This window comes from Castor canadensis, chromosome 14, assembly GCF_047511655.1.
Source record: "Castor canadensis chromosome 14, mCasCan1.hap1v2, whole genome shotgun sequence".
In the NCBI taxonomy this organism is placed as follows: domain Eukaryota; kingdom Metazoa; phylum Chordata; class Mammalia; order Rodentia; family Castoridae; genus Castor; species Castor canadensis.
Genome location: NC_133399.1, coordinates 3146981 through 3291159, shown reverse-complemented (window position 1 = coordinate 3291159; position 144179 = coordinate 3146981). Strand labels below are relative to the sequence as shown.

Sequence of the window (144179 nt, the reverse complement as noted above, 5' to 3'; positions counted from 1 at the left end):
AACCACATATGTAAGGAATGCAGGAATCCTAATAGTTAGGCAGAAAAGAGCTTTGTTTTCCAAGAGAGGGAAAGACAAGACAGAATAGAAAGAACACGCTTCATAGGTGTTTTGTTTGCACTGATTTTTTCAGGTAGCTTCTTTTTTTACCAAAAAAAGAACATTTACAATGTGTGTGAGGCTGTTGGAGTTTATAATGGCTGGGTGGATCATGTAGCTCTAGTAGGAAGAGATTTGTTCTTTGTTGTTTTTCCACAATAAAAATGATTGAGCAGTCAGTGTTCTTTAATCACAGTTATTTACCAGAATGTGTGAATAAAATTCACACATTTCATTTTGCCTCCACGTCTTTGGTGAGACAGTAATTTGTACCTTCTGAGAATGTCTGCTAGAGGAAATCTTTTGTGTGTTTGAGAGTAGATGTGGGTATGTGGTCAATTTTTTACAATTTGGTTATATGTCAGTTTCTGGCATACAGATGAGCACAACTTTTAAGACACTTGGAACTTGATTAAGTTACTAAACATGAATTTTTGACATTAAACATGATGTACAATAACAGAGAAAGACATAGGAAACTATTTTATGAAATAAACTGAGGATAATTCCAAAATACATGGAAAGATCTAGCCATCCAGGCACAGGAGGGATCTAGATGCCCTGATAGACATGATTCAAGAAGGATCTGTACACATGTTAGAAATGTTGCATCCAAAATTGCAGAATGTATACTCATAGCAGTCTATGGAACACTCTGCAAAACAGATCACATGTTGGGATAAAGGATGGCTTAGGAAATTATGAAAAATGAAACAAGATCTTGTATCTTACTAAACCATAATGGAACTAAACTAGAAGTGTATACTAAAAGAAACTACAGAAAATCAATAAGAAAAATATATAGATTGAACAATATAGTTTTGAGTGATCACTGGGCCATTTAAGAAATAAGGAGAAATTGTGAAAATACCTAAAGTTGAATGAAAATGAGAACAAAATTTACCATACCACCTGGTAACGATCCAAGGTGAATCAAAGTGAGAAGTTGCTAGGTAGGAGTGCGTACATTAAAAATTTGAATGATCTAATTTAAATACCTTTGTAAGTAGAAGATACAAACCAAAAATAAATAGAAGGAAAGACATATATTAAGGGGGCTGTGCACTGGTGTTTCCCACCCATATCTCTACCTCCTTGGGATACTGACATCATGAGGATGGCATTTCCTATTCCATCCTTAGGGGAAAAAAAAACAAAAAAAATGAGATCTCATAATTACCAGAAAAAACAAACCAACAAAACTACTTGGAGCAACATATCTGTCATTCCAGGGAGACTCTGTCACCCAAATAACCAGAGCAAAAAGGGCTGAAGGGGAGGCTGAAGTGGTAGAGCACCTTAGAAGCATGCTAGAAGGTATGAGTTCAAACCCAGTACCACCAAATCATAAAAATAATCAAAACGTATCCATATAAATCAGAGGTTATGTGAAAGAAATGACAACCAAAAACCTTGAAAAGATAGAAAAGCTTTGCAGTATTTTCATAATACTCTGAGAATGTTCAAGTTTTGTAAGTGGAATTCATGCTGTGTTTATGGTCCCTATGTGGTCTGACTCATCCTTTTCATGTCCCATAGATGTCTACTATGCTAGTCTTTTCCCTGCATTTTCCATCTTATCCAATAGAGAGTGCTCATGTATTTTTGACCTTTTGGAACTTGCAAAAATATTACAGCCATCCATATAAAAGCCATCTGGGTGCTGGCTTTGAGTATATTTTACAATGGCTCACATGTGATATATTTTTTTAAATTTTTATTTTATTCATTTGTGCATACACTGTTTGGGTCATTTCTCCCCCCTTCCTCCCAACCCCCTCCCTTACCCCTTCTTACCCCCTCTTACCCCTCACTACCTGGCAGAAACTATTCTGCCCTTATCTCTAATTTTGTTGTAGAGAGAGTATAAGCAATAATAGGAAGGACTAAGGGTTTTTGCTTGTTGAGATAAGGACAGCTATACAGGGACTTGAATTGCATTGATTTCCTGTGCATGTGTGTTATCTTCTTAGTTAATTCTTCTTGAACTAACCTTTTCTCTAGATCCTGGTCCCCTTTTCCTATTGGCCTCAGTTGCTTTAAAGTATCTGCTTTAGTTTCTCTGCATTGAGGGCAACAAATGCTAGCTAGTTTTTTGGGTGTCTTACCCATCCTCACCCCTCCCTTGTGTGCTCTCGCTTTATCATGTGATCAAAGCCCAGTCCCCTTGTTGTGTTTGCCCTTGATCTAATGTCTGCATATGAGGGAGAACATATGATGTTTGGTCTTTTGGGCCACGCTAACCTCACTCAGAATGATGTTCTCCAATTCCATCCATTTACCTGCGAATGATAACACTTCGTTCTTCTTCATGGCTGCATAAAATTCCATTGTGTATAAATACCACATTTTCTTAATCCATTCATCAGTGGTGGGGCATGTTGGCTATTTCCATAACTTGGCTATTGTGAATAGTGCCTCAATAAACATGGGTGTGCAGGTGCCTCTGGAGTAACCTGTGTCACAGTCTTTTGGGTATATCCCCAAGAGTGGTATTGCTGGATCAAATGGTAGATCAATGTTTAGATTTTTAAGTAGCCCCCAAATTTTTCCAGAGTGGTTGTACTCGTTTACATTCCCACCAACAGTGTAAGAGGGTTCCTTTTTCCCCGCATCCTTGCCAACACCTGTTGTTGTTGGTGTTGCTGATGATGGCTGTTCTAACAGGGGTGAGGTGGAATCTTAGTGTGGTTTTAATTTGCATTTCCCTTATTGCTAGAGATGGTGAGCATTTTTTCATGTGCTTTTTGGCCATTTGAATTTCTTCTTTTGAGAAAGTTCTGTTTAGTTCACTTGTCCATTTCTTTGTTGGTTCATTAATTTTGTGAGAGTTTAGTTTTTTAAGTTCTCTATATATTCTGGTTATCAGTCCTTTATCTGATGTGTAGCTGGCAAATATTTTCTCCCACTCTGGGGGTGATCTCTACAGTTTAGAGACCATTTCTTTCTTTTTTTATTTTTTTTTCATTTTTCTTTTATTATTCATATGTGCATACAAGGCTTGGTTCATTTCTCCCTTACCACCCACTCTGCCCCCTCCCTCTCCCCCCCTCAATACCCAGCAGAAACAATTTCTTTTGTTGACCAGAGCTTTTTAGTTTTATGAAGTCCCATTTATCTATGCTATCTCTTAGTTGCTGTGCTGCTGGGGTTCCATTGAGAAAGTTCTTACTTATACCTACTAACTCCAGAGTATTTCCTACTCTTTCCTGTGTCAACTTTAGAGTTTGTGGTCTGATATTAAGATCCTTGATCCATTTTGAGTTAATATTGGTATAGGGTGATATATATGGATCTAGTTTCAGTTTTTTGCAGACTACTAACCAGTTCTCCCAGCAACTTTTGTTGAAGAGGCTGTCCTTTCTCCATTGTATATTTTTAGTGCCTTTATCAAAGACAAGTTGGTTATAGTTGTGTGGCTTCATATCTGGGTCCTCTATTCTGTTCCACTGGTCTTCATGTCTGTTTTTGTGCCAGTACCATGCTGTTTTTATTGCTACTGCTTTGTAATATAGTTTGAAGTCAGGTATTATGATACCTCCAGCATTGTTCTTTTGACTGAGTATTGCCTTGGCTGTTCTTGGCCTCTTGTATTTCCATATAAATTTAATGACAGATTTTCCAATCTCTTTGATGAATGTCATTGGGATTTTGATGGGAATTGCATTAAACATGTAGATTACTTTGGGGAGTATTGACATTTTTACTATGTTGATTCTACCAATCCATGAGCATGGGAGATCTCTCCACTTTCTATAGTCTTCCTCAATCTCTTTCTTCAGAAGTTTAGAGTTTTCTTTGTAGAGGTCTTTCACATCCTTTGTTAGGTTGACACCCAGGTATTTGATTTTTTTGAGGCTGTTGTAATTGGAATTGTTTTCATATATTCTTTCTCAGTTTGTACATTATTATTGTATAGAAATGCTAATAATTTTTCTATGTTGATTTTATATCCTGCTACCTTGCTATAGCTATTGATGGTGTCTAGAAGCTTTTTAGTAGAGTTTTTTGGGTCTTTAAGGTATAGGATCATATTGTCTGCAAATAGGGATATTTTGACTGTTTCTTTACCTATTTGTATTCCTTTTATTCCTTCTTCTTGCCTATTTGCTCTGGCTAGGAATTCCAGTACTATATTGAATAGGAGTGGAGATAGTGGGCATCCTTGTCTAGTTCCTGATTTTAGAGGGAATGGTTTCAGCTTTTCACTGTTAAGTATAATGCTGGCTGTAGGTTTATCTTATATAGCTTTTATAATGTTGAGGTACTTTCCTTCTATTCCTAGTTTTCTTAGAGCCTTTATCATGAAATGGTGTTGGGTCTTATCAAAGGCTTTTCCTGCATCTATTGAGATGATCAAGTGGTTTTTGTCTTTGCTTCTGTTAATGTGATTTATTACGTTTATTGATTTTCATGTGTTGAACCACCCCTGCATTCCTGGGATGAAGTCTATTGGTCATGGTGTATGATCTTTTTGATGTGTTGTTGAATTTGGTTTGCCATTATTTTATTGAGGATTTTTGCATCAATGATCATTAAGGAGATTGGTCTATAGTTCTCCTTTTTGGAGGTGTCTTTGCCTGGTTTTGGAATAAGTGTAATACTGGCTTCATAAAATGTGTTAGGCAGTTTTCCTTCCCCTTCTATTTTGTGGAACAGTTTAAGGAGGGTTGGTATCAGTTCTTCTTTAAAGGTCTGATAGAATTCAGCAGAGAATCCATCAGCTCCTGGATTTTTCTTTTTGGGGAGACTCTTGATTGCTGCTTCAATTTCATTTTGTGTTATAGATCTATTCAGTTGATTAATATCCACTTGGTTCAGTTTTGGATGATCATATGTATCTAGAAACCTGTCCATTTCTTTAAGATTTTCAAATTTATTTGAATATAGGTTCTCAAAGTAGTCTCTGATGATTTCCTGGACTTCCATGTTGTTTGTTGTTGTCTCCCCTTTTGCATTCCTGATTCTACTAATTTGGGTTTTTTCTCTTCTCATTTTAGTCAGGTTTGCCAGGGGTCTGTCACTGTTTATTTTTTCAAAGAACCAACTTTTTCTTTCATTAATTCTTTGTATGGTGTTTTTGGTTTCTGTTTCGTTGATTTCAGCTCTTACTTTTATTATTTCTCTCCTATTTTTTGGGGGATTTGCTTGTTTTTGTTTTTTTAGGAGTTTGATATGTATCATTAGGTCATTCGTTTGGGATCTTTCAGTCTTTTTAATATATGCACTCATGGGTATAAACTTTCCTCTCAAAACTGACTTAGCTGTGTCCCATAGGTTCCGGTAGGTTGTGTTTTCATTTTCTTTGACTTCCAGGAACTTTTTAATTTCCTCTTTTATTTCATCAATGACCTATTTTTCATTAAGTAATGAGTTATTCAGTTTCCAAATGTTTTCATGTTTTTTTTGTCTTTATTTTTGTTGTTGAGTTCTAGTTTTATTGCATTGTGATCAGATAGAATGCATGGTATAATTTCTATTTTCTTATATTTGCTTTGTGCCCTAGTGTATGATCTATTTTGTAGAAGGTTCTGTGGGCTTCAGAGAAGAATATATATTGTGTAGAAGTTGGATGAAATGTTCTGTAGACATCAACTAGGTCCAGTTGATCTAGGTTATATTTTAGATCTAGGATTTCTTTATTGATTTTTTGTTTGGATGCCCTATGTATTGATGATAATGGAGTGTTAAAGTCTCCCATGACCACTGTGTTGGAGTTAATATATGCTTTAGATCCTTCAGGGTATGTTTGATGAAACTGGGTGCATTGACATTGGGTGCATATAGGTCAATAATTGTTATTTCCTTTTGGTCTATTTCCCCTTTTATTAGTATGGAATGTCCTTCTTTATCTCATTTGATCAATGTAGGTTTGAAGTCTATTTTGTCAGAAATAAGTATTGCTAATGCTGCCTGTTTTCGGAGGCCATTGGCTTGGTAAATCTTCTTCCAGCCTTTCATCCTAAGCTTATGCTTATTTCTGTCAGTGAGATGGGTATCCTGTAAGCAACAAATTGTTGGATCTTCCTTTTTAATCCATTTCGTCAAACGGTGCCTTTTGTTGGGGGAATTAAGTCCATTAACATTAAGTGTTAGTACTGATAGGTATGTGGTGATTCCTGTCATTTAGTTGTCTTAGTTGTTTGAAGGTTTGATTGTGTGTACCTAAACCGAGATTATTCTGTACTTTCTTGCTTTTTCTTTTCCTGTAGTTTGGTGCTGCCTGTCTTTTCATGGTTATGTTGGTTTCACTTTCTATGTGCAGAATCTCTTGAAGAATCTTTTGTATTTGTGGCTTTGTGGTCATATATTGTTTTAGTCTCTGCTTATCATGGAAGACTTTTATAGCTCCATCTATTTTGAATGATAGTTTTGCTGGGTAGAGAATCCTAGGATTCCAGTTATTTTCATTCAGTGCCCTGAAGATCTTACTGCAAGCTCTTCTTGCTTTTAATGTTTCTGTTGAGAAGTCTGCTGTGATTTTGATGGGTTTACCTTTGTATGTTATTTGTTTTTTTCTCTCTTACAGCCTTCAATATTCTTTCTCTGGTCTTTGTACTTGTTGTTTTGATGATGATAATATGCCGTGGGGTAGCTCTATTTTGGTCTGGTCTGTTTGGTGTTCTGGAGTCCTCTTGCACTGTATGGGAATAGATTTCTCTACATTTGGGAAATTTTCTGTTATTTTGTTGAATATATTATGCAATCCCTTTACTTGCACCTCTTCTCCTTCTTCAATGCCCATCATTCTCAGGTTTGGTGTTTTGATGGAGTCAGTGAGTTCTTGCATTTTCTTTTCACAGGTCTTGAGTTCACATGTGATATTGAACTAAATTATTTTCACATTACTTACAGTGGTGATGTTGTTTGGGTCTTCTCAAGATGATTTCTGCAGGTCATGAAAAATAGTTCTGGTTAAGAGGCATAATACATTCTGTGAGTATTAGAAAATATTACAGGATTGCAGATTGCTTCATAATTTTAATTACAGAAATTCATTGAAGAGTGTATGTATCAATTGCCACTCCACTGAAGCATTATGCTTTGCTTATATGCTTGGAGTTTTGGGCCATATTTAATTAGCTAATGTGTGAATTAGGGACATAGATCTTGATTTGCACATGGTGTTTTATGCTCAATAGATATGTTCATTTTTTAATAATGCTCTCATTCTTTAGTTTATTCTTTATACTAATCCTTTTGTTTGGCTTTAATTGCAGATATTTGTCCTCATTGTTTGTCTTTTGCTCTCATTAATATTAATACATTAACATTCTACATTTATTTTGTATATTCCTTTGGTAATAATTCTCCAAATGCCCCACTTTTTGCATTACTTTGAGACAGGGACTTCATACATAAGTCTTGAACTATATATGTGTCCATGGCTCATCTGGAACTTATGCTTGTCCAGTGGATTTAGGCAATGTGAAAAAGGTGTCACTCAACCCTCAGACACAGAGATGACCTCACATACAAGTGAAACTCTTTGGATGTAAGCAATATGGAATACTCCCTCATTTCAGTCACCTTCAAAGACATGAAAGAAGTCAAACTGGAGAGAAACACTGTGAGTGTAAACAATGTGGGAGAGAATTCATATGGATCAATACCCTTAAAAGGCATGACAGAACTCAACCTAGAAAGAATGCCTATGGATAGAAGTAACTTCCAGTGACTTGAAGAAACAAGAATGAACTCACATTCCAGAGAATGTATGAACCTAAAGAATTAAGGACAACTTTCACTATATCCAGTATCCTTCATATTAATTTAGAAGTCATACAGTTGAGAAACCTAATTGATACAAGCAATGTGAAAGTCTTCATTAATTCTAGTAATGTTAAAGCACCTGAGAGAATTCATGGTGTAAATATATACTGGGAATGTGGCAAATGTGGTAAAGCATTCACATATCCCAGTTTTCTTGAAAAACATGAATGAACTCAGAAACCCTATCAATGTAAGCAGTGTGGGAATGTCTTCACTCTTTTTAGTGAAGTAATCTTTGATATGACAGCGTTCACATTAGTGCAGACCCCTATGTAAGTATACAGTGGGCAAAGCCTTCACACATTCCAGAGCTCTTCAAAAACATTCAAAATTCACAATGGAGAATGCACAATTTATAGAACTTTTATTACTGAAAGCATGCAGTGTCATCTTGTAAGAAAAATGATCTTTTCTATCAATGTATTTGTTACTCTCTTAGATTACTTAAAAATTCCCCAGGTCACCATCTTAGGTGACTTGCATGTTTAAATGGTCCTTGCTTCTCCTTCTGGATTTCTGTGTAACTCCATTGCCTGCCAAACTACATGTCCTAACCCATCCCCCAAGCATGTTAGCCAATCATGAAAGATTGTGAACCTTTGACCTGGACAAATCCCAGGTGAGGAGCAGGTACAACTGCATCAGGGATGTAAGGAGGAGCCACTGTCAGCCATTTTGTCCTTGCATGTTTGCTTAGCTGGGTGAGCACATGCTTGCATCCTCTTGATCAAGAGAAAATTGCCTTGTCAAGATTTTCTGTCTCTTGTGTGTCTGTTTTTGGCACTGGAGTGTTAATAATTTGAACAACCTCTATATTGTTTGTTTTACTCCACAGGTATTGGATCACATTTACCCCTATTTATACTGTTTTCCCTATACATATCTACAATATATTAGAAATTGTGCACTTTAACAGATTGGATTCAACACCTAATGGTGAAAATAAGTATTATACCAACAGACTATAAGTGTTTGGAACTTGGTTCTCTCTCCATATATCATATTGTATGTACTCACCCTTATTCATCATTCATGACATAACATCATGCAACAGTTGGGTGATAAATCGAAGTGAGGAAAATGATGGTATGGGATGCCAGATTTTGTGACATTACTCAGAATGGAACAGTCATAACTTGACAATTGTGAATGTTTATTTCTGGAATTTTCTATTTAATACTTTCAGGTCCATGATAAGGTAAAACACCAGAATGTGAACCTTTGCTTATGGGAGTTTTTGTAATTCCTAGGGAGAGGTAAAAGAAATTTATGCCTCAGAATTGGGATACTGACAACAGCCTAAAGAAGGATGTCAACATGTACAGGGTGATGTGTCATTGAGTTTATTAGGAGTTACTTAGATAGTGTTGGCCAACTCATGAATTCTCTATACAGTATAGGCCTAGCAGGTCATTTTGCAATAGTTGAGTTTTATGGCATGTGACTTGTGATCTTGAGTTCAAACAGGACACGCCATGAGCTAAGACTTTTTCTTCCTTTGGGCCACAATTGCCTGTGATATAATCCTTTAAATTTATTGAAGACTTTTTGTTGTTGTTTTTGTTCTTGGTTTGAACTTAGGGCCTCACAGTTGCTAATCAGGGACTCAACAATATGAGCCCTTCTGCTACCTGGTTCTCATCCGTAGGGAACAGGTGCATGTGGGTGCAGAGATTTTCTGTTGTAATGACATGAAGCAGGTTCTAGATTTAGTGACATCCAGTGGGTGAATGTCAAGAATATTGCTAAACATTGTGTAGTGCTGAAGACATCCCCCATAATTAAATATCCAGCTGCTAATGTTGCTAGTGTTGAGCCTGAAAAACCCTGTTGTAGGTGCATCTTACCTTTGTTTCTGTATCCTGATCAGCATTACTGGACCATACATTATGTTATGTACTTTTTTTATTGGCCTGGACAGGCTCTGAACCTCAACCCTCCTGTTCTCTGCCTATTGAGTAGCAAGGTTGACTTGTATGAGTCACTGGCACCAGTTCTGATGTGGAACTCTTGATCCTCCTGTCTGATTCTTTCCAAGTGCAGAATTGACATCTTGTACAAACATGCCTTCCTTCATTTGGTGACATTTGTTTCTGCCCTGAGTCTCTTCTTTGCTTCCATGCTTTCTTTCTTATTTCCTTCCTTTATTCCTGCTTCCTAATTATTCTTTCTACATTTCTCCTTTCTTGATGATATCTACCATTTCGCTGGGCAGTTTTTTTGGAAATTATTTGCTTTATCAGGTAAATATTTCTGTTTATACAATGGTTCCTATTTTTTTTTCATTTGTGGTACTGGGGTTTGAACCCAGGGCCTACACCCTCAGACACTCCACCAGACCTTTTCTGTGAAGGTTTTTTCAAAATATGGTCTCTTGAAGTATTTGCCCTGGCCAGTGATAAACCATGATCCTCTTGATCTCTGCCTCCTGAGTAGCTAGTATTACAGGCAATCACTTTACCAATAGAGTGACTGTCAACCTGACAGCATATTGTTAATCTTTTGCTATTTTGTCTTTCTCACATTTTTATCCATATTATCTTATTTTTTTCTTCTTCTTTTTCTCCTTTAACACCCCCTGTTCATCATTTTGTTATTTTTAAGTTTTTTATAATTTTAATTTCACAATTATTCTACCTTTTTGTTTAGGTATTGGACTTTACCTGAAATAGAGGTTTTGTTTTTTTTTCTTTTTTGCATTACTGGTATTTGAACTCAAGGCTTGCAGGTGCTCTTCCACTTGAGCCACTCTGCCAGCCCTCTTTATGGGATAGTTTTTTTCCTGATAGGGTCTCCTCAACTATTGCCCAAGGCTGACTTCAAACATCAATCCTTTTGTGTTTGTCTCCTAAATAGTTCAGCTTACAAGCATGAGACCCCAATTCCCAGCTGCAAAAACAGTTTTAATAGATGTAGATGAGCACTGAGCAGGGCTCCTTTCAATTGCAAATATGCCAAGATTTATCAAGCTTTGACTGAGCCAACACCCTATCATCTCCAACCTAGCCTAAGGACCACCCTAATCCCTCCTCATTTGCTATTGGCCACCAGAAACTGCCCAAGTCTTTCCTCTTCCACAGGTTACCAAGGGTTTAAAAGTCTTTGCCAGGTGCTACTGGATTTTACATGTAATCCTAGATACTCAGGAGACAAGAATCAGAAAGATGACAGCCAAATAAATCATGGATGCTATCTCAAAAATATCCAACAGGAAAGGGGCTGGTGGAATGGCTCAAATAGTAGACATCTGCCTAACAAGCATGAAGATCTGAGTTCAAACCCTAATGCTGCCCCAGCAAAAAATAGTCTTGAAACTGAAAGCCCAACCCTCTCTGCCCTGCTCAGTGCTCATCTACATTGTAGCAGAGGTCACAGGACCCTTGTGAGTCCCTCCCTCACTGATAGTGAAGTTCCTTGACATATCTATATGTTCTGCCTCAATTCTTCCAGGCAAGACATGAAGAATTTGCATGTCATTTGATCAGGGACCACGCAAGATGTCAACACCATGTCTTCCCTGATGGTCCAGTAAGTTCCTCTCATGGCCTAGGAACCACTCCTTATCAGAAATCATAGGCTTTTTCCCTTGGGAAAATGTTGAATTTTCTTGGCATATTCCTGGTCCCATTTTCTGGTGGAAGGAACAGGTTCCACTCTGAAAAGTGTGTTCTGCAGACTCTGGGGATCATGAACCAGGCTTGGCTGTGCAGGGGTCCTGGAGGACACCTGGGCTGCTGAGGACTTTCTTGGAATCCATCAATTACTCCTTGAACTGTGCCAGGTAAGGGATCTCTTCTGTTACTCAGATCTCAGGGATGGATCCAAGATCACTAGCCAATGAGAAGTGCTGGAGGGAAGGGACTGTAAGAACTGACTTCAGAGACTGGTACATGGAAGACCCTCGGCTTAACACAGGAAATACCATTCTATTTCCACAATTTTCAGGATAACTTTACGATGATGACAGCCCTGTTTTATGAGTCAGTCTGTGTCCTGTTATGACCTGTGTGTTACACCGCGGTAGGAGTAGATCTCAAGTCACCACAGAAGGCTGAAATGGTGAGTTTGTGAGGAGTAACCACAGCCCCAAGAGGATAAGGAGGTTCCAACCAGCTTGAAATGATGCTACAGACCCAGGCCTCCCCAGCACAGCTCTGGGGTGTGTGGCCTGAATCTCTGCTGCTGATGCTTTGCATTCATTCTTCTCTGCCTTGTGATGACTGGGGACCTGGCTGGTGGACAAACCCTGGTGTCCTGTCCTCTGCACTGAGGGTGATGTGGCCCTGGCTCAGAGCCCTCTCAGGGCAACTCTGCACCTGAGCCCTGTGACTTCCCAGCAGGCAGTGGGTGGGAGTATGTGGGTTCCTGCCTTGGAGAAGCAGTTGGCCTTAAGTGTCCCCACTTCCTCCAGTATCCTCAGGGCAGAGCTAATTGCCCTGAATACACTAAATGATTTGAATTATGTTCTCAAATACAGTGTCAGGTTCCAAGCCCAGTGTTTCTTTTTCTTTTTTTAAAATTATATTTGTTTATTCACATGTGCATACATTGTTTGTGTCATTGCTCCCCACAACTCACTCTTGCTTCAAGGCAGAATCTGTTCTGCCCTTATCTCTAATTTTATTGGAGAGAAAACAAAAGCAATAATAAGAGAGACACAGCGTTTTTGCTAGTTGAAGTAAGGATAGCTATACATAGAGATTCCTAGCATTGCTTCCATGTACCAATGTGTTATATCCCAAGTTAATTAATCTCTTATTGACTTTTTCACTAGTTCCTGATCATGTTGAGCTCTGTCACTTTAAGGTTCCTGTATTAGTTCCTCTATAGTAGGGACATAAAATACTTTCATGTTTTGGGTTTCTTACCTATCCCATACCTCCTTTGTGTGCTCACCCCTTATGATGTGACCCAAGTCCAACCATATTGCTGCACTTGCTCTAGATCTAAAGACCGTATATGTGGGAGAACATACAATTTTTCATCTTCTGAGCCTGGCTAACCTTGCTCAGGATGATATTCTCCAGTTCCATCCATTTACTTGAGAATGATAAGATTTCATTCTTCATGGCTGAGTAAAATACCATTGTGTATAAATACCACATTTTCTTAATCCATTCATCAGTAGTGGGGCATCTTGGCTATTGTGAATAGTGCTACAATAAACATAGGTGAGCAGGTGCCTCTGGAGTAACCCGTGTCACATTCCTTTGGGTATATCCTCAAGAGTGGGATTGCTGGATCATATGGCAGATGTATGTTTATATTTTTAAGAAGCCTCCATATTGTTTTCCAGAGTGATTGCACTTGCTTGCATTCCCACTAGCGTTTACTAGGGTTCCTTTTTTCCCATATCCTCGCCAACTCCTGTTATTACTGGTGTTTTTGATGATAGCTATTCTAACGGGTGAGGAAAAGGGCTGGAGGTGTGGCTCAAGTGGTAAAGCACCTGCCTAGCAAGTGTGAAGCTCATGGTTTAAACCCCAGCACTGCCAAAAAACAAAAAATAATCTAACAGGGGTGAGGTGGAATCTTAATATGGTTTTGATTTGCACCTACTTTGTGGCTAGAGATGGTGAGCATTTTTTTCATGTGTTTTTTTTTTGCCATTTGAATTTCTTCTTTTGAAAAAGTCCTGTTTAGTTCAATTGCCCATTTCTTTATTGGTTCATTGATTTTGGAGGAGTTTAATTTTTTTGAGTTCCTTGTATATTCTGGTTATCAGTCCTTTGTCTGATGTGTAGCTGGCAAATATTTTCTCCCACTCTGTGGGTGGTCTCTTCAGTTTACAGACCACTTCTTTTGCTGTGAAGAAGTTTTTTAATTTTATGAAGTCCCATTTGTCCATACTTTCTCTTAGTTGCTGAGCTGTTGGGGTTTTATTAAGGAAGTCCTTGCCTATACCTATCTTCCAGTGTGTTTCCTACTCTTCCCAGTATCAACTTCAGATTTTTGGGTCTGATATTAAGATCCTAGATCCATTTTGAGTTGATACTGGTACAGGGTGATAAACAGGGATCTAATTTCAGCTTTTTGCAGACAGATAACCACTTTTCCCAGCAACATTTGTTGAAGAGGATGTCTTTTCTCCATTGTATATTTTTAGCACCTTTGTCAAAGGTAAGTTGGGCATAGCTATGTGGATTCATAGTCAGGTCCTCTATTCTGTTCCACTGGTCCATGTGTCTGCTTTTGTGCCAGTTTTATGCTCTTTTTATTGCTATTGCTTTGTATTATAGTTTGATGTTGGGTATTGTGATTCCTCGAGCCATCCTCTTTTGGCTGTGTATTGTCCTGGCTATTCTTTGTCGCTTGTGTTTCCAGATGAAATTTTGGGTAGATTTTTCAATCTCTGTGAAGAATGTCATCGGGATTTTGATGGGAATTGCATTAAACATGTAGATTGCTTTTGGTAGTATAGCCATTTTTACTATGTTGATTCTACCAATCCATAAGCATGGGAGATCTCTCCACCTTCTGCAGTCTTCCTTGATCTCTTTCTTTAGGTGTTTGTGGTTCTCTTTGTAGAGGGCAATCGCATCCTTTGTTAAGTTTACTCCTAGGTACTTGATTTTTTGAGGCTATTGTAAATGGAATTTTTTCCATATATTCCATTTCAGTTTGTTTGTTATCGGTGTATAGAAATGCTAAAGATTTTTGTAAGTTGATTTTGTATCTTGCCACCTTGCTGTAGCTCTTAATGGTGTCTAAGAGTTTTGGGGTAGAGGTTTTTGGGTCTTTAAGGTATAGGATCATATCGTCTGCGAGTAAGGATATTTTGACAGTGTTTTTACTTATTTGTATTTCTTTTATTTCTTTCTTCTTGCTTGATAGCTCTGGCTAGGAATTCCAGTACTATGTTGAATAGGAGTGGCGACAGTGGGCACCCTTGTCTTGTTCTTGATTTTAGGGGAAATGGTTTCAGTTTTTCACCATTAAGTAGGATGTTGGATGTAGGTTTGTCATATATAGCCTTTATGATGTTGAGGTACTTTCCTTCTATTCCTAGCTTTCTCAGAGTTTTTATCACGAAGTGGTGTTGGATCCTGTTGAAGGTTTTTTCTGCATCTATTGAAATGATCAAGTGGCTTTTGTCTTTACTTCTATTGATGTGCTGTATTACATTTATAGATTTACATCTGTTGAAACAGCCCTGCATCCCTGGGATGAAGCTGGCTTGGTCATGGTGGATGATTTTCTGATGTGTTGTTGGATTCGGTTTGCCATTATTTTATTGAGGATTTTTGCATTGATGTTCATTAAGGATATTGGCCTATAGTTCTCCTTTTTGGAAGTGTCTTTGTCTGCTTTTGGAATGAGTGTAATACTGGCTTCATAAAATCAGTTAAACAGTTTTCCTTCTCTTTCTATTTCATGCAACAGTTTAAGGAGGGTTGACATTAGTTCTTCTTTAAAGGTCTGATAGAATTCAGCAGAGAATCCTTCAGGTCCTGGACTTTTCTTTTTCGGGAGACCCTTTATTGCTACTTCAATTTCATTTTGTGTTATAGATCTATTCAGGTAGTTAATGTCATCTTGGTTCAATTTAGGATGGTCCTAAATATCTAGAAATCTGTCCATTTCGTCAAGATTTTCAAATTTATTAGAATATAGGTTCTCAAAGTAGTCTCTGATGATTCCCTGGATTTTCATGGTGTTTGATGTGCTCTCCCCTTTTGCATTTCTGATTTTACTGATTTGGGTTCTTTCTCTCCTCATTTTAGTCAGGTTTGCCAGGGGTTTGTCAGTTTTATTTATTTTTTCAAAGAAACATTTTTTGTTTCATTGATTCTCTGTATGTTTTTTGTTTCTATTTCATTGATTTCAGCCCCTATTTTTACTATTTCTCTCCTTCTGCTTCTTTTGGGATTTGCTTGTTCTTGTTTTTCTAGAAGTGTGAGATGTAGCATTAGGTCATTGATTTGAGACCTTTCTGTCCTTTTAATATATGTACTCATGGGTATAAACTTTCCTCTCAGGACTGCCTTTGCTGTGTCCCATAGGTTCTGGTAGGTTGTGTTTTCATTTTCATTGACTTCCAGGAACCTTTTAATTTCCTCTTTTATTTCGTCAATGACCCATTGAACATTGAGCAATGTGTTGTTCAGCTTCCAACTGTTAGCATGTTTTTTACTGTTGTTTTTTTGTTGCGTTTTAATGTATTGTGTTCAGATAGAATGCATGGTATTATTTCTATTTTCTTATATTTGCTGAGGCTTCCTTTGTGCCAGAAATATGATCAGTTTTGGAGAGGGTTTTGTGGACTGTTGAGAACAATGTATATCGTGCAGTGGTTGTATGAAATATTCTCTAGACATCATTTAGGTCCATTTGATCTATGGTATAATTTATGTCTAGGATTTCTTTGTTGATTTTTTGTTTGGATGAGCTATCTATTGGTGATAGAGGGGTATTAAATTCTCCCACTATCACTGTGTTAGAGTTTATATATGGTTTTAGGTCCTTCAGAGTATGTTTGATAAAATTGGGTGAATTGACATTGGGTGCATATATGTTGATAATTATTATTTCCTTTGGATGTATTTCCCCTTTTACTATTATGGAGTGTCCTTCTTTGTCTCATTTGATCAATGTAGGTTTGAAGTCTACTTTGTCTGAGATACGTATTGCTACTCCTGCCTGTTTTGGGGGGCCATTAACTTGTTAAATTTTCTTCCAGCCTTTCTCCCTAAACCAGTGTTTGTTTCTGTTGATGAGATGTGTCTCCTTTAAGCAACAATTGTTGGATCTTTTTTTTAATCCAGTTTGCCAAATTGTGTCTTATTGATAGGTATGTGGTGATTCCTGTCATTTAGTTGTCTTTTTTGTTTAAGGGTTTGTGTGGAGTTAATTCATTGTTACTCTCTTCTTTCTTGCCTTTTCTTTTCCTGTGGTTTGCTACTGCCTGTCCTTTCAAAGTTTTGTATGCTTTCATTTTCTGTATGCAGGATTCCTTGAAGAATCTTTTGTAGTGTTGGCTTGGTGGTCATATACTGTTTTAGTTTCTGCTTGTCATGGAAGACTTTTGTTACTCTATCTATTGTGGCTGATAGTTTTGCTGGTTAGAGTATCCTAGGGTTGAAGTTATTTTCATTAAGTGCCTGTAAAATCTCACTACATGCTCTTCTTGCTTTTAAGGTTTCTGAGGAGAAATCTGCTGTGATTTTGATCGGTTTACCTTTGTATTTTATTTGTTTTTCTCTCTTACAGGCTTCAATATTCTTTCTCTATTCTCTGTGCTTGTTGTTTTAATGATAATATGTTGTGGGGTAGTTCTATTTGGTCAAGTCTGTTGGGTGTCCTGAAGGCTTTCTGTACCTGAATGGGCATAGTTTTCTCTAGATTTGGAAAATTTTTCTGTTATTATTTTGTTGAACATATTATGAATTCCTTTTGCTTGCACCTCCTCTCCTTCTTCAATGCCCATGATTATCAGGTTTGGTTTTTTGCTAGAATTGGTGAGTTCTTGCATATTCCTTTCATAGATCTTGAGTTGTTTCAGTAATTTCTCCTCAGTTTTTCCTTTAAGTTCAATTTCATGTTGAAGTTCTGAGATTCTGTGTTTGGCTTGTTCAATTCTGCTGGAGTAGCCTTTCACTGTGTTTTGTATTTCTGTTTCTTTTTTTTCTGAAATTTTCCATATCATGGTTCACTTCCTCTTTAATATTATCAATTTTCACTCTTAATTAATTTATTTCTCTATTTATGGTATTCTCTGTTTCTCTTTGGTATTTATTTAGGGTTTCTATGAGTTCACTTATTTGTTTTTGTATCTTCTCATATTCTCTGTTTTTGTTGTCTTTGAATTTCTTGAGTGTTTCCTGTACATTTTGGTTGACTTTGTCTAGTAACATCTCCATGAAATTATCAGTGATTTCTTACAAGATTTCTTCTTTCAGGGTGGTCTTGTGGGCTTGGTTGGGTTCCTTGGAATAGTCTGTCTCTGTTTTGTTGGGGTCTGTGACTGAGTATCCATTTTCATCATTTCCCTCTGTATCCTGTACTGTTGGTCTGTGTCTCACAAGCTGGTTTGGAGCTTGTGGCATCTGGCAGCATGGAAGCCCTCCTGTTTCCTCAGTGTAATGTGGCATGGAGAAGCCCTGTAAGGACTGGGGGTTCAGAGTGTCCAAGTTTTGCTTTTTCTTGTTTTTTTTCCTGCCAAGTGTGGCTCCAGTGTCTCAGCAAGATTCCAGATTTACAGAGCTCACACTGTCAACTACTTCCCTTGAGTCACCATTTTGAAACTCCTCGCCCAGTGTTTCTTAAGCCTGTAATCAAACCCTAAATTTACAGCTGTTTCCACATTGCCTAATCTACTAGATTGGAACGAGAGTGGTTGGAACCAGAGTGGGTAGACTGATGAGTTCTATGTTTGCAAGAGGAATTCTTAATTTTTTTCCTTTTGATGGACTGGGGCTTGAACTCCAGGCTTTACACCTGATCCACACCACCAGTCTATTTTACTCTTGTTATTTGGAAAGGGATCTCACAAACTGTTTGCCTTTGTGAACTCAAACCATAGTCCCCCAATCTCAGTCTCCAAGTAGCTAAGATTATAGAAGTGAGCCCCTAGTGCCTGTCAAAAGGGGAATTTAAAAATATTTATAAATATCATTTGAATGTCTAGGCAGCTGAATAAATAGTCCATTATTATGTCTGGTGCTTCCCTCTATGTCTGCTAGCTCTGTACATTGACTTGACTGATAGATTTTTTTGTCTATTTACAATATTACTTTCTATTAATCTCAAAGCAGAGTTTTACTTGTTTTGGTTTCCAAGAGTTTGAATGTGTTAATTCTGCCATTCATGTATTATTAATCATGTATGGAAAAGGTGTTGTGACTCTTGATGGCATGCATGGCTGTATTTCAGTATGTTTACTCACTCCCACCTCTGCCTATGAAATGTGGGTTAAAAGTTCACTCTTTGAAGTTGTTGACTCTTATTGTTGATTTTTTTCCCCAAGTAGTAAGGTGTCCTAAACTTTTATGCAGAATTGGTGAAATAGTATTGTTGTAAGGACACATAGATAAACTCAAATATAGTAGGAAATTCTGTTAGCATATGAATTTGTCTTCAGATCATTCATGGATATGTGCTTATGTATTTTGTTGTTCATTGAAACTTGGAATGGCCGAATCCATTTTGTTAAAAATCTACTCTTCAGCTATGTGCAGGTGGCTCACACCTGTAAATCCTAGCTACTCAGGAGGCAGAAATCAGGAGGCTCATGGTTCAAAGTCAGCCTAGTCCATAGTTGATTTGCAATGACTTTGAGAATCTATTTTCTGTGAATACAAATAGGTAGAAACAAAAAAAATATTTTTATGCCCATTCATTAATTTCCAAACATGTTTTCTTTATGTGTTCTAAGTTCTTATATCCTTTTGCTTCTTTGGAGAACTCCTTTCAGCAATTTACAAAATTCAGATAGTGGTGACACATTCTGTGAATTTTATAGTGTCTTCTTTCTCTTCCAGTTGCATAATTTCAATCATTTTCTTGTGACATTAATTCTTTGTTCTTCTTCCTGTCCACCACCGAGCACTTAACAGTGATGGTTACTTTGGACTTGTTTTACATGCATCTTCATAATTTCATTATAATCCTTATGATAATCCTCTATTGACAATTTCTTCTTCATACATAGTTTTTCCATTTTCCTGTTTCTTCACCATAGATGCCCACAACCCTTTCATTGTACATTAGACAGTTTATAGAGGTCTTTTTGAAATGGGTCCACTGCTGGGGATTTTTCAGAAATCAATACTCTCATTCTGAAAATGGAATTTTGGACTGCAGGCCCAATCTCCTGGGATTCAACATGCCAGGTTCAGCTACTAAACTGAAATCCAAATGAAGAGACATGGTGAAGGCAGAGTAATTATACTTATTATGTGGTTAGGATCACACCTTGGAAAATGGTAGAGTAGCACTCAGCTCATCTTCAGCCATCTGTGGAGAAAGGTTTAAGTAGACAAAGAAGTGGGGCTAGAGACCAAAGTTGTGCATCATTAAACACTTCCATTCACAGTTGCTTATTTTCTCAGTTCTAGGAATTCTGTAGTTGTTTTGTGCAGTTTTGTCCATCCATAGAAGGGACCATTCATGGGGATACTATTGGTTCTATGTCATGAAGATAATATCTATCCTGTCCTCCCTAGATTCCAATGTGTTTTCAAGGTGACTTCAGAGTCAAAGGTCAGAGAAAAGACCAATTCAAAATGGAGAGATGCCATATTTTTGCTACTTTTAGTTAATTCATATGCCCAATAAGGAGTGCATGCTTTTCACCAAAAGCAGTTTGACCAACTCTTACATTATTTTCTATTGACAATCCACATTTCTCTGTGTCACCATATTTCTTATGATTTGTTCATTGTTTGTGGAGAGTGGACATGACAATATTTTCTTCACACATAGTATCCCCATTTTCCTGTTTGATGGTTGCCCACAACCCTTTGATTCTACTTTAGGCAGTTTCCCAAAGGTGTTTATGGAATGAGTTTTTTCAGAAATCCACATTCTCATTCTTTTCCATTTATGATGCACATTTTTCTGCCTCTTCATATATCTTTTTTTCCCATTTTTGTGTAGAGTGGACATGTCAATACTAGAACAACAGACATCACAACATGTGATTTTTAAAATCTATTGTATGTTTGTCACCTCATCATGAACTCTGGGCTGTAGAAATCTCCAGTATGAACGTTGGAAATACACAGTTTCCTATGGTAGAACTTATGCAGTAATTTAAATTTGAAATTGATATTTCATTATAAAATCCCCAGTATGAAAAGAAGCAGGATTTTTCTGTGAATGTCATTGAGAGATCCTGATAGGATTTATGTGGATGAAATAAACAGGTTTGCAATTTCTGCTAAAGTCATCCCCCTGGAGATAATGGCTTTCACATGTGATTCCTTTGTGTCTTCAGTCTTTTTCAGGGACACTTTAGTTTTTCTGACCTTTGTTCTTTTGTGGATTTCTGGTGAAAGAAGTTAATACTTCTCTGGTGTGCCTCTTTTGCCTTCAATTGAGATTAAATGTATTGTTTTTTCATCTTAATTCCTTGAGTCTAAAAGTGCTATTGAAGTTAAGGTTATCTTTTTTCTTATGTATAAGGGGATGTCTCAGTGCATCTATTTCCATTCATAATTCTGAAGAAGTATGTGATTCTATTTTGCATAATGATGAGCATGCATTACTTTCAGTGCTCCTATCCTTCATGCACAATATAGAGAGAAGCCTTCCAAGGTCTAAGAGCTCAGAAGAGAGACAAGTGACCCACTGCCCAATGGCTTCCCTGATACACTTCCTGACAGTCTGTATTCCTGGCTGCCTTGTCCAAATTCTAAGACAGGCCTAGAAGAAGTGGGCTTATGTGATATACATTTTAAACATTTTTTCCTATAGATGATGTTCTGACATCTTAAAAATGCTGCAGAATGTCAACAGACAGGAGTTTAAAAAGTTTTACAAGGAGAACACAAAAAGTCAACAAAAACAAAAGGCTGACTAGGGTCATTTTGGTGATCTGATTGCAAATATTCCAGAGAAGAACCCACTCTGTGAGTGACAAAACATGGAATAGCCATGGTTAAAATACTTAAAAATAGTTCAGTAGTTTTCAAAATGTATAGATATTTTCATTGAAGACAGCATTTTAGGAAAATAATCATGACTGAGAGCATTATGGCAGCAACATTAAGTGCTCCTTGTTACAATTAGGAACACACGAACATAAAACCTTTACCTGCTTGGTAAATTTTTTAAAAAAGCTTTGCACTTCAGAAAGCTTGTATAGTTAGGGAGTATAAATACATTATTAAGGAGCTGGAAACAATTAGTATTACATCTTCATAGATGCTAAATATACATGTTAATTTAGTTTTTTTTCTTTTGGAGTAAAATTCAGAATTTTCCCAAGGTTAAATAATCGGTGTACAACACTGACAAAAGTCAAAACTTTAGATCTGTTACAAATTAGGGTGACAGTGCCTGTAAACAAAAATAGTCTTATTTCCTATACTACAAGCGCATTTAAACTTTTTGATTAAAGAAAGCTTTAGCTGGTCATTTGTGCAAACATTAAACTGAAACACTTTTAACTCTATAACTGTTTGTACAATATTTAGAAAATCTAGACACATACTTCTACATACTTTTAGTCATAAATCTTCAGCTTACTAATTGTGTTAGAATTATTTAAAATAATAGTTGTTTCATCACACAGATATAAGGTGGTCATTTAAGAGTATTTTACAAGAATAGATACTTAAATGAACTCTGATTTAGTTAAGGTTTATTTTTTGAAGTCTTTAAAGTTTGGCAAGATTGACAGAAAAGACAAGTGATTATTTTGATAACATACAACAGGGCCTTCAAAATTCAGTAATCACTACTCTCACTCAAAATGAAATGACCGTACGTATGTTGATGGATAGTTGTGTAATAGGGGATACACTAGTGACATAGTAGACTTAGTGAATGAAATTAAAGGTAAATTTATATGAAAGACAAAGACCTTTGTTCTTTTTTTAGGGGGGGTGGACTGTTTTGAATTCAGGGCTTCCCTTACAAAGAAGGTGCTCTACCACTTGAGACTGTTTTTCTCTAGTTATTTGGAGATTGAGTCTACAGAACTCTTTGCACATGATAGGCTCAAACCATGATCCCCCTGACCTCAGCTAGTATGATAGGTGTGAGCCACCAGTGCCCAATAAAATCTTCCTTTCTATTTTATTTCATCTGAAAAATTTGGGACTAATGCCAGGTTAGATTGCTACCTTGATATTCTTGTTGGAACCATCAACCTGCCTTATTTTACACTTAGAAAGAACTATTATATTTGCTTTAACAATGAGTATTATTTCTTCAATGTCTCTGAACAGTTTTTGTACTGTTTGAACTTGTCAGTACTTGTAGATCTGTTAATCATGCTATGCACTTGTGTTAAGTTGAGTTTGAGGATGACTGGTTTTTCCTGGGTGTATTAAGTTTCACGTGTACATGGCAAATGGGTATATAAAAAATAGTGTTGCTGTCCTAAAGTATTACTAACAGAGGATGTAAGAGATTTCTCTATGGTACACATATTTGTGTACATTATTTTAAATTGTTTGTCCTAAAACTTTGCAAAATAGTTTTGGAATTTGAAATTTGCTGGATTCTTCACTTTTGGAGTTTTAGCAGAACTTCTCACCATGCAAAGTGGGCCCATGTTTTACTCCAGTTCTTGCAGAGAGTTACTTGAGAAATTTAAATTCTGTGATATCCAATGATAACATAAGAGGAGCTGCCCAGGTGTACTGAGGCTCTTAGGATTTGGTCTTAAAAGTGTCATACTTTATCTTCCTACAGCTTCTCACTATGTGAGTGAAAACATAATGTTTTTATTTTCATAAATGATTTTTTAGCTAATAAGAATAGTCAGTTGCAAAATCATGGGTTATTGGCTCGACCAAACTCTTTGGAATGAAGACTTCTGGAAGAATGCATGAAGCAGTTGTTTTGTCTAAGAAGAGGAAAGACACTTTGTGGAAACCTCCTTCTTTCAGACATTTAATTTGTACCATGGTTCGTGCATGACACTGAATCACATCTACCTGAAGTCTCTACTGTTTGGGTTCATTTGTTTTACATGTTTGGGAGTGGGAGCAAGTGAAAAGGAACGCACCTCTAGGCAGACACATGACATGAATTTTGTTTAATGATCTGTTGTCACTGTGTTGATATTCTTTATGATTTCATAATGCAGACTCACATTTTCATTTGTGAACTGAGTCCCACACATGATGAGTCAGTGCTGCCATCTGTGATTTTTTTACCAACAATATTTGCCATTGAATTAAAAAGATTTCTTCACAGGCTCATATATCATTTTTTTCTCTACTTAAATTTTGAGGATGTAAGTTGTGTGTTGGTGACTCACATCTGTAATTCTAGGTACTCAGGAGGTAGAGATTAGGAGGATCACTGCTGGAAGCAACCCTGGGAAAATAGTTTTCAAAACTCTATCTCAAAAAAACTCGTCCTAGAAAAGGGCTGCTGGAAAGACTGAAGGTTAAGGTCCTGAGTTCAAACCCCAGTACCAAAAAAAATTGACGATGTTAGAGTGCTTGCCTGCAAGGATGAGGACCCAATGTCAAAGCCCACTACATCCACAAAAGAAAATCAAGAATGTGTTTTTGCCCATATGAATGTGTATATGTCTGTATCAAAAAATGAATAAATGAATCAGAAGAAAAAAAATAGCTGCATTATTACAGCCAGCATTGCAAACTGTCAGAGATTAGAATACAATAATAATACACATGTAAATTATAAGGAAAATATTTTGTATTTTATACTGTCTCATTGTTCATCTTTGTAGTTCTTTATTTCTTCTATTCATGGAGGTTCAAAATGTGCTTTGCAACACTGTCGAAATGTCTTTGCTTCTGTGTGAAACCTTAATATTTCAATTGATTACAAGATTATCAAAATGGGGGGGGACATTTTCACTGCCATTTAAAAGATTATTTTGGGTGTTTGAAGAAATGTGGCAAATAATTTGACTGAAATTTTTCTGCATCTTCTGACATGATGAAACAAAACTGCAGTGTAATGTGCTATGATATTTGGCAGAAAAATATATCTAAATAAAAAAATTTGAGTGATACATGGTGCTCCTAACAGCTTATATAGTAAATAAAAACAGGGAAGTATAGTTATAATGAAAAGGAAACATATTGAAAACATTCCTTCTTTCCTTGGAAGGAACCAAAGTTTATGATTTGGGAATAATACTAAGTGAGGTGACTTAATATCTGGGTTCATGTCTGACAGAGTAGCTCAAGTTGTAAAGTGTCTGCCTAGCAAGACTGAGGCCCTAAATTCAAATATTAGTGCCCCAAAAAATTTTGGTTGAAGACAGAATGAACAGAATTTCTACTCATTAGGGAGTGGAGGAATGACTATGAAGACATTGTGACCTTCAGAGTTGAGTATCCCATTACAGACCAATGTTCCAGTAATGTGTGGTCACAAGAATATAATGGAGGGGGGCAGTACACCCATAGTATGTTGAGGGTAACTTACCAAGGCTAAACTTTGGTCCACATATGAGTTGTCTAGGTCCACAAAGTACAAGAGCTGGGAAATGTGGTATTCTCCCACATTTACTGCAAAAAGTATCACATGGAATCCCTTGGCCCAGGTGGAAACCTACCACAGAGACTGACCCATCAGAAAGACCCCACTAGGGCAAATGATATGCTGGGTGGCAATTGCTGTGGAAAGCCTTTTTGATGACAATGGCTAGAAGGTCCATAGAAGTGCAAACACTGCTCAGACACCCAGAAATATGCATCTATCATGGGTATGTGAGCTCTCAAGCATATAAGTTAAGTTCATGTGATATGAAGCACAAAAGTCAGCCAGAAAATCTATGAAGGCAAGGCTACATGGATTTGTGGGCACAAATCTTACCTCAGTATATCCAGGAAGTAGAGTGTTGGATCAACAATGATTGCAGCAGGGAGTCTGTTCTCTGAACCCTAGCAAGAGTAATTCCATCTTTCAGAAAGCCAACATGATGTTCTTCTGTGTATTGAGGCTATGTGTCAGATTGAAGAAAATTGAAGATATTTGGGCTGAGAATGGTGTTCAAGAGGAAAAGTGCCTGCCAAGCCAGTGGAAGCCCTGAGTTATAATACATTGCTGCCAAATAAATAATTGAAGTCTTTCCACAGTGTGAAAATGTTTGCTGAGACCAATAGCATCCACTCTAACATTTCCACAGTTTGAAAATATTTGCTGAGCAGTTTGAGGGGGTTGAAATTCCAGGAGTCTTTCTGATAGATGAATGTTTGCATGGATCTTCTTGACAGGGGGATTTTGAAAAAAAATCTCTTAGGTGGATTGGTCACAAAGATTTGGCACTAAGGACAACTTTAAAGGCAACTCCTTCCTACATTTTTGTATCTGTATCTTAAAGATGTGTGTTTCCATGCTCACCCTTGGGTTTTGTTTCAACGTGACTCCCTTCACTAATTTCTATTGTCTCTAAAAGATGTTTGTGTTGTAATGCCCTTTTTTGCCTAGCCTATGATCTGTGCTTCTTCAATACCCACCCTGGCTATCCTAGACTACCTCCTATCTGCAGATTTTGACATATCACAATATGTGCTTCTCTGTATCTAGTGTGAGGTAGTGATATTAGAGTACATTTGCCACATTCCTTGAAGGTTTGGTTGTAGAAATTTCAAGTGATGACTTAGGGAAATAGACTACTCTCCAAGACAATACTTGTGGAAAAATTTAAAATCTCAAAAGGAATAATCCCCCCAACCAAAGAACCAGTATCAAAAGGTGGAAGGATTCTTCTGAATGTCATTGGGACATCCTGATAGAATTTTGTAGGTGAAATTTATAAATTTGTAGATCCTGCTAAAGCCAGCCCCACAGAGATTTTAACTTTCAAACTTGACTACTCTCTCCCTTTAGCCATTTTTCACTGACACTTTAGTTTTCTGGACTTTGTTCTTATGGATTTCTGGTGAAGGAAGTTAATGCTTTTCTGCAGTGCCTTTTTTGCCTTCAGTTCAGACACAATAAATGTCCATGATAAATGGACAATGCATTGTGCATTGTAGAGGCTGGAAGTGTTAATATTAAGTTTCTTACTGTATTTATTCTGTGTTTGGGGATTTCACCCTCTATGTCCTTCTATGCAGAAATCTGAAGAAGTATATGACCAATTTTGGTCATGTATTACCCTCACTGCCCCTTCCCTTCAACAAATTGGAGAGCAGCCTATCCAAGGCTCTGACCCTGGAGTACATTTTCTCCATAGCTTCCCCATTAACCTCAGTATAGCTCCCTGCACAGTCTTATTTTCCTTTCTGCATTAAGATAATTGCCACCTCCATGAATGGCCTAAAGAAGTCTCTGTGACCCTTCAGTTATATAAAGAATATGCCTTTAAGTGTCCACTTCATTTTTTATTTAATATGATATTCAGAGAATGAAGTCTATGACAATGGTAGATGTCTTATTTCACTGTGCAGTTATTTCTCTCTTATGTTAATAAAGTCAGAAGAGAAGGAGTAGTATGTAAGTTAAATAAACTTAAGTTGAAAATATATTCCTTCTGTTCCTCCTGAATACATGGAAACATTTAATTCATTCTTATGTCACCAAATTTATACCCAACTTATTTATATCATAAACATTTTAAAGAAGTTAATACATTCAAGTTATAGCACAAGTTAGCCTTTCTCCTCATTTCCTCAGGTATCCCTGACTTCTGTATGCCTTTTAAAATGTTTACACACTCAGTGTAAGAGAATGGACAAACCACTACCAAAATAATATGTGCAAAAACCTTGTATTTTATTGGATAACAAAGAGGATGGAATAATGGCTGCTGTGGTGAGACTGTCTTGGCTAAGAAGCAGGAACTCTCTGATTAGGATGAATGAAAGAATTAGAAAACCTTATGGATGAAAACCCTGGCTTGTCTGTTGATATTGTCACATCCTAGGAGAGCTAAGACCACCAAATGCCTGTGACATATTGCAGGGTCTTGCTGACCTAAAACCCATGGAGCCTACAAAAAACAAGGCAAAATATCCTCTAACCAAGCATTTGGACATGTTGATGACATGAGGCAAATTTATGAGAGGTTTTTTTTTTTTTTTGGCATATTTGGATTTAAACTTGTGGCCTCATACTTCAGGTGCTCTACCAGTTGAACAGGGCTATCCACTAGCCCTGATTTTTGTTCATTGTTTTAAAGATATGATCTCATGAACTAATTGTCCAGGCTGGCTTTGAATTGCAATCATCCTTGTTTCTCCCTCCTGAGTACCTACTTTTAACTGGAAGAAAGGCATGTTGGACAGAAATGAATGCAGAGATAGATAAGGAGACAGAGATGTTAGATTGAAAGAAGCACAGAGATAGCTCAATACATCAGCACATGCTTTACTGGTAGAAGGATTCTTTGGAGGCAGTCCCCAGCAGGAGCCCAGGAGCCCAGAGGTGCTTGCAGACTAGGGATAGATATAGGAAGTTAGTGGTAGGAGTCCCAGGAAGAAGGAAGTCCCAGGGAGAACTCCCATGAAAGTCACTGGACAGGAATATCCTCCATCAGCCCTCTGACACTTCTGAGATAATGGGGTCTTTCTATGAGGGTGGGAAATTTCTAGTAAGTGGCTAAAGGTTTGTTACTCTTTAGGGCTGGGTATAGAGTTTTCAGTAAGCCAACTGTGATGAGGAAGCGTTCACTCCTCATGTAGCTGCCCTATGTTCACCCTAACAATTAGCATTAAAGGCTTGAGCTGCAAGCATCTAGTTCACACTATGAGAGTTAATGACACATAAACCAGTTTTCCAGGAATGATCCATCCCCATTGTACAGACCACAATAAAAGCTTCAGTTCTCATAATCCTCAGTGCAATGTTCCTACTAGAGGGTGCACCTTTGATTTTCTTTGGCTTTGCATCACATTAACAAACCTGCCCAACTCTCATATCAGAGCAGTAGGACTACCCTGTGTACAGTTGCCCACTGCTTCCCAAGTAAACCTCTTGCACATCCTATTTTCTATTCTTGGTGAATTCTTTTACAAAGACGTGACACCAAAAATCCCCAACATTCTTATATGCCCTTTATCTTATGTAGAAGTATGATGACATGTGCTGTTTGCTGATGACAGTCCTCTATATTCCTGTTAGCATTTCGTTTAAGCATTTTTCTTATAAGAATTATTTGGTTACCTTTGTATCCTATTTGTAGTGTTTGCCTATCAACCAGTAGGTGTGGTTTTTGTGCATAGTTGCCTGTGTTTACTCTGAGTTGTCCTGGTTCTCAGAACAGGTGAGCCATAACCAAGCTCTTCATCTGCTAGCACTAGATCAAGCACATAGAAATGTTTGGCCATGGGGAGATGCAATGACAAACAGTTTAATATCAAAACTCAGTAATCATTGCTCCAACTCAAAATGAGATGACCGTATTTATGTTGATGGATAGTTATGTAATGGGGTGTAAATGAGTGACAGAATAGATCTAATAGACCTAGTGAGCCAAATTAAACAATTTGGTAAATTCATATGAAAGATAAAGATTTTTTTCTTTTTATGGTGGGACTGGGACTTGAAAACTTCCCTTTCAAAGAAACGACCACTACCACTTGAGACCTATCTCAAGCTTATTTTTCACTAGTTATTTATGTATAGAGTCTCCTATTTCTACAGGGTGGCCTGAAACCATAATCCTCCTGACCTCAGCCACCAAGTAGCTAGGGTGACAGGTGTGAGCCACCAGGATCCAACAAGTTCTCCCATCTGTATTGTGCATTTTAATGATCTTTTAATTTGGAAGTTGAAATAACCATTGTTGGAAAGGGGTCTCAGTTACTGATTAGCTGGTTTGCAGTAGGCAAGGCAAAACTAGGAAGAAACCAATACAAATAATAAAGGTGTCCTGTGCTTTTTGTAGGGTTAATTAAAGGTTGAATTCCTTTAGTTCATTTCTTTTTTGTTTGTCTTATTTTGTTTAGTTTAGGTTTTTCAACTGCTTGGGATGGAAACTATGGCCTTGCTCCTGCTAGGCAATTGACCTGTCACCAAGCTATTCATTTCTTTTCTGAAGGATTCATCTATTTTCATGTTTCATGTGAAGGGCAAATAGTTCCTGACAACCTGTTTCCAAAAATAACCAGAGCTAAAATATTGAATGTGTGGCTTAAGTGGTGGAGAATTTGCTTTGCAAGCATAAAGACATGAATTTAAAGCCCTGTTCTTACATAAAAAATCAGGAAAAATAAACAACAGAAAAACCCAGAAAATAATGATAACTAACCATGCTCATCAGCCAACTGGATGAAATTGTTACAGAATTCATTAGTCAATGCCTGATAAAACAATTTTTATTAACATCCTGTACTATAATATGCACTTTAAATAATGTAGATCTGTAGAACTCAACACAGTTTTGTATTCCACAATAAGAGAGTTTGAAATTGGGTGAGCTGGAGGGTGTTCTCTCCTTTCTGAAAGTATTATTGTGGTTATCTGGTACCATTTTCTGTACAGCATTTCAATTTTAACATGCATAGTTTTTCTAGATTCACACTTCTCTTTGAATACATGATGAAAATCAGTGAAGCTCAGACTCAAGAAAGCCACATTTCAGTAGTCTCCTAGAGACTGGGTTTTTGGATTTGGCAGTTTCTTTTGATAAGAACCTTAAAGTAACTGAATTGAGATGGTCTATGTAAGGAATATAAGATGTTCAAATGTACAGTTTTGTCACTAGGAGATGGGCTCCCAGTGTTATATCTTCCCGTTTCTCTGATCATCAGTAGGAACTTAGGCCTCACATAGATCAGTTGTGTTCTTCGCCCTTGGAGCTGTGTTGAAGCATGGAAATATGGGGTTGCCTTTTGACCCTGTGCAATGAAGCCTCCTTCTCTGAGCTAGCTCAAAGGTTGCCTTTCATTGTACTTGATTCCTTTGTATAATTTGTTTCCATATAACAGTACTTTATACATTAAATAATGTATATCTGGTACATTTTCAGTTTCATGGCTAAAAACAGACAAAAAGAAAACCATCTGAGAATGCATCAGCCCTCTGCCTAGTTCCAAATTCCTGATTGTGGACATGAGCCCTCAATTCACTTGCAGTACCCTTGCCTGATGTTCTTATCCCTCTTTCTCTGACGTCATATCTCTGTGGGACTCTGTACATTCAATTCCCTTCATACACTTGTCCTATTTTCAGAAGGAATAAGCATGAAGGGCACAGATGCATAATTCAAAGAAGGTCCCTATTCTGGGGGGTCATGACAAATTTTTTAGGAATGAAGAAGCCCCAGCATTTGCTGTTGGAGGGTACTATCCTATAGATCAGCACAGCCAGGAATAGCACACTGATCCAGTCACTAGTGCCTTGAGGTTCTTGCCTTAAATAATTTATTTTCTGTGAAATTGCTGTTTACATAAGCAGTTAGGAATTGTTTGCTTTTTTACATGTAAGATTTTAATGATGAAATGATGCCTTAGCATGCAAATTTCATAAATTTTGTATAAAATTGGGAAAAATTCTTTTATGGGTACTTGATGAAATAAAATTGTTTGGAAAATTTGATGGTACATGAATTTTTCACTTGATCTTTCAAGGATGTGTACTTATTTATTGTGCTGTTTGTCAAATGTTGGAGTGGCAAACATTTAATTTTATCTATTATTAAACAAGATTTTAAAAATTATATCTGGTTTGTGTTCATTAGCTCTGATGTTGAACATTTTAAGGTATGGTCTTTTTGTTCTTGTTTTTGTCATGACATAGAGAATAGAATCCATGTTTCTTTGTTTTTTCCTTAGATAAGGAGGGGCCTTTGTTAACAGACTGTTCAGAAACATAGCTTATCACACCCATTGCTCACTGACTACCCTGGAGCACTGTCATGCAGGGAAAACCCTGAGGCTCTTCCAGGCCTCTATTTCTCCCCAAATGTCCACTCCACTGTACCCACACAACTGCCCACCAATAGCTGAAGTCTGTGACAAGGTCCCACAGACAACATCCTTCACTGTTTTGCTCTGTTCTGACAGGCTTTGTCATGCATTTTTGACCATGGACACGGGCATTTGGAGCTCAAGCAAGGCTCCTAAGTTATTCAGTGCTATTGTAGTTGCTTTTCATATAGGGTCTCCCATTTTGACCATTGCTGCCTCATACTATAATCCTCCCACAGATACCTTACATGTAGGTGGAATTGTTTGCAAATATCACTATACAGAGTTATTGTCTGAGATGATTTGCACTAACTTTATGCCCAGGTTGGTCTCAAACTATGATTTTACCAATCTTTTTCTCCTGAGTAGATGAGTTGACAGGCATCAGACACCCCAAACCAGCACACACTATGATATTTGTAAATTACAAATTTATCCTTGGTGTCACCATCATCAAAGTTTACCAAAACAAATACCCCCCCCCCCTTTTTGGCATTCCATCTGAAACTGTGAAATCAGATACTTCCTTTTTGCCATCCTTTAGAAAATAATCTTATAATTGATAGTTTCAGTATTCTTTAATTCTCCCAACAAAGATGTATTTCACATTTTTTGGTGTAATTGGGTTTTGGACTCAGGGCTTTGCACTTGTAAAGCAGGTGTTCACTGCTTAAGTCACACCTCCTCCTCACATATAAGAGATGACTTGGATTTTGAGAATCTTCTCTTTAGGCAGTTCTTTGCAGTTCCACACCTCATCCTAAAGCACTTGAAATTATTCATTCTAAACGAGAGCATGAAATGTGGATAATATTTGCATAATATATAACATGTACACTAGTACTGCAAAAATTGCAATGACTTCTTGGAAAGAAGAAAAAGATGGTTAGAAATAAAGATCCCAGAAACAATGGGTGCTGAAAAGAATTACATGAAGGTACACTAAATCCTTTCTCTCCATTGGACATACTGGGATTTAAAGTTAGGGATTTGATGCCCTGAGTCCAAATTCCACTCCCACATAAAAGAAGGCACTCCTCCTATCATTTAAGCAAGACTATTCATGCAGGATCCCATGATCCTGTGTTTATAGGCTAGCACCAGTATAAGAAGCATAAAAATTTCCCAGAGAAAAATTTAGAAATACATTTCCCATGGATCTCTAAGAATGTATAATCCAATTACCACAGGCTTAGGCCTATAATCCTAGTACTTGAGAGGGTGAGACATAGTTGGAAAGAGGGGATCATAGTTGGTATTTGCCTGGGCAAGTAGTTCACAGACCCTTGGTTCAAAATAACTAGGAGAAAATGAACTGGATGAGACCTGTGGCTTGGAGGTAGTGTCCCTTCTCTTCAAGGACAAAGACATGAATCAAGTTTTCTTTTCATACCACCTTTCATCATATCTCTGGAGGAAAGCAGTTGACATGTCATGTTTTGCTAACAAAAGTCATGTGAACTGGGTATTTTCATGAGTGCAAGAATGGATTTCCTTCATGGTGCTAAAAGGAAGCAGGTATGTGAAGGCTTTCCCAAATTACTTCAATACAGTTTCCCTCCAGTGTAATATCTTATATATATTTTTTGGTAATGGGAAAGAGAGAAGACAGTCCCATATATGTTACTTCTGCCATGTTCATCACAGATTGCATTATTTCATTTGTTTGATGGTTAACGGAATGAATACAGACAAGTTCATTATGCTTACTCCTATAGATTTTCTCTCCAATGTGAGGACGTTCATGTTTGAGGTCACGGAAATGAATGAAGACTTTCCACATTGCCTTCCTAATTCAACTATTCTGCATTCATAATTTTGTATGTTTTGGAAGTGCACTGGAATGTGTGAAGGCTTAGCCTCATTATGCACATGAGTAGCACTGTGTAATCTAATGTGAACTGTGTCATGTCAAAGAAGATTAAAGGAAAAGGTGAAGGCATTCCCACATTGCTTATGTTGATAGCATTTCTGAGATCATTCATATCTTTCAAGAAAACTGGGATATCTGAATGTTTTACCATATTTGACATGTCCCAAGTGTTTATTTACAACATGAGTTTGTTCAGGTGCATGAAGGTACTAGAACTAAGGAAGGCTTTCCACATTGCTTACATCCATTGCGTTTGTCCTGTTTGAGTTCTTTGATGAGTATGAAGGATGAAGGATACTGGATAGAGGGTAGGTTGTCTCTCATTCCTTACATTCATTGAATTTCTCTGCATAGTGAATTCACATTTGTTAATGTCAATGGAAATTGCTCATATCCGTAGCCTTTCTCTCTACTGTTATGTCCTTTAAGGGCATGGAGGATGTGAATATTTTCACCTCATTGGTTATACCATAAGGTTTCTCTCCAGTGTGAGTTCTTTCAGGACTTCAAAGGTGATTGGAATGAGCAAAGGCTTTCCCACATTGCTTATATCCATAGGGTTTCACTTGCGTGTGAATTCTTCTATGTGCTTGAAGGTTAGTGCCTTGAGTGAAGGCTTTCCCACATTGCTTACATACATAGGGTTTCTCTCCAGTGTGAGTTCTTTCATGAACATGAAGGGTACTAGAATAAGTGTAGGCTTTCCCACACTGCTTACATACATAGGGTTTCTCTCCAGTGTGAGTTCTTTCATGAACACGAAGAGTACTGGAACAAGTGTAGGCTTTCCCACATTGCTTACATCCATAGGGTTTCTCTCCAGTGTGAGTTCTTCTATGTCTCTGAAGGTGAGTGGCTCGATTAAAGGCTTTTCCACATTGCTTACATACATAGGGTTTCTCTCCAGTGTGAGTTCTTCTATGTCTGTGAAGGTGACTGGCTCCATTAAAGGCTTTCCCACACAGCTTACATACATAAGGTTTCTCCCCAGTATGAGTTCTTTCATGAATACGAAGGTAACTGGCTTGAGTGTAGGCTTTCCCACATTGCTTACATCCATAGGGTTTTTCTCCAGTGTGAGTTCTTTCATGATATTGAAGGTGACTGGCTTGTGTGAAGAATTTCCCACATTGCTTACATCCATAGGGTTTTTCACCAGTGTGAGTTCTTTCATGTATTTGAAGAGAAATGGCTTGATTAAAGGTTTTCTTACATTGCTTACATCCATGAGGTTTCTCTCCAGTGTGAGTTCTTTCATGTATTTGAAGGTGAATGGCTCGATTAAAGGCTTTCCCACATTGCTTACATCTATGAGGTTTCTCTCCAGTGTGAGTTCTTTCATGAATATGAAGGGTACTGGAACGAGTGTAGGCTTTCCCACATTGTTTACATCTATAGGGTTTCCCTCTAATGTGAATTGTTTCATGAATCTGAAGGGTACAAGATTGAGTGAAGGCTTTCCCACATTGCTTACATTCATAGAGTTTTTCTCCAGTGTGAGTTCTTTCATGAATACGAAGGGTACTGGAATAAGAGTAGGCTTTCCCACACTGATTACATACAAAGGATTTCTCTCCAGTGTGAATTTTTTCATGAACATGAAGGGTACTGGAACGAGTGTAGGCTTTCCCACATTGTTTACATCTGTAGGGTTTCTCTTTAATGTGAGTTGTTTCATGAATCTGAAGGGTACAAGATTGAGTGAAGGTTTTCCTACATTGCTTACATTCATAGGGTTTCTCTCCAGTGTGATTTCTTTCATGAATACGAAGGGTACTGGAATAAGTGTAGGCTTTCCCACATTGCTTACATACATAGGGTTTCTCTCCAGTGTGAGTTCTTTCATGAACACGAAGAGTACTGGAACAAGTGTAGGCTTTCCCACATTTCTTACACACATAGGGTTTCTCTCCAGTGTGAGTTCTTCTATGTCTCTGAAGGTGACTGGCTCTATTAAAGGCTTTCCCACACAGCTTACATACATAGGGTTTCCCTCTAATATGAGTTGCTTCATGAATCTGAAGGGTACAAGATTGAGTGAAGTCTTTCCCACATTGCTTACATGCATAGGGTTTCTCACCAGTGTGAATTCTTTCATGAACATGAAGGGTACTGGAACAAGTGTAGGCTTTCCCACATTGTTTACATCCACAGTGTTTCCCTCTAATGTGAGTTGTTTCATGAATTTGAAGGGTATAAGGTTGAGCTTTTCCACACTGCTTCCATCCTTGAGACTTCGCATTGTGTTTCCTTCCATGGATTAGAAGAGCATTGCGATCAGGGAAGGTTTTCCCGTAAGTATTACAAATGTTGCTTTTACATGGTGCTGTTCTAAGCAGAGTTTCCTTGCTTACAGTGTTCTCTGGAGTCTGTTGAAAGGATTCTCCACATTGAATACATTGTTTGTGTTCATGTAGTCCCTCAAACACTTCAGGTCTGTAAAACAGACAAAGATTATCATTGTTATGTTATTAATGACTTGTTAAGAGAAGTGATGGCATTCATTACTATAAGGATTTATGGACACAAATGTACTATATGTTCTGCAGTAGGGCCTGTGATCAGCTATTATCAAAAGAGTGGTGTTCACATATGTTTCCATAATACTATTTCCATGTTAGGTGTTTGACAACACTGAATGAGTTTTACTACACTAAAATACACTTAAAGTGCTTACTGAGATGCCTTGGATCAAAAGCATGTTGGATTGTGAAGTACAAGAATGAACATGAGGGAGATAGGTTGAAAAGTGTGCCAGTCTATGCCAGTGCACATGATACTCCCACTCTGAGGAAATTTAATATAGTTAAGTAAGTTTGTGCACAAACTTATTGATAATTTTTGTACATTGAGCAATTGGACAGGGTCTCTTGTGACTCCTTGGAACAAAATATTTTATGAATAATGGCACATACCACATTTTAAATTTTCTGATTCTGATGTTTAACTTATTTTTCCAGCCTTAGAGAAAATTTTCACTAATTTCATCAATTTACAACAGGAAGTTGGGGTTTCATTTACTTGGTTTTCAATCTTCTTGTCATGCCACATATGATGTTCACTGTTTTGGTTATGAGTACCAATTACCTCATATTTCTTCTGGGATTCCTGAAGACCTCTTCAATATTTTCATTTTCTCCTTTGTTTGTAAGATAAGATATAGACACAGAGAAATCATTAGTATTTAATCAATATGAAAGAACAATTTGAAAGCTCAGTATTTTCATGGTATAATATGATCATGCATGTATATGTACCATTACTGTCCCTTTTTAAACACCCCACCAGGCAACAACAGTAAGCCAGAACAGCAGTGCACAGTTTGAATAAGTTAATAATGCTTCATTTACCTATGTAGGAGAGGTTGCTGTAGGTTTCTAGCATCACTTCTTTGTAGAGCTTCTTTTGGGAAGGATCCAAAAAGCCCCATTCTTCCAGGGTGAAGTTCACAGTAACATCCTCAAAGGTCAGTGGCTCCTAATATGTCCCACACACATTTGTGATAAGAATTGTGAATGTCATAGCAGTGGAAACAGAAAACCTCTGCATAGTAATTCACATGGTGATGTGGTCTCTACATATTCAATGCATTTCATTTTTATCATACTCTGATTCCCCATCTATACTCACAGACACTTCATAGTAATTCTGACATCTCACTGGATCTATTTGTTACATTCAAAGCAGAACATGGTCACAAAAAATCATGCACTGGGAACACCAAGGATCACAGCTTCTCCTGCTGGGAACTTACTACCTCCTGTCATCATCTCATCTAGGGAGAGAACTGAGTGCTCCAGGATGGATGAGGTTACCCAGAGGTAGAGTACAGCATGACACTGTCCTGCTCAACTATGCAGATCCACACCCTACAGAGAAGATGGAGGACCAAAAGGCACTGCAGGCAACTAAGACCCCGGACTCCAGCTCTGTACTGGGGAGGCTAAAGTCCCTCACCACTGCTTCAAGCAGGTCCAGCATCTTCATCCTCCTGAGACTGGGGACACAGGTCACAAACACGACTTCAGTCACTTGTCTTTACGGACAAGGATTTCTCACACCTGTTCTGTGTGAGAAATTTTCCCATTATCACAGAAAAAAGTTAGAAGCTGGGTGCCAGTGGCTCACACCTGTAATCCTAGCTACTCAGGAGGCAGAGATCAGGAGGATCATGGTTTGCAGACAGCCCAGGCAAATGGTATTTGAGTCAATATCTTAAAAAAAAAACCTTCACAAAAAAGGCCTGGCAGAATGACTCAAGGTATATGCCCTGAGTTTTAGCCCTACTTCTGCAAAAAAAAGAAAAAAAAAGTAAGAACATACAAAAGCAAGCACAAATATTAATTAGAAAAGAAGTTGTAGCTCTCACAACAATTCCATAGGCCAAAATAAACCCTCAAGGTAATAAAAATGTGTATTCTAGCAGACAGAAGCAAATGTATCTTGTTTCCTCCTCTGTACTTTACAGGCTTTCTCAATTGTCACAAGGTACACACTGATTACACCATCTCCCTTAATGAAAATGCAAACAACTTGCTGCTGCAGAGCTCAAGTGGCAGAGTTCCTCCCTAGCAAATGTTAGACACTGAGTTCAAACCATATTCCCACAAAAAAAGAAAATACAAACAGCTAAAATACTACCAAAGCAAAGTAATCGTAGAAAACACATGTGATTAAAAAACACCATCCTTTGTGTTCCCATTACACTTAGATGTCTTTCCTCAGTAAATCTAAAACAAAGTAAGGGTCATACTTTTGTGATTCCTACATTCTGCCTCAAAAACATTACCTTAATTGGTCAGAAGAAACAGAATACTTCATAAGCAAACATTCCTGAACTGTATCTCCTTCTTAAACTTCTGAAGTCTATGACCTACCCTCAAACTGAGGTACTACAACAACCCCATTCTATTGTCACCTGAAAGACATTCTCAGCTCAGGTGAAAGGATATCTGGTCCAGGAGCTGATGGTGCCCCCTCTGTTGTCCTTCCTCTCCCATAGTTATCCACTAAAGTATACTCCTCCCTAGAAAGTACAGTCCTGCTGAACATCACCCGTGAGACCCAGCATACCTCAGAGTTGATGCTCTTCTGATACTGTAACTTCAGTAAGGTCAGGTGCTGCCTCTATCTGAAATTAATTTTTGAACATACTATCTAGACAACTCCAATTGTGTCAGAGAGTAAAAACATCTCCAACCTTCAACACCTTCCCAACATCTTCCCTTTGCCATGAACCCCACATGCACGTACACAGTCTTTCCAGTGAGCTTGGCAATGTGAAGACAGCTTCAGTTTACTTATTTATAATAGCCATAAGAAGAACTGGGCCAGGGACCTGGCCTTGGTCTGAGACAAGTTTCTAAACACTTAGCTAATTCAGGGCATTCACAAATGCCCCAAATAAAGGTACAATCTTGGAACAGATAGAAAAAACACATCTGCATATACAGAAAGTATTACTCCTTATTGTTGCTGTAACTTCCTACTTATTGACAAACCACTCCGCATTCCCTCCTACCTGGTGGTGTTTGAACCAGTGTCAACCAAAGGCAAATGAGTGAGGGATTTGTCCCTTGCTTGACTATTGGATGGTATTCAAACCTGGAAGAGTTGGGGCTCAGTATGGTCTTCAGATATTTGGGACAAGCCATCAAGGGAGCTCACTGGACCCTGCTCTACTTTTGCTCTTCTGCTCCCTAACATGGTATTTATGGTTTTGCTCCACCACATGCTCTTCATCCTATATGCTGCTAGGCCCCATGTCTAAATTCAATAGAGCCTTTTAATCATGGATGGGACCTCCCTAACTAGGAAGTAAAAAAGAACTTGAACCCTATAGCTTCACTACCACAAGAAATTGTTACAGAATGAAAGCTGACTAGTATACTGTTTCTTATGCTCCTCTCACCTGGAATCTGCCATTTCAAACATGATGAGATCAATTTAGAAATAATTCTCAACACCTTTTTTCATTCTGCAAGTTCGTCACCAGCTTCTGAGGACATCCTATTGCCTCTTTCCCTGAAGATCTCAAAATCATCAGGAGTAGCACCTTCTCCCTTAGCTTTTCTATTTTCTGAATAAGAAGATCCTCCAGGCCCATCAGGTGTAGCTACCATTCCTTCCATTTTATGGATCCTGGTAATACCTTCCAAAATCCATTGCTTATGTGGAGTTATTCATTTTCATATATGTCACTCTCTCTCTAGCTGTTTCCCTAACTATATACCCAGTTCTCAGTTCATTAGAAAGTCTCTTCCTAGTAAATGTCATCCTTCAAATCCAGGAAGAATGCATAAATACCAAGGCCTTTTTTGCTAGCAGAAACCTTTTTTCTTAACAGGTTCTGGGCATGAATGACTATAGAACCTGCTTCAGTTACACCAGTTTCTCTTGCTAATAGTAAATACACCAGTCTGAGAAAGGTATACAGTAAAGTATATATTTTAGTTTTTCATTTGTTTTAGATTGTGGGAAAAGGATTTGAACTCATGGCTTGCTGCTTCTAAACCAGGTGTCCTATTGCAGTCCATTTTGCTCACATTATTTAGAAGATGTGGGTCACTTCCTCACCCAGGCTACCCCTCAACACAATCTTCCCAATCACAGCTTTCCAAGTAATTAGGATTTTAGTCATGATCCACGGGTGCCAAGCAAAATTAGTATTTTCATGAGTATCAAGATCAAGGATGAATGAGAGATCTGTAAATAATTCTATGCAGGAAGAGTTTTTATGTGACATATGATGACTATTTTGAAAGACATGAAAGTAGTAGAGACTATTTGAGGGAAGGAAGAGGAAAACCAGGAGGGTGAGAAGAGTGTGTAAAACAGTGTTTGTGACAAAGTATACCACATAGATATATGAAAATGTCATACTGAGCCAGGCACCAATGGCCATTGCTTATCATCTGAAGTACTTGGGAGGCCAAGATGAGGAGGATTGGGTCCAGGCTAGTCCATGTCGAAAAAAACAAAAAACAAAAAAACCAAAAAAAAAAAAAAAAAAAAGGAAACAACTAATCTCAAAAAAACCCAGAGAAAAATGGGCTAGAGGTGTGACTCCAGAAGTACAATACGTGCCAAGCAAGTGCAAAACCCTGAGATCCATTAATTTGCATAATTAATATATGCTAATAAAGTCTCACTGATTTTCATTCCTTTTAACAGTATATGAAGAGTTCATTCATTGAATAAGAATATAAAATAAGTAAGCACTTTTTCTATGAGGTGGTATTTCTAGGTAATAAAGTCAACCAAAACTGTGCTTTCAGCAATTATACACAAAGAGAAAGACCATGAAACTGACTTTAGGTGAGGACAGCACTAAAACTCACTCATCCTTATTCAATAATGGATTCCTCAGTCTTGTCTTCTAAGGCCTGCACTTATCAAAGCTGATTGGTTTAGAATATTCTGTGGGTATCCTCCTTAAGGAGGTGGTGAGACAGCTTAAGATGACAAAAGCAAAAATTAAAAAAAGTGACCTTAAAATGGCATGAAAATGGTATTAATCTCACTGGATAAAAGTAAATTTTAGTCATTTTTAGAATTCTCAAATACTCTAAGTCAGAGTGTAAACAATTTTTAACCTCAGGGCTAGCAGAGTAGCTCAAGTGGTAGGGTGCCTGCCTAGCAAATGTGAAGCCCTGTGTTCAAAACCTAGAACTACCAAAAAATTTTTTTAACTTCAGTGAGAAACAAAAACTAAAATGAAACAAACATACTATTTCTTAATGAATATAAAGTATAGAGAGATGTAAAGTGTGAAAGGAATAACATTGAATGTGTAATGGGAAGGAAATAAAAGTAAATTGTCTTTATATTCAACTAAAGGTAAGTTTTGTTGGCTAAATTTTGAATAGCCATAATATATTTTATGCAACCCTTGTGGAAACTACAAAGAAATCATTCTTCTCTCTCTCTCTCCCTCTCTTTTTTTTTTTTTTTGCCAGTACTGGATTTTGAACTCCAGGCTGCATGCTGCTTGGTAGGCAAGTGCTCTACAACTTAAGAAAGTCTGCCAGTGAAGAAATCATCTCTAATAGAGACACAAAAACAAAGAAAAACAAACAAAAGCATATCATATCAATAATACATAAAACATGTAAATATGATTGAGTGAAGGGATCAGTATCTCCACAAGTTATTAATAAATGTGAATATGGTGGAAAGGACTAGTGCATCAGTGAATTATTAGTAACTCTGAGGCATAGAGCCTGAAAGACAGTGAAGGATTATCTTTCAAATTGGGGATTGATGGGAAGGCACTGAAGGCTCAGTAGTGGACAGCACCCTATACAAAGTAGACAATTGAGGTTCAGGAGAGAGAGAGAGAGAAAAAAAAAGCAAGCCTGTGGCATCTACAGGATCAGGGAACACACTTAAGTAATAGAAAGCAAGAATCTCACAAAACATGCAGTGCAGTTTCATAGAAAATAGACAGAAATATATGAACATCCCAATGTGTACATAGTGCACACTGGAAGATAAAGAGAGACTCAGTGTGTAGCAGAGAGCAGGGGCTGAAATGAAAGAAAAAAGAGACTCAGGAAGCACAATGAACACTACTGTCAGTGTAGAGTCTAAAGACATATGGACTCTTCATCATGCTGGCATGAGGAATGTTCTCTCATCTTCTAGGCATTTAGTCAAGGTGCAGTGGTGCCAGGCCATACTGATAAGGTCCTAAGTCTGGAACTTTAGCACTGAAAGGTCCCTGAATAGTCCTATCTCTGTAAAATCCCAGCAAGGGTCAGTTGCTGATCCAGTGAGTGCTGGCCTAGAGTACTGATCTAGCTTATGGGAAAGGCCTCAAGTGAGATTAAGGCAGAGCTTCATTTGGTGGGAAACTGATCAGATATGAAGGGGACAGAGGAAATCTCTGCATTTGGATCACGGATAGGGAAACAAACTGAAATGTTGCATAAAATTAATGCGTACTGGAAAAATTTGAAAAATGTATCTGAATCACTCATAAATCCAACACAGATTTAAATCAAAGTATCAAATGATCTTATCTGAATAAAACAGTATCATGTTGACTTAAGCAGCACATACACTGAAATTGTAATGGTACAGAGATTAACGTGGCCATGCACAAGGATGACATGCAAATTCCTGAAGCATTACATATTTTTTTTAAAAAAGAGAGCATCCATGAAACTCAAATATATCTAACAAAATTGTGTCACATTAGTCCATGTACTTTCTTTTATGAAGCTGTTATTATTTGAAGTAGGGTGCTGCCAATGTCTAACTGCTATAGCAGTCATTCTGCCTAAAGTTACATTGCAGCCAGGTATACAAGTAGGAACCAGAATGATAAACATAAAGCAAAGCTGATGCTCAAATAATGCATTCATAGCTTTGTTTTGTTGTCTGGACTGCTCTGCACAAATTTGTAATTTGTTTATATTATGTATACTGCATTCAACTACATGAAGAATTTTCACTGGACTTTTACTTGTTTTTAAAAATATTTTGTGTGTTATTTATTGAAACAGGGTTTCTGTATTTAGTCCAGGCTGCCCTGATCTTGCTGTACTGCTTGATGGACCTGAAACTTGTTGTCTATCTGTTTTTACTGAAGATGTTTGTAAAACAGCAGTAAGTAAAATGACAAGTTTCAATCCATGGTGCATTTCCATTTATGGGAAAGATGAACCCTTTTGCCCATCTTTTTCAGTCAGATTTTCTCTTCATAACATCATCTATCCTTCCTGTGAAGGAAACCAAGCCAAGTACAAGTGGCATTACATGCTTAAAGGTCAGTGGGTCCTACCACATCCCACACCATCTACAAGAAAAAATGTGAAAGTCATAGTAGTTGAGATAGAGACTGTCTTTGCAAGAAAGTCACATGATAATGGGTCCTTGAAGTACTTACTTCAGTTCAGGGTCATCACACTCTCATTCACCATTTACATTCACACATCACATAGTACTTCTGACACCTCACTGGAACTATTTTTAAATTGAGAGTAGAACATAAACACCTGTTTGGTAGCAGGTTCCAACAATTGTATGTTGTTCACTGGGATTCTAGCGCTTCCCATTACAAATTCCTACTACTTGTTCCCATAAAAGTAACACCAAGTGTCGTAAGACTGAATAATGTTATACATGCATGAGAAAAGTTCCATGTCTACTAATATCTGGTGACCACTATTGGGATGAACTTCAACAATTTAACTGTAAAAAGGGGAGAAGTCTCTGATGCAATTTACATCAACAACATCCTACTGTAGGTAATGAATTTGCTCCTATTATAAACATAATTATTTGCATGTTTCTACAATGTCTATGACCAGGAGCCTATAGGACAGTAAACTCAAACACTCTCCCTGTGATAACTATGATTATTCGCATGTCTCAGCTATGTTCTTCAGAGGGATCCTATAGGATGAGAGTGCAAAATACACGGCAATGCTCACATTGTAAAAACAGCACGAAATTTGCAGAATTTTTCTGGTAAGTAAAAATTTAAAATTTGTGGAGAGCTAGCATTTCATTAACATAAGTTGGGCAGAGTCATGGGGGAAATGAGACAAGTACATGGAAATTCAAGATACAGAGCACAAAATATTAAGGTTTTTGATTACTGCTAATGTTACAAGGATATTATTTTGGAGACAGTAATATAGCCTACTGCATGTGATTTCACATTATGGATGCTTAAACCAAATGTACATATGGTAGAAGTAAACTGGAGTAAATTCAGAATACAGAACACAATGAACCCTTAAGATTCATGGTTTTTCCTGAATGAGGTCTTGTGGGAGCCACATGAAGTATATAGCCATGGATATCATATGCTTATATATACATTGAAAGGGGAAAGATAAAAGTTGAACATTTTAGAAATCACAGGGCTGGTGGAGTGAGTGGTTCAAGGGAGAAAGTGCCTGCCTATCAAGTGTGGGTCCTTGAGTTCAAACCTGAGTACCACCAAAATTGAACCAGTAATCATGTGAAATACCTGTTGCGTATGATAGTGCAAAGTTTCCTCATGAGAGAAAGGGAAACATGGTGAAGAAACAGGAAAATGGAACAACTATTCATGAAGGTAATATCATATCCACTCTCCACATACAAGGAACAAATAACAAAAAGTACGAAGAGACAAGAAATGTGGATCCTCAGTTGAAAACCATCGTAACAGTTCCTCACACTGCTTTCGCTGAAAAGCATGGACTCCATACCAGTCTATGAATTAACTAAAAGAAGGAAAAAACATGGCAGCTCTCCATTTTCAATTAGTCTTTTCCCTGTGCCATTCTTGGCAGTCACCTTGCAACCCCCTTGGAATTTGGGAAGGAGATATCCAAAGCTTCCCCCAAGAGTAGACACTCCTTTGGATGGACCATCCTCCAGATAACAACTGCAAAACCTCTCCCAAAAGTACAGCTGAGTTATACAACTAGACCACACCTGTAACTGGAACTGTTTAACTATGGATATCTTTGGTCCCCACCCCCAGTTCCTTGTGTATTTAAATCTATATCTTATGTCTGTACCCTGCAGATGGTGAACATGACTTCAATACTTACTCTGCTCATCCCACAGCATATCCCTAGCCATATAATAATTCTCCTTTCCCTGCTTTCACCATGCTTCTTTGTTTGAAATTGAAGGGTAATTAGCTGGATTTAGAATGTGGACTCTCAGGAGCTTGGGCCCTGTGTCTAAAATTCTGTAATCAGAATGAGAATATTGATTGCTGAAAAATCTCAGGTGGTGGACTCATTTCACAAATCCTTTCTTGGAACAGACAAAAGTAGAATCAAAGGAATGTAGGCAAGCCTGTTGAAGAAACAGCAAAGTAGAAATACTATTTACAAAGAAGATAATATCATTACAGACTGAGACATCATCAAAGGATTACATAGAAATTATGAAGATGGATCTATAACAAGTTCAACGAAACCATCATTATTGGTGCTCAATGGTGGACTAGAACAAGAAGAACAAAAAATCAACATGAAAAAGATTGAAATTATGCAGCCAGAACAGAAAGAAAACACTTTAAAATTCACAGAATGTGTCACCGGTATCTGAAGTTTGTAAATTTTGAAAGATCTTTAGAGAGAAACAAAAACATATAAGCTAAGAACTTAGATCACATGAAGAAAAACCATATTAGGAAATTAAGAGGTGAACAAAAACTCTTTACTTTCATCCTCATGACAGGTATTCAAGGAAAACATTTGCTTAAAGTCATTGCAAATGAACCATGGACTTGGTGCTCATACCTTATGAAAAATTAGTAAGAGCAGTTATAGATGGGTTAAAAAACAACAGTGGGGAACAAACCAAAATAAGTTCCCTGTCCATGAAGCTGCACATCTTTATTTGAAATACATTTAACTTACTTGGGAAAGGATTTTACAAGTTGAGGAAATTAAAGTACTTTGTATTATAAAGGGGGACAGAAAATGTGATAATACATTTAATAAAGGACCATGCCTGTTGGACATGTATTGCTTGCCTTATCAATCACAAGATCCTGAGTAATAAATAAGTGACTAAATAGGTAAATAAAGGATTTCAGCAAGATTGTACTACACCAGCTAAATGCACAGCACATCATTTTGCTGAAATTATAATAACCACCTGAACTTCAAATTAATAAAAGAACATCATTTACACAGAACAAAGAAACAGCAAAAGAAGAATAACAGGCAGAGAGATGAGAGGTGAGATGGGAGTGAGAATAACATGAAGGAACAAGTAGGAAAAATGCTCAACACCACAGGTCATCAGTATAGTACAAACATCAGTATACAAAGAAGCTGTTTAATGCTAAATGGACAAGTGTAATAAATTAGAATATTCCATGCATTGGCAAATCACAGAATAAGCAAACATCCATAAAACCTCAGATAAATTCATACACTATCAAAATTTCCTAAGAAATTTAAATTATCCATAATCTACAGAGCACCAATCCCACAATCTCTACCCTAAAAGAATATTCTGCTAACAGTGTAGAACACTAGGGAAACTTTACATGATTAAAATGAGCAAAATCTGTTGGGTCAACCTCACCACAAGGGATATGGTTTAGGGGCTTGAGTCTTTGTGAAAGATCTATTGCTCCAGAAACTGTGGTCATGCCCCTGCTTTAGGGTGAGTGAAATACTCAGAGTCATCTTCTGACATCCTGTGACCTTAGTGAGCTGTCCTAATCTTTGTCAATGTACACTGAGATGTATTAATTGCAATGTTTCTTTTCAGAAACCTTCTGATCTCTTCCACCATTGTAGGATTGCTTAGTGTATCCACATGGTTTATGTCTAACTGCTGCCTATGAAGTCTATTCAATGTGTACTCTTTCCTGCATGAACCATGCTTCAGTTTTGCTCAACTTCAGTACCTTGCCTGTGTTCATCTCACACAAGACATAAGCACCAAGAATGGACTCTATGGCAACATTACCCCAAAGACATCAAATATTATAACCTGTGCTGCATTTCTTTGCCATCACCTCTGATAACAAATGTGTGGTGCTACCAACACCAACCAACTTTCAGATACTAAGTATTGTTCTTCAATTCAAATCTGACGCCGTCCAGACTTAGCACAGTCCCTCCAACTTTGGGGCAGTGTGGAACAGACAACAAGACATAGCACATGTTTACTATATCTGGACACACTAGTCACCTTCCTAAAGTCATAGAGAGGTGCCACCCTGAGACAAGTCATTAGAATAAATGCAAACATTCCCTCAATGGGGTTTAGGAAAGAAACCAAATATAATCCTACTTCCCTCAGAAATTTCAAGGATTTCAGAATCCCTGTGACAGAAACTGATATAAGAACCAAAACTTTCTCTTTTTTTTCTCTTTTTTAAATTTTATTATTCATATGTGCATACAAGGCTTGGGTCATTTCTCCCCCCTGCCCCCACCCCCTCCCTTACCACCCACTCTGCCCCCTCCCTCTGCCCCCCACCCCCTCGATACCCAGCAGAAACTATTTTGCCCTTATTTCTAATTTTGTTGTAGAGAGAGTATAAGCAACAATAGGAAGGAACAAGGGTTTTTGCTGGTTGAGATAAGGATAGCTATACAGGGAGTTGACTCACATTAATTTCCTGTGCGTGTAAGAACCAAAACTTTCAATTTATACTAGACACCCACATTGCCTTCCAAATACACCAACTTTTTGCCTCCTCAGGGAAAACATAAAGGTGTCTTTCTCTTAGCCTGGAACTCAAAGACTTGTCTCTATTGGCACAAATTACACTGTCTAACCAACTATCTCAAAACAAAAGGAAAGTGGTGGAATGATATATTCCGAATGTTGTAACCTTCATAAATAGCTGCAACTAACCCACACATCCAATCATTTCTGTGGTAAAAAAGGAGCACAGAACTAACATTATTCCCATACTCCTTTGCACACTCAGATACTCACCCACACACTTTCCAAATGCCAAAGAAATCAGTGCAAATATCTTCAAAATGATTTGTAAATAATTGTTACAGGAATTTAACAAATTTGAGCCTGAGTCATCAAACAAGTCATACTTTGGAGTCACCATAAGATCACAAAGAATCCATGTCCCTATGGTTCACATTTGTAATCCTAGCTCCTTAGGAGACAGAGATCAGGAGGGTCTTGGTTCAAAGCTTGTGCTAGAAAAATTTCTTGAGATTCTATCTTGATAAAACCCATCACAAAAAAGAGAAAGTGGAGTCAGTCAAGTGGTAAGAGCACATGTCTAGTAAGTGTGAGAACCTGAGTTCAAATCCCAATGCAGTGAAAAACAAACAAACAAACAAAAAAAAGAGCACAGAGATCCTAGCACTGCTAACTCCTCCCTGTAAAAATACATACTGATGAGACTGACATCAGGATTACATTCAATATCGGCTTAGAAAAATTGCTTTCCAGACCCCATTTCCAAAATAACTAGAGCAAAATAGACTGAAGATAAGGTTAAAGTGGTTGGCCGCTGCTCTGTAAATGCAAAACTGATTTCAAACCTCAATCCCCAAAAATAAAAGAAGTAACAAGGAAAGGAGACCAAGGAAAAAAATTTATCTTGCCAATCGACATGACTGTCCACTCCCAATTTATTTCTTCTCCTGTTTTCTCTTCTCTTTGAGGGCAAATAGACTTTCTGCCTTGAGATGCATACATACCTTACTTTTGGGTCTGTCTCCCTACAGTAATTGTCTGAAACTCATGGTCTAAGTAATCAGCATTTCATTATAAAACAATATACTAGAAACAACCTGTGGAAAATAAACAGTTAAGTCAGGAAGGGCAAAAAGTGTCCCCTCCACTGAGAAGCCAACATGTGCATGTGTGGATTCCAAGGAATGTGGCACTGTGTGGGATTAGTGGAAATTTAGGGACTTATTGGTAGCTATAAGAAGCACTGCATTGAGGGGTAAGGGCAGAGGATAGCTCATGTTTCCCTTGAACCTGATGGACTCAAAGGGAAGCCAGGTACTAATAAGGGGTTATGGGGACACTGCACAGGAGCATCTTGTCCTGGCACAAACTCCATAAGTACTGGGGAGGCTCCCCAGCCACCTCATTCTGCAGGACAGGAATTTTCAGAGTATCCCAGCAGGGCTGTGGGCTGAGATGAAGTCTCTTCACAGGACACAGGATGTGGTAGAAGGCTTTATACCCACTGGCACCCTCAAGGTAGCAGTTACCCTAAGGCCCCAACACTATCATCATGGTTCAGATGTGAGAATGGAATGGACAGTCAAAACCACCTCTGTTTCTGGTTCCAAGAGTCCCTCAAAACAGCACTGCAGATGCCCAGCTGTCCTCCTTCCATTTCCTACTCCCTATGCACCTGCAGTCAGAAGATGTCACGCAGCTGCTGGAGCTGTGTAGCACCAGCAAGGTTCCAGCAGCAGGATCATGGCAAATATAGCAATAATAAGGAAGGCAAAGTGAATCGCCTACCATCGTAGCTCCTCAGCAGATGGGTGGTGCAAACCATTACAAAGCTGCTTGGATTGGCTTTGGTTACAGGGCCCACCACCCAGCCCCTGAGTGATGGGAAGATGGTGGGCAGGGCTCTAAGCTGATGAGTTTAAAATGAAAGAATCCAGCAGCCCTTGTCAATCAGGCTTCTTTTGTGGGAGATATGTTTTAGTTTGTGGGATAACTATATTCAACAGAACATTTCCTGGCCCTCTGAACCCAGCACCTGCCTTGTATCATACTCACTGTAACCTGACATACTCCTCCTGAAAATGGGACAACAGGTTTACTCAGAGAATTCCAGACTCAATATCCCATGGAAAAAATTCATCATGTCAGTTAAGGAGAGAATGCTAAAACAGAGAAAGTTGATGTAGGGCTGATGCTTAAACTCTGGAAACTGGAGATGGCCAGGGCTTTTTCACACCTCAAGTTTCATTCTAACCAATTGCACCCAGGAAAATGAAAACCCAGTGCCAAAAAAGTAATACACTTATTTCATGTATGGAGCCCATCTCCAAAATACTCAGAGCAAAATACACTGGAGATATGGTTCAAGCAGTTGAACACCTGCTTTGCAAATGCAAAACTCTGAGTTCAAACCTCAGTCCCTAAAAATAAAACAAATAAACAAGGAAACAATCAAGACCAAGATGATCACATGACAGACCTGATTTTGACAATCTCCATGTTTGCCTATACCCAAATTCTTTCTTATACATTTTTTTCCCTCTATTTGAGACCAAATCACCTTTCTTGATTGAAATGTCTACATTTCTTACTTTGGGGGTTTCCCCCTAAAGTAATACTATTAAAGTTACATTCTAAGTAATCAGCATTTCATTATAAAACAATATTCTAGAAACAACCTGTGGAAAATTAACAACTAAATGTTGCTTTCTAAAAGACTGACATATATTGATTTTCTCCATATATAAATAGTTTTGTGCTGATCCATGATATCTATTCAAATAAAAACATGTTGGAAACAACAGTTCCTCAACCACCAACGTCATAACCCCAGGAAGGATACAACTCTCAAACTCATTCACATGTGGTTCATCTGTTTTAAATTAGTCTGCAGATTCACACTGTCAACACTCCTCAGGAAATTCCAGACCTTGATTTTTACAGATTTACATTAGTGAAGTTTTCACCTACAGGTCAGAACATGGCATATCCTTGTGAATATTCCATTGGATCATGAAGTAATTGTTACTCTGCAGTTTTTCCCTGACAAATTCAGTGAAACTAATTGAATCTGCTTACATGATAAGGTTTTGAGTTAGTCTTTAGAGAACTGATTTCTGCCTTCTTAATCACTCATGTACACATGTATAGAAATGTTGATATAATTTTTTTTCACTGGGACTGGGATTTCCACTAAGGAGATCACACATTCCAAGCAAAAATTGTGCTGCTTGAGCCACACCACCAGTCCATTTTGCTCTGGCTATTTTGTAGATCGGGTCTTGTTAACTATTTGCCCATGTAAGCCTGGAATGTCAAACATCATGACATAATTTCCTCCCAAGAAGGAAATTATGGATTGATGAACATACATGTAGTCTGATAACCTCTTGCTTTCTTTTAACTTGTGACACTGCTTATGAACATACCTATTCAGTACTTTTATGTCTTCATGAACAACTAACTGCTTTATCATCACGTATTCTCATGTCTCTTGTAATATCCCTTAACCTAAATGCTGACTGGTTTTTAATTAACCTGTGCCTAGTAAACAGAGAAATAAACAAGAACTGCTATCCACTTTCAAGTAACATTACGCAGGTCCAGCATCAGTGCAGTTATCTTGGAAGGCTCTAGATCCTTCCTCCCATCTTATATTAAGTTGTTCTCATTCTTCATTTCATTATCAGCAACTCTTAAGTACCCAGAATAATTTTGAAAATTTTCATTTTGGACATTTATATGTGATAACATTACAAATAATTGATTTTGGGAATTGGAGGCATGGCTCAAGTGTTATATTACGTGCTTGACAAATGTGAATCTCTAACTTCAAGCCCCAGTATGCCCGAAGAGAGAAAGGATTTAGTTATCATTATATAATTCTATTCAGCTCTCTTTCTTTGGGTGATCTTTATTTCTATCCACTTCTTCCTTCACTTCAAACACTCACTGCAATTTTTCCAATGCTGGTGTACATATCTGTAAATATTATTCAATTTTCATTCTTTTATTCAGAATGAATAACTTTAATTGCTTTATGAATTGGTGTGCAATCACAGAGAGCTGCCTAAAGAGAAAAGTCTCAAAGCCTAAGTCACCTCTTAAATGTGGGGAAGAGGTATGAACTGGAGGGTGGCTAAAGCAGTAGATTGCCTGCTTTGTAAGTGCAAGGCCCTGAGGTCAAATGCCAATCCCATCAAAAAATTTGAAATGCATCTTTGTTGGTAGCACTAAAAAAGATAAAAAAGAGCATCAATTATAAGATGATTTTATAAAGGATGGCAAAAGAATGATGTGCCTGAAATCACATATGGTGATGCAGTGTTAAAAAGATTAAGTTTGCTTTGGATAATTTCAGAAATACCATATTGTGAGCTGGTTTGTGGTGGTTCACCCCTGTAATCTCTCATACTAAACAGACAACTATTGGGAAATCATGGTTTGAGATCTGGGCTAAAAGTTATTGGAACCTCATGACAGTCAATAACTCCACACAGTAATTTTTGTAAATAATTCTACCTGTATTGGAGGCATCAGTGAGAGGATTATAGTCTGAGGCAGCCATGGGCAAAATGGGAGACCCTACCTGAAAAATACCTAAAATAGCACTAAAGAGCTTGGGGCCTAACTTGAAAATTAGAGGGCTGGCAATGTACAAGTCTCTGTATACAAAGCTTATGACTGCCAAAAATAAGTATATATGATATACCATGTTGTGAATGGTCATATTTGTTTTAAAATTAATGCCCCGTCAAAGCAACATTTGTTTAGTTAAGTTCTTCATTCAGCCAAATATGTTGAACTGTTTCTGGAAACTTTGATAATGGTCATGAGCTGTTCTGTTGGTAATGATAATTTTGGTCAAGGAGGAAATTTCAATGGTCATGGTGGTTTTGGTGGAAGCCATGGTGGTGGTTGGTAAAGAGGCAGTGGGGATGACTATAATAGATTTGGTAATGAAGGAAAAAAAATTGGTGGCAATTGAAGCTAGATTAGTCTGGCAGTTACAATAAAACTTCAAATTTGCAGCAAGTGGGAAAGAAAGTTGTAGGAACAAATGATGGACTCTGTGGTGCTTGTGGCCAATATTTTGAAAAATCATGAAACCAAGTTTGTTATGGTTGTCTAGAAATAGCAGGCACTATGGCAGACACTGACCACTCTTATTACTGCCAGGAATCAAAGTTTAGCTGGAGAGTAGTGCAAGAGAAGGAGCAGAGAAGTCTTGTTTTTCTACAGATTTGTGAGTTCAGCTTATAAAGTTGTAGCAGAGCCCAATTGTAGAAAAAAGACATGTTTAAGTTTCCTCTTTCTTTTTCACCATCTCAGGATGAATTCTGGACTGTATCCTTTTTTGGTAAACCCATTACCACATGGCCCACACAGCTAGGCCACAAGACATATTTTAGACAATAGTTAGTACATAGGTAAAAGAACTTGAGGACTGTGTTTGTGACTTACTGTGTAAGATGTCCTTTGTTTTATGTCTTGTGGAAAGTGTAAAGCATTCCAATGAGGGGTTTTATGTATACTTTTGTTGTGCACCCATACTACATTGATGGCTGGCCTCAACATCACAAAATGCTACTGTCAGTCTCTTGGATACCTGAGATTTCAGACATGTGTCAACATATACGGATCCCTGCATCACATTTAAATGCACATTTGTATTCAGATATCTGCCCCATAACAGATATCATCAACATCCATTCATGTAATGTTGTAAATGTACATGCAATGAGCTTGGAACCAAAGTGCTTGAGATTTAATTATTTTCTTTTTAGTGGCACTAGGGTTTGAACTTAGGTCCTTCACCTTGAACCACACCACCAGACCTATTTCTGTGATTGGATTTTTTGAGATAGGGTCACACAAACTATTTTGAACGTTAATCTCTGCTTCCTGATTAGCAAGGATTACAGGCATGAGTCAGTACCTGGCTTATTTTGTTTTTCTTCATTTGTTTATCAGAAAATCCTGAGCCAGAGCTCAGCATCTCACATTGGCCACAGGTTTTGACCATCCTTCCTCAGACTACAAATGCCAGATTATACCTGTGCACCCACCATGCTTTCCTTCACATTAGTGTTTCTAAAGAAAAAATTATAATCTAGGTAAACTCACAAGGTACATGGAATATTGGAGATACACATATTCATTGTCAAAAACTGATATGGCAATAATATCTAGAAATTAAGAAAATGGTTACATCAAAAAATAGGAACCTCACTCCACATACAATATTTATGATTTGGCACATAATTTATAAAAGAAATTGCCAAGCCAAATGAAAGGATATAAAAAATAAATGAATAATGAAAAAGAATAAGGAGGGAGGAAGGATGGAGGCAAGGAAGCAAAAATACATGAAGAGCAACAACAAAAAACAGCAATCAGACAAAGGATGGTGGTATAAGACTTTGATTCGACACTTGGAAAGGATCAGTCATTAGGATCAAAAGTTTCTGGTCAGCCAAAGACCTCATGATTTCTCGTATGTGGAATATACTTAAAACAAAAAAAGCAATGTTATGAAAAAGATATCAAATTAACTGGAGTCACACATGAGAAAAGGAGAGTAAAAGAAGGAAGTTAAGAAGGTGAATATGGTTGATGTACTTCTTATAGAAGAAGGAAAACAGAATGTTTAAACCTGTGGAAATATTGATTAGGGGACCAAGGTAGAAAGGTGAAAAATAGAAAAGATAAACTCACTCAGGTTATAATAGATATATACATGGAAATGTCACAAGGAAATTCCCTGTACAGCTATGATAAACAAACAAAACTGTCATCCTTTTCTCATGTGCAAAAATGGAGAACAGGAGAGCAGTACAGGTCTTGTCTGGGTGAATGTTAGTAGTAGGTGGGAGGAGGATGCAGGGACAGAATGTAGAATGTTGAATATGGTGCAACACTGTGTACACACCTATGTAAATTAAAAATAAGACCTGTTGAAACTATTCAAGGAATGGGGGTAGTGGGATAAAGAATGATAGAGAGGGTGAAGTCAAAGATGATATATTATAAGAACTTTTATAAGTGTCACAAGGTACCCCCAGAACAACATTAACAAAAAGAAAAAAATCAAGTCTTACAATCTAGGAGAAATGTAAAAAAGAAAAATATGTCATGTTTCCAAACCATGAAAAAAAGTGTTACAGGTCAGTGCTAGCACCAGTTAAGTAGCTCACACTGGTCATCCTAGCTACTCAGCATGTAGGGATCTGGAGGATTGAGAATCAAAGCTAACTTGGGCAGAGTTTGCAAGACCCTATCTTGAAACTATCCAACACAAGAAAAGGGCTATTGAAGTGACTCAAGTGGAATATTGCCTGCCTAGCAAGCATGAAGCTCTGAGTTCAAAACTCAACAAGACAATAAAAACTAGAGTTGAAAGACAGCCAGTGCTGGCTTAGAATGCAAGTAACCATGGTTTCTATTCCAGAACCAAATATTGACATGAAATGACACTGTGTGGTCCACTTTAGCTGCCTTCCAGAAATAGGCCAGAGGAGGCAGAATCTCTGCTAGTTGACACTGTCCATTGCTACTTGCACTAAGGTGAAGGGATCAGACCAAGTGGCACCTTGAACTTAAGCAGTGATTTGTCTCTACTGTGTTCTTCCCCATGGGGCATCCCCATGGTACCCTTTGCATGCAAACCTGGAACAGAAATGGTTGTTCCCCATGTCCTCAGAAGTCAGGAGAGACTTAGGGTCATTCAGAAATGCCACCTCCACTCTCTTATCCACTACATAGCATAGGCTCACTGCCATTCTCTTTCCAAGAGAAACATTAACTATTGCTCATGGTGAGGAACTCCAACTTCCAGGGAGACAGGGGTAGATAGAGATACCTTTAGCCTTTAGAGTTCAAGGTAGGGGAAAACAGAGGGTAGAGTCTGGGAGGGAAATCAGAAGGTATCCTTGAATCAGGACAATTTGCTTTGGCTGTCAAGGATGGTTTCTCTTGGGCAACATATATTCTGAGTGTGTTCGGGGAAAACTCCACAGCCCAGCCTGTCTCCTTTATCAAGTTCTACTTAATCACCCTGTCCTAATTATGAAGCCAGAGAGTCTGACATGAATGATATACCTTTCTATAATCAAATAAAAGTAAAGCCACTTATCTGTGGGTGTTATGTTCCAAAGAGCCCCAGTGGATTGCTCAAAAATGATCACATTGAACTCTACATATTCTTTGCTTTCCCTAATATATATATATATATATACACATATATACATGTATATGTATGTATAGATAATGTTCTACAAATTATGCACATTAAGAAATTAGAGCCAACAATTAATGTAAAAGTCTCTGAATGTATCATCTTATATTGAAATGACCTTTCTTCATTTTTAATGATGTAACATTATTCAGCTAGGTGATGAGATGAAGTTAGGTAAATGATGGGTTGGGATGCTACATTTTGTGATGTTCCTCAGAATGGAAGATTCATCATTTGAAAATTCTGAACGTTTACTTAAGGAAAATTTCCATTTAATACTTCCAGACCAATGTTACACTGTAAGAGAAGAATGTAAAATTTGATAATCGGTATTATATGAATTTCCAGGGAAAAGTAAAAGAAATGTATGCCTCTGAATTGCATTTGTACCAACAATGTAAGGAAGAATTCCACAAAGTCCAGGCTGATGAGTAATTGAGTTTATCAGGGGTTACATAGAGTGGTGAACAATTTATAGATAGTAACCACACCCCAGAGCATTTATGTTACATACCTCTAAGTTTATAGCAGAATTAATACAACCAAGACCTTACACTGCCATATTGTGGTAAACTAAGTGGTTACTGACTCAGATAAATCATGCCCAGATTGCACATTTGCAATACTTCTGGCAGCACTAAGAGGGAAGGGCCACAGAGGACAGGTTTTGGATTTAATCCCTGTTTACCCTGAATCTGAAAGTCTCATAGGAGACTAGAACCTACCTTAGAGAAAGAAGAGAGAGGGTACATAGCAATGCAATCCTCCTTTCACACACAAACTCCATAAATAAGCCAAAAGTGTCCAGTGAGTATGCTGTCATCACCACACAGACAGGGAGCCTGAGGTTTGGGTGTGGAGCTGTCCAGCAAGGGCTGTGTGCTGTTATGAAATCACCTCACAAAAACAAGGCAGGAAAGGACAGAGAGTTCCTAATTCCCTATTGTACTCCACCCTGAAGGCTCACAGGCCAAAGAGGGAGTGGCATCAAAAGTGGGATTAATTCACACATTGAGAAGGTAACTTTGGCCTTAGCAATGCCATGAACATGTCTGCGATACTCCTCCCTTACCCAACTGCAGAGTCTGGCCACATTATCACCATTTCACATTGGTCATAAAGCCAGGTGTCATGTAACATTCTACAGTCATGGTTGATGTGCCTGAGAAGTCTCTCATCGGTGGACAATGGACAACATGGCAGATGGCTTAATGCCCAATTGTGCATTGTGAACCACTTACATTGTTGCTCAGTATTGGTTTCTAAAGGCTAGAAACAACCTCTCTGATTGGCTAGTGATTCAGACAAAGAACCACAAGGCACTAGTGACAGAATCAGGATGCTTTCCTGGCTGTTGAGATGTATAAGACAGTATCCAGTAACAGAAAATGCTCAGACTTCTTCATTTCTCAAAATTTCTCCTGCCTCACAGAAAAGGCATGTGCACAGTTATCCTTTTAGCTGAGCTCTCACTACTGAAAACAGCTTAGGAGGAGTGGTGATAACCAGGAACTACAGAGCATTCACTGGAAACCAGGAAACATACACAGGGACACACTTGGTTGCTCTGTTCTTTCTGGCATTGAAACTTGCCTTGTCTTGGTGCTGCTTTCTGGACAATAGCTGTTTTTCCATACATAAAGATGGTGGAATCAAACTGTAACATTCCTATGATTGAAATCTCTGAAGAAAAGGCTTAGACAAGGACAGATTTAGGCAGTTTACTGGACAAAGGGCTCATGATTTTGGCAATTTGTTCAGGTCACAACCTTACACTTACTCCAGGTGAGAGTTCTTTGGTTAAAGATACCAAGGTGTTGAAGGAGAGGTTGTTTCATTCCCTGATGGAGGGGCACCAGGGCATGACAAACTCCTAAGCTAAATCCTTACCTGCTCCTAACTCAACACAGAGAGTTGATGGCATCCTCTGTTGGGTGCATTCAATGTTGGAAACTCAGGCAACGAGTGGAGGCTACAGCAGGACAGGAAACAGAATATAGATGGAGAGCTCATGTCCTCACAAAGGAGTTTGCATTAATAGAGATTATTAAGGCTTAATCACACATTATATTTCAATGTACCCATTTTCAGTCAAAGAAATAAAATGTACCATCAATGGAACAAAATCATTTACTGAATGATCAAGGAGGCCTAATAATTTAACTCAGTGATCCCATTAATATCTTTTAGCTCCTCTCCCTGTGAGAATCCCTTTTAAAATCAGAGCTTAATATTCATCAGGGGAACCATCTGGTATTAGTCACTTTAAGCTAGTGACATAGGACAGTGTCAAATGTCTAAATCCCTTTTTCAGATTAACTACATGTGGCATTATATACACAGCCCCTTAGAAATTTTCATCATGTATTTGTGTATTTTTCTGGATAGGAAAAGGAACCAGCCCATTTTGTTTCACCTTCCTCTGCTCTGATATCCTTATAAAGAGATTGTATATGGAATAAGTCAGCAAATGAAGCAAGGAAGGAAGGAATTAGTGGTGAATGCTGGAAAGAGAAGATGAACAGAAAGTGCAAGGGAGTGGAAAGGAGTCAGTTGACTGACCAAGACTATCACATGTGACAAGGGTTCTACATGCACTGGAAATGATGTCATTGAATACCTATTGCTTTCCAAAGCAGAAACTGAGGAGCAATAAAACTGTTAGTTGTCTGTCTTGACCAAGCTGTCTCCACACTGGCAGTATTGAAGACAGTAAAGGTGACTATATCACATAGACAGGAAAAGAGGCAACCAAGTTTTAGAAAATCACATGTGATGCCAAGGTCATTAATGGGACAGTGAAAATATACTATGGAAACTCTGTCAGATTATTTCTTTTCTCTGAACCTGATTTTCTCTTTCTGGAAGGTGAGTGAGGGTAACAACATGACCACTCTGAGATGTGACATGATGATACATAGAATTCTCTTTTGAATCTTGTGTGAAGAGTTGGATCTGATTTTGGTGAAAAAAGTTTAGATTGGTTATGGCAAGAAAGACATATTCCTTTATCCTAATGTTGTCTTTGTGTCTTATCAGGAATGGAAAGAGACAGTGGAAGCAGTAAGCAGCCATGATTCTGAAGATGGTGTCTGGATGCCCAACCAATGCTACAAGAATTACTTCCTATAAGGTGGATCCAAAAAGTACTTCCTGAATAAGAGCAGAGCTGCTGAATGTGGTCCATCAGACCATTTCTCCAGTAGACTTTTCAGTCCTTCCACTCTCTGGCCTACAGCTACCAGAGCATAAATAAAAGTAAGCCAATGAAGCCAATTATTCTTTGACTGACAATCTACCCTCTCTCATGTTTCCCCAGATTTCTCCTGAGAAAAGGAAACACACTATTGAACATTCAAGAGGTAAATTTTATCCAACCTTTACAAATCCATACCAAGGACAGTGTACTCCTTCATGGAAATTAGAATCATAGAATGACATAGGCCAATCATTGCAACTACAAGGTACTTTCTATGTGCCAGACACCCAGTCTTTTGCCTGGCCTGCTCCTGGTGTATAACTAATCCATCTGTGTGGGTTGTCAGGCCCTTTATGGTGTATCTTTAGTTTGAATAGTTTTTGGTGCTACTGGGGTTTGACCTAAGGGCTTCATGCTTGCTAGGTAGGTACTCTATAACTTGAGCTACTGCAGCAACCCTTTTTTATGCTGATATGGACTTGGGAACTTTTTTTCTGGGCTAGCTTTGAGCTGTGACATTTCTGATCTCTAACTCCATGTACTAGGATTGCAGGTGTGAGCCACCAGCTCCTGACTTCAGTTCACATTTTGAGAGGTTCTTCTCTCCATCCTCAGCACACCTGCACATATTTGCTCAAGCTCTTGACTGGTAGAATTGCTGATGAAACATGGTTGGAGAAATGCTTCTTGTTCTTCCAAGTCCCCCAGATAAAAAGCTTCATCTTCAGTCAAACTTGCCAATCTGTCAAACACTATCTTCTATATCCTCCCATGATCTTGTCCTCTTATTTCCTCAGATAGTCAGAATTATGACAGTCAGAACCTTGGAAATATCAAAGGTTTTATCAGTCAGCAGTGTTGTAGTTCCGAGGGATTTTCTGCTTTCAGCTTCACATGATTCAATTTGGGAAGATATTTTTTATACAGGTATGACTGGGTGGTCAGAGAGAAAACATCAAGGGATGGTGATATCTGAAGTAGTATTTAAGGTATATATAATTCTGATTCAGGTGAGGCAGGCATCTGAATGAAAGAATTCTACATAGAAGAGCTAGAAATTGCAAAGGTTTAGGCTCACAGACATAAGCTATATTTTGTGAATGTTTGGTGAGACTTGGTCAGCTGATAGAAACAAATGAAGTAGTTCTGGAATGTTAAGGCAGACAGGTAGGAGACAAGAACATTCCATACCATGTAGACAACTTGAAGAGTTTATTCTGAGGGCAGTAGGAATCTCTAAATGGTTTTCATGAAGAAGCTATGTAATAATCCATTCTATTTGCACATTCAGATGTTACAGGCAATGGGGCCACAAATCTCAACCAGGATAACAATTGTATTTGCAGTTTCTGGTTCTCTTCTCACCAGGAAAATGGAGTTTCAACTGCAAACTACTTCCAGAAGAACCTTTTTGTGTTTCTTTCCTACTATATCCTGTCACCTTTTTCTTCATTCCCTAAGTTTTTCCTCACTTTCTCTCCTTGGAATGTACATTCTTGCCTGTTACTTTGACTTTCTCTTCTCATAAGTGAATCTTACCAGAAATATTCCACCTACTTCTTTACACCATACTTCCTCATGGAAAATGTGCACAAAAAAATAAGCTTCTGAAGGAAACAGCAGTTTCTCTGTTTGCTCTCCCTTGTATGTTGCAATGTGACTCATATTCACAGATCAGGCAGTAAAAAAGAAACCAACACTGATCACAGTACTAAATACACCAACACCCACTCAACAGAGGTCAAACTACATGCTGGCAATCAGGCAGGAGAAGATATTTTTAAGTCTTTGTAAGAAAACACAGATACGTGAATACTAGTATGTTGCTAGCAGTGCACATTGTTCAGGTCACCTGCAGAGATTGGGATGTGAGGTTTAAACTCATGGTGATATGGCATAAAAAGCAATAGGACATTCAAAGGCACATTCCTCACACAACTATAGGGCCAGGGAACAGGCTATTCATGTAGATAGCAAATATCTTAAGCCAGCAAGGAAAACAGTCTCATTAGGGAGCTTAGAAGGGAAGCAATGAAGTAGAGGTGGTGATCAGAGTCTCTTGGGAGCTCTTAGCCTTTGGTAGGCTTCTCTCCATATTGTGCAAGCAGAAAAGGAGCACTGAATGTTATATATGCTCATCATCATGAAAACATAGAAGCACATACATGTACTCAGATTCCTGAATGAAGGATATACACTGAGACACTCTCATACACAAGGGAAAAAAGGCAAGAAAGTTAAGGTTAACAACTTTTCACAGTCTGAAAATTAAGATAAAAGGCAATGCATTGTGTTTAAAGTGAAGGGAAAGGAGGCACTCCAGAGCAGTATTAACTACCTTTACCAGGAATCCAGGAGAAGAAAGGTCACAAAGCTCAAAGTGTCCCTGAAGAAAGGCTGAGGGCAGAGAGTAATCAAATTTGAAACACTAAATATTCAGGGAACTGGCTTTAGCAGAATCAGTTAATTTCATCTACAAAAACCCTACCAGGATTTCCCAGTGACATTCAGAGAAGAATCCCTGCCTGTTTTGATACTGGGGATTTCACAGTCATATATCCATTTGGAAATTATAAAATTTTGTAAAAGTTCTTTCTTGGGGAAGAATATACTTCCCAAAGTCATCACCTTGGAAATTGCTACAGTCAATAGTTCATGAGGAAATGACACATACACTCTAATATCACTATCTCAACAATTGATAAAAAGAATCGCATGTGGTGATATCTGTCTCTCTAGTATTAACGTGTCCTCTCTGTATAATGAAATAAATAACAATAAATGTAAAGAGATAAAAAATGTGGCTTGTCAATGGAAAAGAATGAGAATATGGACTTCTAAAATATCTCAGGCAGTGAACACATTTCACAATGGCTTTCTGAAACAGCCTAAAGAAGAATCAAAGTCTTTGTAAGCAAACATAGTTAAGAAACAGGAAAATGGGAAAACTATTTATGAGAAGATAATATCATGCCCACTCTCTACACAGAAGTAACAAATAACAACAAATATGAAGAGACAGAGAAACATGGATTGTCAATGGAAAAGAATAGGAAGCATTCCTCAAACTGCTTTTGCTGAAAGGCATGGACACGTTACCCAGCACACAAATTAAATAAATGCAGGAAAAACATGGCATCTCTCCCTTTTGAATCTGTCTTTGCTCTGAGCCATTCACTCTGCAGTCATCTTCCATCTCCCTTGGAATCTAGGAAGGACAAGATAGCTAATATCTTCATGACATGGAACCAAAACTACACACAACAGAAGACCCACCTTTGGATGGACTATCCTCAAGATAACAACTCTAGAATTCTTCCCAAAACTACAGCTGAGTTAATACCAACTAGACAACACTTGTGACTGGAACCCTTTGACTATGCATGTATTTTGTCCCTGCCCCCAGTTCTTTGACTATTTACATCTGTATCTCATGTCTATAGCCTGCAGATGGCTGAAGATGAGCTGAGTACTTATTTGCCTCTTCCCACAGCATATCCCAAACTGTGTAAAAATTCTCCTTTCCCTGCCTTCACCATGCTTCTTTATTTGACATTTAAGGGTGACTCTGAGGAGTGTGATCCTTGTGTCTAAAATTCTATTTTCAGAAGGAGAATATTGAACTCTGAAAAATTTCAGGCATGCACTCATTCCACAAAGTCTTTTATGGAACTGTCTAAAGTAGAATCAAATGATTGTAGGCAAACATATTGAACAAACAGCAAAGTGGAAATGCCATGTACAAAGAAGATAATACACATGTAGAAATGATCAAAAGCATTATATAGACATTATAAAGATGCATATACAACAAGGTGAATCAAGCTATCACTGTAGCAGCTAAATGGACTAGAAGAACAAAGAATCAACATGAAAATGATTGCAATTATACAGACAGAAGACAAAAAATATTTTAAAATTCACAGGATGTGTCACCAGTATCTGAAACATGGAAATTGTTGAAAGGAGTTCTATACACAGAAACAAAAACATGTAAGCTAAAATTTTGTAAATGTCACAATACACCCCCAGTACCACAATAATAACAAAGAAAAAAGAACAGGATAAAGGGCTGGCAGAGTGGTTGAAGTGGTAGAACATGGGCCTAACAAGTGTGAAGCCTTGAGTTCAAACCACAGTAACACAACAAAACAAGAAGAACAACAAAAATACCATACAAAGAAACATTCAACATGAGGGGTAGTAAACACAAACAAGATATACTCAAACAAAAATCCTGTCTAATACTAGACAAAATTAAGTGATTTTTGTAATTCCAACTTTTGACAAACCACAGAATAAGTAAGCACATATCCAGGAAAGATCAAGTGATAAATTCCTGTACCATTAAATTTTCCTAACTAAATTCTATTTCATCAAAGTAGCCATAAAAGAAATTTCCTAATTCTGTACAACAGTTCATAAAACTTTCATCCTAAGGCATCTTACAGACAAATCATGACAAAAAATTCCTAACTGCTTAAATAATCCAAAATTTTACAGAAAAAAAATATTCTATAAAGGAAACAAAAGCAAAGCCAGTCAAAGAAGAAGCCTATTGAATCTACACTACACGAGGAGAAGGTTGTATACATTTTTAACCATAGATACCACTGTCTGTGTGCAGATGCAGCACATGGTGGCTAACTGCCAAGGACAGAGAAAACCTTAAAAAAAAAAAAAGGAAATTTCACTCTGTGACTGCCACACACACTACTTTCCATCCTTCCACTATGAAATGACTACTTCACAGGCTCATTGGGAAAGGTGTCAAACTCTCATGCAGAGCCAATTTAATATTCAGAGCTGTGCTGTCTTTTTCTGGCATTGTGAAACTCAAATGAATTCCCCAACACCAATGGGTATCCCATATTTTAATTCTGAGGACAGTGTACAATGCAGAGCTCTAGATATTTGATAAGTTTAACACTGTATCCCACCATGCTGACACCATTGTAGGTTCCAATGCCACATGTGTTTGCTCTGTATAGTCACCATTCACCATCTTTGATTTTTATTTTTTTATAGTGGGGTTTGAATCCAGAGCCTCACACATACTCGGTAAGTAATATACCATGTGAGCCACTCCACCATGCCTCCTTTGTGTCCAGTATTGTTTAAATAGGTTCTTGCAAACTATTTGCTCAGGGCTGGCTTATATTCCCAGAGCTGGCTTCGAACCATGATCCTCCTGATCTCTCCTTTTAAGATAGAATTGCAGGTGTGAGTCACTGGTGCAGAGCACCATTTCCTATCTTGAAGTAATCTGGTGACGGCACTGTACACCATCTCACTAGTACCATACAGATACCAAGTAAAAACACCAAGAATAAATAAACAAACATGTTCCTATTGCTCAGAATGTTCTGAGGTTTCTTACTCCATAGCAGAGCCTGGGAGCAAGAATGACACAAATAAACTCTGAATTTAATAAACCATTTTTCCACCAGTCATACCCCGAAGGGATCTTGTTTTTCCACTCTCCATGACAGACATTCTCAATGGTCACAAAATACATTGGGACTAGACCAGTGACCTGAATGCAAATGAGAACAGCTGAAAACTTCCCAGGATGACTCAAGTAATCCTGCTGAACACTGGTTCTTAAATACCACCACCCCACCATCCTTTCATATTCTCATTACACTTAGATATCCTTCCTTTTTAAATCTACAACAAGGTAAGCACAAACTTTCAATTTCCACACTTTGTGCCTCAAAATCAGTAGATTAATTGATCACAAGAAACAGAACACTCATTAAGGAAACTACCCTGAATGTTTTCCGCTTTCTCCATGTCTCTGATCTCTGACCATGTCCAATAAGAACCAGAAAATGACACATCCTTTATTGACACTTTATGGACTGGCTGGCCTCAGGGAAAGATCTCCTGGTCCACTAGTAGATGTCCCTTTCATTGTCCCTATTTTCCATTCTTCTTTCTCCTCCTGTTCGCTCCTCCCTATAAAACACCTACCTGCTCTGGTTCACCTTTATGATCATGCAGGTCTTGGAGTTGGTGCTGTTCCAACACTATGACTGCCTTTCACTGTGTTCATGTCCTACCTATATCAGCATTTCATTTGTGAAAATACTGTCTAGACAAAGGCCAACTTCAATATCAATTATGTCAGGGCAAAAACCTAAAACCCTCAATACCTCCACAAATCTGTTCTTCATCTTGAAGAACAGAAAAAGGCACTGTATATCCCTTTTCAGTGAGTTGGGGAAGGGAGTGTTACCTGTAAATGTGTGAATTTATTAGTCATAAAATGTACTTGGTTGGGGGACTGACCCTGGATTTGAGACTCAGTTTTTAAACATTTATATTACTCAGGTCAATCAGATGTACCTAGAGATTGGCGGGAGCAGGGAACCCAAGGACCACAGACCATGAAACCATGATATTCTGTCATCTCCATAATGTGCAGAGGTAGAAGTTCTAATGCAGATCTCCCTGACAGTGTTCTGGGTCTGGGATATAACACAGAGAAGTAGCTAACAGAATAATATGGTATGACCCACCCACCCAGTCCTAACCATAGAAGAGAGAAGACCAAATGACAAGTGGCAACAGCAGTGACCTGGTCTACAGGCTTCAGGGCTTTGATGGAGAGACCCAGTTCCATCACAGCCACTAAGACCAGTGTCAACCTCCCGATCCTGCCTGGTCTGGGCATGCAGGTCAGAAATATACCATTTCCTGCGTCTACAATGACCAGTTCTCAAATATCACCTGTGGCACAAGCATGGCACAGTGAGAAACTGAGTCACAGGGATGGATTTTGGAAGCACAGTGTAATATAGAAAATGTGGTACCAGGAAATGGACATTCTGTATTAAGCACTGAGACCTCTTCCTGTTGTCTCTCCCTACATTTCACTACATGCAGCACTTCTTGGCTTCTGATCCAGGACCACTAAGGGGAAAAAAAAAAGATACCTTTCCTGGCAGAGTGCCAGCACAAAATACCTGCTCTTAGCAGGCTAGGCCTCCTATCTGGTCCCTGCCCAGCCAAGACTGGGGATTCACTGTAGTTAACCAGAAGTTGCTCCTGACTTTTCAGGGTTGAAACTACTTTTTCTACATGGAAATCAAGCCAGTAGTCTGTGAATGGAATTCTACACTCAGTGTCCAAGGATATACCACCTGATCTCACAGAAAGAACACTACCTACAACAGAGCAGCAAACACTCTTCCTATTACAGTTACATTATCTACCCACTCTTCACAACTTCTGACATCTCCCACATCTTAACAAAGGCTTATGATTATGCCCCAAGGATGGTTACCTGAATTTATCAGTGCAAACAAAGCACCTCTGAAACAAGCAGATTTTTTTGGAGGGGTTGGTACTTGGGGTTGAACTCAAGGCCTCACACTTGCTAGGCTGGCACTCTACCACTTAAGCCATTCCACCACCTGTCCAAATTTCTTTGTACTCTTCTTTTCTCCTCCCTTTGAAAGCAAAGCTCTTCTGTGTAATGATTGGGGTTCCTGCATATCTTACTTTGGGCGATATGCCCAAAATCATTATCCCATAGGGGATAATACATAAACCAAAATCATGTCCTCTGTTAATCATGATTTCATTATAAAACAAGAAACAGACTGAGGACAGCATCAGGTATGTAAGAGAGGGGAATAAGTCCCCACTCCACTGCAAGAGCAACTATGTATGATGTGGATGTCCATTTCCAGTGGTTCTGGCAATCTGGGGGATACAAGGAAATGGGCCCCAGATGACAGTTTCTGTATTTAAGTCCTGTTTACTCTGAATCTGAAAGTCTCATAGGAAACCCAGAAACTCATTGTAGAGAAAGGAGAGAGTATACACTGCATGGCAATGCACCTTACCCACACAAACTTCATAAACAAACTTAAGAGTGTTTAATGAATACCTTACCATCACCACAGAGACAGAAAGCCTCATGTTTGGTGTGGAGGTGTCCAGTGAGGACTGTAGGCTAGGATGAATCACCTCACAAGGACAATACAGGAAAATTCAGAGAGTACAAGACTTCCTGCCTGGCCCCACCCTGAAGGCTTAAGGATGAATGGTCTCAAAAGTGGGATCAATTCATACATTGAGAAGGTTCCTGTGTCCCTCTTTGCCCTATGGCAGAGCCAGGATATGCTGTCACCATTTCTTGCTTCTGTTGCAATCAGGCAACTGCTAAGGTCCTGCACTCAATGTAAATCAATCCTCTGCTAATCTGATGTGTCTAAGATGACTCTTATTCATGGACACTGTGCAACATGGCACATAGCCTAATGCCCCATTGTCCATCATGGACCATTCACCCTGGTGCTCAGTATTAGTACACACAGGGTAAAAGCAGCCTCTCTGTTTGGCTAATGATTCAGGGCAAGAACCCCAGGCACTAGTGACAGGGTCAGTATGCCTTTCCTGGCTGTGGGGATCTACATGATAGTACCCACCAATAGCCAATGCTCAGTCTTCTGAATTTCTAAAAATTGCCATGGCCCCCCAAGTGTAGGCACCTGCTTTGTATCATACATCTGTGCTCTCCATGCTTATTCCTCCTGAAAATGCAGCAAGTGTTCTCAGTGAATTCCATATATTCAGTCACACAGAGATACATTATGATAGCAGAGAAGAAGGGGTGAGAAGGTCAGGCAAGGATACTTCAAGTGGAGTCCAAAATCAGGAATTTAGAATGAGGCAGAGGGTCAATGCTATCTCAGACTATTTTTTGTCTGTTTTTAGCCATGAAAATGAAGATGCACCAGCAACAGATTTACATTATTTAATGTATAGAGAAGGTAGAGATACATGGAAACAAATTATACAAAGGAACAATGAAAAGCAACCTTTGAACAAGCTCAGAGAAGAGACTTCACTGCACAATGCCACAGAGGAAATCCATATTCCCATGTTTTAACACAGTTCCAAGTGTGAAGAGCACACTAAGCACTGAAAAGGAGCCCTGCAAGTCATGAGTTCCTATTGATGATCAGAGAAACTTGAGGATATAATGCTGGGAGCCCATTGCCTAGTGACAAAACTTTAGGCTTGTACACCTTATATTCCTCACACAGACCATCTCAATTCAGTTACTTTAAGGTTCTTATCAAAAGAAATGGCCAAATACAAAACCCTTTCTCTAGGAGACTAGCAAAATGTGGCTTTCTGTGAGTCTAACTATAGATTTTATTCACATGTTCACAGAGAAGTGTGAATCTAAAATGAGTATGCATGTCAAAATCAAAACACTATACAGACAATGGTCCCTGATAAACACAGTTACACCTTAAGAAAGGAGAGAACACCCTCCAACATTTACTTGTCGCTTGCCCAATTTCAAGTACTATGCATCTTCACAGGAGCAACTCTCCTATTCAGGGAATACAAAATGTTGAATTGTACAGATTTACATTATATAAAGTGCATGTTATAGCACAGAATGTTGTGAATGTTGGGGTGTATTCATTATGTTCACAAAAATGTATTTGTCAGATATTGACTAATGAATTCTGTAAAAATTTAACACAGTTGGCTGATGGGTATGTTGAGTCATTGTTTTCTGCATTTTTCTAATTTTTTGTTTTTTGGATGGGACCAGGCTTTGAATTCAAGTCTTTGTTTGCAAAGCAAATTCTGTATTGCTTAAGCAGCAATGCCAGTCTTTTTGCTCGAGTTATTTTTGGAGATGAGTTTTCATGAAATATTTACCTTTAACCAAAAATACTGAAAGGTGAAAACAGATGAATCCTTGAGAAAAGAAATGACTGGCTTGGTGGTAGGTCAATTGCCTAGCATGAGCAAGCTCTTAGGTTCCCTCCCTAGCACTACAAAAAAACCTAACTAAACAAAATGAAGCAAAAAATAAATAAACTTCATGAATTCAATTTTTCAAATAACCCTGAAAGAAGAACAGGATACCTTTATTACTGTTATTGGTTTCTTCCTACTTCAAGCCAGCTTATGGATAACTAAGATCTCTTTCCAACAATGGTTACTTCAACTTCCAATTTTAAAAATCATTATAAAACACAATGCAGAAGGAAGAAAATGTTGGATCCTGGTGGCTCACACCTGTCATCCTAGGTACGTGGTAGGCTGAGATCAGAAAGATCATGGTTTGAGGACATCCTGTACAAATAATTATCTCCAAATAACTAGAGAAAAATAAGCTAGAGATATGTCTCCAGTGATAGAGCACCTTCTTTGAAAGGGAAGCCCTGTGTTCAAATCAGTCCCACACACCCGAAGAAAAAGAAAATACAGAAAAAAGGTCTTTTTCTTTCATATTAATTTACTGAATTATTTTATGTGGCTCACTAAGTTTATTAGTGCTATGATGCACTCATTTACGCAGTTTAACACAACTATGCATCAACATAGTTATGGTCTTCTCATTTTTAGTCGAAGAAGTGATTACAGAAATTTTAGATTAAATGAAACCCCTGTTCTACCCTAAGATACCTGAAACTACTAATACCTATAGTTATAGAAACCAATAGTATTTTGTTTCATCTATTGCATGATGCATTCAATGAACTGCTATCAACACAGAGGCCAGTAGCTCATGGTCTTGTTTTTCAGATCAACATAAAATTCCACATCGATCAGCAGTATAGCTGTGCTGATTGTTAGATTCTAACTCTATAGACTTCCTTGAATATGCTGTAGAACTAAAACCTATACATAGGCTCTAGTTCATATTCTTAATAATTCACTATCACTATGATGACACCTAGTGCCCCACCAAACCAAGTATATCATGTAGTATACCCAACCCTTGACCATTAGCAGAAGCCCCTTTTTGCCTCACTACTGATAACTGATCTAGTAATATTCCACTCTCACTCCTGTCTTAAACTTAATAAACAACTAAGTAAAAATATATGAGGGGATGCAAGGTGCAGTGTAAGAATCAATATGTCAAGACCAGTACATATCCACGAACAAAAAGGATTATGCTATGGCATAGTTTTATCTATCTTCCATCTTTTTTTAATTTGGAGGGTTCTGTGAGTCTTCTACCCACCCACAGATGAGGATGGTGTGGTCCCCACACATGGACTAGGTGGGTGTTGACCACTTACAGACATTCATCCTCTTAATGCACCACAGCTTCAATTACTTAACCCCTCAGTCTACCTCATCCCTGGAAGTTCAATTACATGCCACAATTTAATAGAAGGAAATCATAAACATATAAAGCAAGGCATTCTTATTACATCCTTTCTAGGTGCCTGCTTTATACTTGTCCATGATGAGAAGACCTCTAAACATCACTCAGCATTTTTAACAACATTTCTTGCTTATCATGTTTCTGGCATCAGGGTGCATTGACTGCTTGCTATTATTGATTCAATATTCTTCATAGTTTTTTCTATGCTATTTGAAATATTACACATCTAGTCATCAATTCTGGTTTGAGGTCACTTCATGACTTTGACATTTTCATGATGTAGTCTGCCTCTACTTATTTACTTATTTTTGTGATACTTGGACTTTGACTCAGGACCTTGACCCACTCCACCACCCCTTTAGGGTCTCATGAATTATTTGCCCTGGCTGGCTTTGAACCACAATTCTAATGATCTCTGTCTGCTGAGTAGCTAGGATTACAGGCGTGAGTAACTGGAGTGTGGTTTTCTGCCTCTTCTTATACATTTATACAGAAAACAAGTCCCTCAATGGCATATCAGTCTGTGAAACCAACATGACTAAATTTAGTTACCAAATTCTTAAATACTATTATGCTCCAACCATTTGTTCTAGAAATTGAACTCTGAATGTTCCTACCACAAGCTTCACAAACAAGCATTCCTCTTTCAGTTTTTGGGCAGAGTCTTGCTATGTATCCCAGCCTTTTTTCAAATACATTCTATTGCCTTTGTCAGCCTCAGACTCATGAGTCTCCTATTTCAACCACCCTAGTCCTTAAGTAGGAGGCAAGGGACACCAGGTCCAGATATTATCTTTATCCTTGATTGATCTTAATGTTTTCCTAGTTAAGTGTCTTAATAATGATGATTCCTTTATTCTCATTTTTATGTATCCTTGTAGTAAAATTTTTCCTAATCATACTTTTGTGATTGTGATAATATAGGATATTTTGTCCAACCGCCAAGTGTACATCCTTCAAGATGACATGCCTTTCCCCAACTCAGAACCAAGATCATGTAAGATATATTCCTACCTAAAACAAATGAAACCATATCATACCAATAATATATAATACACAGATCACATCAGTAAGATTGAAGAAAGGGATCAGTATCTACATAACTCATTAATAAATGTGAAGATGGTGGACTGGACTAGCACTTCAGTGAAATATTAGTACCTTTGAAGCATAGAACCGGAAAGGTGGTGCGCTGTTTACTTTCTAACCAGGCAATGATGGGAAGGCCCTGAGGTTCAGAAGTGGACAGCACCTGATACAAAGTACAAAATTGCAGATCAGGAAAGAGGGAGAGAAAAAAAGCATAAGTCTGTGGAATGCGCAGGGTCAGGGGGCACACTTAATCTTATAAAACATGCAGTGTGATTTCATGGAAAATAGAAATATATGAACATCACAATATGTACATAGTGCATACTTGGAGAGAAAGAAAGCCTGAGTGTGTAGCACAGGGATGGGGTGAAATGAAAGAAGCAGGAGACTCAGGAACCACAATGAACACTGCTCTCAGACCAGAGTCTAAAGACACATACTCTCTGCATAACATGCTGGCACTAGGAAAGATCTCTCTTCATCTAGGTATTCCCAGGGTGCAGTGGTGGGAGGCCATTTTGATAAGCTCCTGAATCTGGCACTTTAGCCCTGAAGAGTTAGACTGCATTGTCCTGTCTCTGGGAACTTCTTTCAAGGGTCAGTGGCTGATCCAGGGAGTGCTGCCCTGGCTTGCTGGTCTAGCTACAGGGCAATGGGCTTAAGTGAGATCAAGGGCAGAGCTCCATGTGGTGGGAAACTGATGAGATAGGAAGGGGACAGAGGAAATATCTTCCCATGTGGGCCATTGGTAGAGAATCACATATTAGACAAATACTCAAATGTTGTGTAAAATTAAAGACAAGTGGAAAATTAAAAATGTATTTGAATTCACTCATAAATCCAACACAGTTCTAAATCAAAGTAGAAACACCGTATCAATGGATCTGATTAAGCCAGTCAGTATAGTGTTCGCTTAAGCAGCACACATACTGAAATTGGAAATATTCAGAGAAGATTAATATGGCCCTGCACAAGGATGACATGCAAATTCCTGAAGGATTTCATATTTTAAAAAAAGACAGTACCAAGAAACTCAAACATAACTTACAGAATTATGATACATTAATCCATGTACTTTCTTTATTGAGTTGTTATTGTTTGAAATAAGGTGGTGCCAGTGTCCAACTGTGTACTTAAGCAGTCCACATGCCTCAGGTTTCATTACAGGAGGGTTTACATGTAGGCACCAGAATGATAAACACAAAGCTGATGCTGAGGAGTAAAAATTAGATATACATAGTTTTTATGAATGATAATATATTTTAAGCTTAGTGGTGTTGTCTGGAATATTCTGTACAAATTTACAACTTGCTCATATTTCTAATACAGCTTTCAACCATATGAAGAATTTTCACATATTTTTATAAATATTATGGGTGTTGTTTGTCAAAACAGGGTCTCCCTATATAGCCTAGTCTGCACTGAACTTGCTATATTGATTGATGTTCCTCAAACATGTCATCTAACTGCCTTTACTGAAGATGTGAATAAAACCACTCCAATTATGACAGGTTTAAATCCATTCTGCATTTCATTTGTAGAACAGATGAACCATTTTGCACATCTCTGTGAGCCACAGATCATGCTGCACAGAAACCCAGGACCTCCTGCAATCTCTGCAGTCTGCATAAGCTCTAATGCAGAGCCCCCTGAGAGTGTTCTGGGCCTGGTGCACATCACATGCAGGTAGAAGACATGATACCAGGATTTCACCCATCCACTAGTCTCAACCCTGGAGAAAAAGAAGAAAAAGTGACAAGGAGCACCAGCAATGACTTAGGGCTACAGTCTTAAGGACTGTAAAGGGGAGGCCTATTTCCATCAATCGCCAAGTTTGGTGTCAACACCCTGTTACTCCCCAGTCTGGTGATGCAGGTCAGAAATTCACCATTTCCTGCTTCTGTGGTGACCCAGTTCTCCCACATCACCAGTGGCACAAGCATAGCACAGTGAGAAACTGAGTCACAGAGATGGATCTCAGAAGCACAGGGTGATCCATAAAATGAGGCACCAGGAAATACATTTTCTGTGTTAAGCAGTGGGGCCTCTACCTGATGGCCTCTGATTGTTCTCTTCCTATAGTTTGTTCCTTGCAGCACTTCTCATTGGCTTGTGATCCAGTACCATGAAGGGTTGAAAGGATCCTCTTCCTGGTAGAAGTCAGGACCAAATACCGATTCCGGATATAGCCCTTAGCAGGCTAAACCTCCTCTCTGCTCCCTATCCAGCTAAGCCTGGGGATTCATTGTAGTTAACCAGATCTTGCTCCTGCCTTTTCAGGGTGGATATTGCTTCTTCCACTTGAAAATAGTGGCAGAAGTCTGCTCAGGGAATTCCACATTCCACGTCCAAGGAGACAGACCCTGATCTCACAGAAAACACCCTGCCTGATCTCACAGAAAACACTATGCTTACAAGGGAAGAAAATTGTTAACTATAAAGAGAAACTGGTTCATTGAAACACTGTACAATGGATTTAAAAGTGAAGATTTACAAAAACAACAACAAATGAACAGCTTTGAACCAGCTCAGGCAATTAGTCAAGGTCACAATGAAAACCCATATTCAAAAGATAAAGCATGGTCAAGCTTGAGAGCCAGATAGAATGCTCAAATCGAGTCCCACGTTGATCCACCTCTGGTGCTGAGACAGGGACACCTAGGGATTTGCTCTGGGCTCTCACATTCCTGCTGTCTTCTCCTACATCCTTCAACACTTTAAAAATCTACAGAGGGACTCACATATGGAGTCACTTTAAGGTTGTGACAAAAAAAACCACTGTCAATTCATAAGCACTGGCTTTGGGATACTGCTGAGTCTCTCTTTAAGCCTGACATCACATATTTTTTGAGAAAACACAAATTAAGTTCAACTCTAGGAACTCTATGTATGTCACACCAATACTTCCCAACTTAAGACCCAGAAACAGAGTTAGAACCTCAGCAAGAACAGAACCTCCAATCTGCCTGTGCAGAGCTTGATATTCCTTATTGTAACAATAACTTAGTAGCTACTGAAAAACCACTCTTCATACTTTCTTCCCTGGTTTGGTTTGCACAAACGTCCTCCAAAATAAATGTGTGAGGGATGTGGTCCATTGCTTGGGATTACTAGAAGGTGTTGGAACCTTTGAGAGGTGGGATGTGTTTAGATCTATGGAGACATGCCCTAGGGAGAGTTCATTGGACCCCAGCCTAGACTATTTTCTCTTTTGATTGCTACCATGATCTGAATTGTTTTTGCTCTATGACATGCTCTCTACCATACAGGTTGCCTGGCCCCATGTCTAAAATTAACAGAGCCATTTGATCAAATATGGGAACTCCATCACTAGCAGCCAAACACAACCTTAACCTCTTAGCTTTGTCATTTTATGGATTGAGCCAGGCATGGATAGTTGTTAACTACTTCTTGCTTCTCTCCCAGCATCTGGTAACTAATATTACAAACTTGAGAAGATCAACATACAAGTCATTTGCAACACCAATTTTCTTTCTGTCGACTTCTTTGCCAATGTATTAGTCATCACCTTCCCTCTTCCCCTGAATATCTGAACATGAGAAGCAGTAGGGTCATCTTTTCTCACTTGCTTTTTAGCTTTCTGGCTAAGAAGAGCCCCCAGACCCATCATATGTAGCCACCATTTCTTTTTTTCTAGAGGTCCTGGTATGACCTTTCTATTATTTACTTAGGTGGAATATTCATGAGCTTCTTTTGTTATATGCTCTTCTCTCACGCTTATCCTATATTTACACCCCATTCTATTGGTTTAGAAATAAGTCTCTTCTTAGGACACATCATCCTTTAAAGCCAGAATTTAGCCAGACTCTGGTGACTATGACTGTAAGATGAGCTACTCAGGAGGGAGATCAGAGGATACACATTCGAATCCAGTCACATGCAAATAGTTGGTGAGATTCCATCTAGAAAACACCAAACAAAAAATAGGGCTTGTGGTGTGGGTCAAGTGGAAGATCACCAGACTTACAAGCATGAGGCCCTTCTAGTTCAATTACAAGTTCCATCAAAAAAAAAAATGGAGAACTTAAAAATACCAAGCCAAGTTTATGCTGGCAAAAAATCTTTTACATCAGAGGTTCTGCAAAGGACATAAAATAATACACTGCTTATGTTGGAATATTTTCTTGTGGCAGTAACAGAATGTGGCAGAGTATGAAAGATTTTTTTTTTAAATTAGCGTATTTTTCTACCTGATTTTTGAGCTAAGCAGATGCCTCATGTGAAGGACTTCCTGCAAAGTTTTTTTTACATGAGTGTACACATAAATGTCTTTTGTTTACACACTGCAAATAAACACATTCATTTGCCTCCTTTATTTGCATGCATACTTTGTGGTTATACACATATCTCCATTTTTATAGGTCTATTGCTATGACTTTCCTTTTATACTACACTATATAAACTTACATTATTATCTTCCCATGTATATATTATCAGAATAAGTTTTTAATTTCATGGATCTATATGTAATGAAATGTGTATATAAATCTACATAGGATGAGTTTTTATCAGTTATAACCTGATTCTTTTTAAAACATATGAATGAGATGGTGACTATTTGGGAAAAGGAGGGAACTAAGCAGGAAAAGGATGACAAAAGAAGGTAGTAGGAGAGGGTATATGATCAAATTAAATTATATACATGTATGAAATTGTTATACTAAAACAGATTAATTTGTTCAATTCTTACATGTTAATAAAACCTCACTAGTTTTCTTACTTAACACTATATGAGGATTTCAGTCAAGGAATAAACCATTAATTGAATGATGCAAACTCTGTTTCTATGAGGTACTATTGCCTATATAATGAAATGCTATGAACCACTGCTTGGAGCCATTTTCTAGATACAGACAGATAATGAAGCTCCATCTCTCATGGAGGACACCATGAACACCCACACATCCTCACTGGGTTATGGATTCCACAGGCTTGTGCTGTGAACCTCAATAATGACAAACATTGATGATCTCTTTAGAATATATTTTGTATGCCCTCCATGAGAGATGTTATGACAGCTTAGAGAGAAGAGAAACAAGGAAAGGACATGAGTCTCGCCAAAAATATTATGTCAGCCTTTGAAAAGAGTAGCAAATGAACAATTTATATTGGTGGACACAAGAGAACCTTTAGTTATTGAACCAGTGGATAATTAAAGAGTCATTTGATGGGCTAGAGGAGTGGCTCAAGTGTTAGAGCATCTGCATAGCAAGGATGAGGTCCTGAGTTCAAATCCCAGTATCACCAAAACAAACATGAGTCTTTAAAAGGTAAACACGTTACACATAGTTTGGGATTTATCTACAAAATGAATGGATTTATCCCCAAGGGTAGGACTGGGAAAATATAACAATTTCAGATGCATACAAAAGCACTTATAAATTGCCTTAGATGAATCATTTGATGACACCCATAATGAAGGTCAGGGGTCCATTCAACCAGTGGGGATAAGAAGACTTAACATTTCACTGTCTTTCATAAGAATTTATTAAGATGAAAGTATTACTGGTATATAAGCCATTCTCTGTATGATGTCTGCCAATGTGCCAGACCTCGGGGCCATGGGGAAGGGAAAGACGCGAAGCACAGTATCACCATAAAACACATTGTCAAATGATGGCATACATCCCCTAAATGGACCAGTAGTACAAAGATACTACCAGTTTTCCATCAACTAGAAAATAATAACCACTACTCAGTGAGTTTCATGAGCTCTGCCTTTCTGAGACCCCTCCCATATATATAGGAGCTTTTCTACTCTTTTCCTCTGTCCTTAAAAAAAAACTCTGCTCTTTTGCTTACCCTGTTGTCTGTGACTATCATGCTTTGACTGCCTGAGACAATGTCCCAGGTAGTTACTGCAGCACACCAGAAACCAAACTCTGCAACAATTGTGACTTTTGCCTGCATTAAATGATCACTGTGGGGCTGGGTGCTGATGGCTCACATCAATAATCCTTGTTACTTGGGAGGCTGAGATCAGTAACATTGCAGCTTGAAGCCAAAATAGGCAAGTAAGTGACTGAGACCCCTGAGGCAAATGGACTGGAAGAGTGGCTAAAGCAGAAAGCACCAGCTTTGGAAGCATGAATATCTGAGTCCACACCCCAGTACCACCAAAAAAATCATCAGTGTTGGTGTAATGACCATGCATAAGATGCAATAGAGAGTACAAGGCTGAGGACAATGACTGTAAGATGCAGTCAGTCTTGGATTTGTGAACAGAGGACAAGAACAGCTAAAGAAGGAGTGTTGACAGTGGGAAACTGGTGAGCATTGGAAAGAAGACCCACACATTGACAGGCAGGGGTGTTCCTGCTGTTTCTGAGGTTTTAACTCTCAGTACCTTGGGGCTGATTTTGGAAAGAGTTCATTTTGGCATACATATATTCCAGGAATCAGACCATATCTCAATAGTATTTCAAATCTCAGAAGGTCAGGTATAGATAAAGATTTTGGCAGTTTCTATAAGAAAAACTTATGAATCAGACAGTTTCTTCAGTTCAGAATTTTAAGTATAACATGAATAGTAGTAAATGTGGAGTGAGAAGGAGAAGAGAATAGAGACTTTGTTTGCAATTATAGCTGAGTTTTTATTTTCTAAAATTATATGAAAAAATGCATATTTTATAAACACATATAACTGCAAAAAAACACATTTTAATACAGGCACAAATGATAAAGGAAAAAAATCAAGGCATACCAGTAGAGAAAGAAAAGGAACAAGACCACAAGATTGAAAGGAAGGCCTAAAGACATAAGAGTCATTAATAAATGTGAAGATGGTTGACTAGTGGCATGAAGCTTTCCCCAGTAAGTTTGAGTTCCCTGCAAATTTAGGAATTTACTAGAACCATAAGTAGCACATGTACGAGATCTGGTTGCTCATTCAAGACCCAGCTTCCACATTTTTACAGTTTAACCCGAGAGTTTGAGGGAATGGGGACACCAAGGGCCACAGCTGCTCCTGCTGGGGAAGCTACTACCTCCCATCATCACCTCATCTGGGGAGAGAACCCAGGGCTGGCTCCAGGACAGATCAGGACACCCAGAGGTAGAGGACAGGATAACAAGAACCTGCTCATCTTTGCAGATCCACACCCTACAGTGAAGATGGGGGTCCACAATACACTGCAGGCAACTAAGGCCCCAGACTCCAGTGCTGTGCTGGAGAGGTCAAGGTCCCTACCACAGCTTCCAGCAGGTCCAACTTCCTCGTCCTCCTAAGACTGCAGATACTGGTCACAAACACTACTTCTGCTTTCTATGGTGATAGGGGTACAGCCTTCCAAATTAGCAGAGGACACACATAACAGGGGACTGACATTGAGTCCCACAGAGTCCGTATCAGAAGAAGTCTCAGTGATTCAGAAAATGATGGAAACCAGAAAATCATTTTTCAAGGATTAGACAGTGATCCCTGCTCCCACCAGATTCTGATTGGTTAGGCTATATAGTTCTTTCCCTCCAGCACTTTCATTGGCTATTGAACCTGGGCCCTGACATCTTAGATCTTTGTGACAGGAGAAGTGATTCCCCATCTGGTAGAGTCTCAGGACCAATAAGTGATTCCAGGCACAGCCCTGGGAAGACAGGCCTCCTCTCTGGACCTCAGGGGGATGCATTGTATTTAAGCAGAACCTACACCAGGCTTTTCCAAAAGAACTCTATTTCTTTAACATGGGAATGGAGCCAGAAGTCTGCTGAGAATATTCCACACTCAGCATCTAAGTATATAGTCCCTGATGTACAGAAACACCAATTTCTACAATAGTACAAAAATGTCTGGTGTTGTCAGAGTGTGTTAGTATCATGCACTTGTCTTTATGGACAAGGACTTTTCACACCTGGTCCCTCAATCTACCCATTATCACCCAAGAAATAATAACAATCTAGATGCCAGTTGCTCACACCTGTAATCCTAGTTGCTTGGGAGGCAGATATCAGGATCATGGTTTGCAGACAGCCCAGGCAAATGGGCTGTCAGAGTGACTAAGGTGAAAGCCCTGAGTTCAAGCCCCAGTTCCACAAAAAAAAAGAACATACCAACAAGTGAGCAAAATTATTAAGTACAAAAGAAGGTGTAGCTATCACACAAATTTCATACACTCAAATAAACCCTGAGAGTAATAGAAACCTGTCTCCTATTTCTACTTTGCTTCACAGGCTTTTTTTTTTTTTTTTCGGTGCTGGGGACCGAACTCAGGGCCTTACACTTGCCAGGCAAGCGCTCTTCCACTGAGCTAAATCCCCAACCCTTCACAGGCTTTTTTAATTGTCATGTGGTACATTCTGACAAGACCAACTCCTTTAATGAGAATGCAAACAACTTTCTGCTGCAGACGCTCAAGTGATAAAGGGCCTGCCTAGAAAATGTGCGACACTGAGTTCAAAGCACAGTACCACAAAAAAAGAATAAAATACAAACAGCTGAAATATTACCAAAACAAAGTAATCCCAGAAAACACACCATTCTTTGTGTTCCCATTACATTTAGATGTCTTTTCTCAGTAAACCTAAAACAATGTAAGGCTCACACTTTTGATATCCCCACTTTTTGCTTCAAAAATGTTACCTTAATTGTTCAGAAGAAACGGAACACTTAATAAGCAAACTTTCCTGAGATTTTCTACTTCTCAAACTCCTGAAGTCTATGAATCGCCTCAATGTGAGTCACCACAACTGATTCTTTATGATCAGCTGAAAGAGTCTCTGCTCACAGGAAAGGATGCTCACAAGAGATTATGGTGCTCCCTCTGTTGTCCTTCCTCTCCCATAGTTATCCACCACAGTGTGTTCCTCCCTAGAAAGCACAGCCCTACTCTATCTCTCCCTTGAGACTTTGCAGACCTTGAAGTTGGTTCTGTATTGCAGAAACTTTAATAGGCTAGTTCCTGCATCCATCTAAAATTGAATTTTGAACATAAGATCTAGACGACTCCAATGATGTTAGAGATTGCAAAATCCTCAAACATTCAATACCTTCCCAACATCTCCTCTTCCCCATGAACCCAATATGCATGTGCACAGGCTTTTAGTGAGCTGGACAATGCAAAGTCAGCTTCAGTTTAGGAATTTATGACAGCCTTATGAAGAACTGGGCTGCAGATGTGTTCCTGGACTGAGACTGGCTTCTAAACACTTACCTTATTCACAGCAACCATAAATGCCCCAAGCAGAATGGATGAAGTAGGGTCAACAAGGATGACAGCTCCTCCTGTGTAGGAAGCAACACCTCCCACACACTAAAGGGTGGGGAGAACGGAAGCTCAGGTGCTGAGGAGACCTAACAGGGGCCTGGGCCTAGGCTATGTCGCTGCACATAAAGTACAGGATGCCAGAGTTCACCCATCTGAACAGTCCCACCCCAGGGTAGAGAAGAAAAAGTGCAAAGCTGCACAAGTGAAGACTCAGGCCACAAACTGCAGTGCTGTACTTGGGAGGCCCTGGTCTGTATCAACCTTTTCGGTCCCTTCCTAACCTCCTCATCCTCCCTAGCATCTGGGATGCCAATTAAAAACAGCATTTCAGGCTTCCTTGGTAAGCTAAATTCTGCTCACTACCTTGCACAGGGCACAGGTCACAGGTCACAATAGGCGAGAGACTGAATTACATAGAATTGCTCTTAGCAGCATAATGTGATCTAGAAATGGAAATACAGGCATTTCCCGTATTAAGCAGAGGGTCCTCCTTAGACCAGCCTGTGACTCACCAGTTCTCAAGCACTTCTCACTGGCTAGGGATCCAGAACCCACCCCTTGAGATCTGAGTAACAGAAGAAGTGAAATCCATACCAAGGTGAGTGCAAAATCAAATAATTCAATCCAGCAACAGCCCTCAGCAGTTCAGACCTCCTTCCTGGTGCCTACCCAGTCCAGCCTGGGGACCCATTGTAGTTAGGCAGAACCTGCCTTTCAGAATGGACCCTTCTTCTTCCACTGGGAAATGCAGCAAGGAATATGCTGAGAATTTCACACTCATTTTCCCATGGGGACAGCCAGTAGTCTCAGAAAAGTTGTGTTTCCAGGCCAAGCCAGGTAAGGACTTGCATGACCATGAGGAAAGGCCTGATGTCACATTTCGGGAATTGGGATCACACACTTCTCGATGTGGAAAAGAATTTCTTACACATGAAATCTCAACCTAAACTGTATTACCCAAGAAAGGAAGAACATACAAATAAGAAACCATAGTTAATAAGTACAAGGAGAAAGTGAAGCTTTCTCACAAGAACCGTACAAAGGATGCAAGAGTGAAGATTTAAAAAAAATAAAATACCCATTTAAAAGAATAAAAACCTTTTGCAGTAGTTCAGACAAGGAGACAGTTTGACCCCAAGTTACAATGAAGACCCTCATTCAGAAGGTACACCAAATTTTCCCAACTGGAATACCAGACAAAACACTGAATTGTGGCCACAAAGACAACAGTCCCAGGTGCTGCAGCAGGCACACCTAAGGATTTAAATCTGGGGCCTCAGCATGACTGCTGTCCCCTATACCTTGCATGGTAATAATGCCTGCTCTTACATTAACATTCTGATAAAAAGAAACTGACATATTCATAAATTCTTCATGCACCTGCTTCTGTAAGTCTTTCTCTAAGCTTACTTTCAGAGACTTTGTGAAGTTATAGTCTGACCCTATCACTTCTGTGCATGCCTAGATAAAGGTCCAATCGTGGAATGGATAGATGGTCAAACACATACGCATGTACAGAAAGTATTATTTCTGTAACTTACTACTTATTGACAAACCATGCCCCATTCCCTCCTATCTGGTGTTGTTTGAACCAATGTCATCCAAAGGCAAATAAGTGAGGGATTTGTCAGTTGCTTGGGACTATTAGAAGATTTTCAAACCAGTAAGAGTTGAGGCCAAGTATGAGTCTTCAGATATTTGGAGACAAGAGAACACAGGAGTTCAATGGACCCTATTCTACTTCTGATCTTCTGCTCCCTGCCATGGTGTTTATTGTTTTGCTCAAACACATGCTCCTTATCCTATGTGCTGCCACGCCCCATGTCCAAATCCCACAGAGCCATTTCATCATGGATGGGACCTCCATAACTAGGAACCAAAAAACTACATTAACACTTTTAGCTTCACTACCTCAAGAATTTGTTACAGAGGGAAAGCTGACTAATACACTTTTCCTACTCTCCCAGCACCTGGAATCTAACATTTCAAACTGGATAAGATCCGTTTAGAAGTAATTTTCAACACCTTTTTCATTCCATAAGCTCTTCACCAGTCTCTGGGACATCATCTTGACACTTTTCCTGAAAATCTCAAAATCATCAGCAGTAGCACCTTCTGCCTTGGCTTTTCAATTTTCTGAATACGAAGAGCCTCCAGCCCATCAGGTGTAGCCACCACTCCTTCCATTTTCTGGATCCTGGTAATGCCTTCAAAATCCATTACTTATGTGGAGTTATCATTATCTGCCTTTTTGTGTACATCACTGTCTAGCTCTTTCCCTAGACATTGTTCAGTTCATTAGCAAGGCACTTCATAGTAAATGCCATTCTTCAAATCAAAGAAGACTGTATAAATACCAAAGGGTTTTTTTTTTCCTTTTTTGGCTAATGCAAACTTTTTCTCAATAGGTTCTGGACAGTACTGAAAATAGAACCTGCTTGTGTTAGATCCGTTTCTCTTGATAATAGTAAAATACACCAGACTGAGAAAGGCATAAGATACACACTTTAGTTTTTGGCTTGTTTCGGATTGTGGGATCTCAGTTTCAACCCACAGCTTTGTGCTTATAAATGAAGTGCCCTATTGCAGTGCATTTTGGTGTGATTGTTTCAAAGATGGGGGGTCACTGCTTTGCCCATGCTACTCTTCCACACAGTCTTCCCAATGTCAGTTTTTGAAGTGAATAGGATTACAGGCATGATGCACACATGCCAAGCAAAATTAGTATTTTCCCATCAAGTTTGAGGTTCAAGATGCATCAGGTGAATGACTTTCTGCTCACCATTTTTTCTTATGTAGTATGGTACAAGGTATTTATTTTGTGAATTTTTCAAATAAGGGCATTTATTTTTCTTCTATATTTATACATAGAATTTGTGTTTATATTTAAAAAAAATCTATATTTTTATGTATCTTTCCAAAGTTTTTTACATGTATCTATATTGTAAAGTTTACATTAATATCATTCAATTATCAAAACAGTTTTATATTTCTACTATCAATATATAAAGTCATGTGTAAATAATCCTATGTAGGAAGAGTTTCTATTTGACATATGATGACTGTTTTAAAAGACATGAGACTAGTAGGGACTATTTGAGGAAGTTAAGAGGACAACCAGGAGGGTGAGAAGAGTGTGCAGAAAAGTGTTTGTGATCAAAGTACACTACATAGATGTATGAAAATGTCATACTGAGCCAGGAACCAATGGCCATTGCCTGTTAATCTGAGTTACTAGGGAGGCTGAAATTAGGAGAATTGGATCCAGGCCAGTCCAGCTTAAAAAAAAAAAAAAACCAAAAATAAAACAACTGATCTCAAAAAATAGCCAAAGAAAGGGCTAGAGGTGTCAGTCAAGTAGTACAGTACCTGCCAAGCAGAGCAAAGCTGTGAGATCCATTATTTTGCATAATTAATATATACTAATAAAGTCTCACAGATTTTAATGCTTTTTAAACAGTATATGAAGATTTCATTCATTGAATAAGAAAATAAATTGAATGGCTAAGCACTTCATCTACGAGGTGATATTGGTAATGATAAGGAAACCCAGAGAAAGATCAAAGCTGAAGAAAGGATCAAAGATGAGTAAAGTCCTTCCTCTTTCAGGGCCCCTGCACCCTTGCTATCTCCTTAGAAACTGCGGATGGGCTTCGTCTGCAGGTGCACTGATGTGATATATTGTAACCTTGTACAGCTAACTGCCATGTCTGCTTCTGCACTCCCTGCTTGCTTGCTGCTGCTTTTCTTGATAGAAAAACCTCAACCACCCTGAGCTCAGGGCCGGTGCCATTTTGGAGATATCCATGTGCAGGCCCGCTAGCATAATAAACCTTCCTTTCCTCCAGCCACCTGGGTTTGAGTCTTATTCTTGTGGGTCAGTCTTACTTTCTGTAAAATTTCTGCAACACTAGGTAATAAAATCAAGCAAAACTGTTTTGAGCAATTATGCACAAACAGAAAGATCATGAAAGTCTGACTTTAGTTGAGGACAGGACTAAAACCCACTCATACTTATTGAAGAATGGAGTCCTTAGCCTTGTGCTGTAACCCCTTGCATTTATCAAAGTTGATGATCTGTTCAGAATATTCTGTGTGTCTCCTCCTTAAGGAGGTGATGAGACAACTTACATATGACAAAAGCAAAAATTAAACAACGTGACATTAAAGTAGCATGAAAATGGCATTAATCCCACAGGATAAAGAAAATTTCAGTCATATTGATAATACTTTAATGCTGTAATGCAGAGTGTAAAAAACTTTTAACTTCAGGGCTAGAGAGTGGCTCAAGTGGTAGGGTACCTGCTTAGCAAATGTGAGGCCCTATGTTCAAACCCCAGTACTACCGAAATGTTTTTTAACTTCAGTAAGAAACAAACATTAAAAACAAGTACTATCAGTTAATTAATATAAAGTATAGAGAGTTGTAAAGTATGACATGAATAATATTGAATGTGGAGTAGGAAGGAAATAAAAGTAAATTTTCTTTATATCCAACTAAAGCTAAATCTTGTTTGCTAAATTTTGAAAAGCCATAATATAGTTCATGTAACTCTTGTGCTAACATGGGTTACCCAGGGTTTGAACTCTGGGTGGCATGCTTCCTAGGCAGGTCTATTACTACTTGAGCAATTCCTCCAGTGAAGAAATGACTTCTAATATAGACACAACAACAAAGAAAGCAAATGAAACCACACCATATCAATAATACATAAAACAGAAATCTTGTACATTTGATTGAAGGGAGGGATCGGCATCTGCACAAGTCATTAATAAATGTGAAGATGGTGGACTGGACTAGTGCATCAGTGTGAATTATTAGTACATCTGAGGTATAGAGTCAGAAAGATAGTGAAGCATTATCTTTCTAATTGGACAAACATGGGAAGGCACTGAAGGTTCAGTAATGGACAATGCCCTATACAAAGTAGAAAACTGAGGATCAAAAGAGAATGAGAGAAGAAAAAGCATAAGCCTGTAGCATCCACAGGATCAGGCATCAGACTTAAGTAATAGAAAGGAATAGACTCACAGAACATGTGCAGTTTCATGGAAAATAGACAGAAATATATGAATATGACAGTATGTACATAGTAGACACTGAGAGACAAAGAGAACCACGGTGTGTAGCACAGAGCACATGCTGAAATGAAAGAGAAAAAAGAGACTCAGGAAGAATAATCAATGCTACTCTCAGAACAGAGCCTAAAGACAAATGGACTGTTCATAACATGCTGGCACTAGGAAACCTCTCTTCTTCTAGGCATTGTTGACAGGCAGTGGTGACAGTCCATGCAGGTAAGCTCCTGAGTCTGGAACTTTAGCCCTGAAAGGTTCCTGCGTAATCCCATCTCTGGGAACACCCAGCAAGGGTCAGTTGCTGATCCAGTAAGTGCTGGCCTGGAGTCTGATCTCACTACAGGGGAAAGGCCTCAAGTGAGATCAGGGCAGATCTACATGTGGTGGGAAACTGGTCAAATATGCAGATGAGAGAGGAACTCTCTTTCCGTTTGGGTCACTGATACGGAAGCATACTGAACTATTGCATAAAATTAAAACCTAGCAGAAAATTTTTAAAATGGTATGTGAATTCACTCATAAATAAAACAGATTTAAATCAAAGTAAAAACACCTTATCAAGTGATCTGATATGATTAAAATAGACAGTATCATATTCACTTAAGCGGCACATATACTGAAATTGGAATGATACAGAGATTAACATGGCCATGCACAAGGATGATATGCAAATTCCTGAAGCATTACGTATTTTTTTTAAAGAGAGAGTATCCATGAAACTCAAACATAAGTAACAGAGTTATGTCACATTAATACATGCACTTTATTTACAGAGCTGTTATTATTTGAAGTAGGGTGCTGCCAATGTCCAACTACTGCTTTAGCAGTCCTCCAACCTCAGGTTCCATTGCAGCCAGGTTTACAAGTAGACAATAGAATGATAAACATAAAGCTTTTGTTCAAATAATGCATTTATAGTGTGGTCGTGTCATCTGGAACATTATGCAAAAATTTAAAATTTGGGCATGTTTCATATACAGCATTCAAATATGTGAAGAATTTTCACTGGAAATTAACTGGCTTTTAAAAAGATTTTGTGTGTTACTCATTGAAACAGGGTCTCCCTACTTTGTCCAGGCTGCCAGGTGCTTCCTGTGTTTCTTGATGGACCTCAAACTTGTCATCTATGTTCCTTTACTGAAGATATTTGCAAAATAACACCAAGTATAATCACAGGTTTCATTCCATTGTGCATTTCCATTTGTGGGAAACATAAAACCTTTTGTATATCTCTTTCAGTAAAATTTCCTCTTCATAACATCATCTGTGAATGAAACCAAGCCAAGTACAAGTGGCATCACATGCTTAAAGGTCAGGGGCTCCTACCACATCCCACACCATCTACAAGAAGAATTGTGAAACTTATGGCAGTTGAGATAGAGACTGTCTTTGCAAGAAAGACACATGATTGGGTCTTGCAAGTACTTACCTCAGGTCATGGTCACCACACCCTCATTCATCATCTACATACATAATCTGCCTTCTGACACCACATTGGGACTATTTTTAAATTGAAAGTAGAATATAAATACCCATTTGTTGACTGGTTCCATCAATTGCATGTTGTACACTGGGATTCTAGCACTTCTCATTACAAATTCCTACTACTTGTTCCCATAAAAGTAATACCAAATGTTCTAAGACTGAATAATCTTATAAATTAATGAGAAAAGCTCCATATTTACTGGTATCTGGGAATTGCTATTGGGATAAACTTTGACAATTTAACTGGTAAAAGGGGAGAATTCTCAGAAGAAATTTACACCAACAACATCCTACTATAGGTAATAAATATGCTTCCATTATAAAAATAATTATTTTCAGATTTCTACAATGCCTAGGACTGGGAGCCAGTTGATGGTAAACTAAAATACACTCCCTGTGATAACTGAGTATTTGCCTGTTTCTCCTATGTTCTTCAGAGGGGTCCTATAGGATGAGTGCCCAAAATACATGGCAATGTTCACATGGAAAAAACAGCACACAATTTACAGAATTTATGAGATAAAGTAAAACTATAAAATTTGTAGAGAGCTAGCATTCCTCAACATAAGTTGGGCAGAGAGTCATGGGAAAAAATGACACAAGTATACTCAAATTAAAGATACAGAGCATAAAATATTAAGATCAAGTTTTTTATTAGTGTTAATGTTTACAAGAACATTATTTTGGAGACAGTAATATAATCTACTGCATGTGATTTCATATTGTGGATGCTTAGACCTAATGCACATAAATTGGAGTAACTTTAGAATATGGAACACTATGAATCCTGAGAATTCAGGGGTTTTCCTGAATGAGGTCTTGTGGGAGCCACATAAAGTATGTAACCATGGGTATCAAATGCCTCTGTACACATTGAACTGGAAAAGATAAAACTTGGAACATTACAGATATCACAGGGCTGGTGGATTGTCTCAAGTGAGAAATGCTTGCTTATCAAGCATGGATCCCTGAGTTCAAACCACAGTACCACCAAAATAATAAACCAGAAATCATTAAGAAATACCTGTTGTATATGATAGTGCAAATTTTCCTCATGAGAAAAAGGGAAACATGGTGAACAGGAAAATGGAAAAACTGTGCATGAAGACAGTATCAGGTCCACTCCTACACACAGGGAACAAATAACAACTATGAAGAGACAGACAAATGTGGATTGTCAGTCAAAAAGCATTATATGAGTTCCTCAAACTGCTTTTGATGAAAAGCACGAACTCCATACTCAGTCCATGAATTAACTAAATGCAGGAAAAAACATGGCATCTCTCCATTTTCAATTAGTCTTTTCACTGAGCCATTCACCCTGCAGTCACCTTGCAACCCACTTGGAATCTAGGAAGGAGAAGGTAGATATTTTCTTTATGACATGAAACCAAATCTAACCCCAAGAGTAGACCCTCCCTTGGATGGACCATCCTCCAGATAACAATCCCAGAACCTCTCCCAAAACTACAGCTGAGTTATAACAACTAGACCACACCTTTGAAGGAAACTGTTTAACCGTGCATATCTTTGGTCCCTGCCCTCTGTTCTTTGCCTTTTTAAATCTATATCTCTGTCTGTAACCTACAGATGGTGAACATGGTACTTACTCTAGCTGTGCTTTAATTTTCCTATCTCTGCATTCACCATGTTTCTTTATTTGAAATTGAAGGGTAATTAGCTGGACATACAATGTGGAAACAGAAGAACTTGTGCCCTGGATCCAAAATTCTTTTTTCAGAATGCAAAATTGCTGAAAAATCTTAGGCAGTGGACTCATTTCAGAAAGCCTTTCTTGGAACTGTCTAAAGTAGAATCAAAGGTTATGTAAGCAAGCATGTTGAAGAAACAGCGAAGTGGAAATACTATGTACAGGAAGACAGTATCAGTGCAGACTTAGAAATCATCAAAGGATTATACAGTAATTATGATAGATAGACAAGTTCAATGAAACCTTCATTATAGGTGCTCAATGGTGGACTAGAACAAGAAGAAAAATGAATCAACATGAAAATGATTGAAATTATGCAGCCAGAAGAGAAAGAAAACACTTTAAAACTTGCAGAATGTATCACCAGTATCTGAATTTTATAAATTGTTGAAAGATCTTTACAGGGAAACAAAACATATAAGCTAAGAACTTAGATCACATAAAGAAAAACAATGTTAAGAAATTAAGAAATAAACAAAAATGCTTTACTTTCTTCCTCACTACTGGTATTCAAGGAAAACCTTTGCTTAAAGTCATTGAAAGTGAACTATGAACTTGGCGATCATACACTATAACAAGAACAATTAGTAAGAACAGTTATACATGGATTGAACAGTAATAGTGGAGAACATACCAATATAACTGTTCTGTCATGAAGCAGCACATTTTTATTTGAAATACATTTAACTTACATGGAAAAGGATTTTACATGTTTGGGAATTACTAACAATACATTTTAAAACTACTTGGTATCAAATGGGGGATAGAAAATGTGATAATATAATTAATAAAGGACCTCACCTGTCAGAAAGGCTCAAGTGGTATAGTGCCTGCCTTAGCAATCACAGACCCTGAGTAATAAATAAGTAATTAAATAGGTATATAAAGGATTTAAGAAAATTATACTACACCAACTAAATACCCAGAACATCATTTTGCTGAATTTATAACCATCTGAACTTCAAATAAATAGAAGAACAGCATTTACACAGAACAAAGGAACAGCAAAACAAGAATGACAGGTAGAGAGGAATGGGTGAGATGGGAGTGAGAGTAACATGAAGGAACAAGTAGGAAAAATGCTCAACAGCAGAGGTCATCAGTATAGTACAAGCATCATCATAAAAAGAAGCTCTTTAATGCTAATCGGACAAGTATAATAAAGTAGAACATTTCTCATAGTGGCAAATCACAGAAGAAGCAAATATCCATAAAAGTTCAGAAAAATTCACACACTATCAAAACTTCCTAGTAAATTTAAATTATCTATACTCTACAGAGCACCAATCCCACAACCCCTACCCTAAAAGAATATTCTGCTAACAGTATAAAACACTAGGAAAACTTTACATAATGAAAACAATTCCTTGGGTCAACCTCACCACAAGGGATATGGTTTATGGGTTTGAGTCTTTGTGAAAGATGTATTGCTACAGCAACTGTGGTCATGCACTCACTTTAAGGTGAGTAAAATACTCAGAGTCATCTTCTGACATCCTGTGACCTTAGTGAGCTGTCTTTATCTTTCTCCATGCACACTGATATGTGTTAATTGCAATGTTTACTTTCAGAAACCTTCTGGTCTCTTCCACCATTGTAGGTTTGTTTAGTATATCCACATAGTTTATGCCTAACTGCTACCTAGAAGTCTATTCAATGTGTACTTTTTCCTTCATAAAACAAGCTTCACTTTTGCTCAATTCATGTACCTTGCATGAATTCATCTCTCACAAGACATAACTATCAAGAACAGATCCTCTGGTAAATTATCAAACATTCCCCAAAGACCCCAAATGTTATTACTCACGCTGAATTTCTTTGCCATAGCTTCTGATAACAAATATGTGGTATTAGCAACATAAACCAACTTTCAAATACCAAGCATTGTCCTTCAACTCAAATCTAACACCATCCAGACTTAGCAGAGTACCTCCAACTTTCTGGGCAGTGTGACACAGACAACAAGACATAGTACATGTTTGCTATGTCTGGTCACACCAGTCACCTTCCTAAAGTCATAGAGATATACCACCCTGAGACAAGTCATTAGGAAAATGCAAACATTGCTTCAATGGGGCTTAGGAAAACAACCAAATACATGACTTATTGTCTCAGAAACTTTAAGTATTTCAGAATCTCTGTGCTAGAAACTAACACAAGAAAAATGTAAAGGTGTCTTTCTCTTAGCTTGGGCCCCCAAGACATGTCTCTACTGGCACAAATTACATTCTGTCTAACCAACTACCTCAACACAAATGGAAAGTGGTGGAATGACATATTCTGAATGTTTTAACCCTCATAAATAGCAGCATTAACCCACACTTTCAATCATTTCTGCACTACAAAAAAAGCACAGAACCACATTCTTCCCATTACTCCTTTTGCAAACTGATACTCCCCTAAACACTTTCCAAATGTCCATTTTTTGCATCAAAAATGATTATGAAGTAATCAGTATAAATATCTTCAAAATAATTAGTAAATAGTTGTAAGGTGATTTGACAAATCTGAGCCTGAGTCATCAAACAAATCCCACTTTATAGTCAGCATAAGATCACAAAGAACCCAGGTCCCTATGGTTCATGCCTGTAATCCTAGTTGCTCAGGGGACAGACATCTGGTTTGTCTTGGTTCAAAGCTGGTGCTAGAAAAAATTTCTTGAGACTCTACCTTGAAAAAAACCCATCACAAAAAAGAGCTAGTGCAATCACTCAAGTTCTGAGAGCACATGCCAAGTAAGCATGAAGACCTGAGTTCAAATCCCAGTCAGTGAAAAATGAAAACATAAAAAGACCACAAAGATTCTAGCACTGGTTGCTCCTCCCAGTAAACCTAGGTACTGGGGAGACTGACATCAGAAAGACATTCAAAATTAGCTTAGAAAAACTGTTTACCAGACCCCATTTCCAAATTAACCACAGAAAAACAGACTGGGGATATGGTTCAAGTGGTTGAGTGCTGCTCTGTAAATGCAAAACTATGATTTTAAACCTAAGTCCCCCAAAATAAAATAAGTAACAAAGACACAAGACCAAGATGATCATAGGAAAAAACTTATCTTACCAATCTTCATGTCTGTACACTCCCAATTTATTTCTTCTGCTGTTTTCTCCTCTCTTTGAGAGCAAATAGCCTTTCTGCCTTGAGATGCCTGCATACCTTACTTTTGGGGCTTTCCCCCTAGAATAATTCTCTTAAAGTCATGGTCTAAGTTAATCAGCATTTCATTATAAAACAATATTCTGGAAACAACCTGTGGAAAATTAATAGTTAAGTCAGGAAGTGCAAAAAGTGTCCCCTCTACTCAGAAGCCACCACGTGCACTTGTGATTTCCCATTTCCAATGAATCTGGCAATGTGCAGGACTCATGGAAATTTAGGGACTTATTGGTAGCACTGAGAATCACTGGACTGAAGGAACAGGGCATAGAGTTTACTTCATGCTTCCCTTGAACCCCATGGACACAACTGGAAGCCAGGTCCCAGTAAGGAATTATGGGTACACAGCACAGGAGCCTTGTCCCAGCCCAAACTCCATAATCACTCAGGAGAATTCCCAACTGCTTCAGACATATAAGGAGGAACAATGTTTGGCCATTTTGTGATTTCGTGTTTGCTTAGCCAGAGTGAGCACATGGTTGCACCCTCTTGATGAAGACAAATTTGTGTGTGTTTTCAGCACTGGAGGTTCTTTAATTCCAACAGTCTTGCAGTTGGCTTTATGCAAACACTGTGATCTACTTTCACTATTTTCATGTGCTACCTCAATCTGCATTTAATTTGTGAAAATACTTTCTAGACTTAAGCCAAGGTCAATATCAATTATATCAGAGCTGGCAATAATCTCAAACCCTAAAAACATCCCCAAATCTATTCTTCACCTTGAACACCAAATACATATGCAATCCCTTTTCAGTGAGTTGGGCAAGGCAGGGATAACTGTAAATTTAGGGATTTATTACAGCCATAAAAAGTACTTGGTTGTGGGACTGACCCTGGATTTGAGGCTTGAAACATTTACACTACTCAAGTTTTTAAACATTTGTATTATCAGATCAATCAGATATAGCAAGAGATTGGCAGGAGCAGGGAATCCAAGGACCACAGATAATGCTGCACAGGAACCCATGACCTCTGTCACCTCCACAGTCTGGAGAGGCATGAGCTCTAATGCAGAGCTCCCTGAGAGTGTTCTGGGTCTGGGACACATCACAGGTAGGTGGCTTACAGAACGATAGGGTTCAACCTATCCACCCAGCCCCAAACCTAGAAAAGAGAAGACAAAGTGACAAATGGCACCAGCAGTGATTTGGTCTACAAGTTTCAGGGCTGTGATGGAGACACCCAGTCCCAACCCAGCCACTAAGGCCAGTGTCAACCATGTGATCCTGCCCAGTGTGGGATGCAGGTCAGAGACTCACCCTTCCCTGCTTCTGTGTTGACTGGTTCTTCCACATCACCAGTGCAAAAGCAATGCACAGTGAGAAACTGAGCCAAGAGATGGATCTCAGAAGCACAGAGCAATCCAGAAAATGTGGCATCAGCAAATGCATTTTGTGTTAAGCTCTGGGGCCTCTTCCTGGTGGCCTCTGACTGGTGTTTCCTTATATTTTGCTTCTTGCAGCACTTCTCCTTCAGTTCTGATCCAGGACCACTAAGGGGAGAAGGGATCCTTTTACAGGCAAAGTGCCAGGACCAAACACCTGTTTCCAGTTATAGGCCTTGTCAGGCTAGGCTTTGTTACTGGTCCCTACACAGGTCAGCCTGGGGATTCATTACACTTAAGCAGAACTTTCTCCTGAATTTTCAGGATAGAAACTGCTTCTTCCACTTTGAAACTGGGCTAGCAGTCTGTAGAAGGAATTTCACAATCAGTGTCTAAGGATATACCACCTGATCGCATAGAAAGAGCACTATGTACACCACAGCAAACACTCTTCCTATTAGAATTGTATGTTCCATCCACCCTTTACAACTTCTGACATGCTCCCATATCTTCCCAAAGGCTCATGATTTTGCTTCAGTAATGGTTACCTGAATGAATCCGAGCAAAACAAAGCAACTCTAAAGCAAGCAGATTTTTTTAGAGGGGTTGGTACTGTGGCTAGAAGTCAAGGTCTCACACTTGCTAAGCTGGCACTCTACCACTTAAGCCACTCCACAAGCTCTCCTAATTTCTTTGGACTGTTGTTTTCTCTGCTCTTTAAAAGCAAAGCTTTTCTGTGTAAAAACTGGGGTTCCTGCACACCTTACTTTTGGGGAAAACCTCCACTTAATACAAAACCTAAAATCATGTCCTGCATTGGTCATGATGTCATTATAAAATGAGAAACTGTCTGAGGAAAGTACCAGGTATGTGAGAAAGGTGACCAAGTTACCCCTCCACTGCAAGGGCAACAATATATGCTAATTTCCACTGGTTCTAGCAATGTAGGGGATACACATTCAGGGATTAGTGGCAGCACTAAGAATACTGGGCCTCAGAGGACAGTTTCTGGATTTAATTCTTGTTTACCCTGAAACTGGAACTCTTGTAAGAAACACAGAAACTCTCTTTAGAGAAAGAGCACAGAGTATACACTATATTGGAATGCTCCTTTCCCAGACAAATGTCACAAACAAGCCCAGAATGTCCAATGAATACCCTGTCAATACCACACAGACTTGGAGCCTCATGTATGGTGTGGACTTCTCCTGTCAGGACTGTGGGCTAGGATGAATCACCTCACAGGGATAGTCCAGAGTACAGAGAAACCATGACTCCCTCCCTGGCCCCACCCTGCAGACTTCCAGGGCCAAAGAGTGGCATCAAAAGTGGGATCCACCCATACACAGAGAACATGACTGTCGCACTCTGTGCCCAAACGCAGAGCCTGGTCATACTTTCACCATTTACAGCTGCTGTTGCAATCAGGTGTCCTTTAAGGTTTTGCACTCAGTGTCAATCACTCAGCTGCCAAACTGATGGTTCTGAGAAGACTCTCATCAGTGGACACTGGGCAACATGGCACATAGCTTAATGCCCCATTGTGCATCATGGAACATTCACACTGGTGCTCACTAATGGTACACACATGGTAGAAGCAGTCTGTCTGATTGGCTAATGATTTAGGGCAAGAACCTCAAGGCACTAGTGACAGGATCAGTATGCTATTCTTGGCTGTGTTGATCTATAGGATAGTAACCTCCAACAGCCAATGCTCAGGCTTCCTCATTTCTAGAAAGTTGTCATGACCCCCCAGAATAGGCACCTTCTTTGTATTATGCATCGGTGCCCTTCATGCTTATTCCTCCTGAAAATGGGACACGTGTATGAAGGGAATTGCATGTACAGAGTCCCAAGGAGATATCAGGACATCAGAGAAGGAGAGGTAAGAATGGCAGGGAAGGATACTGCACGTGGATGGAGGACTCATATACACAATCAGGAATTGGGAAGGAGGCTGAGGGTCAATGCTTTCTCAGACTTTTATTTATTTATTGGTTTGTTCTCAGCCATGAGAATGAAAATGAACCAGCAACAGATTTACATTATTTAATATACAGAGAAAGAAGTTATGTGGAAACAAAGTATACAAAGGAATCAAGCACAATGAAAAGCAACACTTTTTAACTACGTCTGAGGAGGCTTCATTGCACAAGGTCACAAGGGAAACCCAGATTCCCATGCTTCTACACAGCTCCAAGGGTGAAGAGCACACTTAATACTTAAAAGGAGCTGTGCAAGGCATAAGTTACTACCGATGATCAGAGAAACCTGAGGATATAATACCAGAAGCCCATATTGTAGTGACAAAACTCTAGATTTGAACACCTTATATTCCTCACACAAACTATCTCAATTCAGTCACTTTAAGGTTCTTATCAAAAGAAACTGCTAAATGCAAAAACCTGCTTTCTAGGAGACTACCAAAATGTGGTTTGGAATCTGGTCTTCACAGATTTTCTTCATGTATTCATAGAGAAGTGTGAATCTAGAATAACTATGCATGTTAAAATCAAAATTCTGTACAGAAAATGGTCCCTGATAACCACAGTTATACCTTCAGAAAGGAGAGAACACCCTCCAGCATTTACTTGTGGCTCACCCGATTTCAAGTACTATGCAGCTTCACAAGAGCAACTCTCCTGTTCAGGGAATACAACTTTGTTGAGTTCTATATATTTGCATTGTTTAAAATGCATATGATAGCATGGAATGTTGAATCTTGGGGAGTATTCATTACGTTCATAAGAAATGTTTTTTTCAGGTGTTCAATAATGAATTCTGTAACAATTTCATCCAGTTGGCTGATGAGCATGTTCAGTAGTTGTCTATCATCATTTTCTTCATTTTTCTGAATTTTGGTGGTACAGAGCTTTAAAATGAGGTCTTTATGTTTGCAAAGTAAATTCTCTGCCACTTAAGCCACACCTTCAGTCTTTTTGTTCTGGTTAATTTTGGAGATGGGTTCTCATGGACTATTTGTCCTTCATCAAAAACACTGAAACATGAAAATAGATGAATCCTTGAGAAAAGAAATAAATAGCTTGGTAGTAGGTCAACTGCCTAGCATGAGCAAGGCCATAGGTTCCATTCCCACCACTAGAAACTAAACAAAATGAAACAAACAAAAAAGAAATGAACTAAAGGAATTCCACTTTTAATTAACCCTACAAAAAGAACAGGACACCTTTATTATTTGTATTGATTTCTTCCTAATGTTATTGTTCCTACTGTAAACCAGCTAATCAGTAAATTAAATATCCTTCCAACAATGGTTATTTCAACTTCCAATTTAAAAGATCGGTATAATGCTCAATACAGAAGGAAAAATATGTTGGATCCTGGTGGCTCACACCTGTCATCCTAGCTACTTGTAGGCTGAGGAGAGGAGGAACATGGTTAAGGCCACCTTGTGCAAATAGTTCTGGAGACCCTATCTAAAAAGACAGAGACAAATATGCTTGAAATATGCCACAAGTGGTAGAGCTCCTTTCTTTACAAGGGAAGTCCTGTGTTCAAATCCTAGTAGCACCAAAAAACAAAAACCAGAAAAAAACAGCTTTATCTTTCATATGAATTTACCAAATTATTTTATTCGACTCACTAAGTCCATTAGGGCTATTATGTCATTTACACCAACTACCCACCAACAAATATATAGTCATCTTCTTTTGTGTAGGAGCAGTGATTAATGAATTTTGATATTAAACTGCTTGTCATTGCATCTCCCCATGACCAAATATTTCTATGTGCTTCAAGCTAGTACAAGCAGGTGAAGAGCTTGGTTATGCCTTACCTGTTCTGAGAACAAGGACAACTCAGATTAAACAACAATCAGTTATGCACACAAACCACACCGTCTCGTTGACAGGCATACACTACAAATAGGAAGGAAAAGGTAGCCAAATTATTGTGTTAAGCAACCTGCTTAAACAAAATGCTAACAGAAATATGGAGGAACGTCATCAGCAAACAGCACATGTGGACACACTTCTACACAAGATAAAGGGCATATAAAAAGAGTGAAGGGGATTTCTGGTGCCATGTCTTGGTAAAAGAATTCACCAAGAAATGAAAATAGGATGAGCAAGACGTAACTTTGGAAGCAGTGGGCAACTGAACACAGAGTAGTCATACTGCTCTGAGAGTTGGGCAGGTTTATTTATTTGAAGCAAAGCAAAAGAAAATCAAAAGTGTACCCTCTAGCAGGAGGTGGGAAGACTCAGGAATATTGCACTGGGGGTCCTGAGAACTCAAGGTTTTATCATGGTCTGTACAGATGGGGATGGATCATTCCTGGAAAACTGGTTGATGTGTCATTAACTGTCATAGTGTGAACTAGATGCTGGTGGCTCAAGCCTGTAATCCTAATTGTTAGAGTGAATATTGAGCAGCCACATGAGGAGTGAACCCTTGTCATAATAGGTGGCTTACTGAAAACTCTACACCTGGCACTAAAGTAAAACAAACATTCCCTTTTAGCCATTTACGAGAAATTTCCCACCCTGCCTCATAGAAAGACCCCATTATATTGGGCATGTCAGAGGGCTGATGGAGGATATTCCTGTCCAGTGACTTTCCTGGGAGTTCTCCCTGGGACTCCCTTCTTCCTTGGACTTGTACCACTAAATTTCTGTATCTATCCCTAGTCAACAAGCAGCTGTGGGACTGCTTCCAAGGAATTCCTCTCCCAATAAAGGTTGTGCTAATGTATTGAGCCATCCCCATACTGCTTTCAGTCTAACATCTCTGTCACTTCATGGGTTGTCTACATGCATTTCAGTCCAAAATACCTTTTTTCCAGTTACATATTGTTACTGAGGAGGCAGAGATTAGCATGATTGCAGTTTGAAGCCAGCCCGGACAATTAGTTCATGAGACCCCCATCATGAAAACAAACACGAAACAGGGCTGGTGGATTGGCTCAACTTGAAGGGCACCTTCCTAAGCATGGGGCCCAGAGTTCGAATCCCATTATGCCAAAAAACCTCTCATAAAATTTCCTCATGTTATCAATTTGAATTAGATCCTGGGTTGGGGGGAGATTTTCACTCAGGATAGTCAGACTAAGGCTGTTGGTTTTGGTGGGCTCCTGGGGAATCAGGTCAGTAAAACCACACTGTTTGTCACAGGCATTTGTTAGTATTACCTGTCTAGTCTAGGATGTGATTCCTTCTCAACAGACAGGCAGTATTTCTCAGCTATCAGGTTTCCTAAATCCTTGATTGGTCCTCATCAAATACTTCCTACTTCTTACCCAAGATGGTCTCACCACAGCAGTTATGATTTCATACATTTTGCTATCCAATGAAATACAAGGAGAGACCACTCTCATTTTTAGTCTGTAACTGAGTTGTTACATTTTTACCTGGGTTCTCCAATAAATTTTTAGTATGGGATTAAGAGGTTTTTGCACATATTATTTTAGTAATGGCTTTCCCATTCTCTTACAAAGAGTGTATAAAGAGGAAATAAGGAGAAACTTGTGCTATTACATGAAATTATTAACTTCGAAAAAATGGTTGTATCATAATGGAGTTGGGTATAAATTTGGTGACATAGGAATAAATTACGTTTCCTTTTATTCAGGAGGAACAGAGAAATGTTTTCAACTTAAGTTTGTTTAACTCATACTTCTTCCTTCTCTTCAGATTTGATTAATGTGAGAGAATAATTGTGCACATTGAAACAAGACATCTAACATTGACATAGCTTGCATTTGTTCTCTGAATATCATTCACACCCAAGGTATCCTGATACCAATACAGCAATAAAAAATGAAAAGGACACTAAAAGGCATATTCTTTACATAACTGAGTGTTCATAGATACCTGTTTAGGCCACTCATGAAGATAGCAATTATCTTAAGGCAGCAAGGAAAACAAACTGCCCAGGGAGCTATACTGAGGTTAATGGGGGACTATGATGAGAATTTACTCCCGGAGGCAGAGGTGTGGTGAGGATGACTCTTTGGGTTGCTAAGAGCCTTTAATAGGCTGCTCTCCAATTTGTTCATGAAGGGAAGGAGCAGTGAGGGGAATACATGTTCATCATGACCAAAATTGAGTCACATACTTCTTCAGATTTCTGCATAGAAGGACATAGAGGGAGACATCCCCAAAGAGAGAATAAAAAAGATAAGAAACTTAAAATCAACACTTCCAGACTCAAAGAATTAAGATGAATGGACAATGTGTTGTATCTGAACTGAATGCAAAATGGGCACTCCAGAGAAGCATTAACTTCCTTCACCAGAAATCCCTAAGAACAAAGGTCAGAAAACTAAAGTGTCAGTGAAAAAACGCTGAAGGCAGAGAGTAGTTAAGTTTGAAAGCCAAAATCTCTATGACACTGTCTTTAGCAGCATCTCCAAATTTGTGAGTTTCACCTACAAAATCCCTGCCAGGATGTCCCAATGACACTCAGAAAAATCCTTCCAACTTTTGATACTGGTTGTTTGGTGGTGGGGGGGGGCAGTAATCCATTTTGAAATTTTAAATTTTTGCCCAAGTACTGTCTTAGAGAAAAACCTAATACCCAAGTGATCACTGTGGAAATTTCTACAACCAAAACTTCAAGGGGAAGTGGCAAATGTACTGTAATATCACTACCACAACACTAGATTCAAAGAACCACATGTTGTGATGTTCCTGTAATGACAGGAGTTAGACTGGGATAGGCAGGGTGGGGATTGAAGAATCACAGATCAAAGGCTAGCCAGAAAAGGGCATCATAACACAAACATCTTTTAGAGACAGTAGAGAATAGAGAAAGGAGTCACCTTGAAACAATACTCAAGAGTGTGTGTTAACCAGAGTTCTCTAATCAGGAGAAAAGATAGAAGATTTGAACATCGAATACATACAGAAAACAATGGTAGAAAACTGGAAAATGGATGTGGTAGAAATGAAAGAATGACATAGAATGAATAGGTGGGGAGTCACTACTAATGCCAGCATGAGGTTTATTGTGGACAAAAGCCTGGAGCCTCAGGAAACAAAGTGAGAAAGTGTTTGAAGAAAGCAAGATCACAATGGGTATAAGGGGATCCAGCAGAGGAAGGACTCATGGCATCCACTTAGCCCAGGAAGATCAGGGTTTCCAGCTGTCCATTGTTTGTTGTTGGAGATTGGCAGCATGTTCCGGAAATCTCTTAGTGTCATCATGAACAATCATGGTCTGGATGAGGTAAAGCAGCATTGACATAAAAACAGCATAATTTGTACAAGGTTTTGGGTGGCAACCTGTGTGAAGGAATATAGGCTTTGGGAGATAAAATGAGACATGCAGTTAAATGCACATAAGCCAATGGCAATCAGCATGAGAAGGAAAATCCAAGGGAATTTGATACAAATAGGTTTAAGTAGACAAAAGAACTGTGGCATGAATAGCATAGGGTTCCAACCATAGTATGACATGTTTGGTCACCATCTCAGCCCCTGTCTTGGGAGAGGGTCAGAGTTGTTATCTGGAGGGTGTTCTGCCTAAGGAGTCAGCTAAGTCCACTGAAAAAGAGGTACTAGGTAGAATCCTTTTTGGTGTTTGATTGTAAATGCTCCAAAGATGGACTAAACTGTCAATGAGAAGACTTAGAACAACTAGGTTAAAGTACTGAAAAGTAGTTTGGCAATTGTGAGAACATTTAGTTATTTCCACTGCAGACAGCATTTTTAGGAAAATAATTATGACTGACAACATTGAAACAGCACCACTACGTGTTCCTTGTTACAATCAGAAAAACATGGACACAAGCTTGAAAAAGTCTACCATCATTAACTTTGGATCTCTTACAACTTAGGGGGACAATGCACATGATGTCAAATAGCCTTATTTTGTAATACACACGTACAAATTAATGCTTCATAGGCTAAGACAAATATAAGCCAGTCTTTAAAGAGCAGGATTGCCCAAATGTCAGAACTTTTCTGAGTGTTACTGATTACAAACAGCACGACTATAAAAAGTTTCAATAACCATTTTATGTGCCTAAATTTAGGTGTAACACTTTTGGATAAAAGAGAGTGTTAGCTAGTCCTTTTAGATAAACTGACACTTTTAACGTGGCAAATGTCTGTACAATATTTAGATAAAGTCTAGACACAGAACACAGATATAGGTGGTCATTTAAGAGAACTTCACATGAGAAAATACTTAAATGAACTCTGATTTATTAGTGCTTTAAAGCTTCACAAGATTAACAGAAAACATGAGTATTTACATTGATAACACCTTCCCATACAACTGTTTCTACAGATCTTACTCAGGGCAGAATAATATGATAGCCTTGTTAGTTTATGGACCTACAGAATCAAGTTTAGTTTAAATGTCCCTGGAAAACCTTTCAGGCAACTCTAAGATTACAGTTAATTTTGCTTTCTTTTTCCCTTCAACTTTTTCCCCAAAATACATGCTGAATATCTTTCTATATCCTTTCTATTTGTTGATTTGTTGACTTTGCAACTTTTATTTTTAAAATTACTTTTTTTTTTTTTTTTTGGTGCTGGGGACCGAACTCAGGGCCTTGCACTTGCCAGGCAAGCACTATTCCACTGAGCTAAATCCCCAACCCCTTTAAAATTACTTTTAAAAGAATTTTAAATTTGAATAAAATTTTTCCAATTACCCTTCTGTTTTTACTATGCAGTCCCATGAAGAGAGAAAATTTTAGACTGTTTTTCTGTAAGTAACTTAAAGACACTTTTGATAATAGATCTAACTATGAAAGAACTGAATGTAAATTACACTCATGACAAAATGAAATACATTGAGGTTACTGTCCACAAAATATTGCCTGATTGACATAAAATTTTGAAAAACTGGGTTTTCTTATAAGTAGCAGCAGAAGGGGTAGAGAAGAGAGGAGTGTTTCATTTCTTGGCATTAACCCTATAAGAATCACCATAAAGATGTACAGACACATGCATATGCAGGAAAGTTTAAAGTAGGTATGCCATAAATGTTAAAGCATGCATAGAGCTCAAGAACATGTAAAAATTAACTAAGTGGCAATGAGTAAAATAATCAGTTCTTTTAAAAATTTTAGGAACAAATTGAGAGGTGTCCCATTCTGTTCTTTTAGTATTCATTTTGGCCAGCTTGATAGCTGGTTAATGGGGAAACTTTGGACCATGTCACATAGCATTTGAAGATTCTGACATTGTGATTAATTCTGAAATAGAAAGTGGCCCATTTGGGCCAATGGTTATTATTCTCTAATTTATATAGTGGCCAAATCATCTTATAATATAAAATTAGCCATTTGGGTTTAATGGTCTTTGTGAACTCCAGAGTCTGAAGGCTTTGAATGAGACATGCCAATGGACTGCCCTTCAGGATCTTAGATGATTTTGAACCATTTTGTGGATTGGAAACAGAGGGTCAGAAATCAAGAGAGTTCCAGTGGGTCTAAGGATCAAAAATTGAGACAATTTCCAAGGGTCTTTAGGTCCAATACTGGGACAATTCCTGTGGGACCTTGACTGAGATTGAGAGGTGGTGGGTAGTCCTTGCAGTGGCCTTACTTTGGTAGGATAGACCAAGTTAATTATCTGGGCCCCTGAGATCTCAGTTATAGGGCAAGTGCTCCCCTACTTGGCATAGTGCCAGAACCAAATGCCAGATTCCAGCCATAGCCCTCAGTAGTCCAGGCCTACTGCCTGGTCCATACCCAGCACAGTATTGATATTCAATGTAGTTAAGTAGAACCTGCTTTTCAAAATGTACACTGCTTCTTCCACTGGGAGATGGGGCCAGGAATATCCTGAGATAATTTCATGTTCATTTTCTCAGTGGGACAGACTTTGATCTCAGAGGAGATCCTAGGTTCCTAGGTCAGGCTAGGCGAGAAATCACAGGACTAGGAGGAAAGTTCTGGTTTTACAATCTTGCATGTTCTCTAATCAAAAGACAACCAGATTCTTCATGTGTGATGTGAAAGATTACAGGCAGAACACATGGATGTATTAAAGAATTTTATTACATGTAAGGGAATCCCAGTGTGTGCTGTGATCTCTGCCACATGCAGTAGAATAGTAGTGAACAGGGGACAAATAGGATGGGCTTTGTGTTTCAAGAGTTTTGGGGCTGGGGGTGGGGCAGTAATAATGTTTTCATTCAGAAACTCATGCATGCTAGGCAGATGCTCTACTACTGGAGTCATTCCATCAGACCTTTCCTCTGTTGTATATTTTTGGAAACACTAACTACAATCCTGTGATCTCTGCCTTCTGAGGAGCAAGGATAACAGGTGTGAGCCACTGGCATGAGGCAAAGACTTTTAAGCACTCGGTAACCTGTGGGAGGGGTTACCACATTGGCCAGTTTCTGATGGCCAATGGTGCATGAGGAGAGATTCATGTGGTCTCCAGGTCTGGAGTGGTGCCTCAGGCTCAGAAATGAACAATCTGTGAATACTTGCAATTGAAAGGAGACTTGGCAGTGATTAAATTATTTTGTAGGCAGCAATTCTTGTATGCCTGTAAACCTAACTACGCAGGAGGTAGAGATCAGGAGGAACTGCATTCAAAGCAAGTTCTGGAGAAATTGTTCTTGAGACCCTCCTTGAAAAAACCCACCAGAAGGTAACACACATGCACAGGAAATTAATGTGAGTCAACTCTCTGTATAGCTATCCTTATCTCAACTAGCAAAAACGCTTGTTCCTTCCTATTATTGCTTATACTCTCTCTTCAACAAAATTAGAGATAAGGGCAAAATAGTTTCTGCTGGGTATCAAAGGGGTGGGGGGGGAGGGAGGGGGCAAAGTGGGTGGTAAGGGAGAGGGTGGGGGCAGGGGGGAGAAATGACCCAAGCATTGTATGCACATATGAATAATAAAAAAAGAAAAAGAAAAAACCCACCACAAAAAGAAGGGCTGGTGGAGTGGCTCAAGTGGAGAGCATCTGTCTAGCAAGCATAAAACCCTGAATTCAAAACCAAGTGCCACTCATTTTTTTCCCGCAATTGACAGTTTCATGGAGAGAGAGAAAAATATTCACTGTAAAATTTAATGTTACATTATCAAAGTCTCAGTCTCTCCCTATCTTACCTGCCTCATTATCACACTTCAGGAAATGGGGATCAGGCACTTGACTTAATGGATGAGGATTTCACACCTGATCTTTCAATCTACAATTGTATTTCCTTGTTGGTATGTTCTTACACCTTAGAGGACCACAACAGGGTTCTCAGCTTATGTGCCAGTCCCAATAGGGTTCCCAGCTCATGTCCCAGTCCCATCCTGCAGGCAACACAGGAGATCACAGACTCCAACGGTGGATTCAAGTCACAGACTCTAGAGCAAAAAGGACCACAAAGCTACTGGAGCTCAGTAGTCTAAGAACTCTCTCAGCAGCAGTTAAGAGGCAACTGTGGCCAGACTGTGATGCAACCATGGAAGGAAAAGGACCTCATACCACTAGCCCTACCATTAGGGGGTTGCTACAGGCAAACAACAGCCACTCTGATTGGCTAATGGATATAGGAATGTATCCCCAAGGCCTGAGTGACAGGAGGAGGATCCTTTATTTCACTAAGTGAAATCAAAATGACAGAATCCAAGAGCAGCCCTTGCCAGATCAGACTTCCTTCCCTGGAGACCTATGTCAGTTTGTGGGATAAATGCATTCAGCTGAGCTTGTCCTAGCCTTCCAGACCTGCCACTTGCATCTGATCAGACTCCTGGGATCTTCCTGCATATTCCTCCTGAAAATGGTACAACAGGTATACTTAAAGAATGCCAGACACAATGTCCCATGGAGAAAATTTCTCATGTCAGTTAAGGAGGGGAAACTCTGAAAGGCAAGGACAGAGGAAGTCAACATAAGGTCAATGTTTAGAATGAGGCAGATGGTCCGGTATTTCTCAGAGCTCGTGTTTCAATCTACCTCTATTTTAAATCAAGGAAATAAAAATACCAAAAATACCAAAAACATAATAGAGTTATGTCTTATAGAGGTAAAATGGATTTATATGGCAATTATGTTCCAGAAAAGATTCAGGAAAATGAAAAGGAAGATTAACTCCAGCAGTAGCATTTCTGTTTTGCAAGAAGGAAACAGTTAAAACCTCATCCCTAACCATCCCCCCCCCCCACCCAAAAGAAAACCAAGAGGGCTGGTGGAGTGACTCAAGTAGTAGAAAGTCTGCCTAACAAGCATGTGGCCTTGAGTTGAACCCACAGTATTGCCATTAAAAAAAAAGAATGAAAAGTTTCAAGTGTCCACCCTTGAGACCTTGCAGACCTCAGAGTTGGTGCTGTCCTGATAACTGTGACTTCAATAACTCAGGTCCTGCCTCCACCTGAAATTAAATTTTGAACATACTATCTAGAAAATTCCAGTTATATCAGACTGCAAAAACCTTAAACCTTCAACACCTTCCCAAATCTCCCCTTCACCATGAACCCCACATGCATGTGCACAGCTTTGCAATGAGCTGGGCAATGTGAAGGAAGCTTCAGTTTAGGAATTTATGACAGCCCTATGAAGACCTGGGCTGTGGACCTGGCCCTTGTCTGACACCAGCCTCTAAACACTTAATTCAGGGCAATCACCAATGCCCCAAGAATAATGGAGGAAGCAACAACTTCCCACCCACTGAAGGCTGGGGAGACCTAGAGCTCAGTGCTGCGGAGTGCTAACAGAGCCTGGGCCTGGGCTATGTCGCTGCACAGAAAGTGTGGGAGGCAAGAGTTCACCCATCTGAACAGACCACTCCAGAGCAGAGAAGAAAAAGTGTAAAGTTGCACAAGCAGACTCAGGCCACAAACTGCAGTGCTGTACTTGGGAGGCCCAGGTCTGTACCAACCTTTTCAGGCCCTTTCTAACATCCTCATCCTTCAAGGGTATGGGATGGCAGTTACAAAAAGCAGACTTCTTTGTTGAGTAAAATTCTGCTCAGTACTCTGGCTATTCACACAGATATGAGACTGAATTATGTAGAATTTCTCTCACCACCAATATGTGATACAGAAAAGGGCTGAGACTAGAAGGTATTTCCTGTATTAATCAGAGGGTCCTCCTAACACCAGCCTGTGACTCACCAGTTCTCAAGCACATCTCACTGGCTAGTGATCCAGTACCCATCCCTTGAAATCTGACTAACAGAAGAAGTGATTCCCTACCAGGGAGAGTGCAAAAACCAAATAATTGAGTCAAGAAGCAGGCCTCAGCAGTCATGCCTCCTCCCTGGTACATACCCAGTACAGCCTGGGGACTAGCTGTAGTTAAGCAGAACCTGCTTTGCAGAAAGGACCCTTCTTTTTCCACTGGGAAATGGGCCAAGAATATGCTAAGAGAATTTCACACTCATTTTCCCATGGGGACAGCCTGTGATCTCAGAAAAGTTGCAGTTCCAGGTTAGGCCAAGTAAGGACTTGCTTGACCAAGAGGAAAGGCCTGAATGTGTCACATTTCAGGAATTGGGATCATGCACTTCTCTTCATGGGCAAGCATTTGTACACCTGAAATCTCATCCTAAACTGTATTACCCAAACAAAGTAAGAATGTAAAAACAAGGGACTACAGTTAATAAGTACAAGGAGAAAGTATAGCTTTCAACCCAAAGCTATACAAAGGATGCAAGAGAAAAGGGTACAAAAAAATCCATTAAAAACAATAAAAACCCTTTGGAACAGTTCAGACAAGGAGTCTGTTTGACCACAAGTTACAATGAAGACCCACATTCAGAAGGTACAACATATTCTCAAGATTGAATACCAGATTGAGCACTGGATCGGTGCCTCACAGTGCAACGGTCCAGGTGCTGCAGCAGGCACACCTTAAGGATTTAAGTCTGGGGCTTCAGTATGACTGCTCTCCCCTCTTCATTGCTTGGTAATAATGCCCCATCCTTCAATGATGACCTTAAACAGAGGAAAAAATCACATGGAGATACTTTAATGTTCTGATAAAAACAAACTGACATATTCATAAATCCATTCATGTGCCTGCTTCCATAAGTCTTTCTGTAAGCTTACTTTCAGAGACTTTGTGAAGTTATAGTCTGACCCTATCACTTCTATGCATGCCTAGATAAAGGTCCAATCTTGGAATGGATAGATTGTCAAACACATACGCATGTACAGAAAGTATTACTCCTTATTGTTGCTGTAACTTACTACTCATTGACAAACCACTCCCCATTTCCTCCTACCTGGTGCTGTTTGAACCAATGTCATCCAAAGGCAAATGAGTGAGGAATTTGTCCCTTGCTTGGGACTATTGGAAAGTTTTCAAACCTGTAAGAGTTGGGGCCAAGTGTATGTCTTCAGATATTTGGAGACAAAACAAAAAGGGAGTTCAATGGACCCAACTCTACTTCTGCTCTTCTGCTCCCAACCTTGGCATTTATTGTTTTGCTCCAACACATGCTCCTCACCCTGTGTGCTGCCAGGCCCCATGTCCAAATCAAACAGAGGCATTTCATTATGGATGGGACCTCCATAACTAGGGACCAAAAAAACAACCTTAACTCTTAAATCTTCACTACCTCAAGAATTTGTTACAGAGTGAAAGCTGACTAATATACTGTTTCCTGCTCTCCCAGCACCTGGAATCTGACATTTCAAACTTGATAAGATCAATTTAGAAGTAATTTTCAACACCTTTTTCATTCCGTGAGTTCTTCTCCAGTCTCTGGGACATCGTCTTACCTCTTTTCCTGAAGTTCTCAAAATAACCAGCTGCAGCACCTTCTCCCTGGGCTTTTCAATTTTCTGAATATGAAGAGCTTCCAGCCCATCAGATGTAGCCACCATTCCTCCCATTTTCTGGGTCCTGGTAATGCCTTCCAAAATTCATTGCTTGTGTGCAGTTATACTTCTCTTCCTTTTCCTCTATGTCCCTCTCTAGCACTTTCCCTAGCTATATACCCATTGCTTAGTTCATTAGCAAGGCACTTCCTAGTTAATGTCATCATTTAAATCCAGAAAGACTGTATAAATACCAAGGCATTGTTTTCTTTTTTCACTACCATAAACCCTTTCTCTTTATAGGTTGTGGACAGGACTGAATATAGAATTGCTTGTGTTAGACTAATTTCTCTTGCTAATAGTAAAATACACCAGTCTGAGAAAGGTATAAAGTAAAGTACATATTTTAGTTTCTGACTTGTTTTGAATTGTGGGATTTGGGTTTGAACTCATGGCTTGGTGCTTCTAAACCAGGTGTTCTAGTGCAGTCCAATTTGCTCTGCTTATTTTGAAGATGGGGATCACTTCTTCACCCAAGCTACCCTTCAACACAGTCTTCCAATCTCAGCTTTCTAAGTAATTAGGCTTGTAGGTATGATCCACAAGTGCCTAGCAAAATTAGTATTTTTGAGAGTATCAAGATCAAGGGCCAATGAGATGTACCAGGTGATGGGCTTTCTGCTCACCATTTTTTCTTATGTACAAATAAGAAATACCTTACGTATAAAGGTATTTATTCTGTGAATTTTTCAAACGAGAACATTTATTTATCTTCTATATTTATATGGAGAATTTGTGTTTATGCAAAAAATTCTATATTTTTATGTATCTTTCAAAAGGTTTTTACATGTACCTGTATTATAAAGTTTACCTTATTATTTTTCAATGTATTATCAGAATAGTTTTATATTTCAAGTATCTGTATATAAAGCCATGTGTAAATAAATCTATGTAGGAAGAGATTTTATGTAATATATTTTAAAAGACATGAAAGTAGTAGGGACTATTTGAGGAAAGGAAGAGGATAAGCAGGAGGTGTATAGAATAGTGTTTGTGATCAAAGAACACTACATAGATGTATGAAAAGGTCGTACTGTGCCAGGCACCAATGGCCATTGCCTGTCATCTGAAATACCTTGGAGGTTGAGGTGAGTAGGATTGGATCCAGGCCAGTCCAGGTGGAAAAAAAAAAAAAACATGCACAAAAAATGGGAAGCACGTGATCTCAAAAAAAATAGGCTAGAGGTGTGACTCAAGTAGTACACTACCTGACAAGCAGGTGAAAATTTCTGAGATCCATTAATTTGTATAATTAACATATGCTAATAAAATCTCACTGATTTTTCACTCCTTTTCTAAAAGGACATGAAGAGTTCAATCAATGAATAAGAAAATAAATTGAACAGGTAAACACTTCTTCTACAACGTAGTTTTGCTAGGTCATAAAATCAACCCAAACTGTGCTTTGAGCAATTTGCACAAACAGAAAGACCTGACTTTAGGTGAGAACAGTACTAAAACCCACTGTCTTTATTGAAGTATCGATTCCTTAGGCTTGTGCTGTAACCCCTGCATTTATTAAAGCTGATAATCTGTTTAGAATATTCTCTATATGTCCTTCTTAAAGAGGTGGTGAGACAGCTTACATGACAAAAGCAGAAATTATATATAGTGACCTTAAAAAGGCATGAAAAAAGTAGTAATTGACTGGATAAAAGTAAAGCTTAGTCATATTTAGAATACTCTAATGCTGTGAGGCAGAGTGTAAACATTTTTTAACTTCAGGCCTGGCAGAGTGACTCAAGTGGTGGGGTGCCTGCCTAGCAAATATGAAGCACCAAGTACTTCCCAAAGTTTTTTTCTTTTTTACTTCAGTGAAAAGCAAACATTAAAAACAAATGAACATATACTATTTCTTAATTAACGTAAAGAATAGAGAGATGTAAAGTATGACCGTAATAATTTCGAATGTGGAGTGGGAAGGAAATAAATTTCCTTTTATTCAACTAAAGCTAAGTTGTTTGCTAAATTTTGAATAGCCATAATATATTTTATGTAACCCTTATGGTAATTACATAGAAAACATTTGTGTTTTTTTTTTTAATTTTTATTTGGCAGTATGGGATTTGAACTCCTGGCTGCATGCTTGCTAGGCAGATGCTCTGTAACTTCAGGATTCCACCAGTGAAGAAATGATTTCTAATATAGACACAACAACAAAGAAAAACAAATGAAACCATACATATCAATAACACATAAAACACAGAGCATGTAAATATGATTGAAGGGAGGGATCAGTATCAGCACAAGTCATTACTAAATGTGAAGTTGGTGGACTGGACTAGCGCATCAGTGAATTATTAATACCTCTGAGACATGGAGCCAGAAAGATGGTGAAGTATTACCTTTCAAATTGGGCTATGATGGGAAGGCACTGAAGGTTCAGTAGTGGACAGCACCCTATACAAAGTAATTGAGGATCAGGAGAGAGGAAGAGGGAAAAAAAGCATAAGCCTGTGGCATCTACAGGATCAGGAGCAGACTTAAGTAATAGAGATCAAGAGCCTCACAAAATATGTAGTTCAGTTCCATGGAAAATAGACAAAAATATATGAACATCACAGTATGTACATAGTGCATACTGGGAGATAAAGACAGCCTTAGTGTGTAGCAAAAAGCAGGAGCTGAAATGAAAGAAAAAAAGACACTCAGGAAGCACAATGAACACTACTGTTAGTATTGAGTCTAAAGACACATGGACTCTTCACCATGATGCCACTAGGAAAGTTCTCTCCTCTTCTAGGCATTCAGTCAAGATGCAGAGGTGGCAGACCATATTGATAAGCTCCTGAGTCTGGAACCTTAGCATTGAAAGGTCCCTGCATTCTCCTATCTGACCTATCAAGGGTCAGCTGCTGATCCAGTGAGTGCTGGTTAGGAGTGCTGATCTAGCTACAGGGGAAAGGCCTCAAGAGAGATCAGGGCAGTGCTCCATGTGGTGGAAAACTGGCCAGATATGGAGGAGACAGAAGAAATCTCTGCCCATTTGGGTCATTGGAAGGGAAACATATTAAGGACAAATTCTCAAAAGTTGCATAAAATTAAATCCTGGTGGAAAATGTTGAAAACATATTTGAATTCAGTCAGAAATCCAACACAGATTTAAATCAAAGAAGAAACTCCTTATCAAATGATCTGATATGAATAAAACAGTCAGTATCATGTTCACTTAAGTAGCACATGTACTGAAAATGGAATGGTACAGAGAAGACTAACATGGCCCTGCACAAGGATGACATGAAAATTCCTGAAGCAGTACATATTTTTAAAAAAAGTTTCCTTGAAACTCAAACATAACAGAGTTATGTCTATCATATCTGTGAATGAAACCAAGCCAATGACAAGTGGCAACACATTTTCAAATGTCAATGGTTCCTACCACATCCCACATCATCTGCAGGAAGAACTGTGAAAGTTGTACCAGTTGAGAAAATGACTTTCTTTGCACAAAAGTCACATGATGATGGATTCACCAAATACTTACTTCAGTTCCGGGTCATCACACTCTCATTCACCATTTACATTCACAAATCACACAGTACTTCTGACACCTCATTGGAACTATTTTTTAAATTGAGAGTAGAACATGAACACCTAGATGGTATCTGGTTTCAACAACTGCCTGGTGTACACTGGGATTCTAGAACCACCCATTACAAATTCCTACTACTTGTTCCCATAAAACTAACACCAAGTGTCTTAAGACAGAATGATCTTATAAATGCACAAGAAAAGGTCCATGTCTACCTATAACTGGGAACTGTTATTGGGATAAACTTGAACAATTTAACTGTAAAAAGGAGTGTTCTGAACAAATTTACACCAACATCTTATGTAGGTAATGAATTTGCTTCTATTATAAAAATAATTATTTGCACATTTCTACAATTTTCATGATAGGGAACCTATAGGATGTAAAGTAAAATACACTCCCTGTGATAACTATGACTATTTTCATGTTTCTGCTATATTCCTTAGAGGGATCATACAGGATGATAGCCCAAAATACATGGCAATGTTCACATTGTAAAAATAGCACAAAATTTGCAGAAATTATGTGATAACGTAAAACTATGTGATTTGTGGAGAGCTAGCATTTCTTTAACACGAGTTGGGCAGTCATGGGGAAAATGAGACGAGTATACTCAAATTCAAGATACAGAGCACAAAATATTAAGATCTAGTTTTTGATTACTGTTAATATTTACAAGAACATTATTTTGGAGACAGTAATATAGCCTACTGCATGTGATTTCATGTTCTGGATGCTGAGACCTAATATACATATAGAAGAAGTAAACTGGAGTAACTTTAGAATATAGAACACTATGAATCCTGAGCATTCACGGTTTTTCCTGAATGAGGTCTTGTGTGAGCCACATAAAGTATATAGCCATGGATATCAAATGCCTATGTATTTGATGTATATGGAAAGATGAAACTTGAACATTTTAGAAATCACAGGGCTGGTGGAGGGCACAAGTAAGAAAGAGCCTCCCTATCAAGCATGGGGCCTTGAGTTCAAACCACAGGACCACTAAAAACAATAAACCAGAAATCATGATGAAATCCTGTTGCATATGATAGTGCAAATTTTCCTGAGAAAAAGGGAAACATGGTGACCAAACAGGAAAATGGAAAAACTGTGCATGAAGATCATATCATATCCTCTCTTCACACACAGGAACAAATAAGAACAAGTATGAAGAGACAGGGAAATGTGGATTGTCAGTCAAAAAGCACTGTAGGAGTTCCTCAGACTGTGTTTGCTGAAAAGCATGGACTCCATACTCAGTCCATGAATTAACTAAAAGCAGGAAAAAAAATGGCATCTCTCCATTTTCAATTAGTCTTTTCACTGAGCCATTCAAATTTCATCTTGAAATCCCTTTGGAATCTAGGAAGGAAAAGACAGATATTTTCTTCTTGACATGAAACCAAATCTACCCCCAAGAGTAGGCCCTCCTTTAGATGGACCATCCTCCAGGTAACAACTCAAGAACTTCTCCCAAAACTACAACTAACTTATAACAAGGAGACTACACCTGTGACTGAAACTGTTTAACTATGCACATCTTTGGTCCCTGCCCCCAGTTCTTTGCCTATTTAAATCTCAGGTCTGTAAATGCAGATGGTGAATATGAGCTCAGTGCTTATGCTGCCTCATCCCACAGCATATCCCTAGCTGTGTAATAATTCTCCTTTCCCTGCCTTCATCATGCTTCTTTTTTTGAAATTGAAGGGTAATTGGCTGGACCTAGAATGTGCAATCTGAGGAGCTTAGGCCCTGGGTCCAAAGTTCTATTTTCAGAATGAGAATATTGATTGCTGAAAAATCTCAGGCAGTGGACTCATATCACAGAGCCTTTCTTGGGACTGTCTAAAGTAGAATCAAAGGATTTTAGGCAAGCATGATGAATAAACAGCAAAGTGGAAATAATATGCACAAAGAAGTTAATACCAGTACAGACTTAGAAATCATCAAAAGACTATATAGCAATTATGAAGAAGGACAGACAAGAAGTTCAATGAAACCATCATTATAAGTGTTCAACAGAGGACAAGAACAAGAAGGACAAAGAATTAACATGAAAATGATTAAAATTATGCAGCAAGAAGGGAAAGAAAACACTTTGAAGACTGTATCACCAGTATCTGAATTTTGTAAATCATTGTAAGTTCTCTAGAGAGAAACAAAAACATATGAGCTAAGAACTTAGATCACAAGAAATAAAAACTGTGTGAAGAAATTAAAAAATGAACAAAAATTCTTTATTTTCTTCCTCACTACTGGTATTCAAGAAAAACATTGGCTTAAAGTCACTGAAAGTGAACTGTGGACTAGGTGATACCTTGTAATAGGAAAAATAGTAAGAAAAGTCATATATGGGTTGAAGAACAATAGTGGGGAACATACCAACATGCCTGCCCTGTCCATGAAGCAGCACATCTTCATCTGAAATGCATTTAGCTTACTTAGAAAAGGATTTTACGTTTGGGAAATTACGAACAAAACATTTTACACATACTTGTATCATAAAGCAGGACAGAAACTGTGATAATATAATTAATAAAGGACTGCACCTGTCAGACTGGCTCAAGTGGTATAGTGCATGCCTCAGCAATCACAAGACCCTAAATAATAAATAAGTAAACAGGTACATAAAGGATTTCAGAAAGACTGTACTACACCAGCTAAATGCACAGCACATCATTTTGCTGAATTTATAATAAGCATCAGACCTTCAAATTAATAGAAGAACACCATTTACACAGAACAAAGGGATAGCAAAAGAAGAATGACAGGCAGAGAGGAAGGTATGAGATGGGGGCGAGAATAACATAAAGGAAGAATTCAGAAAAATACTCAACATCACAGGTCGTCAGTATAGTACAAGCAGTATATAATGAAGCTGTTTAATGCTAAATGAACAAGTGTACTAAATTAGAACATTCCATATATTGGCAAATCACAGAATAAGCAAACATCCATAAAAGTTCAGATAAATTCATACACTATTAAACGTCCCTATGAAATTTAAATTATCCATACTATAAAGAGCGCCAATCTCACAACCCCCACCCTAAAAGAATATTCTGCTAACAGTGTAGAACACTAGGGCAACTTTACATAATGAAAATGAACAAAATCTTTTGGGTCAACCTCACCACAAGGATTGTGGTGGGCTTTATGGGCTAGTCTTTGTGAAAGATCTATTGCTCCAGAAACTGTTCTCATGCACTCACTTTAAGGTGAGGGAAATACTCAGAGTCATCTTCTAACATCCTGTGACCTTAGTGAACTGTCTTAATCTTCCTCAATGTACACTGAGATGTGTTAATTGCAATGCAGAAACTTTCTGATCTCTTCCACCACTGTAGGTTTACTTAATATACCCACATGGTTTATGCCTAACTGCTATCTATGAAGTCTATTCTATATATATATATTCAATATATACTCTTTCCTTAATAAGCCATGCTTCACTTTTGCTCAACTCCAGTTCCTTGCCTGAATTCCTCTCACAAAAGACATAAGCACCAAGAATGGGCACTCTGGTAACATTAGCAAACATTCCCCCAAAGACCTCAAATGTTATGATTTGTGCTGTATTTCTTTGTCATCATGATAACAAATATGTGGTGTTACCAACACCAACCAACTTTCAAACACCAACTAATTATCTTTCAATTCAAATCTTACACCATCCAGACTTAGCACACCCCCTCCAACTTCTGGGCAGTGGGAAACAGACAACAAGCCATAGCACATTTGCTATGTCTGGTCACACTGGTGTCCTTCCTTAAGTCATAGAGCAGTACCACCCTGAGACAAGTAATTAGAATAAATGCAAACATTGCCTCAATGGGGCTTAGTAAAACAACCAAATACACTCCTATTGCTGCAGAAAATTCACGGATTTCAGAATCTCTGTGCTAGAAATCCACGTGGGCAAAAATTTTTAACTTATACTACACACCCACATCACCTTCCAAATGCACCAACTTTTTGCCCCCTCAGGAAAAACATAAAGGTGTTCTTCTCTGAGTCTGGGCCTCCCAGCAGTGTCTTCACTGGCACAAAATACACGCTGTTTAACCATCTACCTCAACACAAAAGGAAAATGGTGGAATGATAAATTATGAAGTTGTAACACTCATAAATATCTGCAAGTAACCCACACTTCCAATCATTCTGCACTACAAGCACAGAACCAACACTCTTCCCATTACCCCTTTTGCAAACTCAGACATTCCCCCACACACTTTCCAAATGCCCATTTTTTGCATCAAAAATGGTTATGAAGTAATCATTGCAAATATCTTCAAAATGATTTGTTAATAGTTGTAAGGTGAATTTCACAAATCTGATCCTGAGTCATCCAACAAATCACACATCAGTGTCACCATAAGATCATGAAGAACCCAGGTCCCTGTGGTTCATGCCTGTAATCCTAGCTGCTCAGGAGACAGAGATCAGGAAGGTCTTGGTTCAAAGCCTTCCTAGCAAAAAGTTCTTGAGACCTTATCAAAAAAAAAAAAAAAAAAAACCCATCAAAAAAAATGCTAGTGCAGTCACTGAAGTGGTAAGAGCACTTGCCTAGCAATCATGAGGCCCTGAGTTCAAATCCAGTACAGACAAAAAAAAGACCACAAAGATCCTTGCACTGGTAGCCCCTCCCTGTAAAACTATGTATTTGGGAGACTGATTAGGATGACAGAGAAGGTCAGCTAAGAAAAATATTTTAGGAGACCCCATCTCCAAAATATCCAGACCAAAACAGACTAGAGACATGGATCAAGCATTTCAGCACTGCTCTGTAAATGCAAAACTATTATTGTAAACCTAAGTCTCCCAAAATAGAGCAAGAAACAAGTAAACAAGACCAAGATGATCACAGGAGAAAACTGTTCTTGCCAATCTCCATGTCTGTGCACTCACAATTTATTTCTTCTCCTGTTCTCTTCTCTCTTTGAGAGCAAATAGCCTTTCTGCCTTGAGATGCCTACATACCTTACTTTCGGGGCTTTCCCCCTAGTATAAATCTCTTAAACTCATGGTCTAAGTTAATCAGCATTTCATTATAAAACAATATTCTAAGAGACAAGCTGTGGAAAATTAACAGTTAAGTGAGGAAGGGCAAAAAGTGTCCCCTCCACTCAGAATCCAATCATGTGCACGTGTGGATTCGCATTTCCAAAGAATCTGACAATGTGCAGGATTTGTGGAAATTTAGGGACTTCTTGGAGTACTAAGAAGCACTGGTTTTAGAACACAAGCATAGAGTTTAGCCAAGGCTTCCGTTGAACCTGAAGGACTCAAAGGGAAGCCACGAACGAGTAAGGAGTTTGGAGACTCTGCACAGGAGCGCCCTGTCCCGGACCAAAGTCCGTAAGTACTCGGGAGACTCCAAGCCACCTCAGTCTGCGGGACAGGAATTTGCAGAATCTCCCAGCAGGGCAGTGGGCTGGGATGAAGTTGCCTCACAAGGACACAGGGCAGGGTTCAAGGATACCGATCCTACCACCCTCCAGTCGTCAGCAGACCTAAGGCCACAGCCATTTGATCAGGTCACAGACCCAGAACGGACTGGGCCCAGTCAAAACCACTGCAGATTAAAGATACAAAAATCCCTCCACCCAGCACTGCAGATGCCCAGCCGCCTTCTCACCATTTCCCGCTCTGACGCGTCCACGTGACGTCCCTGTGGCCCTGCAGTCAGAAGATTTCACACAGCTGCTGAGCTGTAAAGCCTGAGCAATGTCCCTCCAGCAGGCGCATGGCAAATATGGCGATGATAAGAGGCATCGTGAATCGCCTAACACCGTCGCTCCTCATTGGACGGGAGGTGCAGGCGATTGAACAGCCGCTCTGATTGGCTACTGCACACAGGGCCCACCCCCAAGCCCTTGAGTGATGGGAAGTGGAGTGGGGAGGGGATGCTAAACTGGTGAGTTGAAGATGAAAGAATCCAGCAGCCCTTGCCAATCAGACTTCCTCTGTTGGAGGTATATTTTACTTTGTCAGACAATCACATTCAGCAGAACTTGTCCTGGCCCTCTGGGCCGAGCGCCTGCTTCTTGTACTCTCTGTGACCTTCTTGCTTACTCCTCCTGAAAATGGTACAAGAGGTTTACCCAGAGAATTCTAGACTCAATATTCCGTGGAGAAAATTCATCATGTCTGTTAAGGAGAGGAGACTCAGGTAGGCTAGGACACACGAAATTGACGTAGGGCTGATGCTCAAACTCTGGAAACTGGAAGGAAGCAGATGGCCAGGGATTTCTCATACCTCGTGTTTCAATCTAATCATTTGCACGCAAGAAAATAAAAATACATTGCCAAAAAAAGTAATTTACTTTTTTCATGTACGGACCCCAACTCCAATAGAACCAGATAAAATAGACTGGAGATGTGTTTCAAGCAGCTGAGCACCTGCCCTGTAAATGCAAAGCTATGAGTTCAAACTTCAGTGCCCAAAAATAAAACAAGGAAATAAACAAGATAATCATAGGAGAAAACTGATTTTGCCAATCTTCACGTCTGTCTAACCCCAAATTCTTTCTTCTACTGTTTTCTTCTTTATTTGAGAGCAAATCACCTTTCTACATTTCCAAGGAATCTTACAATGTGCAGAATTATGGAAATTTAGGGACTTACTGGCAGCACTAAGAAGCACTGGATTTAGGAAACGGAGCATAGAGTTTAGCCCATGTTTTGGTAGAACCTGAAGGACTCAAAGCAAAGCAAGGTCACAGTAAGGATTTAGGGGCACTGCACAGCAGCGCCCTGGCCCAGCACAAACTCCATAAGTACTGGGTGGCATCCTCAGCCACCTCAGTCAGCCAGATAGGGATTTGCAGGCAGAAAACTCCCAGCAGGGCTGCGGGCTGGGGTTAAGTCACCTCACAGGGATATAGGACTGTGTTCAAGGCCCCAGTGCACTGCCACCCACCAGGCGGCAGCGGACTAAGACCCCAACAGTGTGATGAGAGCACAGTCTCCTGAATGGACAGGACCCAGTCAAAACCACCACTGCTTCTGGTTCCAACAGTCCTTCCACCCAGCACTGCAGATGCCTAGCCACCCTCTCACCATTTCCCTCTTCTGATGCTTCCAGGTGACTTCCCTATGGTCATGCAGTCAGAAGATTTCACACAGCTGCTGGATCTGTGTAACATGACAAGTCTCCCAGCAGCAGACACATGGCAAATATGGGGATAATGTGGTAGGCAACATAGGCCTCCTAGCACTATCTCCAGAGTAGCAAATATTACAGACGTTAGCCACCAGTCCCTGGCTAAAGATCTCATTTAATTGTGCTTTCCCTGCATTCCATTTTGTTTTCACTATTAGGATATCAAATTTTTTTTTACTATTTTTTATTTGTTATGTTCTTTTACTTTGCAATGTATATTTGCAGTTTATGTTAATGCAGTTTTTTCTTTTGTTTCGTGTGTGTGCGCGCGTGTGTGTGTGTGTGTGTGTGTTTGTGTGTGTGTGTGTGTTTGTATTACTATGGGTTTAGCCTGAGACCTTATAATTGCTAGGAGAGCTGTCAGTGGTGAGTTACATCCCTACCGATTTTTATTTTGAGACAGAGTCTCACTAAACAACTCTGACTGGCATCCAAATGATAATCTTTTTTGCAACATCCTCCCCAGTGGCTGGGATTTTAATTGTGTAGCAACACAAAAGACTCTTTCATCCACATTTTTGTGATTCTGACATTTGAACTTGGGCCTAGCACTTCCTCATCAGGCACATCAAAGGCCTTCAATACACTTTCAAATAACATTACAAAGGTTCAGGATCAATGCATGTATCATGGAATGCTCCAGAGTCTTCCCTTCCATACCATATTCAGTTTCTGTCATTCATCATTTCTTCTCAGCAACTGTAAGTACCCTGTACTTATGTTTATCGATGATAACAGCTGTGAATAATGATTTTGCAGTCTGGAGGCATGGCTCAAGTGTTAGATCATGTGACTAGCAAATTTGAATCCCTAACTTTAAACCCCAGTATGCCCAAGGAAGAGAAAGAATTTAGTGTATCTTCACTTATGGGATCTTTATTTCTAACCACCTTTTCCTTCTCTCCAAAAAGTCACTGGAATTTTTGCAATCCTGATGTACATATGATATATTCTGCAAATAATATCAATTTTCATTCTCTCATACAGAATGAATAATGACAATTGCTTTAGGAAGAGGTATGGAACCACAGAGAGCTGCCAAAAAAGAAGATTCTCAAAATCCAAGTCATCTCTTAAATGTGAGGAGGAGGTGTGGCTTAAGCAATAGAGCACCTGCTTAACAAGTGCAAAGCCCTGAGTTCAAAACCTGATTCCACCAAAAAATGTGTAATACATCTTTTTGGTAGCATTAAAAAGATACTGAAAATTTTTAATTATAAGATGATTTTTGAAAAGGTTGGCAAAAATGAAGTGCCTGAAATTACAGTTCAAGATGCAATGCAAATAAAGGGAGTTTGTTTTGTAAATTTGATGATGTGAGTCCAAGGATAACATTGTAATTCAGAAATATCCTAGTGTGTGCTGGGTTGTGGTGGCACGGGCCTGTCAACTCATCTACTCAGGAGACAAAGGTTCGTAGGCTCATGGTTGGAGACCAACCTGGGCAAAAAGTTAATGCAACATCATCTCAGACAATAACTCTGTATGGTGGTATTTGCAAATAATGCCACCTACATGGGAGTTTCTGTGGAAAGATTAGAGTATGAAGCAGCCATGGTCAACATGGGAGACCCTACATGAAAAATAACTAAAAAAGCACTGAATAACTTTGGGGCATGGCTTGAGCTCCAAATGCCAATGTGCATGGTCAAAAATGTGTGACTGAGCCTGTCAGAATAGAGCAAAAGAGGGAAGGATGTTTTCCTTGGGACCTTGTCACAGACTTCAGCTACTGGTGGGGAGTTGGGTGGGGGTAGAGGAGTGTACATGTGGGGAGCAGTAGGGGTTTTTCTGGAACAGCCTCAGGGTTTTCCCTGCTTGACACAGTGCTCCAGGGTGGTCAGTGAACAAGGGGTGCCATCATCTATGTTTCTGGGCAGTCTGCTAATAAAATCCCTTCTTGTCTAATGAAGAAAAATAAAGAAAAACAAAGAAATATGGACTATATTCTCTATATTATTGACAACAAAAATTCTGTGTCACACACAATGATAAGAAAACACATTTTCATGAGTCTAAATGGAGTCCCACAATGATGACTAGAGTGATTCCTGAAAGGGATTCCTAAAGAGGATCAGTGCCTACTGATATCACAAAAACCTAAGGAATTATCTCATAGAATCCATCAAGCCCTTCTCACCACTTCTCCTATTGAAAAGCAAAAATCCTCTCTCCTCTTATTCAAAAAATTGACCAGAGAGAATATTTCACTTTAGACATTTTAAGGTGGTAACGTTAAGAAACTGTAAATGCCTAAGTCCATTTAATGTTGCTTTGCAAATCACTGACATTCTTTGATTTTTTTCCATGTGTATTTAGTTTGGTCTCACTCCAGAATATCTACCCACATCAAACAAAAGCACTGTGGAGAAAACACTTGCCTGACAAGCAGACTTACAACCTCAAAAAGGAGAGAACGCTCAACCTCATGCATGTGTGGTTCATCTGTTCTCAATTACTCTGCAGCTTCACAGTGTCAACACTCCTCAGTTCATCCCAGCCATTGCTTTCTATAAATTTATATTAGTTAAGGTGCATGCAATATATAGCTCTGAACATGGTGTATCTTTGTGAATATTCCATTTGCTGTTGAAAAGATTCTTATTCTGCAGTTTGGGGCTAGTAAATTCTATGACAATACTTGTATCCATTTGGTTGATGAGGTTTTTGAGTTAAACATTACTGTATGTCTTCCACCTTGACTTAGTGTTCAAAGATAACGTTTGGTGTGATTGGGATTTTAAGTTAGAGTTTATGCTACTTCATCATTTCCCTTATCAGCTATTGTACATACCAGCATTAGAATAGCACAACATATCAGTGACATTTGATCTATTAAGAAATGCACAGAATTGGTAACATTAGAGGTCTAAGTAAACCTCCCAAATTATGGTAGAACACTAAGTGGTAGGTGATAAGGATTTACATTGCACACTGTATACAATGGCATATATATATTTGAGGAAGTATATAAAAGAATAAGTCCCATGGCAATTATTTCAACAATGCCAGTGGAGGAGATTACAGGAACATGATTGGGGAGAAGGCAAGTGTGATGTGGTAAAAGCAAACAATGGAGGCCCTGACAGGAATCAGATGTCCACAACCAAAATTAAATCAATGTTGAAAAGAATTTTCGTAACTAAAAAAAAATTTGTCCAGGTGGGCATGGCTTCTTATGTAATACTATCTACTCAGGAAGTAGAGAACAGCAAGATCAGCAGTTCAAAGTCAGTCCCAGGCAAATACATCTGAGATCTTTTCTCAAAAATACCTAACATAAAAACAGGGGTGACAGAGGGCTCAAGTTGTAGAGCACATGCATACCAAGCATGAGGCCCTGAGTTCAAACCCAAGTATCACAAAAAAATTGAATGAACATTCATATAATTCTATTTGGGTACATTGAAAATATATGTATCTGAGGATAGGGTTAGGAGATCAGTGGAAGAGCACATGCCTGGTAGATACATACCCTGCGTTTCATTCATGACATCAAAATTTTTCTTTTGCTTTGCATATTGACCCTTGGAAGTACTTGAAAAACAGAGGCAGGAGGATCATGAGTTCAAGGACAACAGGACTACATAGTGAATCCCTATTTTAAATATACATGTACATGAGGCTGAGACTAAAACTCAGTGATACAGTACTTGCTTACCCTGCCAAAGACCTTGAGTTCTATCTCAGTACAAAAAAATGCACATGCATTCACACTGTTTGGTGTAGTAAGGATGAGCAGAGTCACAGCAGCACAGGCAAGAAGGGCCTATGAGGGTTCTCAACCTCAGCACTAGTAACATTTTAGGCTGGATATTTCCTTGTGGGGGACATCCTGAGCATTGCATGATGCTTAGCAATTTCCTTGGCGTCCACCCACTGAATATTATTAATCTACTGCCTATTTCATGTCATGACGTCAGAAAATCTCTTCAAACGCATCCTACTATTCCCTAAACTCTAGGAGCACTGACAGAAGAAAAATTGCTGAGAGAGCAGCTGCAGTTAGACATAGGCAGACCAAATTAGAAGGCACAGAGAATGGGCAAAGGACCCAAGGAGACTCCCAAGCTGGAGGACTGTCTTCTCATCAGCCCTCCACCCTCACCTCAGGCTGTGTGACTCTACACACTATGTCCTTGTACCTTCTTTCCCATGGTCACTCTAAAGTTTGTCTGCCTTCCAAGAAGTGGTCCAAACTGACAGAGTCTCTACTACTTGATACTGTCTGATGTTACCTGAAGAAAGGTGGGAGATTAGATCAAGGGTCACCTTGAACTTTAGCTCTATGATTTGTCTTTTGTCCTCTTCTCCACAGGGTATCACCATGAACACTACACCAGCACACCCTGGACAGAGAAATGATTGGCTCCAGAGTCTGCAGAGGTCAGCAAAGACTTTGAGTCATTCAGGAATGTGGACTCCACTATCTCCTACAATACACACCAAAAGCTGTTTGCCTTTCACTTTCCCCAGGGAGACTTTAGCAACTGGCATGATGAGAAGCCCTCATTTCCAGGAAGACTGGGCCAAAAAGAGATTCCTTTAGTGCATGGGCTATAAGACAGGGGACAGGGAGTACAGACCTGGGGGAAAAGTCAGAAAGGTTCCCTGAATCAACACAATGTACTTTGTGAGTAGAAGATGGTTTCTCTTGAACAATATACATTTTCCATGTCTTCTCCACAGGTTCCACAGTCCTGGCTGTCTCTTCCATCAAATTCTACCCTATCATCCTATCCTGGTCAGTAAATCTGGCAAGAGTGATGTTACTTTATTCATTCAAATAACAAGGAAAAGCTACAAAACCTTCTTATCAATGGTGCTATGTTCCAAGGACTTGCTAGCAAATTCCTGAAAGAGTGGGTCATATTTAACCCTATAAATACTCTGCTTTCATGTATAGATATCTATGATAATTTTTTTAATTATGTTCATTAACAGTTTAGAACCAACATGTAATAATGAAACATAACTATTACACTAAACTACTTAAATTCACTTTGTGAATGGACTCCATGTCTCTTAATATATAGTAAACTGTACTTCACTCTCTATTTTGTGTGTGTGTGTGTGTGTGTGTGTGTGTTACTGGTGTTTGATCTCAGGGCCTACACCTTAAGTCACTCCATCAGCCTTTTTTAGTGGTGGGTTTTTCAAGATAGAGTGTTGTGAACTATTTGCTTGGGCTGGATTCCAACTGTGATCCTCATGATCTCTGCCACTGGAGTAGTTAGTAGTACAGGCATTGGGTCACTAGTGCCCATCAACTAAAGATCAAATGCAACTAATAGATGATAAAAACCTATACTAATAAAAGTTTGTGCATATGTTGTCAGTCTCTTTCAATATATCACATTATACTGTATTCACTTTTCTTCACCTTTGATAATATATTGAAGGAGGGAAGAGGGCCAGAAAAGAAGCAGGCAAGTCTGTGTGTGGTAACATAGCAAGGAGGAAGGGAGGTCCTAGCATGGAGATAAAACTTAGAGAATATGAAAGCAAAGGTCACTTAGCACTGAGGAAATGCCAGCCTATGAGATAGTATGTAACCGTATATGGATGAATCTTTGTTTCTTGCTTCTCTAACCTGTCTAGAATGGTATATAAGGAAAGGCCCCTTTGTTCTCAGGGGTGTGAATCCACTGAGTCATTGCTGGCATGGTAAATTGCTGGCAGGGGGTAACAAACATTGCTTCCTGAAAAAGCATTGGTGTCCCATTTCCCTGTTCTTCACTATCCCACACAGTACCACCAGACAGCATTCAAGTGATGTTATGAAGTGAGGTAAAAGATGGTGCCACACTTTGTGACATTATTGGCATGGAACATTCAAAATTTGATATTCAGGAATTTTCCATTTATAGTCATGCCATTGTAAACTAAAATAGCACAACGTAATCCTTTGGAAAACAGGTGTTATAAAAATTTCCAGTGAGATGTAAAAGAAATGTATGCCTCTGAATTGTGATAGCACCAACAGTAAGGAAGGACTCCACCAAGTACAGTCTGATGATTAATTGAGTTTATCAAGAGTTACAGAGAAAGTAGCCAACAACTTACAGGTAGCAATGACACCCTATAGCATTAGTGTTTTATGGCTCTATGTCTACAGTAGAATTAATGCAACCCTGACCTTGCAATGACACACTGCAGTGAAATAAGTGATTACAGACTCAGAGAACTCAGGCACAGTTAAAACTATTTTTTGGCAAACATATATGAGTACATGGAGTATTTGCACTTATAGGGGATGCTCCTGGTCTCAGGAAAGTATGGCTTTATTTATTTACTTATTTATTCATTGATTAGTGCTGGTTTTGATCTCAGGGCTTCTCAGTAGCTGGATAAGCATTCTCTCACTTGAGCCCCACCAGCCTTGTTGGCTTCAGCCTCATTACAAAGAAGACCTAAATGTTGCATTTCTGAAAGATGGAATTGCTCTGACTAGGATCCAGTGGACTGGACTTCTTACTGCAATCTTTCTTGATCCAACAATCTACCTCCTCAAAACACTGGTTCACAGTTTCTTCCAACAAAGTCCATGTAACCTGAAATTGACATATTTTCTGGGTAAAGTTTGTGCTTCAGATCTCATGCACCTAACTCATAAATTTCAGGCTATCTTATGCCCATGATGGCTATACAGCTGTTAAGGTCTCAGGGATCATCACCCTATTATGGATATACCATAGGAATTTTCAAATTTACATAGTAGTTTGTAAAACTTCAGGGCAAATAATTTTAAAATAAAGTACACAAATATTTACACCATGCAGTAATCTCTTCATTGTCTGTAAAACTTTATGTCTGTAGCATTATCTTTTTGTATACCTACTTATCATATATATGTAAAAAACAACACATACACAACAAAAGTGCAACAGAATCATCCATAAACTAAACTTACCCTAAATGTATTACTGTATTAACAGGTCTATGACAGTTCTGTAAGTATTGACATGTACAATCAGTGTCAAAAGTATTAAGAGACATTAAGACAAAACTAACCACTGTTAAAAATGAGCAATATACAATAGTTCTTTCTAAGTATAAAATAAGGCATGTTGATGGTCCTAACAAAAATTTTAAAGTAACAATCTATTTTGCTGTTAGTCACACTTTTTAGAGTTAAAATAAAATAAACCTGGTTTTTAGTGACACTTGGATCTTTCAGGGTAATTTGAATTGTCTTGTAGTTCCCTATATCATGTCCATTCTGAAGGTGGATTCCTTGGTACGTTCCTTTTCTACAATAAATATAAAATCACATTTTTCAAGTCCCAAGATTAACAATCTCAAACCCTCTTTCTTCAAGCCTCCTGATGTTGACATTCATTCCGTTCTGATCTAGTAAGTATATTGTATTCAGATAACATTGCATAGTTCTTCTAATGAATGTTCTATACATTGTGCATTATCATGAGTGTCAGAATGAAGCTCTTTCATGTAAAAAAGAAGTGAGATGAGTGAAAAATTTCCCTCACTTCTTTGAAACATAGGTTTTCTGTTCATTCTCAATATGGAATTTCTTTTATTTATTTATTTATTTTTGTGAGTAATGTGGTTGAACACAGGAACTTGTACTTCCCCAGCCAGGCTCTAACATTTGAGTCAGGTTTCATGGTCTTCAGTGCTATTACTTTTCAGGTAGGGTCTCCCATTTTGCCCATGGCTGCCTCAGGCAATAATCTTTCCACTGATGCCTCCCATGTGGCTGGAATTATAAGCAGATACCACCATACAGAGTTAGTGACTTACATGAGGTGCATCCCAATCTTTGTCTCCTGAGTAAATGAGATGACAGGCATGAGCCACCAATAACCAGCACAGAATATGATATTTCTGAATGAGAATCTTATCCTTGGTGCACTATCATCAAAATTTACACAAGCAAACACCATTTCTTTGCATTGCACAAAGGATTATGATTTCAGGCATTTCCTTTTTGTCATCCTTTACAAAATCATCTTATAATTGATTCTCTTCAGTATTTCTTTAATACTACCAACTAAGACATATTTCACACTTTTTGGTGGGGTTGGTGTTTGAGCTCACATCTTTGCATTTGCAAACCTGGTTCTATATTGCTTGAGCCATACCTCCAGTACACACCTCCTCCTCACAGCTAAGAGATGACTTGGAGTTTGAGACTCTTCTCTTTAGGCAGCTCTCAGTGGTTTCACAACTCTACTGAAAGCAATTGAAATTATTCATTCTGAACAAGAAAATGAAAACTGAGTAATATTTACAGACTATATCACATGGACACCAGCATAGCAAAAATTTCAGTGAGTGTTTGGAGGATGGAAAGGTGGTTAGAAATGAAGACCACACAAAGAGTGCTAAAAAGAATAAAATGAAGATACACTCCCTTAGGAATACTGGTGTTTGAAGTTATGGATGCACATTTGCTGGTCACATGATCTAACACTTAACCCATGCCTCCTGACTCAAAAATCAATTATTCAAATTTGTTATCACATATAAATGTCTAAAATGAAATATTTCAACATTATCTGGGTCCTTACAGTTGCTGAGAAGGAGATGATGAATGAGAGCAACTAAATATGAGATGGGAGGGAGGACTTGAGCATTCCAAGATACCTGCATTGACCCTGATACCATGTAATGTTGTTTGAAAGTGGATATCAGGCCTTTGGTGTGCCTGTCTAGGAAGTGCTAGGTCTGAGTTCAAATGTCAGAATCACCAAAAAGTAGATAACTACATTGTGGTGCTCAGCTATTGGGAAGGATGTTGCACAGAGATTATCAACTGGATGACAGCCAGGACCATTTAGTGAGATTGTGTCTCAAAATAAAAAGTCTTATGGATGCAGCACACCACTAGGAAGCTTGCCTAGCAATTACAGGGCCTTGAGCCAAACACACACACACAAACACACACACATACAAACAGAGGAGACAAGTGAAGGAAAGTGCATAAAAAAACTTCAAATATCCATTACAAAGTTTAGAAAAGTAAAAAATAAAAAATTGGAAAAAAACTGTATTTGATAGTCTAACAGTAAAAATAAAATGGAATACAGGGAAAACACAATTAAAACAAGAATTTAGAGCCAGGGACTGGTGTTTCCACCTGTAATCTTAGCTACTTTGGGGGCAGAGATTAGGAGGATACAATTCAAAGTTATCCTAGGTAATTTCATTTTGCCAGACCCTTTCTCAAAAATACCCAACACATAAAAGGGCTGGTGCAGAGGTTAAATTGGTAATGTCTGCCTAGCAAGCATGAAACCCTTACTTCAAACACCAGTACTGCAAAAAAAATCTACTCAAAATGTAAATTGGGGCACAGGATGAGTAAAGACAAGTCAGCATTAGATTAAGGGATATTATAAGAGACATTAGGACTGCATGATGTTAAATCAGTCAGTTGCCCATGAAGATATAAAAGTCTTTAACAGGAATGAACATAAGCAGTGTCACAAATTACAAGAAAGTAAAAGCTTGTAAGACTGCAAGGAAAATCATCAATCAACAATGTCCTTTGAATTTTGCACCTCACCTCTGTCTCAGACTTGTAATTCTTGAGTAGTACCAAGCAATTTTCATATGGAGAAAAATCAGTGAATGTCAGGCTTTTTAGGAAGCAACATTTAAATCAAACTATGCTTTTATAGTCTCTTTACAGTTAGCACCTTCAAGAGTCTGAAGTGAAGGGAAGGGAGGTACTTTTCCATAGGAAGAGGGTAGAAAAGCTTGGTAGACTACAACAGTTAAATCCTGAGGTTTCTATGATAATCACTAGGGACTTATGCAATTTCGTGCTCCCTCTCAGGAATCACGGTAGTCTTCATGATGAGAAATCTGTTTAAACTTGTGAAAGTGGATTTTTCTTGTGATCTTGGGCAACACAGCATCCTTATCAGAGGTTGTACACAGTACACTTTTCATTCTTTCATACTTCCCAATCAGGCACTTTTCTACTTGAGACTAGTCTTGTTTTTATTCATCTTGAATCTTTGGTGAAATATAATTGCCATATAACTTCTATTCTCCATCCATGAAATATATCTTGTTGATAATTTGGTTTCATTTTCTTATGTGAAAATGGTTAGATTGAAACATGAGGTGTGAGAAATCCCTGGCCATCTGCTTCATTCCAGTTTGCAGAGTTTGACCATCTTCCATGCTTTGACTTCTTGTTTCCTAGCCTTCTTAAGTCTCCCCTCATTAACTGTCCTTATGACTTTTCTCCATGGGTTACTGAGGCTGGGATTTTTGAGAAAACCTATTGTCCCATTTTCAGGAGGAGAATGCAAGAAGGTTTCAGTGAGTATGATAAGAGGCAGGGGCAAGATCTAGAGGGCCAGGACAAGTTCTGCTGAATGTAATTATCCCACAAACTAAAACAGATCTGCAACAAAGGAAGCCTGATTTGGCAAGGGCTGCAGGATTCTGACATTTTGATCTCTCTCATTCAACACACCACAACCTCCCAGCCCCCTGTCACTCAAGGGCTTGGGGGTTGGGCTCTGCACACATTAGCCAATCAAAGCAGCTGTTTAATCGTCTGCACCCCCCCCCCTTCCAGTGAGGAATGCCAGATGTTGCCTACCATATTATCCTATATTTGCCATGGGTCTGCTCGAGAGTTGTCAGATTACCCAGCTCCAGCAGCTGTGTGAAATATTCTGCCTGCAGGACCATAGAGAGGTCACCTGGACACATCAGAAGCAGGAAATGGTGAGATGGTGGCTGGGCATCTGCAGTGCTGGGCTGAGGGACTGTTGGATCCAGAAGCAGCGGTGGTTTTGACTGGGCCTTGCCTGTTCTGGGTCTGCTCTCTGATCATTCTGCCAGGGCCTTAGGTCCGCTGCCATATGGAGGGTGACAGTGGGCCAGGAGCCTTGAACCCCGTCCTGTGTCCCTGTGAGGTGACATGATCCCAGCACACAGCCCTGCTAGGAGACTCTGCCTGCAAATCCTTGTCCCGCAGTCTTAGGTGGCTGGGGAGACTCCCGAGTATTTATGGAATTTGTGCAGGGACAGGGCGTTCCTGTACAGTGTCTCCACAACTCCTTACTGCTTCCTGGCTTCCCTTTGAGTCCTTCAGGTTCAGTGGAAGCATGGGCTATACTCTATGTCCTGTCCCCTCAATCTAGTGCTTCTCAAAGCTGCCACTAAGTCCCTAAATTTCCATGAATCCCGCACATTGCCAGGCTCATTGGAAATGCAGATCCCCATGTGCACGTGGTTGGCTTCTGAGTGGAGGGGACACTTTTTGCCCTTCCTAATGTAACAGTGAATTGTCCACAGGTGTTTTAGAACATTGTCTTATAAAGAAATGCTGATTAATTTAGACCATGACTTTAAAGTTATTATTCTAGGGGGAACGCCCCTTGTAATCTCAATGCAGAAATAGGATTAACTCTCAAAGACAGGAGAAAACAGAAGAAGGAATTTGGAGGCAGAGAGACAGGGAGATTGGTTAAGTCATGTTTCTCCTGTGATCATTTTGGTCTTGTTTGTTTCTTTGTAGGCTGATTTTTTTGGGGGGAGGACTTAGATTGAACTCAGAGCCTTGCATTTGCAGAGAAGGCACTGAACCACTTTAACCATAGCTCCAGTCTATTTTGCTCTAATTATTTTGGAGATCAGGTCTTGTAATTTTCTGAGCTGATCTTGACCGTTATCTTTGTCATCTCAGTCTCCCCATTACCTAGGTTTACAGGGAGGAGAGACAAATGCTAGAATCTTTGTGATCTCTTTGTTGGTTTTTGAACTCAGGGCCTCACCCTTGCTAGACATGTGCCCTTACCAATTGAGTGACTCCACTAGCCCTTTTCTGTGATGGGTTTTTTGAGATAGGGTCTCAAGAACTATTTGCTAGGCCTGGCTTTGAACCTACATCCTCTTGATCTCTGCCTCCTGAGTAGCTAGGATTACAGGTGTGAACCATGGGGAGCACACATTCTTGGTGATTTCTTGTGATTTTTTTTTCATTGTGGAGGGAGGACATGTTAATAATAGAAAGACAGATAGGACAAAATGTGATTCTTTTATCTAATTGTTGACATAGTGATATTGGAATATGTTTGTCACCTCCTCATGAAATTTTGACTGTGAAATTTCCAATGCAATGACTTTGGGAAATAGATTCTTCCCCAAGACAGAACCTATGTAAACATTTTACATTTCCAATTTGATAATTTACTGTGAAACCCCTACTATCAAAGCAGACAGGGATTTTTCTCTTAATGTCACTGAGAGATCCTGGTAGGGGTTTTAATAGATTAAAGTAATAGATACTGATAAAGCCAGTTCCCTGGAAGTTTGGATTTCAACCTTGATTTCTCTCTGTCTTCAGTCTTTATTCAGGGACATGATGGTTTTGTGACCTTTTTCCTGGATTTCTGCTGAAGGACGGTAATGCTTCTCTGGCGTGCCACTTTTCCTTCAATTTAAACACCATACATTGTATTTTCATCTTAATTCTCTAAGTCTGAAAGAGTTGTTGACCTTACATTTCTTGTCTCTTTTCTTATATGTATGGGGGTGTCTCAGCGCAGGTTCTTCAGAAATGTAGAGTTCAAGTATGTGATTCTATTTTTTGCTGTTGATGAGTATGTATTGCTTTCAATGCTTCTTTCCTGCTTGCACAATATGGAGAGAAGACTACAAAAGGCTAAGAGCTCCCAAGAGACTCTGACAGCCCACCTCTGCTCCATTGCTTCCCAGCTAAGCTCCCTAGGAAAGCTGTTTCCCTTACTGCCTTAAGATATTTGCTACCTGTACAAGTGGCCTGGTCTGGTTTTACTGACCTTTCAGTTGTGTGAAGAATATGCCTTTGGATGTCCTTTTGCTTATTATGCCAGATCACCATCAGTTTAAACATCCTATCACAACCTCTGCTGGTGACCTTAACAATATGCATTGTTAGCAACATACAAGTATTCACCTTCTATATCTGTGTTTTCTTACAGAGACTTTAAAACATCTTTTCCTTCCTTGTGGCCAGCATGCACTTTGGCCTCTGATGACTGGGTGTTTGGGTATCTAGTAGTAGTATGATTAGTGTTGCTTTATTCATTTCTACCCAGTCTGTGAATATGAGTAACATTGCAACATACAAGAGAGAGCAAAACAGAGAAACTGATATTTCCTTCACAAGTTTAGTTTTTGTGCCAATTGTTCACGAGGAAGTATGTTGTAAAGGAATGGATAGAATGTTTTTGGAAAGATACAGTTACTAGAAGAGAAAGTCAGAGTAACAGGTGAGAAGCTACCTTCTAAGGAACGAAAGAGAGAAAAAACATAGGGAATAAAGAAAGAGGTGACAGGAATACAACAAGGATGGAAAAACAAAAAGATGATAAAGTTTCATAGGAACTAGTCTCCAAACCTTGATCCCTGGTGAGACAAGAACCTGAAGCTGCAAGTACAGTGATTATCCTGGTAGAGAATTGTTGCTACAATGACTTTTATATCTGAATATGCAAATAGGATGGAATAATACATAAGCTTCTTTGTGCAAAACTATTTAAGGATTCCCACTGGCCTCAGAAAAAACTCTTCAAGTGGACTTCATAGTATGGAAAGTTCTTGCTTTCCACCTGTCTGCTTTTATGTCCTAGAACTCCTTTATAGGCCTCTTTCAGCGGACCAGGGTTCATTGGACATTCACTAGACATAGCATATCTGTGATAACCTGAATCTCTGTAATTTCTATCACTTCTACCTAGAATTCTTTCATCCACATGCCTGCCTCATGTGAATCACAATTACATACACTTGAAATATCACTTTAGAGATCACCATCTCTTGATGCTGTCTCTCTGACCACTCAGTCATACCTGTATACAGAATATCTTCACAAATTAAACCATGTGAAGCTGTGAACAGAAAATCCCTTTGAACTTCAACATTGCTAACTGTTAACATCTACATTTCCATATCAAATGACCACATGCACATAAGTATTGACAGAGGAAATAACAGAGAACAAGATGGTGTGACAATGTAAGAGGAAGTTTGACAGGTTGACAAGATTGATTGAAGACACAGCTTTTTATCTGGGGGACTTGGAAGGATAAGAAGCATTTCCCAAACAATGTTGCAACAGCAATTCTACCAGAGGTGAGAGCTTGAGCAAATATATGGAGGTGTGCTGAGAATGGAGAGAAGAAACTTGCAAAACATGAACTGAAGTCAGGTGCTGGTGGCTCATAAATGTAAGCCTACCTACATGGTGGCACAGATCAGGAACCAGCCCAGGTATATAGTTCCCAAAATCCTATCTCAAAAAACAAAGAAACAAAAAACAGCACAGAAGAGGGCTGGTGGAGTGTATCTAGTGATAGAGTGCCTACCTAGCAAGTCTGTGGCCCTAAGGTCAAACACCAGTAGCACCAAGACAAATTAGGACTAAAGATTCACTGTAAAGGGCCTCATAACCCACACAGATTGATTACCAGGAGCAAGCCAAGTAAAGACAAGGCGTCTGTCAGAATTGAAAGCACATTGTAGTTGGAATGAGTGGTCTGTGTCTCTCCATGATCCTAATTTCCATGAAGGTCCATACTAGCCTTGGGATGGATTCATGGGATGGATAAAATTTCCCAACTGAATGTTGAATAATATGTTTCCTGTACTCAACAGTAGATGTGTTTTGTCTTTATCACATCTTTATCCTTACTGTTGTCTTTAACTTTGCTTCTTCTTTTTCCCTTTTAACTTCTCCATTTATTCTTTCATTATTGTTTGTTTTCTGTTTATTTTCATTTCATACTTTACTCTACATTTTCCCATTTCTATTGCATAGATATTTCTATTGCATTAATTTTCTTAAATATCTTTCATTGTATTCCTGCTCCTCTTTTTATTCAGTTACTGTAATGGAGCATTATTTTCCCCTGTGAGGCAAACTAGATAGGGCAGTTTGGGCTATATAGGGAGACCCTGTTTCAATGAATAACAGAAAATCTTTTTAAAAACAAATAAAAAGCCCAGCAAAAATTCTTCATCTAGCTTGAATGCTGTGCAAGTAATAAGAGCAAGTTGTAAATTTGTACAGAATGTTCCAGACAATGCAACCAGGCTCTAAATATATGGCTTATCATTCATAAAAACTATGTACATCCAATTTTTACACCCAAACATCTGCTTTATGTTTCTTATTCTGGTGCCTACCAGTAAACCCAGCTGCAATGGAACCTGATGCAGTAGGGCTTAGCCTATAAATTGGGCACTAGCATCACTCTATTTTCTCTTGCAGGAACCTTTCAATGCTAAAGTTCCAGACTCAGGAGTTTATCATAATGGCCTCCTACCACTGCACCTTGACTGAATGCCTAGAAGAAGACAGAATTTTCCTAGTGCCAGTGTGGGGAGCCAATTATGAAAAGCCTATGAAAACTGGATACAAGCAAGGTGAGATGCGGCTCACCTGCTTTTCCAAGATTGGCACAGCTCCAGAGGCAGAACAGCTGTTTCTCCTAAGTTGCTTGCATTCAGAGAAGCAGGAGTGCAGGTTTCTCCTGCTACAATGTCATGCCCCTCCCTGAGGGCCTCTGCTCCACCCTGTTTGCCATGGGCTTATAAGAGGACCCCTGAAGGAGGAAGGGGGACTTTTGGCTTTGGTTTTTGCTTTTGGGTCTTTAGAGACTTTTTGATTGGCTTTTTGCTAGGCTTTGGCTTTGGCTTTTGCTTGAGGGGTTTTGGTGCAGGAAGCTTTTGGAAGGGAAAAGAATTATTGAAGAGAGAAAGAATTGTTGAAGGGACAATGATTGCTAAAGGGAAATTGCTAAAGAGGGGTTAACGGAAAGTCTGCTCCAAGATTTTTAACATAGGCTTTAGAAAGCAAAGCTAAGAAAGAACTTCATACATAGGCCTTAGGAAAGCTAAGCTAAAGAAAAGCCAAAGAGAACATGGGACAGTGCACAGTGCAAGTCTAAGGACTGAGACCTTAGGAGTTATGCATATTCAGATTTTAGGCATTGCTGTTGGTTTGAAAGTTTGATCACCGAGGCTTTGAGAGAGCTAAAGAGAGATAGGCCAGTGAAAGCCTGGGTGAAAAAGACTTTAAGGGCAATTAAGCTAAAGATAAGCTAACAGCGAACATAAGACAGTATGAGCCTAAGGAAAGAGGTTGAAAGGAAAGTGTTTAAGAAGACTTTAGAAGCAAGGTTTTAAAGAACTGCAAGGAGTAAGGCCTTAAAGAATCAAGGCACAGAAAAGAAGCAATGAAGGTTGTGCATCTCCAGCTGAGTGGATAACACACCTGACACCAACTTACTGTCTGTCTATACTGTGTCTTTTTCTAAAATCCCCAGTTAAGCCCAGTTAGGTCCAGTAATAACCAAGGAGCAAGAAAGAAAGCTCGTTCCAGCAAGGGAGGGAGCACAAGAAACATTCCCCCCTTCATGGCAGCATGTTGTGCAGATTCTAGGTGTCTTTAGAGTCTGTACAGAGAACAGTGTTCATTGTGGTTCCTGAGTCTCTTCTTTCTTTCATTTCAGCCCTGACCCTGTGGTAAACACTGAGGCTCTCCTTCTCTCACAGTGTGCACTATGTTTATATTGTGATATTTATATATTTCATTTTCCATGAAACTACTCTGCATGTTTTGTGAGGCTCTTGCTTTCTTGGAATACCCTATGTATTCCATACCTTCTGCCAACTCAAGGGATGTAATTATTACATACATGTATAAATGGGAGTTACATGCCAGCAATGCTCTACAGTGGAATCAAGATGAACTAAAACAAACTTTTTCTAGCTCAGAAAAACAGACTGCTTTATCCAAGGCCACAATACAATGCCTACTCTAAGATTATACATATTTCACAGCATTGTGCATCCTACTGGATGCACCACACAAAGGATAAATCTCTGAGTTAGGAGCAGGTAAAGATTTAACTCTGAGAGTTTGCCACACCCTGGTGCCCCTCTTTCAACAACAGAATGATCTCTCCTTCAGTACCTTAGTATTTGCCAGCAGGGAGCTCTCACCTAGAGTCAGTTTAATGTTCTGACCTGAACAAAGTGTGAAAATCAAGAGAGCCTTTTCCAGGAAACTGCCTAAATCTGTCTTTGTCTTAAGCATGTTCGTCAGAGATTTTAATCATAGAAATGTTTCAGTGTGATTCCATCAACTCTGAGCATGATAAAACAAATACTGTCCAGAAAACATCCCTGAGGCCTTATGAGTTTCAACTTCAGAGAGAAAAGTACCCCACAAGTGTGTCCAGGTGTGTGTGTCCTGTGCAGAAACCACCAAGGGGAACTTCTTTGGCCTTGGTTGCAGGTTCAAATCTGACCTCATTTTAGTCACTTGCCTCAGACTCTATTCTCTACAGTAAATTACTCATGGACATCATACCAGCATTCATAATTTAATATGGACAAATATCACAATCACATTTTTGAATGAAGAGCCAGCAGTCTCTGATGCATCCTTCATGTAAACATCCAGTAGAAAATAAAACTTGCCAGAAAAATTCACATTGATTTACAAAACTTGCAAATAATTTTTCCTTTGAGAAACCAGAGATGGCAGCATGGTATTATTTTCAACTTATCACATTCTTAGGTAAGACAATTAATAAGATATTCCCAGGCTTCATTGGTTCCCAGGCCTTCACAGTTCATGACTGTCACCAGATGGTCTGTCCATTGGTATTTATAAGTCTTCTTTCCATTTGAAACTCTTATTTTAGTTCCAATCTTATTCCCAGGGGTGAATCCAGTCATTCCTGTAGCTAATCCTAAACTGTGTAAATGGTTTCCCTTTTTTTTATTCATATGTGCATCCAATGTTTGGGTCATTTCTCCCCCCTCCCCCAATGCCCTCCCTTACCCTGCGCCCCCTCCTTCTCCCCCCCCACCCCCTCGATACCCGGCAGAAACTATTTTACCCTTATCCCTAATTTTGTTGTAGAGAGAGTATAAGCAATAATAGGAAGGACCAAGGGTTTTTGCTACTTGAGATAAGGATAGGTATACAGGGAGTAGAGTCACACTGATTTCCTGTGCATATGTGTTACCTTCTAGGTTAATTCTTCTTGCTCTAACCTTTTCTCTAGTTCCTGGTCCCCTTCTCCTATTGGCCTCAGTTGCTTTAAAGTATCTGCTTTAGTTTCTCTGCATTGAGGGCAACAAATACTATCTAGTTTTTGAGGTGTCTTACCTATCCTCATATCTCCCTTGTGTGCTCTCGCTTTATCATGTGATCAAAGTCCAGTCCCCTTGCTGTGTTTGCCCTTGATCTGATGTCCACATATGAGGGAGAACATATGATTTTTGGTCTTTTGGGCCAGGATAGCCTCACTCAGAATGATGTTCTCCAATTCCATCCATTTACCTGCGAATGATAACATTTCACTCTTCTTCATGGCTGCATAAAATTCCACTGGGTATAGGTACCACATTTTCTTGATCCATTCATCAGTACTGGGGCATCTTGGCTGTTTCCATAACTTGACTATTGTGAATAGTGCTGCAATAAACATGGGTGTGCAGGTGCCTCTGGAGTAACCTCTGTCACATTTTTTGGGTATATTCCCAAGAGTGGTATTGCTGGATCATATGGAAGATCTATGTTTAGATTTTTAAGCAGACTCCAAATTTTTTTCCAGAGTGGTTGTATTAGTTTACATTCCCACCAACAGTGTAAGAGGGTTCCTTTTTCCCTGCATCCTCGAAAACACCTGTTGTTATTGGTGTTGCTAATGATGGCTATTCTAACAGGGGTGAAGTGGAATCTTAGTGTGGTTTTAATTTGCATTTCCTTTATTCCTAGAGATGGTGAGCATTTTTTCATGTGTTTTTTGGCCATTTGAATTTCTTCTTTTGAGAAAGTTCTGTTTAGTTCACATGCCCATTTCTTTATTGGTTCATTAGTTTTGGGAGAATTTAGTTTTTTAAGTTCCCTATATATTCTGGTTATCAGTCCTTTGTCTGATGTGTAGCTGGCAAATATTTTCTCCCACTCTGTGGGTGTTCTCTTGTTTAGAGACCATTTCTTTTGTTGAGCAGAAACTTTTTAGTTTTATGAAGTCCCATTTATCTATGCTATCTCTTAGTTGCTGTGCTGCTGCTGTTCCATTGAGAAAGTTCTTACCTATACCTACTAATTCCAGAGTCTTTCCTGTATCAACTTTAGAGTTTGTGGTCTGATATTAAGATCCTTTATCCATTTTGAGTTAATATTGGTATAGGGTGATATACATGGATCTAGTTTCAGTTTTTTGTAGACTGCTAACCAGTTTTCCCAGCAGTTTTTGTTGAAGAGGCTGTCTTTTTTCCATCATATATTTTTAGCTCCTTTGTCAAAGACAAGTTGGTTACAGTTGTGTGGCTTCAAATCTGGGTCCTCTATTCTGTTCCCCTGGTCTTTATGTCTGTTTCTGTGCCAGTACCATGCTGTTTTTATTGTTATTGTTTTGTAATATAGTTTGAAGTCAGGTATTGTGATACCTCCAGCATTGCTCTTTTTGCTGAGTATTGCCTTGACTATTCGTGGTAGATTTTTCAAGCTCTTTAATGAATGTCATTGGAATTTTGATTGTAATTGCATTAAATATGTAGATTACTTTTGAGAGTATAGGCATTTTTATTGTGTTGATTCTACCAATCCATGAGCATGGGAGATCTCTCCACTTTCTATAGTCTTCCTCCATCTCTTTCTTCAGAAGTTTATAGTTTTCCTTGTAGAGGTCGTTCACATCCTTTGTTAGATTTACACCTAAGTATTTGATTTTTTTGAAGCTATTGTAAATGGAATTGTTTTCATATATTCTTTCTCAGTTTGTTCATTATTAGTGTATAGAAATGCTAATGATTTTTCTATGTTGATTCTATATCATGATACCTTGCTATAGCTATTGATGGTGTCTAGGAACTTTTGAGTAGAGTTGTTTGGGTCTTTTAAGTATAGGATCATATTGTCTGCAAATAGGGATATTTTGACAGTTTCTTTACCTATTTGTATTCCTTTTATTCCTTCTTCTTGCCTATTTGCTCTGGCTAGGAATTCCAGTACTATATTGAATAGGAGTGGAGATAGTGGGCATCCTTGTCTAGTTCCTGATTTTAGAGGGAATGGTTTCAGTTTTTCACTGTTAATTATAATGCTGTCTGTAGGTTTATCATATATAGCTTTTATAATGTTGAGGTATTTTTCTTCTATTCCTAGTTTTCTTAGAGCCTTTATCATGAAATGGTGTTGGATATTTTCAAAGGCTTTTTCTGCATCTATTGAGATGATCAAGTGGTTTTTGTCTTTGCTTCTGTTAATGTGGTTTATTACATTTATTGATTTTCATATGTTGAACCACTCCTGCATTCCTGGGCTGAAGCCCACTTGGTCATGGTGAATAATCTTTTTGATGTGTTGCTGAATTCGGTTTGCCATTATTTTGTTGAGGATCTTTGTGTCAATGTTCATTAAGGAGATTGGCCTATAGTTCTCCCTTTTGGAGGTGTCTTTGCCTGGTTTTGGGATGAGTGTAATACTGGCTTCAGAAAACGTATTAGGCAGTTTTCCTTCCCTTTCTATTTCATGGAACAGTTTAAGGAGAGTTGGTATCAGTTCTTCTTTAAAGGTCTGATAGAATTCAGCAGAGAACCCAGCAGGTCCTGGACTTTTCTTTTTGGGGAGACTCTTGATTGCTGCTTCAATTTCATTTTGTGTTATAGATCTATTCAGGTGATTAACATCCTCTTGGTTCAGTTTTGGATGATCATATATATCTAGAAATCTGTCCATTTCTTTAAGATTTTTGAATTTATTTGAATATAGTTTCTCAAAATAGTCTCTGATGATTTCCTGGACTTGCATGGTGTTTGTTGTTATCTCCCTTTTTGCATTTCTGATTCTACTAATTTGAGTTTCTCTTTTCTCCCTGGGTGGGGGTCAGTCTTTCCAGGGGGCTATGCTGATCTGGCCCAGAATTGTCTGCAGGAGTACCTCGTACTGCTTAGCTCACCTTGTGGTCTGCATCTTCCCAAGCCATTTGGGTGCTGCCATCCGGTGGAGGCGCAGGAGACCTTCTGGTTTCCCTGCTTAACGTAAAGTGTAGATGCTATGCGTGGGCTGGAGGTGTGGAGGAGTCAAAGTTTTGCCTCTTCTCAGTGGCTTTTCCTGTAAGGTGTATCTCCAGCGTCTCTCCAAGATTTTACTTTAGGAGGCATGCTTTCTGCTTCCTCCCTCTAGCCACCATCTTGGAATCTCCTATCATCTCTTCTTGATTGTTTAGAATATTACCCAATGGCCAAATCAGTGGTTAGGAAAGACAAGGAGTACCAGCTGACAAACTGACTTATAAGAACCCCTGTCTTCTCAAAAGAAAAGGTCTCAGATTTGAGAGAGTTAAATCATTCTTCTTTAAGAAGTTCATCTCCCTTTGTCTTTGCATTCATGAGGCCAATTCTTCCATCTCTGATAGCTGGTTTTCCTTTTAAAAGCCACTTAATTTTCACTTTGCATAATCACCAGAAGCTGTCTCATGCTTCCTGATGTAAATTCATCATCTGAAACTCTCTTTTTTGAAAATATTGTGATAGTTTCCATTACCATGAGTACCATGATATTGCTTTTGCTTTTGTCTTCTGTAAACTGTCTCATAAATCCCTCAAAGTGAACACACAGAATATTCTAAACAGATCATTGACTTTGGTAAATGTTGGGATTCACAGCACATGCCTGGAGAATTCACACCTCAATAAGGACATGTGTGTTTTCATGATGTCCTCACCTAAAGTCAGAGTTTCATGGTCTTTCTGTTTGTGCATAAGTGCTCAAAGGAAAGTTTTGGATGATTTCATTACATATGCAGTACCCCCTCATAGAAGTAGTGCATACCTGTTCCAATGATTTTCTTATTCAATGATAGAAGACTTCATGCACTATTACAAAAGAAATAAAATCAGTGAGAATTTATTAGCCTATATTAATTATGCAAAATAATGGGCTTCAGGGCTTTACACTTACTGGGCATATTCTGTACTGCTTGAGTCCCACCTCCAGTTCTTCTTTCTTTGGCTATATTTGAGATCAGGTGTTCCCCTTCTTATATTTTTTTTCTTTGTGGACCTTTTCTGACCTGGAACCAATCCTCCTCATCTCAGCCTCCCAAGTAACTCAGATTACAGACATGTAATCAGTTTGGCAGTGAGTGATTTATACTGAATTCAGAACCTTAGAGGACAGCTGGCTACATTAGCAGTGGGAAATGTTGACAGCATGTCCAGGCTCTACCATTGGGCAATGAAGACCACAGTCATCTTCTCAATTTGTGAAATGGTCCCACTCTTTGGACTCCTAAAACCTGTATGGTGGGGTTGATCAGGGAGTCAGGACCTCTCTGAACTGTCCTGTCTTTTCCCTGTGAGGTGAATCATCCTAGCCCACAGTCCTTGCAGAACTTCTCCACACCAAAACCTGAGGCTTCCTGTCTATGTGGTGATGGCAGGTATTCCATGGATACTCTAGGCTTGTTTATGAAGTTTGTGTGGGGAGGAGCATTGCAGTGTGGTGTACCCTCAGACTGTTTTTCATTGTTTTATAGTGGAATCATGACTAACACAAGGCATGATTTTGGTTTATGTATACAGTAGATGGTTTTTCAAAAGTACAGTATGTAGGCATTCCAATGGTTAGGCAATTGAGCTTTGCTTTCAAAGGGAGGAGAAAACAAGAGTATAAAGAAATTGGGAGTGTTGGTGGAATGACTCAAGTGGTAGACTGCCTGCCTAGAAAGAGCGAGGCTTGAGTTCAAGCCCCAGTACAATCCCTCCCTCAAAAAACTAAACAGTGTTTCCTTTATAGGTGGTTTGTTTGCACTGATTGATTCAGGTAGCCATTGTTGAGGTAAAACCATGAGCATTTGGGAAGGTGTGGGATCTTGTCAAAGGTTGTAAAGGGTGGATGGATCATGGAAGTGTAAAAGGAAGTGTGTTTGCTCTGGAATAGCTAGTGCTCTTTCTGTGAGATCAGGTGCTGTTTCCTTGGACACTGAATGTGGAATTCCCTGCAAAAACTGCTGGCCCAATTTCCAAGTGGAAGAAGCAGTTTCCACCCTGAAAAGTCAGGAGCAAGTTTGGCATAACTGCAATGAATCCCTAGGCTTGGCTGGATAGGGACCAGAGAGGAGGCCAAGCCTGCTAAGGGCTGTAGCAGGAATCAGGTATTTGGTCCTGGTACCCTTCTCCCCTTAGTGGTCTTGGATCACAAGCCAATGAGAAGTGCTGCAAGGAGTGAACTACCAACCAGAGGCCAGCAGTAAAAGGTCCCACTGCTTAACACAAAAAATGCATTTTCTGGTGCCACATTTTCTGTATAGCACTGTGCTTCTGAGATCCATCTCTGTGACTCAGTTTATAACTGACATGCTTGTCCCGCTGGTGATGTGGGAGAACAAGGTCATCACAGAAGCAGCAAATGATGAGTTTCTGACTTACATCCCCAAACCAGTGAGGATCAGGGTGTTGACACTGGCCTTAGCTGCTGTGATGGAACTGAACCTCCCCATGACAGCCCTGAAGACTGCAGCTCAAGTCACTACTGGTGACATTTATCATTTGGTTTTCTCTTTTCCAGGTTTGGGGCTGGGTGGATGTGGAGAACCCTGCATTCTCTCAGTCTCCTGACTGATTTTTTTCCCAGGCCCACAACACTGGTCAGGAGCTCTGCATTAGAGCTTGTGCCTCTCCAGACTGTGGAGATGGCAAAAGGTCATGGATACTTACACAACATGATGAGAGGTCCTTGGGTTCCCTGCTACCAGCAATGTCTAGGTACATGTGACTCACATGAATATTATAAATGCTTGAAACCTGGGTCTCAAAATCCAGGATTGGACCCCCTACCCCATACTTCTTTTTTTTTAATTCTTTTAAAAATTTTTATAGTTTCTACACTTACTCACATAACCCATTACTTCTTTATGGCTGCAGTAAACTCCTAAGCTTATAGGTATCCATGCTTTGCCCAACTCACTGCAAAGAGATAGCATATGCATTTGGTGTTCAAGTTGAAGAATAGATTGGGAAGGAGGTTGCGCTCTTGACATAACTGATGTTGAGCTTGGCCTGTATCCAGACAGTATTTTCACAAATGAAATACAAAGGTAGGACATGAACATAGTGAAAGAAGGCCACAGTGTCAGGACAGCACCAACTGCAAGGACTGCTGGACCTCAAGGTTGAGACAAAGCAGGGTTGTGTTTTATAGGGAGGAGAAACGGGAGCAGAAAGAAGGTGGGAGAGTAGGGAAGATGGAAGTGATAGCATCTGCTCTTGGAGCAGAGATTCTTTCCCTGAGACAATCCTGTCCTTAGAGTGTCAGTAAAGGAGGTGTCTTTTGCTGATTATAATTGGATGTGATCAGTGATCACAGACCTGGAGGCAGAAGAGAACATTTAGAGCAGTTTGCATAATGAGAGTTCTGTTTCTTGTGATCAATTAAGCTGCTGATTTTGAGGCAGAAATTATGGAAATTGAATGTTTGTGCTTACCTTGTTGTAGGTTTAAAAAGGAAGGACATGTAAATGTAATGAGAATAGGAAGTATGGTGGGGTGATTGTCTTTAATCACTAGTGTTCACCAGGAGTACTTTGGTAATCCTGGGTAAGATTTCAGCTACTTGCATTTGAGCTTTATGGCTGATCCTTCACAAGGGCTGACATGAAGTTTTGTCCCTCCATGCCTTTCTTCAATTGCTCTCATTTGATTCTGCTGTTTATCTCGTCTTTGCTTCATTTCTTTCTTCCTTCTTCTTACTTATTCTTTCTTCATTCCTCCTTTCTTTTCATTCTTCTTTCATTTGGAGGGAACTTTTTCTAAATTATCTGCTCTATCATGTAAGTATTTCTTTTTGCAGACAGGTGCCTATTATAAATACAACTGGTTTCTTAGTTTGTAGACATTATTGTCCAAAACTGTTTGGACAGTACATATGTGTTTCCCCAATATTCCCTCTACCTCTTAACTTTACCCAGAATATGTTTTGTTGATCAGAAAACCTAAATGTTAAGCCAGGCATTGTCAGATTCATAAGTTCTTCTTACATGAAACTGCCTAAATGTCTCTTTCTGTTCCCCTGTCCTTCAGAGATTTATAATCCTCTTGAGATATTGTCTCATTCCTGGAATCTATGCATGCCAAAATGAGCACTTTCCAAAAGCAGCCCCAAGGTGCTGAGAGCTAAAACCTCAGAAATGACAGGAACACCCCTGTGTGTCAATATGTGGAACACCCCTGTGTGTCAATATGTGGGTCTTCTTTCCAGTGCTTACCAGTTTCCCACTGGCACCACTTCTTCTTTAGCAGTTCTTATCCTCTGTTCACAAGTCCAAGATTCACTTCAGCTTACAGTCATTGGCCTCATCCCTGTACTCTCTATTGCACCTTATGCATGGTCATCTCAGCAACACTGATGATTTTTTTTGGTGGTATTGTTGTGTGAACTCAGGTATTTCAAGTATTCATGCTTCCAACGCAGGTGATTTTATGCTTCTGCCACACTCACAATCCATTTCCTCTAGTGTTTCAGTCACTTATTTGCCCAGTTTGACTTCAAGCTGCAATCCTGATCTCAGCCTCCCAAGCAACAAGGATTATTGATATGAGCCATCAGCAACCAGCCCAACATTGATCATTTAATGCAGACAAAGGTCAC

The 144179-nt window shown here is 38.9% G+C and overlaps 1 protein-coding gene, 3 non-coding genes and 1 pseudogene across 4 annotated transcripts; 4 read left to right on the top strand and 1 right to left on the bottom strand.

Annotated features, from left to right (window-relative positions):
* Positions 1-31948: 31948 nt before the first annotated feature.
* On the bottom strand, positions 31949-117129 carry LOC109680894 (uncharacterized). The gene is made up of 5 exons (XM_074053683.1): positions 117005-117129; positions 93015-93247; positions 36609-36735; positions 36346-36397; positions 31949-35694 (listed from the first exon to the last, which is right to left on the bottom strand). The coding sequence occupies exons 2-5, from the start codon at positions 93144-93146 to the stop codon at positions 33765-33767; spliced, it is 2241 nt and encodes a 746-aa protein (XP_073909784.1). The 5' UTR covers positions 93147-93247; positions 117005-117129; the 3' UTR covers positions 31949-33764.
* Positions 42299-42401, top strand: LOC141417063 (U6 spliceosomal RNA). Its single transcript, XR_012441690.1, has one exon. It is a non-coding gene; the product is annotated as a U6 spliceosomal RNA (small nuclear RNA).
* Positions 72003-72108, top strand: LOC141417020 (U6 spliceosomal RNA). Its single transcript, XR_012441654.1, has one exon. It is a non-coding gene; the product is annotated as a U6 spliceosomal RNA (small nuclear RNA).
* Positions 85993-86092, top strand: LOC141417050 (U6 spliceosomal RNA; annotated as a pseudogene).
* On the top strand, positions 110995-111098 carry LOC141417029 (U6 spliceosomal RNA). Its single transcript, XR_012441663.1, has one exon. It is a non-coding gene; the product is annotated as a U6 spliceosomal RNA (small nuclear RNA).
* Positions 117130-144179: the final 27050 nt, after the last annotated feature.

Excerpts from the sequence above, each read along its gene's own strand:
- LOC109680894 (XM_074053683.1), bottom strand. The coding sequence starts at position 93,146 with ATGCATTTGCTGATGCCACATTTTCTGGATTGCTCTGTGCTTCTGAGA. Across the intron at positions 36,736-93,014 it reads CAACACAGAAGCAGGGAAGG|GAGCCACTGACCTTTGAGGA; the intron begins GTGAGTCTCTGA and ends GGGACATATTAG. Across the intron at positions 35,695-36,345 it reads AATCCCAGAAGAAATATGAG|ACCTGAAGTGTTTGAGGGAC; the intron begins GTAATTGGTACT and ends TCTGTTTTACAG.